The sequence below is a fragment of the Coregonus clupeaformis genome, chromosome 18 (assembly GCF_020615455.1).
Source record: "Coregonus clupeaformis isolate EN_2021a chromosome 18, ASM2061545v1, whole genome shotgun sequence".
Classification (NCBI taxonomy): Eukaryota; Metazoa; Chordata; class Actinopteri; order Salmoniformes; family Salmonidae; genus Coregonus; species Coregonus clupeaformis.
The window spans coordinates 32,183,383-32,327,561 of NC_059209.1; the positions used below are offsets into that span (position 1 = coordinate 32,183,383).

General features: G+C 43.8%; 4 protein-coding genes across 5 annotated transcripts in view; 1 reads left to right on the forward strand and 3 right to left on the reverse strand.

The window, feature by feature from the left end:
* LOC121583082 (A disintegrin and metalloproteinase with thrombospondin motifs 12-like) overlaps positions 1-676 on the reverse strand; it is a 79,933-nt gene extending 79,257 nt beyond the window's left edge. Inside the window, exons 1-2 of the mRNA XM_045226844.1 lie at positions 404-676; positions 1-132 (exon numbers count right to left, since the gene is read on the reverse strand). The exon at positions 1-132 is cut by the window's left edge and continues 230 nt beyond it. Coding sequence (XP_045082779.1) covers positions 1-132; positions 404-521 — 250 coding nt within the window. The 5' untranslated portion in view covers positions 522-676. The remainder of the gene's footprint in view (positions 133-403) is intronic.
* A 20,827-nt stretch (positions 677-21,503) lies between these two features.
* Positions 21,504-34,391, forward strand: LOC121581861 (glycerol-3-phosphate acyltransferase 3-like). The gene is made up of 14 exons (XM_041897241.2): positions 21,504-21,585; positions 24,810-24,974; positions 26,032-26,095; positions 28,063-28,211; positions 28,530-28,675; positions 29,136-29,210; positions 29,332-29,421; positions 29,596-29,689; positions 29,947-30,062; positions 30,494-30,549; positions 32,674-32,759; positions 32,907-33,035; positions 33,129-33,208; positions 33,719-34,391. Exons 2-14 carry the CDS (start codon positions 24,831-24,833, stop codon positions 33,831-33,833), a joined length of 1,344 nt encoding a protein of 447 aa, XP_041753175.1. The 5' UTR covers positions 21,504-21,585; positions 24,810-24,830; the 3' UTR covers positions 33,834-34,391.
* Positions 34,392-59,679: 25,288 nt separating this feature from the next.
* On the reverse strand, positions 59,680-91,118 carry LOC121581862 (myosin regulatory light chain 2, atrial isoform). Its single transcript, XM_041897242.1, has 7 exons — positions 91,027-91,118; positions 90,411-90,512; positions 60,990-61,065; positions 60,776-60,880; positions 60,320-60,398; positions 60,170-60,218; positions 59,680-59,959 (listed from the first exon to the last, which is right to left on the reverse strand). Exons 1-7 carry the CDS (start codon positions 91,027-91,029, stop codon positions 59,855-59,857), a joined length of 519 nt encoding a protein of 172 aa, XP_041753176.1. The 5' UTR covers positions 91,030-91,118; the 3' UTR covers positions 59,680-59,854.
* Positions 91,119-93,170: 2,052 nt separating this feature from the next.
* Positions 93,171-114,039, reverse strand: LOC121581863 (hexokinase-4-like). Of its 2 annotated transcripts, XM_041897244.2 has the most exons (11): positions 113,970-114,039; positions 107,038-107,169; positions 100,732-100,894; positions 97,800-97,954; positions 97,517-97,636; positions 97,121-97,216; positions 96,870-96,969; positions 96,467-96,650; positions 94,826-94,981; positions 94,421-94,654; positions 93,171-94,286 (listed from the first exon to the last, which is right to left on the reverse strand). In XM_041897244.2, the coding sequence occupies exons 2-11, from the start codon at positions 107,068-107,070 to the stop codon at positions 94,139-94,141; spliced, it is 1,389 nt and encodes a 462-aa protein (XP_041753178.1). In that variant the 5' UTR covers positions 107,071-107,169; positions 113,970-114,039; the 3' UTR covers positions 93,171-94,138. The 2 variants fall into 2 exon arrangements, with proteins under 2 accessions (XP_041753178.1, XP_041753177.1); XM_041897243.2 differs by lacking the exons at positions 107,038-107,169; positions 113,970-114,039 and adding an exon at positions 103,836-103,998.
* Between the last annotated feature and the right edge of the window lie 30,140 nt (positions 114,040-144,179).

A 144,179-nucleotide genomic window follows, 5' to 3' on the forward strand; every position in this document is an offset into this window, starting at 1 on the left:
AAGGCCCCAAGTCTCGCTTATGCCGCCCGTGCTCAAAGCGGTGTGCCAGAGAGTGGGAGAGAAACTGTCCATCTCTGAAAACTTTGACTGGATGGACCACGGACACATCTGACTGAGACTGGAGAAAGCGACCTGAGGATAAAAAGGAAAATGAACTACAGTGGAATTATCAATAGCCTACACGGTAATTTAACGAGAATTCAATTAATAAAGATAATTGATAAAAAAACAGACTGCCACTTGGCAAAAAATATGCGCTAATTCATGCTTTAAACTTGCAATGGCTATAAACTACGTTTTGTGCTGTTGCATTGAATTATGCATGCAAGTGAAATTGCGACAGTAAAATCGCAACATTGTTGCAGTTATTATAGCCTAGTTGTAACAACTGAGACATACTGACCTGGTTCTGCATATGGAGAGAGGAGGCTGCCAGGCAGCGAGAACTCGACATGGCTTGCTGCCAAAAACAAAACAGAATGTAGCAGAAAAAGAACCCGCTTCACCCGCGGACATTGCATATTTAATCTAACCAAAATCAAGAGATTTAAAAAGATTCACAGGCATTGAAGTCCCAATTGTGCTTTAGAGGCAGTCCAGCGACCTCTTCGTCCCATCAACGGCCAGCGTCATGGATGATGAGGAAAACTTTAGGCTGGTTACAGAACATGGTAAAAGTGGGAGAAACGGAGAATGCTGCAACTTTGCGAGGGAGGGGAGGAGTAATAGGCTAGTAGTGTCTCGTTTCTTGCCAGGGGCGAGAGGGGAGTGGTGGGAGCGGTGTGGTGTGCAGCTGCAACGCAGTGGGAGAGAACTCAAACGCTCGCTCACCCCCTGTGCTTTTAAAGCAAACCACTGCAAACTCAATGCTCTAAACCGTTTATTCAATATTCAATATATATGTAAAATAGCTTCTTTTTTCATTTTCAGTATGCCTTGCGGTCAAGTCTCTGCAGGGTTGAATTTGAGGGCTACTCCTAGTATTCAAGAACCAAAGTGGTGTTTCATATGCAAATTAGTCCGGGTAGCCATGATTAGCTGTTCAGGAGTCTTATGGCTTGGGGGTAGAAGCTGATGAGAAGCCTCCGGTACCGCTTGCCGTGCGGTAGCAGAGAGAACAGTCTATGACTAGGGTGGCTGGAGTCTTTGACAATTTTGAGGGCCTTCCTCTGACACCGCCTGGTATAGAGGTCCTGGATGGCAGGAAGCTTTGCCCCAGTGATGTACTGGGCCGTACGCACTATCCTCTGTAGTGCCTTGCGGTCGGAGGCCGAGCAGTTGCCATACCAGGCGGTGATGCAACCAGTCAGGATGCTCTCGATGGTGCAGCTGTAGAACTTTTTGAGGATCTGAGGACCCATGCCAAATCTTTTCAGTCTCCTGAGGGGGAATAGGCTTTGTCTTACCCCCCTTCACGACTGTCTTGGTGTGTTTGGACCATGATAGTTCATTGGTGATGTGGACACCAAGGAACTTGAAGCTCTCAACCTGTTCCACTACAGCCCCGTCGATGAGAATGGGGGCGTGCTCAGTCCTCTTTTTTTTCCTGTAGTCCACAATCATCTCCTTTGTCTTGGTCACGTTGAGGGAGAGGTTGTTATCCTGGCACCACACGGCCAGGTCTCTGACCTCCTCCCTATAGGCTGTCTCATCGTTGTCGGTGATCAGGCCTTCCACTGTTGTGTCATCAGCAAACTTAATGATGGTGTTGGAGTCGTGCCTGGCCATGCAGTCATGGGTGAACAGGGAGTACAGGAGGGGACTGAGCACGCACCCCTGAGGGGCCATCGTGTTGAGGATCAGCGTGGCAGATGTGTTGTTACCTACCCTTACCACCTTGGGGCAGCCCGTCAGGAAGTCCAGGATCCAGTTGCAGAGGGAGGTGTTTAGTCCCAGGATCCTTAGCTTAGTGATGAGCTTTGAGGGCACTATGGTGTTGAACTCTGAGCTGTAGTCAATGAATAGCATTCTCACGTAGGTGTTCCTCTTGTCCAGGTGGGAAAGGAAAGTGTGGAGTGGAATAGAGATTGCATCATCTGTGGATCTGTTGGGGCGGTATGCAAATTGGAGTGGGTCTAGGGTTTCTGGGACAATGGTGTTGATGTGAGCCATGACCAGCCTTTCAAAGCACTTCATGGCTACAGATTTCAGTGCTACGGGTCGGTAGTCATTTAATAATAATAATATGCCATTTAGCAAACGCTTTTATCCAAAGCGACTTACAGTCATGCGTGCATACATTTTTGTGTATGGGTGGTCCCGGGGATCGAGCCCACTACCCTGGCGTTACAAGCGCCGTGCTCTACCAGCTGAGCTACAGAGGACCACATTTAGGCAGGTTATCTTAGTGTCCTTGGGCACGGGGAGTATGGTGGTCTGCTTGAAACATGTTGGTATTACAGACTCAGTCAGGGACATGTTGAAAATGTCAGTGACGACACTTGCCAGTTGGTCAGCACAAACGTGATCCTCTTCGAAGGCACCAGATTCTGGCTTTTCCCAGAGACATATATCTAAATATCTCAAAAGGCTTTTCAACTCAGAATCATAAAAAAAAAAAAAATTGTCATTTAGCGGACGCTCTTATCCAGAGCGACTTACAGGAGCAATTAGGGCACAGACAGATTTTTCACCTAGTCGGCTCATGGATTAGAAACAGCAACCTTTCGGTTACTGGCACAATGCTCTTAACCACTAAGCTACCTGCCGCCCCAATCATGATCACAGTATTTTTTTAAAGTCAGTCCTTATCCCAGAGCAATACATCTACAGTGGGGAAAAAAAGTATTTAGTCAGCCACCAATTGTGCAAGTTCTCCCACTTAAAAAGATGAGAGAGGCCTGTAATTTTCATCATAGGTACATGTCAACTATGACAGACAAATTGAGAAAAATACATTTTAATTTAGGATTTTTAATGAATTTATTTGCAAATTATGGTGGAAAATAAGTATTTGGTCACCTACAAACAAGCAAGATTTCTGGCTCTCACAGACCTGTAACTTCTTCTTTAAGAGGCTCCTCTGTCCTCCACTCGTTACCTGTATTAATGGCACCTGTTTTAACTTGTTATCAGTATAAAAGACACCTGTCCACTACCTCAAACAGTCACACTCCAAACTTCACTATGGCCAAGACCAAAGAGCTGTCAAAGGACACCAGAAACAAAATTGTAGATCTGCACCAGGCTGGGAAGACTGAATCTGCAATAGGTAAGCAGCTTGGTTTGAAGAAATCAACTGTGGGAGCAATTATTAGGAAATGGAAGACATACAAGACCACTGATAATCTCCCTCGATCTGGGGCTCCACGATCTGGGGCTCCACTCTCACCCCGTGGGGTCAAAAAAATCCCAGAACCACACGGGGGGGGCTAGTGAATGACCTGCAGAGAGCTGGGACCAAAGTAACAAAGCCTACCATCAGCAACACACTACGCCGCCAGGGACTCAAATCCTGCAGTGCCAGACATGTCCCCCTGCTTAAGCCAGTACATGTCCAGGCCCGTCTGAAGTTTGCTAGAGTGCATTTGGATGATCCAGAAGAGGATTGGGAGAATGTCATATGGTCAGATGAAACCAAAATAGAACTTTTTGGTAAAAACTCAACTCGTCGTGTTTGGAGGAAAATAATGCTGAGTTGCATCCAAAGATCACCATACCTACTGTGAAGCATGGGGGTGGAAACATCATGCTTGGGGCTGTTTTTCTGCAAAGGGACCAGGACGACTGATCCGTGTAAAGGAAAGAATGAATGGGGCCATGTATCGTGAGATTTTGAGTGAAAACCTCCTTCCATCAGCAAGGGCATTGAAGATGAAACGTGGCTGGGTCTTTCAGCATGACAATGATCCCAAACACACCGCCCGAGCAACGAAGGAGTGGCTTCGTAAGAAGCATTTCAAGGTCCTGGAGTGGCCTAGCCAGTCTCCAGATCTCAACCCCATAGAAAATCTTTGGAGGGGAGTTGAAAGTCCGTGTTGCCCAGCGACAGCCCCAAAACATCACTGCTCTAGAGGAGATCTGCATGGAGGAATGGGCCAAAATACCAGCAACAGTGTGTGAAAACCTTGTGAAGACTTACAGAAAACGTTTGACCTGTGTCATTGCCAACAAAGGGTATATAACAAAGTATTGAGAAACTTTTGTTATTGACCAAATACTTATTTTCCACCATAATTTGCAAATAAATTCATTAAAATCCTACAATGTGATTTTCAGGATTTTTTTTCTTCTCATTTTGTCTGTCATAGTTGACGTGTACCTATGATGAAAATTACAGGCCTCTCTCATCTTTTTAAGTGGGAGAACTTGCACAATTGGTGGCTGACTAAGTACTTTTTTCCCTCACTGTATGTGGGAACTCCTTCAAGACTGTTGGAAAAGCATTCCAGGTGAAGCTGGTTGAGAGAATGCCAAGAGTGTGCAAAGCTGTCATCAAGGCAAAGGGTGGCTATTTGAAGAATCTCAAATATAAAATATATTTTGATTTGTTTAACACTTTTTTGGTTACTACATGATTCCATATGTGTTATTTCATAGTTTTGATGTCTTCACTATTATTCTACAATGTAGAAAATAGTAAAAAATAAAGAAAAACCCTTGAATGAGTAGGTGTTCTAAAACCTTTGACTGGTAGTGTACATATATGGACGAGCGATGTCAGAGCGGCATGGACTAAGATACAGTAGATAGTATAGAATACAGTATATACATATGAGATGAGTAATGCAAGATATGTAAACATTATTAAAGTGGCTAGTGTTCCATTTCTTAAAGTGGCCAGTGATTTCTAGTCTATGTCTATAGGCAGCAGCCTCTAATGTGCTAGTGATAGCTGTTTAACAGTCTGATGGCCTTGAGATAGAAGCTGTTTTTCAGTCTCTCGGGCCCAGCTTTGATGCACCTGTACTGACCTCGCCTTCTGGATGATAGCGGGTTGAAAAGGCAGTGGCTCGGATGGTTGATGTCCTTGATGATCTTTTTGGCCTTCCTGTGACATCAGGTGCTGTAGGTGTCCTGGAGGGCGGGTTGTTTGCCCCCGGTAATGCGTTGGGCAGACCGCACCACCCTCTGTAGAACCTTGCGGTTGCGGGCGGTGCAGTTGCCGTACCAGGCGTTGACATAGAGCGACAGGATGCTCTCAATTGTGTCTTCAGAAATACTACATATTCTATCCACATACTGTCCATAATGTCTATACATCCCAACCACAGGAGGTTGGTGGCACCTTAATTGAGGAGGAAGAGCTTGTGGTAATGGCTGGAGCGGAATTAGTGGAAAGGTATCAAATACATCAAACCATTCCATTTGCTCCGTTCCAGCCATTATTATGGGCCGTCCTCTTCTCAGCAGCCTCCACTGATCCCAACACACACACACACACATATATATACAGTGCATTCTGAAAGTATTCAGATCCCTTGACCTTTTCCACATTTTGTTACGTTACAGCATTATTCTAAAAAGGGTCTGAATACTTATGAATTAATTTGAACACATTTGGAAAAAATTCTAAAAACCAGTTTTTGCTTGGTCATTATGGGGTATTGTGTGTAGATTGATGAGGGGGGAAAACACTTTAATCCATTTTAGAAGTCAAGGGGTCTGAATACTTTCCAAATGCACTGTATATGGCTCTGGCTTATCCCAAAAGGCTTTCCAAGTCAGAATCAATAACAGTGTTTTTTTAAGCAGTCCCAGTGATTACCCAACCTGACCTACAAAAATCTAATGTGTTTGTGTGTGTGTGTGTGTGTGTGTGTACTATGATCCTGGACCACCAGCTATGTGTTTAGATCTTGGTTTAATATCAGACTCACATTAGGGACTTATTCACCTGAGTCTGCAGGTTAAGGTAAATTCACACACTACCGAGATGGAAGGTATGGAGCGTAGTGCAGTGTTGGCAATGTCGTTTTATAGGTTATTCATCAAAGTAGCTTATTTTGCATTGATAGGCGTATGTACACCTGTGAGCCTTTCTTTCTCTCTCCATGGGATGGTGCTGTTCTATCTGACATGGTGAACTTTGGTCCAGACTCTTTTACTACAGTGGTGGCTTGCCCTCTCAACCTCTCTCAGATAGTAAGTGTGTAAAGCTAGCCACAATAAGGATTAGCCACAATAGTGGAATTTTCTGTTTGCCTTCAAAATAAAAGTTCCCCATTGAAACATCCAAACGGATAAATAGTGGAATATTGCCATATTTGGACTAGGCAATGGTAAACAAGGTTGGAATGTTGTTACATAACTTAAAATAAATACAATCATTAATTAATTTGACAATAAACATAAAGAAAGCCCACTGTGGACGTATTAGACCGCATAATTGCATTTGGGGTATACCTACAGTGCATTCGGAAAACATTCAGACCCCTTCACTTTTTCCACATTTTGTTACGTTATAGCCTTATTCTAAAATGGATTAAATAAAAATTGTTCCTCATCAATCTACATACAATACCCCATAATGACAAAGCAAAAACAGGTTTTTATAATTTTTGCACATAAATTTTTTAAACCTGAAATATCACATTTACATGTGGCAGCGCATGTGGCAGCGATTACAGCCTTGATTCTTCTTGGGTATGACGCTACAAGCTTGGCACACCTGTACTTGGGGAGTTTCTCCCATTCTTCTCTGCAAGAAGTGGTCTTTCCTTGCTCACCTCTCCCTCCAGCTCAAACTGTCAGTCTCCCACAAACATTTAAAGAACGACTGCCCCTAAAAAACAACTAATCCCTTATAAAATGGCCTATGTGGCATCGATATGAGTCAGAAACATTTTTTTTTGTCAGAATTGACTACAAAGTGTAAATAGGATAATTGCGGTCATAAAGTCTCATCTAAAACTGAGTTTGTAACCTGAGTGAGTCACGAGTAAATGAAGGTTGGGTTTGGATTACAATCATGTCAACAATTCATGCCCTCTTTTGCCAAGATCCACGTGCAAATCGCCACTCCGCCCACTTCGCTTCCCTTATAATATAATAATAATATGCCATTTAGCAGACGCTTTTATCCAAAGCGACTTACAGTCATGCGTGCATACATTTTTTGTGTATGGGTGGTCCCGGGGATCGAACCCACTACCTTGGCGTTACAAGCGCCGTGCTCTACCAGCTGAGCTACAGAGGACTTCATTGCCCCCATCACGTTCAAAAGATCACGGCCATTTGAGACTGAAAAGCCCTATACGGATTGACCATGCCTCTGGCTCTGGTTCGACAATGCATGCTTCCAGCAGGATGCACAGCCAACTATGGTTTCCATGCCCTACTGAAGGACCCTACCGTGCAGAATAGGTGGTTGGAGTTCGTTGGTCCCCAATGGTGGTGAGTATACTCGTAGCTGGACCATAGACTGCTGGTTATGTATCTGGTTATGTATATTTTGATAACCATTCTCACTTCGCTAGCATAGCTGACGTTAGCTAGCTAGCTACCTAACTCGCTAGCTAACATTAGCCTACCTCAATACAACTGGGATTTGGCTTGGAAAAAACGATCACATTTCAAAAGAAGGCAAATAATTAGTACGAAAACCTTTTGTCATGATTGTGATGTTGCCAGATGAACTTTCAATGCAGTATAACTTTAGCGAGCTAACTACGATTGAGGGACCACCGTATTTCAGCTAGCTAACATTAGCATTGCTAGTTATTTTTGACAAGCTTTGCTAGTAACAGTAATGGCAACATTGCCATCTCTCTAAAGTAAATTTGATGACATTGTTTCCTACTAATTATTTACCTATATTAGCAATGTCACTGTATTTCCATGCCACTATAAGTTAGTGTAATTTAGATGAAACAGTAACATTAGCCTCCGAGGTGCAACACATGTCTAGGGAACAAATAAAGATTGGATGCAGCTACGTTGGTACTAGCTAACTCATGTCTGACTACAACATTGTACGAACCAGCAGCAACAAACCCAAACCAACCCAGGGCCATAGTAAAACATGTCACAGTTGATTACATAGTGTAACGGCATCACCGGCCTGAATCCAATCTGGAGCCAGTCAGTCTACATCTGTAAAGCATAGAATTGGCTTCCAAACAAGATTATGTTGTTTCTCAAGGTATGTTTTAGCGACCTCCAAAAATAACTTAATTCACTGTTTAGGCCTCTGATAGTGACCCCAGTTACTGCCCTGATAACACAGACAGTGAAAAGTTGTATTAAAAAATACCCAGCTTGATAAACTAGTAGACTAATTGCCCAGCCAAGTAGATACAACTAGTAGAGTTATTTTCGTTGTGAACAAAATGCAATTTTCCACTTATGCTGTCTATTATATCACCCTGCCCTCCCAGTCAATATCACCTCATAAGATTGCCTGCTGCAGTTGTTCGAAAGATGTCCAGTTTGCAGCTGAATATGCAGATGGTCTGGAGAAGGGAGGAGGGGATGGGGTCGAGCGGGCAGGTTGTCTGGCGGCCGGACCTCACTAGTTGCAGGATTTCATCTGGAGAGAGAGGGGAGAAAGAGGTCAAAGAGGGCAAGGCGTAGGGTAGTTCTGTGTGAGTGGGACTAGTGGACAATAGTCTGAGTGAATGAGGAGCGGATGTCATCAACCTTCTTTTCAAAATGTTTGACAAAGTTTCCTAGGGTTATAGGCAGAAGCTTGAAATGTAGAGTGATAGAAAATGGCTTTAGCAGGGGATATAGAGGAAGAGAAGGTAGAGAGGAGGGAGTGAAAGGATGAAAGGTCCTCCGGAACTTTAGTTTTCCTCCATTTTCGCTCAGCTGCCCGCAGCCCTGTTCTGTAAGCTCGCAATGAGTGACTCAGCCATAGAGCAGGAGGGGAGGTCCGAGTTGGCCGGGAAGAAAGGGGACAGTGCAAGTCATAGGATGCGGAAAGGGAGAAGAGTAGGGTTGAAGAGGCACAATCAGGTGACAGGAGGGAGAAGGATTTAGCAGAAGGGAGAGATGATAGCATTGCAGAGAAGAGAGTAGTGGGAGAGAGAGAGCGAAGACTGTGATGGCGCATGATCATCTGGGTAGGGGCTGAGTGGTTAGGGTTGAGGAGAGGGAGACAGAAAAGGAAACAAAGTAGTGATCAGAGACCTGGAGGGGGGTTGCAGTGAGATTAGTTGGCGGACAGCCTCTAGTAAAGATGAGGTCAAGCGTATTGCCTGCCTTGTGAGTGGGAGGGGACTGGTAAAGGGTGAGGTCAAAAGAGGCAAGGAGGGGAAAGAGAGAGTTGGAAAGAAATCAATCGAAGACAGACGTCGGGAGGTTGAAGTCGCCAAGTACAAAGAGCTGTGAGCCATCATCAGGTGTCAAGCTCATTAATAAACTCTAAGGGCACCTCTCAATCTCAATCTTAAGCTTGAGTGGACAAATGAGAGTGACGGCATGGAATTCAAATGAGGAGATGGACAGGTGAGAGAGGGAAAACAGAGAAAATCTCCACTTAGAAGAAATGAGTATCCCTGTGCCACCCCCGCGACGACCAGATGCTCTCAGACTATGAGAGAAAACGTAGTCAGATGAAGAGAAAAATCCAGAAAAACGCATGTCAAAAATGTTATAAATTGAGGGAAATAAGTATTTGACCCCCTCTCAATCAGAAGGATTTCTGGCTCCCAGGTGTCTTTTATACAGGTAACAAGCTGAGATTAGAAGCACACTCTTAAAGGGAGTGCTCCTAATCTCAGTTTGTTACCTGTATAAAAGACACCTGTCCACAGAAGCAATCAATCAATCAGATTCCAAACTCTCCACCATGGCCAAGACCAAAGAGCTCTCCAAGGATGTCAGGGACAAGATTGTAGACCTACACAAGGCTGGAATGGGCTACAAGACCATCGCCAAGCAGCTTGGTGAGAAGGTGACAACAGCTGGTGCGATTATTCGCAAAAGGAAGAAACACAAAAGCACTGTCAATCTGGGGCTCCATGCAAGATCTCACCTCGTGGAGTTGCAATGATCATGAGAACGGTGAGGAATCAGCCCAGAACTACACGGGAGGATCTTGTCAATGATCTCAAGGCAGCTGGGACCATAGTCACCAAGAAAACAATTGGTAACACACTACGCCGTGAAGGACTGAAATCCTGCAGCGCCCGCAAGGTCCCCCTACTCAAGAAAGCACATATACAGGCCTGTCTGAAGTTTGCCAATTAACATCTGAATGATTCAGAGGAGAACTGGGTGAAAGTGTTGTGGTCAGATGAGACCAAAATCGAGCTCTTTGGCATCAACTCAACTCGCCGTGTTTGGAGGAGGAGGAATGCTGCCTATGACCCCAAGAACACCAGCCCCACCATCAAACATGGCCTCCATGGGTTGATACATTTGATTTCCATTGATAATTTTTGTGTGATTTTGTTGTCAGCACATTCAACTATGTAAAGAAAAAAGTATTTAATACGATTATTTCATTCATTCAGATCTAGGATGTATTGTTTAAGTGTTCCCTTTATTTTTTTGAGCAGTGTAGTTGCTGATTGCTACTACCCCTCCAATAATAACCTAGCCTGGCAGAACCAGCCTGATCGCTGTGTTCACCATTCTATTTCACTTCACATTTTATTTTTCACTTCCAATACAGCCACTGATTACCAAAACAATAACAGTCACAAATTTCCCTGCCCCTTAATCCTGGTTGATGTGTCAACAATCATCTGCAAGTCAGCAGTTCACACACCAAGTAGGCTACTGGGAAGACAGGCAGCACTTAAAGTAGATGGCCCTAGCTAGTAAAAAGACAGTACTAGACAACAACAGATAAAGACAAAAATTATACTTATCACTCCTGGAGATATCAGGAGTCCAGTCAGCAACCTTCACCTGTCTGCGGCTACAGCTTTCACAGGCTCATAATTTGTACAAATACAGAAGGTTGCCATTTCATTACTTTGATACATTTCATAACCTAATTGTGAAACATAATTTATGTAAACCGACATTATTTGTTGCTTATTTTCTACTTAGATGCATATAATGTCCAAGGAATAACCTAGCCTGGTATGAAAATGTATGTACTCACTAACTATAAGTCGCTCTGGATAAGAGCGTCTGCTAAATGACTAAAATGTAAATGTAAAATGTGGAACCAGCCTGATCGCTGTGTTCACCATTCTATTTCATTTCACATTTTATGATATCTGAAGTGAAATAGAAAGGTGAACGCAGCGATCAGGTTGGTTCCACCACGCTAATCTTAACCACCATTGATAATATAATCAGTGCTGTGTGAGTGTTTGTGTGTGACCGACCACTATCTTTGATGAGGGGCCAGGAGCTGATCTATGCTGCTATTCCCATCAATGGGGCGCTGGCAAAGACCTCACCTCCAGCCTGCTCACCAATAGTCGTCTATGGGGAGAACAGAATTAGGTAGTTTTAGTCTGACCTGTTCAAACTTCAACAGTGTATCTGTTTGTGTGTCAGATACTGTATCACCTATTCTAAATGCCATTGGTAATAGAACAGTAATCACCCCCCTTGGCATTTTTCCTATTTTGTTGCCTTACAATAATAATATGCCATTTAGCAGACGCTTTTATCCAAAGCGACTTACAGTCATGTGCGCATACATTTTTACGTATGGGTGGTCCCGGGGATCGAACCCACTACCCTGGCGTTACAAGCGCTATGCTCTACCAATTGAGCTACAGAGGACCACTTACAACCTGGAATTAAAATAGATTTTTGGGGTGTTTGTGTCATTTGATTTACACAACATGCCTACCACTTTGAAGATGCAAAATATTTGTTCTTGTAAAATAAACAAGAAATAAGACAAATAAACAGAAAACTTGAGTGTGCATAACTATTCACCCCCCCCAAAGTCAATACTTTGTAGAGCCACCTTTTGCAGCAATTACAGCTGCAAGTCTCTTGGGTTATGTCTCTATAAGCTTGGCACATCTAGCCACTGGGATCTTTGCCCATTCTTCAAGGCAAAACTGCTCCAGCTCCTTCAAGTTGGATGGGTTCCGCTGGTGTACAGCAATCTTTAAGTCATACCACAGATTCTCAATTGGATTGAGGTCTGGGCTTTGACTAGGCCATTCCAAGACATTTAAATGTTTCCCCTTAAACCACTTGTGTGTTCCTTTAGCAGTATGCTTAGGGTCATTGTCCTGCTGAAAGGTGAACCTCCGTCCCAGTCTCAAAACTCCAGAAGACTGAAACAGGTTTCCCTAAAAAATTTCCCTGTATTTAGCGCCATCCATCATTCCTTAAATTCTGACCAGTTTTCCAGTCCCTGCCGATGAAAAACATCCCCGCAGCATGATGCTGCCACCACCATGCTTCACTGTGGGGATGGTGTTCTCGGGGTGATGAGAGGTGTTGGGTTTGCGCCAGACATAGCGTTTTCCTTGATGGCCAAAAAGCTCAATTTTAGTCTTGACCAGAGTACTTTCTTCCATATGTTTGGGGAGTCTCCCACATGCCATTTGGCGAACATCAAACGTGTTTGCTTATTTTTTTTCTTTAAGCAATGGCCTTTTTCTGGCCACTCTTCCGTAAAGCCCAGCTCTGTGGAGTGTACGGCTTAAAGTGGTCCTATGGACAGATACTCCAATCTCCACTGTGGAGCTTTGCAGCTCCTTCAGGGTTATCTTTGGTCTCTGTTGCCTTTCTGATTAATGCCCTCCTTGCCTGGTCCGTGAGTTTTGGTGGGCGGCCCTCTCTTGGCAGGTTTGTTGTGGTGCCATATTCTTTCCATTTTTTAATAATGGATTTAATGGTGCTCCATGGGTTGTTCAAAGTTTCAGATATTTTTTTAGAAACCAACCCTGATCTGTAATTCTCCACAACTTTGTCCCTGACCTGTTTGGAGAGCTCCTTGGTCTTCATGGTGCCGCTTGCTTGGTGGTGCCCCCTTGCTTAGTGGTGTTGGAGGCTCTGGGGCCTTTCAGAACAGGTGTATATATACTGAGATCATGTGACAGATCATGTGACACTTAGATTGCACACAGGTGGACTTTATTTAACTAATTATGTGACTTCTGAAGGTAATTGGATGCACCAGATCTTATTTAGGGGCTTCATAGCAAAGGGGGTGAATACATATGCACACACCACTTTCTGTTATTTATTTTTTAGAATTTCACTTCACCAATTTGGACCATTTTGTGTATGTCCATTACATGAAATAAAAATCCATTTAAATTACAGGTTGTAATGCAACAAAATAGGAAAAACGCCAAGGGGGATGAATACTTTTGCAAGGCACTGTACCTATATGGTGCCAGGACTTGGGAGACTTGCAAGATGATGTGATGGAGTCCAGACTGACAGGGGCTTGATGTTAATGTCTCTGAATGGAGAGAGACCTTGCACTCAGCAATACAATTATACAACACACGTCTATTACTTTTTAGTGTATTTTGTTATTATTGAATGAAATGGTACTATCAATGAGGGGGGATATGGGACACCATACAGGAAGGTATGACGACTGACATATTTGGCAAGGTATCCCCAGCACCACCAGACAAAATGTTGATAGTTACAGTATCTGTATCGGCTGTGAATGACAATACAAGATGAAAGACAAGTGTAATATTTGCACATTGTTATATCAGCAGAACACTGCTTCTACAGTATGATGTGAAGGATGGTTTATTCTACATGGAACTGTTACACTTGAAAGTGATCAAAACACTTTGGTTAGAATGTCTACATAAGTTCAGCACATTCTTCTTATACTACTCTGTAGTTTAGGTTACTCAGTATGAGAAGAGGGCCATCCTCCTGCATCTCACATTTGCTTGTAGTTATTGAACTCTGCGTGCTGGACCCATGAGGCAAACTCTGTCATATCCAGGATGGAGTGTCATGTACTTCACCCCTCCTGCCACCTGACTGCACATGTCAATAACCTGTAATATATTACATAGATGGAAGGGACTTCACTTCATCACCCACTGGAGACTTGATGACAGAACCGCGCCCAGAGAGCTGTGTATGTCAGTGTGTTAGACAGACAAATCCTTAGATTTGGGCAAATAGACCATATAAATAGAAATGCCATTCTAGTTCTAGCTGAAGTTGTATTCTACACACAACTGATTTGTTAGGTAAAGTGTAGGCATACTTTCTTTATGAGCACATCAATATGATATTTACAGCAGAAAATGTTTTGTCTTTGTAACACGAACAAATCAATCAATTTCTTTGTTGATGTATCTACATTCAAGTTGGGCGATGTTTGTGCAATGTCCACATGTAGCCTACACTTGTAGGGATATTAGTTCTGGGATTTGTCTCCCGGGAAAGATCTAACAGCAGACATAAGGAGAGACAAGACAAAACTAGCCAGTTATAGAATATTGTGTTGTAGGACCTACAAGCTTTCACAGTCTCACATCAGAATTAGACGTTCATCCATGTTTCTCAAATGTCAAATTTCAAAGTTGGTCCAAACATTACATTTCAAAGTGTTTAAGGTTACGTTTAGGCATTAACTCCGAATTTTTAAGGTTAGGGTTAAGTTTAGGCATTAATTCAGAATTCTTAACGGTTAAGAAAAGGGTTAAGGTTTGGGATAGGCTTGCAACAAAAATATCAAAAACAACTTTCTATCGCTGGATTCAAACATGCAACCTTTGCAATCAGAGGCAGATGCTAACTATCATCCACCACCCACCATCCTTTCCACCTCATGTAATACCTGATTTACTTACAAGAGGCAAATCTCAATAGGTGGTCCAGGTAAGTCATGACATAGCACAATTGGGGGCTTTCCTCTTTTGTTCTCTATTGTTCCTCAAGCAAGATGACATAACATATTCCCATCAGACCAACACCTTGAATGCCTAAAACGTTTTTAAATGATTTCTTACCCTTTATTTATAGTTGGGATATCGCTTTTCAGTAAAAGTAAAAGTTCAGACATCGCTGGAGGACGTCTTGCATTTGGAGGACGTTGCATTTGCCATTTTAATGCATGTAAAGACAATATTAAAAAACAAGATAAGATTGCTTTATGTTGGTTTAATTTAATTTAATGAAATCAAAGGCATGTTTATGAGTGTTATAGCTCAATCGAAATGCATGTATCTTATTCATAAAGACAACATTGAAGCAACTCATAGAGAAGATTACTTTGAGGTTTACTTTAATGAAGTCAAAGCCATAGTTATGATAATGTTGGAGCACAATCCTTTGTACAACAAACGTATTCACACACTAACTATAGAAATTGATTTATAATACAATACATATTCACCGCGATTAGAATAAAATGTTGGTCTTTGTGCAACATTTACACAAAATAGCAATGAACAATAATATATACAAGGATGTACAGTAATGTAAAAGAATGGACAATACCTGTGAAATAAATACAAATCAAACAGGAGTCCAAACCACTTAACAGCTTCTACCCCCAAGCCATAAGACTCCTGAACAGCTAGTCATGGCTACCCAGACTATTTGTATTGCCCCCCCACCCCAACCCCCTTTTTTACGCTGCTGCTACTCTGTTTATTATTTATGCATAGTCGCTTTAACTCTACCCACATGTACATATTACCTCAATTACCTCAACTAACCAGGGTCCCCGCACATTGACTCTGTACCGGTAGCCCCTGTATATAACCTCCCTACTGTTATTTTATTTTACTGCTCTTTTTATTTAATTTTTACTTATCTTTTTTTTACTTAACAGTTTTTTTCTTAAAAACTGCATTGTTGGTTAAGGGCTTGTAAGTAAACATTTCACTGTAATGTCTACACCTGTTGTATTCGGCGCATGTGGCAAATAAAATTTGATTTGATTTTAAATAGATTTTCAGCTCCTATTTATTTGTGTGTGTGTCTGTGTGTGTCTGTGTGTGTGTCTTTAGAGTCACTTCCCCTTCTTCACTATCCATCTATACTTTTCAGTCTCATAAAAGGCAGACTGTTGGAGCTCCCGCCAATGCCCTGTTCCAGGGACAGGGAAAACACTTTGGCTAGGCAGTAGATCTTTTCCTGCCACTCAAGGAAAGCCGGTATGTGTGTGACGGCTGTTGGGGCCTTGTTTCAGCGGCTGGTGGCAGAATCTGTACAGACGGCCGGAGGGATGCTGCTCTGAGGATCTTCTCTTTCCTCAGTTCGCTCCTTCCTCACTGCCTCCCTCTGCTTCGAGGCCTCCAGCTCCCATTGAAAGAAGGCAGTGGCAGCAATATCCTCAAATGGCATCCTTGAATTGGCGAGTTGGTGATGTGTAAGTGCAGGTGACAGGGTATGTGACTGGGACACTGACCGTTTCGCTCTCTGCAGTAACATAATGCCACAGCTGGGTGTCTCTAGGAGTTTATCTGGGCTGGTGTTAAGAGCAAAGCAGATTCACCCACTTCAGGATCTCTTCCTCCCCGTGGTGCTTGGCCAGTAGGACATCACTGGCAGCTCTAATGGGCTCTGTCCATCGGCCGTGGTTCAAGATGAAGAGGCAACCTCATCTCTTGTTGGGCCTAGTAGAGAAGCTGTCAAGGGCTGTGGTGGTGTGGCTGGCAGATCTGAAAGAGAGGCAAAATATAATTTTAATGACAAAGCCTTTACTATACACTAACCTAAATCAAGTGTGTGCTTGTGTGTGTGTGTGTGTGTGTGTGTGTGTGTGTGTGTGTGTGTGTGTGTGTGTGTGTGTGTGTGTGTGTGTGTGTGTGTGTGTGTGTGTGTGTGTGTGTTTGAGACAGAATGAGTTAGTGCCTGCACACATAAGTATGTGTGTGATATCATTTAAATTACCTGTATCCAGCAGGAACTCCTCAGAGGAATCCTCTTTTGTTGTGGCAGGAGCTGGTGCCAAAGGGGAGCGGAGCAGGACAGCCTGGGGAGAGGACCACTGTTAGAGCTGGGCCTGCGCTGCTGGGGCCGGATCGGTCTCAGCAGAGAGGAGAGCCAGAAGGTCATGCATGTCCTTTCCTGAAATAGAGGCCCAATTACCTTAAATGAGAATAATCATAAAGCTAAACTATGTGAGTGAGCGAGTGTGTGATTGAGAGGTGGAGAGTGAACTGTGTGATCATGTCAATGTGCTGTTTCTTTTTTGTTGCATTCAGTCACTAAATGCACAATATGAGCTTTTCCCGACTGCACAGTGTACTCGTCCTGGCAATCCCTGATGTGTGTGTGTTCATATGACACAGATGTTTGTCAAGCTGACCAGAGTTCTTGTAGTAGAACATTCAACGATTAGCTTTGGCATCAACTACTATCAACAGTGTACAGTAAAAAGGATATCAAACATTCAGATCTGTATTGACATAGGCTTAATCATGTGAAGTTACAAAACCTCTAGGACTTAGTCATCACTCAAGTTTAACAACGGATGTAGGTTACATTGTTAGTGTGTACGCACCTCTCGACCGTTGCGATACGTTTTATTTGGCACAACCGTTGTTGACAAATGTATTACATATCCGTTTCTTCCACCTGTGTGTGGACTAAGCCTGTTCATGCTACAATTTATGTCAGTCACTCTAAATCTAAATATGAACTTGAGTGATCTTAATTTTACTCAATACTAAGTCATATTTAAGCCAGGGATCATCAACTATACTGAACAAAAATATAAATGCAATATGTAAAGTGTTGGTCCCATGTTTCATGGAAATAAAATATCCCAGAAATGTTCCATATGCACAAAAAGCTTTCTTCTTTCACATTTTGTGCACAAATGTGTTTACATCCCTGTTAGTGAGCATTTCTCCTTTGCAAAGATAATCCCTCCACCAGACAGGTGTGGCATATCAAGAAGCTGATTAAACAGCATGATCATTACACAGGTGCACCTTGTGCTGGGGACAATAAAAAGCCACTCTAAAATGTGCAGTTTTGTCACACAACACAATGCCAAAGATGGCTGAAGTTTTGAGGGAGCGTGCAATTGACATGCTGACTGCAGGAATGTCCACCAGAGCTGTTGCCAGAGAATTTAATGTTCATTTCTCTACCATAAGCCGCCTCCAACGTCGTTTTAGAGAATTTGGCAGTATGTCCATCCGGCCTCACAACCACAGACCACATTTAACCATGCCAGCCTAGGACCTCAACATCCGGCTTCTTCACCTGCGGGATCGTCTGAGACCAGCCACCCAGAGAGCTGATGAAACTGAGGAGTATTTCTGTCTGTAAAAAATCCCTTTTGTTGAGAAAAAGTCATTCTAATAGGCTGGGCCTGGCTCCCCAGTGGGTGGACCTGACTCCCAAGTGGGTGGGCCTATGCCCACCCATGGCTGCGCCCCTTTCCAATCATGTGAAATCCATAGATTAGGTGCTAATTAATTTATTTCAATTGACTGTAACTCAGTAAAATCGTTGAAATTGTTGCATGTTATGTTTATATTTTTGTTCAGTATAGATTCAGCCACAGGGCCAATTTTTTATTGAGTGGATGGTTGGTGGGCCGGAACATAATTACAAATAATTTGTAGACTGCAAATTGACCGCAAGAAGCCCAAACAGATATAATGTTTGACTAAAACATAATAATTTCAAACCTTGCTCACATTTGTAAACGATCACGTGTCTCTCTATTATGGGTGGGAATACTTGGAAACAGATTTTTTAAATTAAATTCAGTTGGAGCTTATTTCTTGGTATTTTTACAGTATTTTATGTCCAACAATAAAAATCCCACACCAAAAAAAGATTTTGTAAGAAAATGTGGGGGTCCAAATAAAACCACCGGCTATACCCACACCGTATATGTGTGCTGTTGGCTAGAGCAGAGGTGCCAATAACGGAGTGGGCACAATAGCTATATAACGCAATTTTTTTGTGACAAAAACATCAGTAGAGTTGAAAATACAATGGAAACCCATTTAACTTGTATTTTTTAATCTGTACATGGGAATTTAAACGCAAGATCCCGGCCATCATTTTACTCTACATAGACAAAATATGATGTTTATGAGTTGTGAGTCCCCCTACCATCAGATTTCAAATATGTGATTAAGGTGGCAAAATTGGGAATAAGTGGAATAATAAAATAAGTGTGGGGAATAACAGTAGTGTTCTTGCTGACAAGCACAGTAATTACCCTATATTTTAGCTCATTGTTAAGAATGAGAATTGTTCCACTGATCAGACTAAATAAAGTAAATACATAATACAAATATGTCCTCAGTGGTGGAAAAAGTACCCAATTGTCACACCTGAGTAAAAGTTAAAATACCTTAATAGAAAATGACTAAAGTAACAGTGAAAGTCACCCAGTAAAATACTACTTGAGTAAAAGTCTAAAAGTATTTGGTTTTAAATATAATAATAAGCCATTTAGCAGACGCTTTTATCCAAAGCGACTTACAGTCACGTGCGCATACATTTTTACGTATGGGTGGTCCTGGGGATCGAACCCACTACCCTGGCGTTACAAGCGCCATGCTCTACCAATTGAGCTACAGAGGACCACATATACTTAAGTATTTAAACTAACTGTAATTGCTAAAATGTACTTAAGTATCAAAAGTAAAAGTATAAATCATATGAAATTCCTTATATTAGGCAAACCAGACAACACGGTTTTCTTTTATTTTCTTTTTTTACGGATAGCCAGGGGCACACTCCAACACTCAGACATAATTTACAAACGAAGCATTTGTGTTTAATGAGTCCGCCAGATCAGATGCAGTAGGGATGACCAGGGATTTTTTCTTGGTAAATGCTTGAATTGGACAAGTTTCCTGCTTCAAAATGTAACAAGTACTTTTGGGTGTCAGGACAAATGTATGGAGTAGAAAGTACATTATTTTCTATAGGAATGTAGTGGAGTAACAGTAAAAGTTGTCCAAAATATAAATAGTAAAGTAAAGTACAGATACCCCAAAAAACGACTGGGGACATTAAGTAGTACTTGAAAATATTTTTACTTAAGTACTTTACACCACTTTCTGTCCCTACACTCTAACCAAATAATTGTTACATTTATTGTCCCCCCTCTAGAATCAAACGTACACTTTCGGGTTAACAATCTGTTAGACAAAATTATTTTCATAGTTACAAATCAGGTCACCCTACCAAACTTCCCTCCTAAAACATCCTGTAGGTCTCTGTCTGCTGCCTTTTCGTTATCACCGCCTAAATGCCAATCACCAAACGAGAGGACTCATGTAAGTGTGGATTAAATCGACTTTAGTACATGCTGTCAAAAGGCTGCATTCTGTAAAAGGGACGGGAGTAACAGCAACCTAATTTTATTGACAACATTTTACATAAAAACAGCGCTACCGTGATACTCTTTTTACAGTTCTATAAACTCAGCTGAGAAAGTTATCTCTCTCCATTCAGATCCACTCTAATCTTGAGGGGAGTTTCTTTAAAATATGCATCCAATCCCCTTGAACCCTTATATAACTAGACCAATCATATGCTTCAATGTGCCGCGGTTCACGGTGCTGTGGCAGGACAGAACAATGATAAAGGTTCATCTCGTGATGTTAAATTGAAGGCGCAGATGCTTCTATTTCAAAGCGATATGGAGCACCGTTGAAAAGTTAACGCGCTGATTATACAATGGACTAATTAGAAAAATTAAAGAAGTACTTTTCAATGCGTGAGATATAAGAGGTGTGCGGTGAGAGCGTAAAAAGAGGGTCAAATGGTTGTGTCTCATGGCCAATGCGTGAGAGTAGGCAGCTCTGGCTAATCTTTTGAATACGGTCTAGTAAAAAATAAATTACAGCAACAACAGATAACATTAGCTAGCTAGATAAGGTTAGCAATATGCTAGCTAGCTACACTGACAACTGTTAGTGCCCTATTTATTGATGTTTATCAACTGCACATGGAAATGAGCTGGGAAATTCCTATTTTGAACGCGGCATTAAAAGCACCAATATAAGTAGCCTTTGTCATTCTTCGGAGGTGGAATCTAAAAGTGCATTTCCTCCCGTTGAAATAGTGATGGCAACTTGACGCTAATATTTATGTAAACTCTTTGGAATTGTGAACTGTGGTTGTCACTGAGTAGGCTACCCATTCCATTGGGTGCACACTCCCATAGGTAAGGCTGTACAGTCCAATATGAATGTTCCATACACACAATAGGTGAGCTAATGTGGCTTATTTCACAGTGGTTTCAGTCCTGCAATAAGAGCTATGACGCTAATATTGGTGTAAACAACGTAGTTGTGTTCTGTGGGTGTCACTAGGTAGACTGATACCCCATTCCATGGGTGCACACTATATAGGTAAGGCTTTACAGTCCAATATGAATGTTCAATATGCACAATAGTTTGACTGGTGAGCTGTGGCTCATTTCACAGTGGTGTCAGAGTCGTTCAATAAGAGCTATGATGATAAAATTTGCGTAAACTACATAGTTGTGTGCTGTGGATGTCACTGAGTAGGCTGGTACCCCATTTCATGGGTGCACACTCTATAGGTAAGGCTGTACAGTGCATATGCCCCCAATGCAAGTATGCAGTCTAATACATCCACAGTGGGATCTGAACAGTTTTTGGAATTATTCCAGTATTTGTAGCTGTTTGAATCAGTTTCAATGACGGGCTTTTATTTTGAAGGCAAATTCCACTATTGTGGCTAATCCTTATTGTGGCTAGCTTCACAGATAGTCGTATGAGTTCTACAATAGGGAAGGGCATGGTAGCATGGACTGGAGTTTGACAGGTAAGATCCACAACGCCGGGCTGAATATCGGGAACCAAACTTTGTGATTGTCAGGCCAGGTCTGGACAATTTGCCGTCCGTTTTGTGTCCAATAGCCTACTCCGTTTATAATTGGTTATTGATGTTGAAATTAATTGAGCGTCTCCGGTTGAGGTTTTTCGTGAAGAGTTTACCGTGTTGCGCAATCTCAAGTTGGTAACGTTTATTTTAAATGAGTTCACTCGTCAGCCAAGATATATTTGTATTAGACTATAATTTAATGCGCCTTGGATTTGTTGATAGTAGGACTACTTTAGCCCAATATTAGTAGGCCTACTTTAGCCCAATACTATACTGAACAAAAATATAAAAGTAACAATTAACGATTTTACTGAGTTACAGTTCATATAAGGAAATCAGTCAATTGAAATAAATTCATTAGGCCCTAATCTATGGATTTCACATGACTGAGCAGGGGTGCAGCCATGGCCCACCCACTGGGGAGCAAGGCCCACCCACTGGGGAACCAGGCCCAGCCAATCAGAATGAGTTTTCCCCCCACAAAAGGGCTTCATTACAGGCAGAAATACTCATCAGTTTCATCAGCTGTCCGGGTGGCTGGTCTCAGGTGATCCCGGGGGGGGAAGAAGCTGGATGTGGAGGTCCTGGGCTGGCTTGGTTACACGTGGTCTGCGGTTGTGAGGCTGGTTGGACATACTGCCAAATTCTCTTAAACGACGTTGGTGGTAGCTTATGGTAGAGAAATTAACATTTAATTCTCTGGCAACAGCGCTGGTGGACATTCCTGCAGTCAACATGCCAATTGCATGCTCCCTCAACTTGAGACATCTGTGGCTTTGTTGTGTGACAAAACTGCACATTTTAGAGTGGCCTTTTATTGCCTTTTAATGATCGTGCTGTTTAATCCGCTTCTTGATATGCCACACCTTTCAGGTAGATTAATTATCTAGGCAAAGGAGAAATGCTCACTAACAGGGATGTAAACAAATTTGTGCACAAAATCTGAGAGAAGTAAGCTTTTTGTGCGTATGGAACATTCCTGGAATCTTTGATTTCACCTCATGAAACATGGGACCAACACCTTACATGTTGCGTTCATATTTTTCTTCAGTATTGTAAGCCTACTTTAGCCCAATATTAGTAGGCCTACTTCAGCTCACTTTGCGTTTTTGATCTAATAGATTACACATTCTATGTTATTCATATATTTGTTTCATTCTGCTTTACGTAGTCAAACACCTGATGTGAGCCCATGTTCTGCATTTTTCAAAAAAATCTGAGTGGTATCATTTTCCACCCTCTAGCCTATAGTTAAAGGGATAGTTCACCCAAATAACAAAATTACCAAAATGGTTTCCTTACCCTGTAAGCAGTCTATGGACAAGGTATGACAGAGATCCATGCTTTGGTTTTGTTTACCTGGCCGCTGTCTCCAAAAGCTACATTTTCTTTAAGGCATTTGTGGCACAAAGCCAATGCAAGTCAATATCTCTGATATTAGCATTTTTCACATGTCATATGCAAAGCATCGTAGCATTGATCAAAGCATGGATTTCATTTGTGTATCACCTTGTCCATAGACTGCTTACACGGTAAGGAAACCAATATACACTACTCAAAAAAATAAAGGGAACACTTAAACAACACAATGTAACTAAGTCAATCACACTTCTGTGAAATCAAACTGTCCACTTAGCAAGACACCCCCAATAAAGTACTGGTTTTGCAGGTGGTGACCACAGACCACTTCTCAGTTCCTATGCTTCCTGGCTGATGTTTTGGTCACTTTTGAATGCTGGCGGTGCTTTCACTCTAGTGGTAGCATGAGACGGAGTCTACAACCCACACAAGTGGCTCAGGTAGTGCAGCTCATCCAGGATGGCACATCAATGCGAGCTGTGGCAAGAAGGTTTGCTGTGTCTGTCAGCGTAGTGTCCAGTGCATGGAGGCGCTACCAGGAGACAGGCCAGTACATCAGGAGACGTGGAGGAGGCCGTAGGAGGGCAACAACCCAGCAGCAGGACTGCTACCTCCGCCTTTGTGCAAGGAGGAGCAGGAGGAGCACTGCCAGAGCCCTGCAAAATGACTTCCAGCAGGCCACAAATGTGCATGTGTCTGCTCAAACGGTCAGAAACAGACTCCATGAGGGTGGTATGAGGGCCCGACATCCACAGGTGGGGGTTATGCTTACAGCCCAACACCGTGCAGGACGTTTGGCATTTGCCAGAGAACACCAAGATTGGCAAATTCGCCACTGGCGCCCTGTGCTCTTCACAGATGAAAGCAGGTTCACACTGAGCACATGTGACAGAGTCTGGAGACGCCGTGGAGAACGTTCTGCTGCCTGCAACATCCTCCAGCATGACCGGTTTGGCGGTGGGTCAGTCATGGTGTGGGGTGGCATTTCTTTGGGAGGCCGCACAGCCCTCCATGTGCTCGCCAGAGGTAGCCTGACTGCCATTAGGTACCGAGATGAGATCCTCAGACCCCTTGTGAGACCATATGCTGGTGCGGTTGGCCCTGGGTTCCTCCTAATGCAAGACAATGCTAGACCTCATGTAGCTGGAGTGTGTCAGCAGTTCCTGCAAGAGGAAGGCATTGATGCTATGGACTGGCCCGCCCGTTCCCCAGACCTGAATCCAGGAGCATGCCCAGGCGTTGTAGGGAGGTCATACAGGCACGTGGAGGCCACACACACTACTGAGCCTCATTTTGACTTGTTTTAAGGACATTACATCAAAGTTGGATCAGCCTGTAGTGTGGTTTTCCACTTTAATTTTGAGGGTGACTCCATGGGTTGAGGGTGACTCCATGGGTTGATAAATTTGATTTCCATTGATAATTTTTGTGTGATTTTGTTGTCAGCACATTCAACTATGTAAAGAAAAAAGTATTTAATAAGATTATTTCATTCATTCAGATCTAGGATGTGTTATTTTAGTGTTCCCTTTATTTTTTTGAGCAGTGTATAATTTGGGTGAACTATATCTTTAACTGTAGCAATTGAGGTAGTACTCTCAGATATTGAACCAGCAACATCCTGAGCTTCTGTGCCATAAAAGTCCAGGCATCATGACAGACTTGGCTATAGTACACTTCCATACAGAGAGGGTACTCTGACACCCATGGTTCAATGTTGTGTGTTTATGTCCCCATCTCCCATAGCAAGCTTATGTGTAGCCTATGCTATTACAGCTATCAATCTCCTCTTGTTGTTTCTGCAGGGTGACATACTGTCTGTAGCGATGGAGGATTTTTGGGTGGTGGTCCTGGCATGTCTGAAGGTGTGGGTCTACCTCATTGTGGCTCTTCTCATGGTGCCCGCCATGTTTGGCTTCTCCCTGGGCATCTCTGAGACATACATGAAGATCCTGGTCAAAACACTGGAGGTAATCTGCCTCTGTTCAGAACTCTGTAAAAGCTGGTAAACTGCATCACTCGGACAACATGAGGGGCACAGCTTCATGCGTCTATAGTTGTTTTAAATGTTGGCTATTCATCATGCCCTAAATGTAAGACTTGTGTCCTTAATGTATGTATTTATACTACAACATTAGTGAGGGAGAAAAAATCGATAGTTTCATATCGGGATATTAGTTTCTTTGACTCGCAATATTATTTTGAGCTGGTGGGCTGTACCTGCACCAAAACGTCAGTGTTTTTCCTTCATAGCTTGTTCTCCATCTTCTTCTATATGGAGCCAATTTGTTTTCAGCACTTTTATTTCCACGACTGATCAAAAGTTGTTTTCTCATGGCTCTCTCTTGTCCCTCTGCAGCAGACATATGGTGAGCAATATGGAACATCGAATCGCAATAAAATCACAGTATCAAAACGCAATACATATAGAATCATGAGAATTGCAATACATATTGTATTGGCACCTATGTATCACGACAATATCGTATTGTGAGATCCCTGGTAATTCCCAGCCCTACAAAATATAATAAGATTGTACACAAAACACAAATTAATGACTTGGCCAGTGGGCTAGCCATGGTCTTTCTTTACATTGGAGATTGTATCAGTTTCTGGAATGCTGGAACTCAATCCCGTTTTCTTACTTATGTTTATGATCAAGAAATACATTATCACTGCACTGTCATGATCAGCCCACCTAAACATGTTTAATGTGTAGGGAAAGTCTACACTACACAACGATCAATTAGCACAACTCTGCACATGTGCCTTAGGTATAGAACTGACATAATTTTTTACAGAAAAGCATGTATGTTCTACACCGTACTTTTCCATCTGAACATTCTGTAACCCTGTGGCCTCCTGAATAATAATAATAATAATAACCTTTCAAACACTGTCCAGGGGCTTATCTGGGGTGAGAGTTTAGGGATGAATATGTGTATGTCCTTTCTCTCCTGTCCTGCTGTGGGTCAGGGGGTGAGAGGTCAAAGGCTAAAGATAATTCTAATCTCTCCTGTTCTCCAGTGGGCCACGTTGAGGATCCAGAAAGTCAACAAAGAGCAGCGTATAATCAAATCCTCATCCAACGGTGAGTCAATGAGCAGAGCTCTCACAGTGATCAATGGATTCATTTTCTTGATCGATTGATGGATGGATGGATGGGTGGATAGAGATTGATTTACTCATTGGTCTCTGAGATAAGGAAATGATCGTGGGGATTCCCTAAAGTTGCATGGTTGATATTTTAGGCTTACAAGTCTGGCCAATGTGTGGGAAAGAGAAACCTCAATGTTTTCAGTGAGTCCCTTTACCCTTGAGAAACTCATAAAGAAACATATTATACAGTATGTTGTTCTCTGTTTCAGTTCAGTCTTTTCCTCTCTCTCAACGACACTGGTTCCCAAAGCCACTGTTGTTTGTCTGCTGCATTCAGAATCTCATTTACATGTAAAGTGCCTTAGAAAAAATCCTGTATCTTAGTGTACCATAGTAGTTAAACAGGATTTTCCTCTGTTGAGTGCATTGAAATCAGGCCTGACATGATATTTTTAGTCAGCTGTCAATGGTTGAAATACTGTAAATTGATAATAGGTTACATTTATAATATAGGTATTTTCAATGTGCTCAAGGCACGTTAGATGGTATGGGATGGGGTAACCTATATGAAATTATAAACTGGATGGTTTAAGCCCTGAATGCTGATTGGCTGACATTGGTATACCACGGGTATGACAAAACATTAATTCTTACTGCTCTAATTATGTTGGTAACCAGTTTATAATAGCAATAAGGCACCTCGGGGGTTTGTGGTATATGACCAATATACCACGGCTAAGGGCTGTATCCAGGCCCTCCGCGTTGTGTTGTGCCTAAGAACAGCCCTTAGTCGTGGTATATTGGCCATATACCACACCCCCTCGGGCCTTATTGTTTAATTATACCACTGAGAACCTAGAGACAGTGTCAACCTGATTTATAGTGCTTGGCAGGGGCTTGCAGTGGAGAAGGCTTGGAGCAGTCTCTTGAGTAGCAGACGGTGATTGTGAGCATTTACAATGTGCTGTGCTGTGCTGTATGATGTGGCTCTGGGCTGGCTGCCTATCTATCCACTGATGCAATCACTTCACAATCAGCAGTCTTATAGGTTTGTCAGGGAGAAATTCAATAAAACTTGCAGTGCTGTGTTCACTAGCTAGCACAGCACATCAAGATGCTCTTTTAATTTGTTATATATAAACTCACATGATGGTTTCTATATTGTACTCCCGTCACTTGTACTTGAGATGCTGGTTGTAGTTTTCAAAGAAAGCAAATGGGTTACAGCATAAACATTGCTTTGGCAGGATTGATTGAATTCAGCACAAATTCAGTCACTCAGTCTCTCTCTCCTGAACTTTGCCTTGTGCGTTATCAGATTGAGTCTCCTCAGCTGATTTCACTGCCTTCAGACCTCTTAGAGGGAGGGATACACTTTGTGGTGGGGTAATCTGATACTAGACCTCAAGATGACAGACACACAAAGGGAGGCCCTTTTAAGAAAAGAAAGGAGCCCCATTTAGCTCTTGTGTTATCTGAAGTGGTCCCAGGTCATAAAAGTGCATGTTTGATGGCCTGTCATTTCTTATGGATTCTGTAGGAAAATGGTAGTGGTGATTTAACCTGTTTAGTATAAGGATTGGGGTTGTGGTTAGCTGTCATGTTGTTTCTATGAAGAGATTCTTCCACTCAGCAATCAGCCCAGAATATCTCTATCTCTCAATATGGGGCAACTGTGTGAGTTAGTTGGTGACACTCTCTTAAATGTGTTGCAGTTCTCTGACTTGCTCCCTCGACAGATCCTAACATGTCCACGGTGGTTTGACATATTCATGAAAACGTATTGGACTTTGAAGCTCTTTGTTTGTGACACTGTGAATGTTGTCTGTATCGATGGTAAAATATCAAACTAATTCATCGTCCTTATCAACTACAGATAGTGGTACGATATGATCACATCTGAAAATGATATATAATGGATTAGGTGATATCTTTGTGTGTGTGTGGGTTTTTTTCCAGGCCTCATCCAGAGGGATGATGGTTCTATGGAGGAGGAGCTGGGGGAGTTGAGGCGTAGTCGCCCCAAACCACCAGTGGGAGGAGACTTCACCCTCAGCGACTGTTTCTACTTCTACAGACGAGGCATCGAGGACATCGTAGAGGATGAGGTGAGATCACACACTAGAATAAGATTGATGCCTAATTCCAAATGTACCCCTAACCCCTAATCCTAGACATTTCATGATGGCCCCTAGTAAATCTGAGCAATACAGTAATACCTAACCCTCTGGTAGGCTAGGATGAGTTTCCTATTTATTGCCTTTACTGCACACATATCCAGTCCTTTCAAATCAATTAAGGATGTGTTTAGGGCCAGGGGTTGATTCAGGATTGGGCAAAACAGTACAACATCTATTAAAAGTCCAGACTTTCTTTCTGTCCAGGTAGGACTACATTGTTTGTAATGTTGTTCCTCTGATCTCAAGGTGACCCAGCGGTTTTCATCAGAGGAGCTGGTGTCGTGGAACCTGCTGACTCGGACCAACATCGACTTCCAGTACATCAGCCTCAAACTGACCATGGTCTGGGGACTGGGCGTGTTCATACGCTACTGCATCCTGGCTCCATTCAGGTAACACCTAGGAGTGTGAAATCATTCATCATCACTGTGTTCCCCTATAGTAAGGCCTCAGCTCTCTTACAGTTCACATCCCTGAACCAAACATGCCTGCCATGCACCAGTAATATTAAATGCAGTGCTTACCACAAATAATCCAGCTAGTGGCTGAATAGACAGGATTCATAACCAACCAATATCAATAGTGTGGAGCACAGGAGGCTGCTGAGGGGAAAACGGCTCATAATAATGGCCGGAACAGAGCAAATGGAATGGCATCAAACACCTGGAAACCATGTGTTTGATGTATTTGTTACCATTCCTCTCCAGTAATTACCACGAGCCAGTTCTCCACAATTAAGGTGCTACCAACCTCCTGTGGAGTGTTGTGTAGTAGACAATTAATTTGTTGTCTCATGACCAGCATAATGTTGTAGTGTCATGTATGTTCATGAGTGAGAATGTTTTCTTTCAGGATCACGCTGGCGTCTATAGGCCTGACCTGGCTGGTGATAGGAACCACTGCTGTAGGATTCCTACCCAACTGGAGGTACAGTTACACTGCTTTTAATCTACAGGTTCAAACAGGATTATTTAAAAGACTGAGACATTCCTCTCGTCATTGTGTTTGTCATCTTCAAGGTAGCATCTTGTGTGTGTGTGTTTTGTAGGCTGAAGTACTGGCTGAGCGATTGGGTCCATGTGATGTGCTACAGGATCTGTGCCAGAGGCCTCTCCTGCACCATCCACTACTATAACAAGTCGGTTAACTGTCCTCTCCTCTCACATCGATACTCAGCAGGCTATCACACACCATCCTGTCCCCCAGTGACCCTACTGTTGGTCCTCGTGATGTGTGCAGAGAGATTGTTTTCAATGTAAGATGCACGTCTTTCACTTTAACGTGTGTGTGTGGCCTTTATCTTGTTTTACAGAGAAAACAGACCCAGAAAAGGAGGAATCTGTGTGGCCAATCACACCTCCCCGATTGATATCATGATTCTCTGCAACGACGGGTGTTACGCCATGGTATGTAAAACAAAGCAGACATTAAGCCTCACTTTAAATGGCTGAACTGTGTGAAAGTTGTTGATTGACACTCAATTGACTGCTTTCTCTCTGTGTAGCCTGTTTTTATTTTGTACACATTTTATTCATTTTTGTATAACTTACACATTTATCTGTTGCCAATTTACTACTTTATACTTCTTTAATCCTAATCAGGTGAATTGTCTGTGAAAGGTATTATGAGGATGTTAGATGTGATTTGATCTGATGTGTTTTAGGTGGGCCAGTCGCATGGTGGTCTGATGGGAGTGCTGCAGAGGGCCATGGCCAGGTCCTGTCCTCACATCTGGTTTGAGAGAGCTGATATGAAAGATCGCCACCTAGTGGCCAAGAGGTGAGCTTACCTGTTCACTGTTAACAGACAGTGGGTTGGGCATGTTCTTGGCGCCAGACACTGGTATTCCTACCTCTACCTACAATGTTCAGACAAGCACTGACATGCCCATTGAAAATTGCTACAGCAAATAATCAGTCATATCATAGGTATTCACTTATCTCATCATAATTCCTCATCCTGATAATGTACTCCAGCCAGACAGATTACTTACAGTATGTTCTCTGCGTTACAAGTGCTTGTCAGAAAATGAACTCTAGCACATTCATGCACAAATGTATTAGTCACAAGTCATTGCCGTTGACAATTAGGGATATAATTTAACACTGACATTTTCTCAAATGGACATACATTATAGTTCCAGTTGGAGCTATGTTCATACTCCTCCCAGATATAAAGTTAGGTTTTCTAACGGTTGTTAATGTTTACAGGTTGACGGATCACGTGAATGACAAGACAAAGCTTCCTATATTGATCTTTCCAGAAGGTGGGTTACATTTTGTTTGGATAGTCCATCTGTAGATGCTCTACATTCTATCAGCAACAGTTAAACTATCTACTAACCCTAACCCTAGCTCTGACCTTAACCCTAAACGTAACCCTTAACCTTATTCTAACCCTAGCAAGCAGTTGCTTATCAACAGATAGTTTGTTGTTAGTTTGACCATCTGTAGAGTATCTACAGATGGATAATCCAGAGTATCCAAATAAAGTGTGACCGGTAAGTGCTACAATGGCCCAAATGGATTAGGATGAAGTTGCCTTTAGACACTGATCTAAGCCAAGGTCAGTTTTGCATTGGTTAGGATAAACTGCATTGGGGTTGCAATATATATATATATATACAGTGAGGAGAACAAGTATTTGATACACTGCCAATTTTGCAGGTTTTCCTACTTACAAAGCATGTAGAGGTCTGTAATTTTTATCATAGGTACACTTCAACTGTGAGAGACAGAATCTAAAACAAAAATCCAGAAAATCACATTGTATGATTTTTAAGTCATTAATTTGCATTTTATTGCATGACATAAGTATTTGATACATCAGAAAAGCAGAACTTAATATTTGGTACAGAAACCTTTGTTTGCAATTACAGAGATCATACGTTTCCTGTAGGTCTTGACCAGGTTTGCACACACTGCAGCAGGGATTTTGGCCCACTCCTCCATACAGACCTTCTCCAGATCCTTCAGGTTTCGGGGCTGTCGCTGGGCAATACGGACTTTCAGCTCCCTCCAAAGATTTTCTATTGGGTTCAGGTCTGGAGACTGGCAGGCCACTCCAGGACCTAGAGATGCTTCTTACGGAGCCACTCCTTAGTTGCCCTGGCTGTGTGTTTTGGGTCGTTGTCATGCTGGAAGACCCAGCCACGACCCATCTTCAATGCTCTTACTGAGGGAAGGAGGTTGTTGGCCAAGATCTCGCGATACATGGCCCCATCCATCCTCCCCTCAATACGGTGCAGTCGTCCTGTCCCCTTAGCAGAAAAGCATCCCCAAAGAATGATGTTTCCACCTCCATGCTTCACGGTTGGGATGGTGTTCTTCGGGTTGTACTCATCCTTATTCTTCCTCCAAACACGGCGAGTGGAGTTTAGATCAAAAAGCTATATTTTTGTCTCATCAGACCACATGACCTTCTCCCATTCCTCCTCTGGATCATCCAGATGGTCATTGGCAAACTTCAGACGGGCCTGGACATGCACTGGCTTGAGCAGGGGGACCTTGCGTGCGCTGCAGGATTTTAATCCATGACGGTGTAGTGTGTTACTAATGGTTTTCTTTGAGACTGTGGTCCCAGCTCTCTTCAGGTCATTGACCAGGTCCTGCCGTGTAGTTCTGGGCTGATCCCTCACCTTCCTCATGATCATTGATGCCCCACGAGGTGAGATCTTGCATGGAGCCCCAGACCGAAGGTGATTGACCGTCATCTTGAACTTCTTCCATTTTCTAATAATTGCACCAACAGTTGTTGCCTTCTCACCAAGCTGCTTGCCTATTGTCCTGTAGCCCATCCCAGCCTTGTGCAGGTCTACAATTTTATCCCTGATGTCCTTACACAGCTCTCTGTTCTTGGCCATTGTGGAGAGGTTGGAGTCTGTTTGATTGAGTGTGTGGACAGGTGTCTTTTATACAGGTAACGAGTTCAAACAGGTGCAGTTAATACAGGTAATGAGTGGAGAACAGGAGGGCTTCTTAAAGAAAAACTAACAGGTCAGTGAGAGACGGAATTCTTACTGGTTGGTAGGTGATCAAATACTTATGTCATGCAATAAAATGCAAATTAATTACTTAAAAATCATACAATGTGATTTTCTGGATTTTTGTTTTAGATTCTGTCTCTCACAGTTGAAGTGTACCTATGATAAAAATTACAGACCTCTACATGCTTTTTAAGTAGGAAAACTGCAAAATCGGCAGTGTATCAAATACTTGTTCTCCCCACTGTATGTAAGTTCCCTGTATGTATAGCATATACAGGGACTTGCAATTTTCACCCTTCTCTGTCATTTTGGAGAGCATTGTTTTTATCATAGGATTTCTATCTTTATACTGTATGTCTGTGGTGATTGTGGCTTATCTCCAGTCCATATTTCTGGTGTCTTCAGGGACCTGTATCAACAACACATCTGTCATGATGTTCAAAAAGGGAAGTTTTGAAATCGGAGGGACAATATACCCAGTAGCCATAAAGGTAAGGCGTCAATATCAGGGCTTCTGTTCAGTAGTTGACTTTTACCTAAATCACAGAAAAATGGCATTGGGAAAGTTTCATTTAAAAAAGTTGGCACAGCTTTTGAAGAGGTGTTTTGTCAACTCTGGGACCGTCTCCCTCCCTCAGTATGACCCTCAGTTTGGGGATGCATTCTGGAACAGTGCCAAGTACAACATGGTGAGCTACCTGCTGAGGATGATGACCAGCTGGGCTATAGTCTGCAACGTCTGGTACCTGCCAGCCATGACCCAACAGGTGTGTATGCAACACACACACACACAAACAAACAAACAAACAAACCTGCCAGCCATGCACCAAGTGCCACTGACCTATTTCCTATTTTCACAGGAAGGGGAGGATGCTGTCCAGTTTGCCAACAGAGTCAAGTCTGCAATCGCACATCAGGGGGGACTAGTGGACCTGTCCTGGTAAGAATATCCTTCCGTCCTTCTATAAGGATTTTCTGATAATTCACTAGAGCCTAGGCATAAACATTTGACAGCCTAACTGCCTCACACTGGACTGTATTTGACCTAGGCAGTGAATGGGATTGTTTCGCTTGAGTGTGTTTTGTAATCTTGTGTATTTGTATTATGTTGTATTTGTAAATTTGTTTATATGCAGGGCTCCCTTGTAAAAGAGACCTTGGTCTCAATGGGACTCCTTGCTAAAATAAAGGTGAAACAAAACAAAAAAAGGCACGCATAATTTCCGTAGTTTCTCTTGAGCACAGATATGTTTGTTTCCTAGAGAACATACATTCTTAGAGAACATGGGTCCTGTGTGGCTCAGTTGGTAGAGCATTGGCGCTTGCAACGCCAGAGTTGTGGGTTCGATTCCCACAGGGGACCAGTTTGGAAAAAGTATGAAAACTGTAAGTCGCTCTGGAGAAGAGCGTCTGCTAAATGACTAAAATGTAAATGTTTGTTCCCGTGTAGGGATGGGGGCCTGAAGAGGGCCAAGGTGAAGGATGTGTATAAAGAGGAGCAGCAGAAGATGTACAGCAGCATGGTGGTTGGGAGTGAGGAGGACAACAGCAGTCACAGCGACTGACACCTTCCACTACCACATGAAAGGGGCCCCTGGGAGTATGGACAGGAGCTGGCCATCCCTGCCTGACGACTGACTGACTACTACCAACGACCACGGACTAGACTGCCATTGTGTGGATGGACCATTCAGTGCTGTAACATTTACAGTGTCTTGCAGACTGTAGGATAACTGATAAGCCAATGGCATTACAATGGAAGGACTATGACGACACTAGTGCAATGGAACTGTAAAGTAGGTGAGGTGGCAGGTCCAATTGGAATAGCTCTTTATTGTGCTGCTATAAAAAAACGGTTCTAATTCTCTGCTAAAAAATGACTATGAAATCCTGTGTTTGGCATTCGAATAGTCCAATTGTGACTGTATAGCCTTTTTGTTGTTTAATCCCAAAGTTCTGAATGTCCGAAAGTTTTGTTGTGCGTATATGATGACTGTTTCTTTTTTGTCCGAATGTTTTAAAAGTTTTTTTTCTTTTTCTGTACATTCAGAGCCAGTAGATCAATCATGTCGATCAATTTTTCCTGCTAAACATTTGGAAATAAACATTTGCCTTCAGCTGTTCCCTCTTTTAGTGATGTGTTTATTAACAAGCTAAGCTACTTGAACAAGGTAGTCAGAATCAGAAAAACACTGTCAATTGATGATTTGAAATGTTTTATATACAGTACTGTGACTAGTGTTGCACGTATACCACGGTACCAAAACGATACTTATGATACCAACATTTTAGAATACCCTAGTACCATTTAATATGATACTACCAACTTCTTCAGCCCTACCGATCTAAAGAACCTGCTAGTGCCTGTTATAAAATGTTTATAAAGTCAGTTGAATTTAAGCAACAGCCACTAGTCTCTTGCATGAGCATGTCATGTCACGTGTGGCAGCTGTAATCAACCAGCTCTATCAGTGTTGCCAACTTAGCAACTTTGTCGCTATATTTAGCGAGTTTTCAGACCCCTCAAAAAAGCGACTAGCGACAAATCTAGCGACTTTTTCTGGTGTTATTGGAGACTTTTGGAGACTCTGACGTGAAAGCACGTATCGTTCTTACTCTTCTCAACGAGCAGCGGATGTTGCCGTGGGCCCCACCCAGCGGGTGTTGCCGTGGGCCCCACCCCCGTCCCAAAGCACTCACAGGCGGCCCAGTCCTCGCGCTGCAGTCAGAGCAGGTGATGTTCACCTCTCCGTGTCCAGACTGCAAATGAATCGCGCATGCGGGAAGCCGCCGCTGGCTGATCCCGCCCTGGCTTACATTCAGGGCGGGATGTAAATGTAGGGTGTTTTTTACTCACTTTTTGTCTCTCCCACAACGTTATTCCTCTCTCCTACAGTGTCCATCACAATTACATGCACATGGCCAATTATGCAAATTAGGTGATGCCATCATTTAGCGACCTTACCGAGGAGTTGGCAACACTGGCGTCTATTCCTCCGTCAGTTAAAAAATATACAGTGGAGAAAAAAAGTATTTAGTCAAATCAAATCAAATCAAATCAAATTTTATTGGTCACATGCGCCGAATACAACAGGTGCAGACATTACAGTGAAATGCTTACTTACAGCCCTTAACCAACAGTGCATTTATTTTAAACAAAAAAAGTAAGAATAAAACAAACAAAAAAAAAAGTGTTGAGAAAAAAAAGAGCAGAAGTAAAATAAAGTGACAGTAGGGAGGCTATATATACAGGGGGGTACCGTTGCAGAGTCAATGTGCGGGGGCACCGGCTAGTTGAGGTAGTTGAGGTAATATGTACATGTGGGTAGAGTTAAAGTGACTATGCATAAATACTTAACAGAGTAGCAGCAGCGTAAAAAGGATGGGGTGGGGGGGGGGGCAGTGCAAATAGTCCGGGTAGCCATGATTAGCTATTCAGGAGTCTTATGGCTTGGGGGTAGAAGCTGTTGAGAAGTCTTTTGGACCTAGACTTGGCACTCCGGTACCGCTTGCCGTGCGGTAGCAGAGAGAACAGTCTATGACTAGGGTGGCTGGAGTCTTTGACAATTTTGAGGGCCTTCCTCTGACACCGCCTGGTATAGAGGTCCTGGATGGCAGGAAGCTTTGCCCCAGTGATGTACTGGGCCGTACGCACTACCCTCTGTAGTGCCTTGTGGTCGGAGGCCTAGCAGTTGCCATACCAGGCGGTGATGCAACCAGTCAGGTTGCTCTCGATGGTGCAGCTGTAGAATTTTTTGAGGATCTGAGGACCCATGCCAAATATTTTTAGTCTCCTGAGGGGGAATAGGCTTTGTCGTGCCCTCTTCACGACTGTCTTGGTGTGTTTGGACCATGATAGTTCGTTGGTGATGTGGACACCAAGGAACTTGAAGCTCTCAACCTGTTCCACTACAGCCCCGTCGATGAGAATGGGGGGCGTGCTCAGTCCTATTTTTTTTCCTGTAGTCCACAATCATCTCCTTTGTCTTGGTCACGTTGAGGGAGAGGTTGTTGTCCTGGCACCACACGGCCAGATCTCTGACCTCCTCCCTATAGGCTGTCTCATCGTTGTCGGTGATCAGGCCTACCACTGTTGTGTCGTCGGCAAACTTAATGATGGTGTTGGAGTCGTGCCTGGCCATGCAGTCATAGGTGAACAGAGAGTACAGGAGGGGACTGAGCACGCACCCCCTGAGGGGCCCCCGTGTTGAGGATCAGTGTGGCAGATGTGTTGTTACCTACCCTTACCACCTGGGGGCGGCCCGTCAGGAAGTCCAGGATCCAGTTGCAGAGGGAGGTGTTTAGTCCCAGGATCCTTAGCTTAGTGATGAGCTTAGAGGGCACTATGGTGTTGAATGCTGAGCTGTAGTCAATGAATAGCATTCTCACGTAGGTGTTCCTCTTGTCCAGGTGGGAAAGGGCAGTGTGGAGTGCGATAGAGATTGCATCATCTGTGGATCTGTTGGGGCGGTATGCAAATTGGAGTGGGTCTAGGGTTTCTGGGATAATGCTGTTGATGTGAGCCATGACCAGCCTTTCAAAGCACTTCATGGCTACAGACGTCAGTGCTACGGGTCGGTAGTCATTTAGGCAGGTTATCTTAGAGTCCTTGGGCACGGGGACTATGGTGGTCTGCTTGAAACATGTTGGTATTACAGACTCAGTCAGGGACATGTTGAAAATGTCAGTGAAGACACTTGCCAGTTGGTCAGCACATGCTCGGAGTACACGTCCTGGTAATCCGTCTGGCCCTGCGGCCTTGTGAATGTTGACCTGCTTAAAAGTCTTACTCACATCGGCTACGGAGAGCGTGATCACATAGTCATCCGGAACAGCTGGTGCTCTCATGCATGCTTCAGTGTTGCTTGCCTCGAAGCGAGCATAGAAGTGGTTTAGCTCGTCTGGTAGGCTTGTGTAACTGGGCAGCTCGCGGCTGTGCTTCCCTTTGTAGTCTGTAATAGTTTTCAAGCCCTGCCACATCCGACGAGCGTCAGAGCCAGTGTAGTATGATTCAATCTTAGACCTGTATTGACTCTTTGCCTGTTTGATGGTTCGTCGGAGGTCATAGCGGGATTTCTTATAAGCGTCCGGGTTAGAGTCCCGTTCCTTGAAAGCGGCAGCTCTACCCTTTAGCTCAGTGCGGATGTTTCCTGTAATCCATGGCTTCTGGTTGGGGTATGTACGTACGGTCACTGTGGGGACGACATCATCGATGCACTTATTGATGAAGCCAGTGACTGATGTGGTGTACTCCTCAATGTTGTCTGAAGAATCCCGGAACATGTTCCAGTCTGTGCTAGCAAAACAGTCCTGTAGCTTAGCATCTGCGTCATCTGACCACTTTTTTATTAACCGAGTCACTGGTGCTTCCTGCTTTAGTTTTTGCTTATAAGCAGGAATCAGGAGCCACCAATTGCGCAAGTTCTCCCACTTAAAAAGATGAGAGAGGCCTGTAATTTTCATCATAGGTACACGTCAACTATTACAGACAAATTTAGGAAAAAAATCCAGAAAATCACATTGTAGGATTTTTTATGAATTTATTTGCAAATTATGGTGGAAAATAAGTATTTGGTCACCTACAAACAAGCAAGATTTCTGGCTCTCACAGACCTGTAACTTCTTCTTTAAGAGGCTCCTCTGTCCTCCACTCATTACCTGTATTAATGGCACCTGTTTGAACTTGTTATCAGTATAAAAGACACCTGTCCACAACCTCAAACAGTCACACTCCAAACTCCACTATGGCCAAGACCAAAGAGCTGTCAAAGGACACAAGAAACAAAATTGTAGACCTGCACCAGGCTGGGAAGACTGAATCTGCAATAGGTAAGCAGCTTGGTTTGAAGAAATCAACTGTGGGAGCAATTATTAGGAAATGGAAGACATACAAGACCACTGATAATCTCTCTCGATCTGGGGCTCCACGCAAGATCTCACCCCGTGGGGTCAAAATGATCACAAGAACGGTGAGCAAAAATCCCAGAACCACACGCGGGGACCTAGTGAATGACCTGCAGAGAGCTGGGACAAAAGTAACAAAGCCTACCATCAGTAACACACTACGCCGCCAGGGACTCAAATCCTGCAGTGCCAGATGTGTCCCCCTGCTTAAGCCAGCACATGTCCAGGCCCGTCTGAAGTTTGCTAGAGTGCATTTGGATGATCCAGAAGAGGATTGGGAGAATGTCATATGGTCAGATGAAACCAAAATATAACTTTTTGGTAAAAACTCAACGTGTTTGGAGGACAAAGAATGCTGAGTTGCATCCAAAGAACACCATACCTACTGTGAAGCATGGGGGTGGAAACATCATGCTTTGGGGCTGTTTTTCTGCAAAGGGACCAGGACGACTGATCCGTGTAAAGGAAAGAATGAATGGGGCCATGTATCGTGAGATTTTGAGTGAAAACCTCCTTCCATCTGCAAGGGCATTGAAGATGAAACGTGGCTGGGTCTTTCAGCATGACAATGATCCCAAACACACCGCCCGGGCAACGAAGGAGTGGCTTCGTAAGAAGCATTTCAAGGTCCTGGAGTGGCCTAGCCAGTCTCCAGATCTCAACCCCATAGAAAATCTTTGGAGGGAGTTGAAAGTCCGTGTTGCCCAGCGACAGCCCCAAAACATCACTGCTCTAGAGGAGATCTGCATGGAGGAATGGGCCAAAATACCAGCAACAGTGTGTGAAAACCTTGTGAAGACTTACAGAAAACGTTTGACCTGTGTCATTGCCAACAAAGGGTATATAACAAAGTATTGAGAAACTTTTGTTATTGACCAAATACTTATTTTCCACCATAATTTGCAAATAAATTCATAAAAAATCCTACAATGTGATTTTCTGGATTTTTCTTTCTCATTTTGTCTATCATAGTTGACGTGTACCTATGATGAAAATTACAGGCCTCTCTCATCTTTTTAAGTGGGAGAACTTGCACAATTGGTGACTGACTAAATACATTTTTCCCCCACTGTATATCATTTAGCTGTGATGGCGAGCGGGGATGCAGAACCAGACCCTGATGAGTCTTCGGTTAGATTTTTTAATTTGTTACAATAGAGCAGCTCGCAAAGCGTGCAATGATGATACATTGTATAATTTCATCGCCTGTTATAACCAAGAGCACAGACCAGTCTGAGTAGACTTTGCAAGTTCACTGTCATGCAGCCTCTGAGCACTGCTTCGCGACAGGCATGCTTGCAGCTTTACAGCAAAGAAAACGTCTTGTCTCTAGACTAAATGGTTAAAGAAATATGACACATTTTACCGGAGGTGCCTTTTTTTCTTTCTATCGCGATTCGCGCACATTTTATATCATTTCACCAACCATGTCGCAGGGCATTTTAAACTAATTCCGGGTCGCTAATTGTTGGTTTGATAACAGACAACGTTCAGTCATGTTACCTAGCTAGCTAACAACCTTGGAATTTGACATTATGTTTAGGCAAATTTTATTGGCCCAGGAAGAAAGGAAAAGGGTCTGCTACTCATGAGATGTGCTTCAAAAGGTAGGATTCATATAGGCCTAATGTAAGCCTAAACAATCAAAAATCTATTTATTTCTGGTGCTCCTTAAATTCTGTTTGCTGCCTAACAGTTTTAAAAGTTGGGAGCAGTGTGTGTTTGTGGGAAAGAGAGAGGTGTCTCACTCACTAACTGTAAGTCGCTCTGGATAAGAGCGTCTGCTAAATGACTAAAGGTGTGAGCGAGACAGAGAGAGTGTGTGTTAATTTCCATTCCATATGCGCCGTTCCAGACATTATTATGAGCCATCCTCCCTTCAGCAGCCTCCACTGATGTACAGGTTATTCCTTCCTCCCATTCCTCCAACCAAATCAAAGGTAGGCCTTTGCAAATATGACCAAATCAGCCATTCTATGCAGTATTATATTATACACTGAACAGTGTGAAGTTGAATTCAGTGTGTTGTATTGAGTAGAGTTGTGAATTTCAGTAAAAGGTTTTTGGAGAACGTTTAGAAAACGTGAACAAGTGTCCGGGGGATGGGGCGAACAGGATGCTAGTGTGGGGCTCTATTTTCTTACAACTAGATGTGATGCCTAGCTTAGAAAGAATACATTAATGATTAAACATAATAGGTTTGTGCTGTACTGATATAGATTGTTTAACATAACAAGCTGTGATTAATGTGAGGAACCGTTAGGGGGTAGGCTGAGACAGGCTTGTGACTCACACACACAGCCTCTTTGTTAAACCGCTCAAGGACATGTGTTCTGCTACAATGAAGAAGAACAAACTATGTCTGAGGTTGCTGACTCGAGACAAGTTGTAAAGATAACAACTAATGCCCGGCAACAGTGAAGCGCCAAGGGCCTGGGACCAGCCTGTGCGCCATCGATAGGTTGGGTAAGTTTAAACCACACCCAGCCTCTACTCTGACAGGCCCAGCAGGGAGCGGGAACTATCTCTGTCAGAGTATTTAAAGAAGAACTTATAACAATGGCTCAGTTCTCTGACTGCCCTGCGTGGTTTTTCAGTGGGCCCGTATATACGAACATCATATTTACCATTCAAGTGTTTGCATTAATTAAAATACTAGTCTATTTTAGAAGACGTGTATTGACCTCTTTTTGTTCCTATACCAGATTTGAATTGACGCAACTTGACAATTGGTGACCGCCGACGTGATCTGGTAGAGGGACTTCGCTGGGTATTGTCCGGCCGATTGGACATCGCTGTCGTTGGATGGTGTGTTTCACAAAGAGTCCGGACAACTAAAAACAGGTAAGCAGACACCTATTGTTATATAACTAAAGTTCTGCACATTGGCTTTATCCAAATTAATTTTGTGAAACACCCGTTTGATGTAAGTGAACTAAATTATGAATTATTATACGAATTATTATGAGTAGATAAGCACCATATTGTGACATGCAAACCTGTGGTGAATGTGATGTTAAACCATGGTACCATAGAGTATTGTTCTACCGGCAAGGTCCGTAACTACGAGGGTACGGCTAGGTTCGGGGAAAATACTGAAACCCTCAGGCTAGGACCACCAGGGGTGGGAACTGGGGGTATAGGGAATTATTGGATTAAAAGTGTTGCGCTACTGGCAAGGATCGTAACTACGAGGGTACGGCTAGGATCAGAGGGACACTTAACATTTTAGATAGTGTTGCGCTATCGGCAAGGTCCGTAACTAGTACGGCTAGGATCGTAGGAGCACTTTAAAGTACACTATAGTGTTGCGCTTCGGCAGGGAGTTGTACTTGGGGGTACAGCCCAGATCGGAGGAGCACTTTAAAGTATAGGGTGTTGTATGAATGAGAGTGCGAATGATCCCAGTGTAATAAAAGAGTGATTGCAAATGAAATAAAAGAGTGAATGCGGGTTATTAAAATTAATAAACCTGTATACCTTGATAGAAAACTAATTAGGAGTTAAAGAAGTCTGTAGCTGCTTAAACCGTATAACCCGTTAGTAACAATTGGGAACATAAAGGTAGAATAATGAATAACTAGTATGACTAAACTGAAACGTTTGAACTGATATAACTGAACTGTAACGTTTGATGTTTGACATAGCATAATACTGGTTTTAAATAATTATGTTGAAGCAATTTGGTTTATTATTTGATTTAACGTTTGATGTTTGACATAGCATAATACTGGTTTTAAATAATGAAGTTGAAGCAATTTGGTTTATTATTTAATTTAACGTTTGATGTTTGACCCTGCAAAATACTGGTTAAATAATTAGACTGAAATAATTTGGTTTATCGTTGAAATATAAATATGCACCGACTTTAACTAATTAGGTGGGAATAATTTGATTTAAATAAATAGATAGACGTACTTTAAATAATTAAATAACGGACAAATATTACAAATTAAAACGAAAAACATGACTACCAGTGGAGAAGCGGAAAGAATATTGAAGGTTCTAAAATCCACACTTGAAACTAATGGAGGAAAGGACGGGAAGGAATGGAGCAGGCGAGGAGAGAAACTCTATAAGGAATGGATAGAAGATGGTTGTATACTATACCCCGATGGAGTGCCTGTAGGAGGCGAACCAGGGAGAATACTGGAAACGTTGAAGCGGAAAACCCAGAAAACAGAGAGGGAATGGAAGAAAGAGGGAGAACCCAGAAGGGGTAAAATCAAGGAAGCAATGGAAAAAGCAAGGCTGAAGGAAAGAATAGGACTAGCAATGTTGGGAAAACTTAAGAAAATATGGGAAGAAAAACAGAACAACAAGGAGAAGCAGGACAAGAAAGAAGAATCCAGATTGCCTACGGCTCCGCCGCCGCCCAGATTATACCCAGAACTGCCTACGTCACCACCCCCATACGAGGTACCAAAACTGATGGCTCCAACTCTGGATATTGTGGGGAAAGTCGAATACCATAAGAGACCAGAGGAGGAAGGAGGAGAGAAATGGGTGAGGGTTTGTGATCTGGGGGATCGAAGACAGGAAGTAGGGGCACTGCTAGAGGCAGCTAAAGCCATACGAGATGGGGTTGAGAACATGTCCAGATTACAAGAAGAGGAAGCCTGTATGAGCATGACAGATGACAGTGGGGGAGGTCGATGCTTTAACTGTAACAAGGAGGGACATTTTGCCAGAGAGTGTGAGGCCCCGTGTAAATACTGTAACAAAACAGATCATAACCATCGTGACTGCAGAGCTAAAGGAAAGGGCAATGTCCGGGTAATGACAGTCTATTTTTTGGTCCACGGGTAAAAAGTTTGAAGAAGTGATTTGTGTCAATTAATAATTGGCTAAAAACACCACGAAGCGATTATTTGAGAGGTACCTATACATTTCTAACGATATATACGTATGAACTTGCTCACCCGAACGTAGACGTACATCATGGGTGAGAAAGTAGAGAAAATGAGTTTAAGGTTGTGCCGTTGTTTGATTATGTGATAAGGTTTAATGGGTAATCGGACCATAACTAATGAGGTTATAGAAGTTAATGTATAATATAGGTGAGAGACAGTACATCGTTCAAATGATAGGAATATCATTAAATGTATGCTTATCAACGATAGCAAGTATTTGTTTTATTAATTAGGGCCTAATCAGAGAGAACAGTTAAAGAAATTGAATAGCGAACTGAAATGGTGATAGAGCTGTGAAAATTTAGTTGAGGACAAAGGAGAATAATTTATGGCTCTGGTTAGCGGAAAAATAAATAAATAGAGACAGTCCAGTGAGTTAGATTGAGCTGTAAGATTTCAAGTAGAGGTCTAAATACTTGACTGGAAGGCAGTGCTTTGATACATTCTAATTGTTATTACTTTATTCGATAGGTTGCTTAACACCAGTGGTGTATGCAAATAGTTGGTGAATTCTAGAACTATCATTTATTTTCGTTTACGGGACCAGGGGATGCAAGTAGCTTTAGCTATTATGCTGAGGGAATAGCACCAACCTATAGTGGGTTCTAGATTTGTTAAATAAACAAACTTATATTTTAAACTAAAGTAATGCAATAGGCTACAATTATAACATTATCAGAAAAAGGCACAATTTAATGTGAAATAGTTATTACAATTATTATTAATAGTTATTACAGTTATTATCATTGATCCAGTAATGATAGAAGGATAGTAGAGGAAAGGCAAGGGATTAAATCTCATTTACGGAAAGAAGAGGAGTATGAAGATATATTAGGGAGAAAATACCATTAACTGAGGGATATAAAACGTTTAGCTGAAAAAGACAACAGGAATAATTTACCTTACACACTAATATAGACATTAGACCACACCAGAAGTAGAGATGGCAGGATCACCAGTAGCAATCATGAAGAGAAGGTTCCCAGAAAATAGTGAAGATATTGGTAATATCTCTAACAAATTAGAAAAAGGACCAGAAAGATAGTAACTAAATGGCCAAAGGAGGGAACATTTGATGTAACCGTGATTGTATTGGCAAAAAAATGAAATATGACATTTACAGGGGGGACAGGAACAATAGAAGGGGAGACAGATTTTCCTAGGGGGTTGATCAAATAATTGATAATGGATCATTTGAGATGAGATCACATGTAGCAGATTTAGGGTAATCAATTAAATAATCATTGTATACTCGATGAATTTTGAGTGGTTTTATGGATTAGTTATGAGGAATTAGATTGATACAAACAATTATTGATGGGTTAGGACTGGGGATATCTGTATCATGTTTTGTGTGTACTACCATCTTTAGATTACTGATGGTAATTGAAGGTTAACAAAATGTACAACCAGGAGAAAGAGATTAGCTTATCTCATTGGAATGTTGCCCAGGGCTAGTGGGAGCAGTAGTGAAGTTAGGCAGTATTTAGGTCATAAAAGTGAGCTACCAAATTAAGTGGGGCCTGGCTATTTGTGGTTGTTGTTTTTCAAATTGGGTTTTTCAAATAAAAAACAACACACCTAGTATGATGGTTATAAAGGGTTGTTATGTTAAATTTAGGGGGTTTGTGTTAGGTTTGAAAGATTTAAGTATGGACCTGTCATGACCAACAATCAGTCTTCAGGTCAAGCCCGGGAGAGCCGGGGTAGAACAGAGTTTGAACTAAACATGAGTGTTTTTACAAGATAAGGGATTGATTGATTGGATTACAATTGATTCTGAACTGAATGAAAGTCGAATTTAGCCGCCATAAAAGACAAAGGAAGTGGGAGGAGCAATAAAGAAGCAAGGGACAGTCTAAAAAAATAATTTAAAAAAATAAGGGATGGCAATTGGATGATAAATTACCAATATTACCTAAGTGATTGTTTAGGTAGGTGGTAATATTGACACATGAGCAGAATCATGTGTCAAAAGGGGGAGATAGTAGATGGTAGGATTAAATAATGAATATACGAAGGAGAGGACAAAATACTTTAAAAAGTCTAGTCTAGAAAGAGAATGCAGTCAGAAATAGAAATTGAGAGCTGAACACGTGTGAAGATAGTTTATTAACCACACCCGTATGTCAGAGGTTTTGTGCCCCACAGGTGAACTAAAGGAGAAGGTGACCCACTCTATCTAACCAGGTGACTGGTGAGCATCCAGTCCCTAAATAAGAAAAACTGGAAGCAGGCCTGTTGGGAAAGGCCCTATCAGGTTATATTGGCCACTGCCTTTGTCATTAGAATAGCAGAAAGAGCAACCTGGGTTCACGTTACCCACTGCAAAAAGGTAAGAACACATGCAAGCACCACTGAACACATGCAGAGTTAGAGAGAAGAACTGGACCAATAGGGTCTGGGGATCACCTCTGTTAACGAAGATCTCCTACCCCGACCTATTATCACTGTAGTGTGTTCTCAGGGTGTGAGTATGGGGTAGTACCAAGCAGAAAGACTGAGGACAGGAGAGGGTTGGCGGTTTTTGGGAATATGGATAACTTGAGTTGCATCATAGTCTCGGTAATGGTCTTGATATGTCAAGATCCACCACCAATTGTGCTATGCCCTTACCATTGTTAAGAAGTAAAAGAGAAGAGAAGCGACCCAACATACTGACCGTCAAGGACGAGTGGCCTACAAAATTGGAGTCAGAGAAGGGCAGACTGTCAGATTCAAAATAAGGGTTAGGGACATAGCCAATCGGTGGGGTACATGTCAATAAGCAAATTGGGATTATAAAATCCTATTATATTCGTGTTCGGCCCCCACGGCGGATTGTTCCTAGACTCAAGTGTTTAAACACACTTGGGGATGGGGATATAAGACCGAGGGGGACTGAACATCCAGATGGGGGGTAAAGAGAAACAAAGACATCACCAATTATCAACTGGAGATAGTAGTAATGTGACAGACTTAAGTTCGGAAGCACAGGAGAGAATTCTGAACCTTACAGCCCCTGTAACCGATGTGTGGTGGGCGTGTGCCAGTTAAGGCAGAGAATTCCAAAAGGGTGGCTAGATACGTGCGCCCTGGTTCTACTGGTTCAGCTAGTTAGAATTAGTCACCAGGAACCAAGGATTAAACAGATGTAGGAGGAGTTTTAACAAGAAGGAGAATAGCCCTATTTAGATGGATGCGATTGGGATACCAAGGGGGGTATCGGATGGATACCGAGCTATGAAACAATTAGGGGAAGGGTTTACTACCACGTTCTTTTGGTGGGTGACAAACCAAATTGTGGATTGGATTAATTATATCTGTTACGACCAACAACGATTTATTGGCTAGACTAGGGATGCAACAAAAGGGATCTTTGAACAATTATCCGCCATCTCACTCTTATGACTTAGTAAAAAGAGGTTGGCTCTAGATCAGGCAGAAAGGGGTGGTGTCTATAGAATGGTAAGCCATTGTTGTACGTTTATCCCTAACAATACCAGTCCTGACGGGAGTATCTCTAAAGCCCTAGTTGGTTTAGATAAACTATCAGCTGAAATGAAGAGCATGGCTGGAATGGAGGACTGTTCTCCTGGTTGGGGGAGTGGTTTGGTAAGTTCGCATCATTGGTGGTTACTGGATTTCTGACCCTAGTAGTTGTGTTTCTAATATTAATGTGTTGTGCTGCCTGTGTAATTCCTTGTTTGAGAAAGTCTGTTACAGATGTCGTGCTTACGGCTGGTATGATGCCCCTCCTAGGGGCTCAAGAAGGAGATGCAGATACTGAGATGAAGCTGACTGAGGATGACCCTTGGTTTGCTATTGGTGAGGTGGTGGAGTGACACCCTAGTGGGTGTCTAAAGGGGGAATCAAAATTCCCTGTTTGTGTTTTTATGTTTTATAAATCCATTTTAACTATTGTGAATGTTTGTCTTTCCTTATGCGAAGGTTTGAAGTTCCTGGGTGGCTGGTAGCCAACCTAGTACAAGTTAGGTGTAGATGGAAGGACTGAAGGCCTTTTTATTATCATTATTGCCTATTAATAAAAGTGTGATTATTTTTGTTTGTATTGTATTTTAATGAGTGACACCCTAGTGGGTGTCAAAAGGGGGAATCCTACATTTCCCTGAAATTTCTTATTTTGGGTTCACACCCAGCGGGTGTGAAAAGGGGGATTGTGGGGATCACAACTGTAGACATTATGTGCTTTGAAAGGCTGGTCATGGCTCACATCAACATCTATATCCCATAAACCCTAGACCCACTCCAATTTGCATACCACCCCAACATATCCACAGATGATGCAATCTCTATTGCGCTCCACACTGCCCTTTCACACCTGGACAAAAGGAACATCTATGTGAGAATGCTATTCATTGACTACAGCTCAGTGTTCAACACCATAGTGCCCTCATAGCTCATCACTAAGCTAAGGACCCTGGGACTAAACACCTCCCTCTGCAATTGGATCCTGGACTTCCTGACGGGCCGCCCCCAGGTGGTAAGGGTAGGTAACAACACATCTGCCACGCTGATCCTCAACACAGGGGCCCCTCAGGGGTGCGTGCTTAGTCCCCTCCTGTACTCCCTGTTCACCCACGACTGCGTGGCCAAGCATGACTCCAACACCATCATTAAGTTTGCTGACGACACAACAGTGGTAGGCCTGATCACCGACAACGATGAGAAAGCCTATAGGGAGGAGGTCAGAGACCTGGCAGTGTGGTGCCAGGACAACAACATCTCCCTCAACGTGAGCAAGACAAAGGAGATGAACAGGAAAAAGAAGAGGACCGAGCACGCCCCCATTCTCATCAACAGGCCTGTAGTGGAGCAGGTTGAGAGCTTCAAGTTCCTTGGTGTCCACATCACCAACAAACTAACATGGTCCAAGCACACCAAGACAGTCGTGAAGAGGGCACAACAAAACCTATTCCCCCTAAGGGGACTGAAAAGATTTGGCATGGGTCCTCGGATCCTCAAAAGGTTCTACAGTTGCACCATCGAGAGCATCCTGACTGGTTGCATCACTGCCTGGTATGGCAACTGCTCGGCCTCCGACCGCAAGGCACTACAGAGGGTCGTGCGTACGGCCCAGTACATCGCTGGGGCCAAACTTCCTGCCATCCAGGACCTCTATACCAGGCAGTGTCAGAGGAAGGCCCTCAAAATTGTCAAAGACTCCAGCCACCCTAGTCATAGACTGTTCTCTCTGCTACCGCACGGCAAGCGGTACCGGAGCGCCAAGTCTAGGTCCACCTTTTACGCTGCTGCTACTCTCTGTTTATTATCTATGCACAGTCACTTTAATAACTCTACCTACATGTACATATTACCTCAATTACCTCGACTAACCGGTGCCCCCGCACATTGACTCGGTACCGGTACCCCCTGTATATAGCCTCGCTAATGTTATTTTTACTGCTGCTCTTTAATTATTTGTTACTTTTATTTCGTATTATTTTGTATTGTGTTTTTGTGTGATTTTTTTGGTATTCTTTCTTAAAACTGCATTGTTGGTTAAAGGCTTGTAAGTAAGCATTTCACTGTAAGGTCTACACCTGTTGTATTCGGCGCATGTGACAAATACAATTTGATTTGATTATATGGCATTTTAAGTAATACATTATGGTGTTCAGCATCAATGTGCCAAGTATGTGCAGTCCATTCATAGGTTTAAGTCTCTAAAGAAGGGTACATGTTTTTGATTTTTTCAAGCTCTCTTCCTTGGGTTGTTTTCCTGAGGTGTTTCTGTCACCATCACTGCCTCCATTCTTCTGTTGTGTGTTAGGATCCCTACTCACACCAGGAAGAGTTAAGCCAATTTAAGTTATTAATATTTAGGTAAGACATGTAACACTAGCATATAAAGTGCAAAAAAATGTCCTCTTCCTTACTAACGTACCTGCTGACAACGTGTCCATGTTCTCTCCATCTGGACCAGCAAGGTGTTGACTGGCATTCTGTTTTTAAAAATAAGCTAACTTTATTTAATCACGTGAAAACACAGGACATCTTGTTGAGTCATTGTACCAGTTCATTTGATTGTATCATTGGCCTGTTATTATAACACTGATGACACTTACCCCCAAAATGTTGCTATTGTGCTTTTTCTTCCCCACATTGCTTTCCAGATACCTGTTAATATAACATCAGGACAGAGCAGACTTACTAAGTATATTGTATTACAGAGTAAGTGTACTGTAGCTACTTTGCAGTCCAACCAAGGTGCACAAATTAAATAACAAACTTCATGTGCAAGAGATATTCTACCATTGTCTGAAGAAAGAGCTTGACCAGAGATATTCTACCATTGTCTGAGGAAAGAGCTTGACCAGAGATATTCTACCATTGTCTGAGGAAAATAGAGCTTGACCAGAGATATTCTACCATTGTCTGAGGAAAGAGCTTGACCAGAGATATTCTACCATTGTCTGAGGAAAGAGCTTGACCAGAGATATTCTACCATTGTCTGAGGAAAATAGAGCTTGACCAGAGATATTCTACCATTGTCTGAGGAAAGAGCTTGACCAGAGATATTCTACCATTGTCTGAGGAAAATAGAGCTTGACCAGTTGAAAAGTTAATGAGCCTTTTTAGTGCTTGTCGTGTCGCGTCGGCTGCCGGTGGCTATTGCTGTCAAACAAAGAAGTCCGCTTAAGCTGTACCTTGATTAGAAGTCTTTATTCATTATCACAAGCTTACAGCATAAGTTTACAGACTCGCGAGGTCTGGAGAGCAGTGTCCTCCAATTCTAATGGCTGCTCTGCCCTTTCTGTGTCTAGCCCCTATTTATAAACAATGCAAAAAGATGGGTGGCTCCCTCTTCTGGCCAATCACCAGTCTCCCCTGTCTACAACACTCTTCCTGTCTGTTGTATGTGGCGTTACACTAAAACATTCCCTCTTGATACTAAAATCAACATTCTTTCAGTTCCACTTAAAAACATTTAACAACAGCATAATCCCAATACACGACATATCCCCCCTTCGAGACGAACAGTCTCGAAAACAAACAGAATAGGATTATGACAAGTAACAATTTATCTTATTGAGTATCTTTAACATTAAACCAAAAACATTCTCCTCTAGAGTGTAAATACCTTTCTATGTAATATGAATAACTGTTTATGAAGTGTGAATACATTACTATCTTTATGAAGTGTGAATACATTACTATGAAATATGAACAAATCTCTATGGAGTGTAAGAGCGAAAAACTGTCCGGCAGCCATCTTTTCAGATATCCATCCATCAATCAAGACAGTAAAATTCTCTCACGGTCCCTCTGCCCCAGGCAACCACCACGGTACTCCAAATAAACCCATAAACAATGTAAATGCATTTGAAACTATGATGCAATTAAATACACATGTAAGCCCCTGCAAACAAAATCCTATCCAAAAAATATCCACTCTAAGGCTGGTCAACCCATTGGACCCTAAAGTGGAGCTCTCCCTGCCTAAATTCCCTGTCCCTAAACATCACCAAAATAAACAAAAACATCTAAGATCCTCACATGTATTCAATAACATCAAATATCATTCTACAAAAATTAATACCTAAGAATATGACACAATTATGTATTACACATGTCTATATTTTATTGCAGACACTGGAATGTAGTCCACTACACTTCATCTCCCCGTAGTCTCGACTTCCAATGGATTTGTTGATGATGGAATCGGCCACACCCTCCTTGTTTCATCTCCTCCAGTCATATTGTCCCTTCCCATGTTCCCCCAAATGCTTCTGGAAGAAAAGAAAAAACCAAACAGTATCTTTTGCAAAACAACACTTTCAAATTAAACATCAATATCAACTAAGAATATAAAAATGCTATATAAATGAATCACATTATCCTCTTCCCCCCCTTGATTCATAAAATCATACTAAAAATCACACTAATATTGAAAAAATTGAAACATAATCAAATAATCAAAAAGGATATTTATCCATCAGTAGTCCATCCAGACCCCCTTGTCCATCTTCATCCAGATCAGGAACAATCAACAACAGCATCTGAGTGTTGTCTCCAGGCATCACTCTCCAACCTATCTCAATATCATAGCTTTCTCAAAGGTCAGTAACAAATTACAAACATCACACAGTGTTATCAAAGCTGCCATTAAATGTAACCCATCACTGCCCCTACTGGCCTACCTGATCTTGCAACCAAGTCTTCTCAGATCTCCCAAACGCATCCCTTATATTCTTCAATGCATCTATAACACTCGTGATATTATCGGAACTATCTGGAGTCAAAGTATACCTAATATTATCAATATGATCTTCCCAAATGTTACACCATACCATGGAAAAAGTCCCCCCTTCTCCCTTAGATTTATCCTTCAATGATAGGCTTGAAGACTATGACATGTAGCCATGTCTCTTTTCATCCAATTTCAAATATAGCTTCAGATTTCTGTCCGGTGCTACCCCTCTTATAATGGTAAAAACCTCATATGGAAGCTTCAACGTTGACATGTAACAGCATCCTGTCTATCCATAGGGTAAGAATATATATGCTTTATCACCACAAACCCTCAAAATATCTCTAAAATTCCCCATAGTCACATTGTCAGGCAAAAGCTAATCTTTTACCATCAAAGTCCTGCTCTTCTTACTAACTGGTACATAAAAAGTAACATATTTCTCATTACTACCCTTAAGGTCATGCATACCCAAAGTTATCATATAACATCACAATCTGATATTCCCATAAACATACCCCTTACCTCATATGTTTTATTAGAACCAAACAACTTTTAGCCCTCAATGGTTACACCTCAAATGCTTCAGGGTTTGCTGTTACCTGATTTTACTTTCCATCTACCAAATGCACCCAAGTTAATTCACTTAACCCAATACCACCTAACCCTAGGCTTAAACAAATGTTTTGACAACGACATTATTTTATCGGTTACTGATTGTTGCTGATACCACAGTCATGACAAAACATAAAATTGACACATACTTGATAGAGGTCGAGCGACCGTCTCTAACATGTTTGACTGGAATTCTCAACAGACATGGACCCTCAAGATTCCTCACTGATATTACAGAATGAGTTAATCGCTGGAACCAAAGATTCCTACCTGCCATCTATCTCTAACTTTCACAACAGAAGAATCAAACCACTCCCTTTAGTTTCTCTCTCCCCTAACGAGCGGTACTGATCAGATACCTCTCCTTGTCTGTCATTAAAATCAAAGACCTCATCCTGTACCTCCATGATGAATCTATATTCTCACTATCATTGACAGCACTCTCCATCCGTAACATAAACCCCTTTAATTTCAGAAAAGTTGTTGTCGATGTCATACTTCCTACATTTGCTATTGCCATCGTATCATTAATCCCTTCCAAAGTTACCATTAAAGTAGTTGATTTAGTTGATGTATCAACCTTAATTACTTCTAGTGCGAAAGTTCCCGTTATCCTCTGTGTATTATCTACTGTTGGAGTGGCTACTGTAATCTACCCTCCTGAACTCCCTCAATGACTGTGGAGGCTACAACAGACCTCAACTCTTCCATTATAAAGCGTTACTTTATGAATTACATAGCCTTTTAACCAATAATTCTTAACCGGAACAAATTCTAATGCTTGCACTAGATAAGTATACTTCTTCTCCATAATTATCTCTCCATGTGGGAGGAACGTCCCCATCCTAACCCTAATAAGTATTTTTTCCCCTAAAATTGGTGCTGGAGCTATTGGTTCCCTTATAATCAAATGCGATATATTTATGGCTTTAATAACTATAAATGTTGAAAGAGTTAACTTGCTTCTCACTGTTGTTATAATAGACTGAAGTGTTAATGTCCTTAGTTACTTCTAGTTTTTTCCCAAAGCTTTGAAGTCTTTGCTTGTACTTCCATCTATCACCACTAGTGTCACTTTTTCCCAACTCTCAGTCCTATCTCTAATCCCTGACTTTCAAACTTTTGATTATAAAAAATACACCTATAATTACCTTGATCTCCCTGCTGGGAACTGTAACTATAGATACTCAATCACCCTCAATCTTCTCTTATCATTCAGCAACACATACTTTCTCAATGCATCTGCTCCTAACAGATCTAAACTCCTACCATATCTTCCCACTAAACTTTAAAATGTCCTTCACTACTGTTCTCTCTCTCTTACTACTAACTTTGAAACTTAGCTTACTGTCTTAGAGTTCCTTCAACCTAGTTCTCCTAACTTATTTTAATCTAATCTTTTCTCCTAACCTTTAAAAACCTTTTCCACTGATTTATTCACAAAATCCCTTTACCACCAAATTTTTTAGAATATGTGATTGGGAAAGTCCCCACCTGCTTCTGACTTTTTTACACACAGACTTGGCAAACGACTAAACACCTTTTTAGCCTAGCCTGAAATCTCTTAGTGTAAGAATGTAACCCAGAATAACAGTCACCCCTTTTAACTTTATTTTCCAGACAGATTGTCTAATAGACAGTCTAATAGATTATCATCCTTCCTATGATATTATCTTTTTAAGCCAATATGATTCCCAAAAACCCTACTTTTTTAACATCTTCTACCAGACAGCCGTTTAGTGTACATCCTATTGTACAATTCAATTTAAACAATGCATCTCTTCCCAACAATGCAATAACAGTATCTTCTAATATTAGTACCTTAAGAGTAATTAACTGTTTTACTACCTCAAATCCCTATCCTAATTAGTTAATTTTACATAGTGAGATGTTTAACCTCTTTAGGCTGAACACAGATAAGTTTTTCCACTATTCACCATTCTTCTCATAGTCCTCCGGTTTTTACTTCAATTTGTTAGATATTTTCTTCCTAATTGGTGCTACCAGCTGACACCCCCCTTTGTATCTTCTAGGCACTAACAGGTGATCTTCACTTGCTCCTTTATCTTCCTCTGTTGTTTTCCCCTGGCGCATTTCCATCACAGGTAAAGTGACCAACCTGTCCATAATTATAACAGTCTTCTGAAAGTTGCTGGAAGTGTAGCTGAAATCTTCCTCCTCCTTCTAAGCCTTCTCGTCCTCTTCCTCTCCAATTCTGTGTCTGTCCAGAAACTGGCTGTGGATATGGAACACCTGGTACCCCCCTTGGCTGGTACAATTGCATTTGATATTGTTCAGTTGAAGCTGTAACAGTGATTGTTGATTTGGTTCACTCTGATTCTTCATAACCAAAACTTCTCTTCTCCACCAGTTGTATGATTGAGTTTTCTCAGAGTTTCTTCGTCCCTGTTCTTTGTTGTTGACATATCAGGATTCTTCAACAGCTTATATTCTAAGTTCTGTCCTCAAAATATCATCTTCCATCATCTTCTTACTTTTCTTCTGTGATCGATGCGTTTCTGCTTGTCCTCTATCTATTATTCGTCTTCATCTCTGATGCAACAATCACCCTCCTGGATGATCACCGGAAGCTGAGGATAAACATCCCTAAGCTGTACTTCCCTTAGCCTTATCTCTATAGCTTTGTTTATCTTATCGCTGGAATCTTTTATCAGTTTTTGTTTGAGAATGAAGGGCAACATTTGTTTCATTTGCCGGATAACCTAGCAATACTTTAGTTAAAGGATTACCATTTCGTACTATATCAACCGGTGTAATGACTTTTATAGCCTTGATGTCGTTTTTCCCCATTGTAACTACTCTTTTATATTCCTTTATCGTGAATTATTTTATTTTAGCCTATATAGCCTATGGCTTCCCCCCCTTTAATTATTAATATAACCTAAACAACCCGGAAAAAAAAATAATTAAAAATCATGAATACTTAAAACCAATTTTTATTCCTATATCCTATGTCACCAATCTATCTTACCACAACCCATCAGGAAAGTAAATGTAAGTTAGTCAACTTCAAAGCAATCCCAAAAACAAAGCCTTCTAACCTTACAACCCTTTGATTTTTATAAATTCCATTGTTTAATATGCACCCAAGTATCTTAATTGCAGAATAATGTCAGTACCTGATTTCCAACCGAACTGTAATCCAGCCCAGTGATGCACAGAGACTCCAAAATGCAAATTTTATTCAAATGAGTATTTGCCAAGGCTATGTGAAATTGTCATACCATCACATATTTTGTGAACTAGCCTGATATCTGATCCGATCCTCTGCCGCGTCACGTGATGTCACGTCAGCACTTCCTGTATCTCCTCTCTCTCTCCTCTCCTGTCGTATGTCCTATTGCTCCTCTCATATGACAAAAGAACATACACACAGAATAACATTTTAGTAGTTAATGCAATCACTGAGTATTTCCAACCATTCAATATTCGTTCGTTCTACATTCGCTCTAAGAATTAACTCAGGAATAATTATCGATCGCTCAAAAACATTTTATTTAATTTTAATCGTCTTTTAATTATTTAATTCAATTTATTATAATCCGTTACCATATATCTAATTTATAAATTCAATAGGTCACAAAACAAGTTTCATCTTTAACCATCCGCCGATGTAACAACTAGAAGATTCGTGTTAAAATCTCTCCTCTGTCTGTCTATTTCTCCCCCTGCAGGGTAACCCCAGATGGGACCTATGACCCTTACCCACAATGCCGTTTTGTAGTTTTAGCAAATAACCGCATGTCGTAGTTTTAGTGCCGTAAAATCATGCACATGCGCACATCCATTCAAAAATACTTTTTCACCGTGGAAGGGAGATTTTAGATCTCTCCCCCACCCCAAATAGACGGTTAACAATCCTGCTGTACCTCCGTTTTCCCCTCATAGTCAAACAACATTTAACAGCGCTCACAAAACATATAACCTGACTTACACACACAGAGACAAGTTTAAGAGACTTTAATCCATCGCAATGGGGTCTCTAAGGATATCCGTTAGCATGTAGCACGCAACACAATTAGCATTTAGCATTATCATTAGCCGCTATGTACCATGTAGCATGACCCACACTCCAGCATTTAGAATTAGCCTTAGCCGCTATGTACCATGTGGCCTGAAACACAATCAAGCACTTAGAATTAGCCTTAGCCTTTAGCTAACTGCGGCCTACCACGCCCTAAGTACCCTGCATTGTGCCCAAATCATTATCCATATCTCCGCTAACTTTATGCTGCCGTGAATGATGAATATCATATCGAGAGGTTACCCCCAACCAATATCCCGTCGGCTAGAAGAGGAGTATAACATAAATACAATCGTTCAATTCATGGTTCCCAGAACCAACCTGACGAAGTCTAATACGTCCCCAGGATTTGTGGCCCACTCCTACGAGTCGCCCCCGCTGGGGGTCTTTCCAGATTCACAATGCTCTAATATTGCATATACGTATATCTGCCTTTATTCACTACCAATCCATTGTTCTAGACTTCCTATTATTTACCGTTTACCCATCAACCAAATTTAGAATATTTTTCAGACTCCTAGTCAACAGCAATCACACCACACCAGCCCAAAATTCACACTGTACATACTATCCCATTCCCTTTATGAGCAATCGACACAACTAATGCCCAAATTGGGAGAAATCTCACCTTAGCCGGCTTGAGCAGTAGTCAACTCGACACTCAGAAAAGGAACAAAGAACGATGCAATCAGTACCCGTACTGGCCACCATTTGTCGTGTCGCGTCGGCTGCCGGTGGCTATTGCTGTCAAACAAAGAAGTCCGCTTAAGCTGTACCTTGATTAGAAGTCTTTATTCATTATCACAAGCTTACAGCATAAGTTTACAGACTCGCGAGGTCTGGAGAGCAGTGTCCTCCAATTCTAATGGCTGCTCTGCCCTTTCTGTGTCTAGCCCCTATTTATAAACAATGCAAAAAGATGGGTGGCTCCCTCTTCTGGCCAATCACCAGTCTCCCCTGTCTACAACACTCTTCCTGTCTGTTGTATGTGGCGTTACACTAAAACATTCCCTCTTGATACTAAAATCAACATTCTTTCAGTTCCACTTAAAAACATTTAACAACAGCATAATCCCAATACACGACATGCTTTTAGACATCCCCATCTCCTCCTGCATAGTTCCCTTGAAACAGAGTGTTGTATTGGATGCAGAGGGAGAGGCAGCACTAAAACAGCTTTTATTGACCAGCAACAACATGCCTCAGATGAAAACAGCAAAGTTGTTTTGTACAAGTAACGTTTTTGCTTGATACATCAACAAAACCATCCTTTCTTAGAAAACATCCATAAATGCTGTTAGAATTAAATTGCCTAAAATGGTGTGATGCATGGTTTTATTAAATAGTTTTACTATTGTTAAATGTTAATTAACCATTGTAGCAGAAAAAACTTGATGCATTGCAAAAATTACCAAGTATCCACACACATGGACATGAATCAAAAAGTATGTTTTGCTTCATCAGGATGCAACCTTTGTTTTAAACCAAGATGCCACTTTAATTCAACAGAGAGTAAAGATAATTTCACCCACCTTCTCAGATAGGAATCACAGTTCTTGACAGGTTTTGCCTCTTTCTTCACGCCATCTGGTGCCCATGCTATGGATGTATCTATCCCCACGTCTACTCTGCCTGCAGCTCCAGAAGATATAGGCATCTCTGCTTATTCTACAACAACTACATCTCACACTACAAAAACAAACAAATCTTACAAATACCTAAGTCTAGGGACTTAGAAGAGTACAGCTGGTATCCTCAGCCTTGCGTACAAATTTGGCTGTCTAGCTCTGCATCTTTTTTGACCAGGAGAATGTGGTGGTTGTCTGGCAGTGGAGTTTACAAAAGGGTTTGTTGTTGTATCCATGACAACCAAGGTCTAAATGACTGGAACCAGAGCCACATACAGTGGGGGAAAAAAGTATTTAGTCAGCCACCAATTGTGCAAGAGGCCTGTAATTTTCATCATAGGTACACGTCAATTATGACAGACAAATTGAGGAAAAAAAATCCAGAAAATCACATTGTAGGATTTTTAATGAATTTATATGCAAATGATGGTGGGAAACAAGTATTTGGTCACCTACAAACAAGCAAGATTTCTGGCTCTCACAGACCTGTAACTTCTTCTTTAAGAGGCTCCTCTGTCCTCCACTCGTTACCTGTATTAATGGCACCTGTTTGAACTTGTTATCAGTATAAAAGACACCTGTCCACAACCTCAAACAGTCACACTCCAAACTCCACTATGGCCAAGACCAAAGAGCTGTCAAAGGACACCAGAAACAAAATTGTAGACCTGCACCAGGCTGGGAAGACTGAATCTGCAATAGGTAAGCAGCTTGGTTTGAAGAAATCAACTGTGGGAGCAATTATTAGGAAATGGAAGACATACAAGACCACTGATAATCTCCCTCGATCTGGGGCTCCACGCAAGATCTCACCCCGTGGGGTCAAAATGATCACAAGAACGGTGAGCAAAAATCCCAGAACCACACGGGGGACCTAGTGAATGACCTGCAGAGAGCTGGGACCAAAGTAACAAAGCCTACCATCAGTAACACACTACGCCGCCAGGGACTCAAATCCTGCAGTGCCAGACGTGTCCCCCTGCTTAAGCCAGTACATGTCCAGGCCCGTCTGAAGTTTGCTAGAGTGCATTTGGATGATCCAGAAGAGGATTGGGAGAATGTCATATGGTCAGATGAAACCAAAATAGAACTTTTTGATAAAAACTCAACTTGTCGTGTTTGGAGGACAAAGAATGCTGAGTTGCATCCAAAGAACACCATACCTACTGTGAAGCATGGGGGGTGGAAACATCATGCTTTGGGGCTGTTTTTCTGCAAAGGGACCAGGACGACTGATCCGTGTAAAGGAAAGAATGAATGGGGCCATGTATCGTGAGATTTTGAGTGAAAACATCCTTCCATCAGCAAGGGCATTGAAGATGAAACGTGGCTGGGTCTTTCAGCATGACAATGATCCCAAACACACCGCCCGGGCAACGAAGGAGTGGCTTCGTAAGAAGCATTTCAAGGTCCTGGAGTGGCCTAGCCAGTCTCCAGATCTCAACCCCATAGAAAATCTTTGGAGGGAGTTGAAAGTCCGTGTTGCCCAGCGACAGCCCCAAAACATCACTGCTCTAGAGGAGATCTGCATGGAGGAATGGGCCAAAATACCAGCAACAGTGTGTGAAAACCTTGTGAAGACTTACAGAAAACGTATGACCTGTGTCATTACCAACAAAGGGTATATAACAAAGTATTGAGAAACTTTTGTTATTGACCAAATACTTATTTTCCACCATAATTTGCAAATAAATTCATTAAAAATCCTACAATGTGATTTTCTGGATTATTTTTCCTCATTTTGTCTGTCATAGTTGATGTGTACCTATGATGAAAATTACAGGCCTCTCTCATCTTTTTAAGTGGGAGAACTTGCACAATTGGTGGCTGACTAAATACTTTTTCCCCCACTGTATAAATATATGGCTCTGACTGGAACTACACAGCCTCATTGCAGTGTGGCCCTTTCTCCTGAATATGCCCCAAAATATATATATATTTGGGGTATTCATCTAAATCTTGCAGTGTTTGATGGGGATATGGATGTGGGGGATTAAATATGTTGAATTTAGTATGTTTTGCTTTGTTTTGTAGTGTTCAGGTGTAGTTTGTGAGTTTTGTTTCCGGTTCCGTGTCAGACAGCTGTCAGAATCAAGAGTTTGTACGACTATAAAGATGACAACACTTTAATTCAACTGCGACATCTAAATGTAACCACAAACAAGCGTAAACATTTCACAGACAGGTGTTGATTTTTTACATTTTCTTTAGTGGATTGGCAAAAGACAAGCACAGAGGAGATTCCAGTTCTGCCCTATCAGGGGTCAGGGGTGAATGCGGAAGGTCTTTAGGACTCCTCCTTCTCGTCTCCGTGTGTGATGATGTAACACAGTGACTTGTAGTCGATGTTGCCGGCCACGTCAATTGGAGCCACAGAGAAGGCCTGATCCACCTGAGGATTTAATCAGGAGAGGACAGTGGGGTTAGGCAAATCATTGGGAACGGATCAAAATAAATGTGCACAGATATTGATTCTACTGTCCATGTAGGACTGCATTACTGATTGAATGAGCGATCCCTCTCTCTCTCTAGTAATTTGTCAACTGTGTTATTTATGTATTCTTCTTGTTAAGTAGGTAAGATGGAGTTCGACATTACCAACCTCATCTGCTGTGAATTTATCAGCCTGGTTCATCAGTAATCGTCTAAACCTAAAAAAAAAGACAGAACAAATTAATAAACTACTATCCACATTATACTCTACGTCATTGCACAGTTTGGCAACCTAGGAAGAGATTAAAATGATACTGACTCATCCTTGTTGACGAAGCCTGTGCCGTTTGGGTCAAAGAGCTTGAAGGCAGCGAGGATGGTGTCCTCAGGGTCTGTGCCTGTAGGGTGAGAGTTACAGTATATTCCAGAGTTCAGCTAACACGGACAAGCCAGCCAGACACACACACACACACACACACACACACACACACACACACACACACACACACACACACACACACACACACACACACACACACACACACACACACACACACACACACACACACACACACACACACACACACACCATCCAGCCTAATAACCAACAGTGTAACCCACAGTAAATTACATAACATCATAACATTGATATCACAACATTCATACAGAGGAAACACTGATGAATGACTGTCCCTATGGCAAAATTAAAATAGGTTTTGGTCAGCTTTCTAAATGTGAAGTAGAGTGTGTGAGAAGCAGAGGGATGTGGTTTCACCGTTGAGTTTCTCCCCAAACAAAGAGAGGAACACGGTGAAGTTGATGGGACCCTTCCCCTCGTTCAACATCTCATCCAGCTCCTCATCCTTTACGTTCAGCTTTCCTGTGACACAAAAAACTAATGAATATACCAACATATGCACATGAACGCATGCACACATGCACACACACACACAGACACACACACATTTGTAAAGAGACTATCATAATACCTAGCTGTCCATAGGTTTCCCTCAGATCCTGTTTTTTGATGACACCATCTCTGTCTTGGTCAATACAGCCGAAGGCCTGGAGACAGACACAGTACAGCCATAAGTTAGTAACAGTGGTGTAAAGTAACTAATACAAATACTTTGAAGTACTACTTAAGTAGTTTTTTAGGGGTATCTGTTCTGTACTTTACTATTTATATTTTTGACAACTTTTACTTTTACTCCCATACATTTTCCCTGACATCCAAAAGTACTTGTTCGATTTCGAATGCTCAGGCAGGATAGCAATATAATCTAATTCACGCACCTATCAATATAACAAGTTATGTAGCACTATATTGGATCACTCCAATATGGGATCCTTCCACGCGGCAGGATACATTCAGAGTAAGGATTTCAGATTATTCCCATGTACCGGGTAGTGCTGAGGTTGCAGCTGACCCCTTAAAAAGCTGCCACCGCACTACTTCCTCCTCTTCCTTTTCTCTGCTCATTCCAGAGAGGATTTGCTTGATAAGAGCTCTATGTTAGAGTGTATAAGGGCAGAAGTATACCCGCAGCTATTCAATAACTTGGAGCAGCTAGATAGCTAGCTTCTCCATCTGGGTGCTCTACTGTCCCCCCACTCTGTTTGGCTTGTGCCATCTCGTTTGGGTTTTGTTGTTGTTTTTTTTTTACTTGTGACAGAGTGCACCAACAAGGGGTGATGCTCAGTTTGGTCGCCCCGTATTGTGGTGCTGAGGGTTCATCTTAGTTGTCTGTGTGACCTAGGTTGATACTGTAGGTCCGTAGTAATCTTTACCACACTGAACCAAAATATTAATGCAACATGCAACAATTTCAGATTTTACTGAGTTTCAGTTCATATAAGGAAATCATCATTAGGCCCTAATCTATGGCGTTGTCACGACTTCCTCCGAGGCTGCCTCCTCTCCTTGTTCGGGCAGGCTTTGGCGTTCATCATCACCGGTCTTCTAGCCACTGCCACTCCTCATCTCATCATTCCATTTGTTTTGTCTTGTTTATTACACACACCTGGTTCATATCCCCTCATCAGTATCTGTATAAGTGTTCCCTCTGCCCCCTTGTCTTTGTGTGTGATTGTTTATTGTGAGGATAGTGAAGCTAGGTGGAGCTCCGTGTATTTTGTATCGCCGGGATATTTCCCTGTGTGCCGTGTATTTACAGTGCGCCTGTTTTGCGCTCTAGAGTGTTTTGACGCATTTCTGCGTAACTCTGTAATGGCGGAATAAAGCCTGTTATTCTGTTATTTACCCTCCTGCGCCTGACTCCTTCGACATCATCTCATCACAGAATCACACACCAGACATGGAGTCAGCAGGAGAGGAGCACATGCCTGGAGTCGTGGCATGGGTCCGGGAGCATTCGACGATGCTAGCCAGCTTGGGTCGTCCAACGCCTGGAGAGGAGAGGACCAGATCTTTCGGGACCAGCTGAGCGACCGGATCAAGCCACCGACACCCCAGCAGCCAGAGGGATCCATTTATCCCGACCACGGGATTTCGACGGGACAGCTGCCCTCTGCCAGTGATTCCTCCTACAACTGGAATTTACTATTCGAACATCAGCCCGGCTCCATCGGAGCGGGAGAAGGTGTCCGCCCTCGTCTCCTGCCTCTTGGGGAAAGCCCTGGAGTGGGCCAACGCGGTCTGGAGTGAAGGAGGAGCCGCGTTGGACAACTACGGGGAGTTTGCTCGCCTCTTTCGGGCCGTCTTCGATCCCCCGCTCGAAGATAGAGAGGCGGGCAAGCGGCTGGTCCACCTGAGGTAGGGGATGAAGACCGCGCAGGACTTCGCCCTGGAGTTCCGGACTCTAGCGGCTGGATCCGGGTGGAGCTAGCGGCCCTCATCGACTACTTCCGGTGCCATCTATGAGAGGACGTCCAAAGGGAGCTAGCCTGCCGGGACACCATGTTGTCCTTCAACCCCCCCCAATCCGGATCCCGAGGACATGGAGCTGGGTGGAGCTGCGATCCGGGAGAGCGGAGGACGACAGCGCCAGTGTCACTCTCGTGGAACGAGAGGACATTCTCCTGCACGCTGCTGTCGGCGTTCTTTTGGGTCTGAAGGCGGCAGTCAGGGCTCTCTCATGTCACCCCAGGTATCGAACACCCACATGCGTTCAGAGCCCTCTGCTGCACACTGTACCCTACACATCCACTTTCCTGATTACACAGTAGTTCCCCAGTGTAAGGCGCTGGTCGATTCAGGCGCAGCTGGGAACTTTATGGACAGGTCATTTGCACATAGTCTAGGCATTACATTGGGTCCCCTATCCATTCCACTCCCCATCAACCATTAGGGTCCGGGTTCGTTAGGGAAGTTACAGCACCAGTCAATATGGTTACGCATGAGACCCATAGCAAGCAAGTCACCTTTTTTATTATTGAGTCTCCTGATTTCCCTGTTGTGTTAGGTCTTCCCTGGTTAGCACTACACAACCCCACCTTTTCATGGCCGCAGAGGGTTCTCACGGGGTGGTCGCGAGAGTGTCAGGGTAGGTGTATAGGTATTTACGTTGGTGCAACCACGGTGGAAATTCCAGACACTACCGTGCACATTCCCCCCGAATACCCTGATTTGGCACACGCGTTTTCCAAAACGCAGGCGACCAAATTACCATCTCATTGGGCGGGGGATTGCGCGATAAACCTCCGGGTAGACGCTGTGCCTCCCAGGAGTCATGTGTATCCCCTGTCGCAGGCTGAAACGGAGGCGATGGAGACATACGTCTCCGAGTCCCTGCGCCAGGGGTTCATTCATTCGCCCTTCCACTTTGCCCGCCTCCTCAAGTTTATTTTTTGTGAAGAAGAAAGACGGAGGTCTGTGCCCTTGCATTGATTACTGAGCACTGAACAAGGGGACAATACGTTATAGTTATCCTCTACCCCTCATTCCATCTGTGATCGAGTCAATGCATGGGGCGCGCTTCTTCAGAAAATTTGATCTGGTGCGTGTCCGAGAGTGGGACGAGTGGAAGACAGCATTCAGCACAACCACGGGGCATTACAAATACCTGGTGATGCCTTACGGTTTGATAAATGCTCCATCTGTCTTCCATTCCTTTGTGAACGAGGTGTTTCGGGACATGCATGGTCGCGGTGTAGCAGTCTACATCAATGACATTCTGGTGTATTCCGCTACATGCGCCGAGCATGTGTCCCTGGTTCGCAAAGTGCTGGCCCGACTGTTGGAACATGACCTTTATGCCAAGGTAGAAAAGTGTCTGTTTTTCCAACAGTGCGTCTCCTTCCTTGGATACCGCATTACCACCTCAGGTGTGGAAATGGAGGGAGATCGCATTTCAGCCGTGCGTAATTGGCCGACTCCAACCACTGTCAAGGAGGTGCAGCGCTTTATTGGCTTTGCCAACTACTATCAGAGGTTTATCCGTGGCTTTGGCAAGGTCGCAGCTCCCATCACATCTCTGTTGAAGGGTGGGCCGTCCCGGCTCCGCTGGTCTGCTGAAGCTGACAGGGCCTTCAGTAACCTGAGGGTTCTGTTCACCTCAGCCCTGGTACTGGCCCATCCCGATCCATCACTACCATTCGTAGTGGAGGTGGATGCGTCCGAGGTAGGGATAGGCGCTGTCCTATCTCAACGCTCGGGCACGCCACCCAAGCTCCGCCCCTGTGCCTTCTTCTCCAAGAAGCTCAGCCAGGCGGAGCAGAACTACGACATTGGCGTTGGTGATCGGGAGCTGTTGGCTGTTGTCCGAGCCCTGACCGCGTGGAGGCACTGGCTCGAGGGGGCGAAACACCCTTTCCTCGTCTGGATGGGCCACCGTAACCTGGAGTAATAATAATAATAATAATAATAATATGCCATTTAGCAGACGCTTTTATCCAAAGCGACTTACAGTCATGCGTGCATACATTTTTGTGTATGGGTGGTCCCGGGGATCGAACCCACTACCTTGGCGTTACAAGCGCCGTGCTCTACCAGCTGAGCTACAGAGTACATCCGGGCAGCGAAGAGGCTGAACCTTCGCCAGGTCAGGTGGGCCCTATTCTTCACCCGGTTTGATTTACTCTGTCTTACAGTGAGGGGAAAAAGTATTTGATCCCCTGCTGATTTTGTACGTGTCACGGTTCAGACAGACGACAAGAGGACCACAATTGCGTCACACCAGAAAGTTTATTTAAACTTAAGGGGAAAGGGATGTAGGGAGTGAGTGAAGGCTCCAGGGGTTATCCCGTCCGATGTGCTGGGTCTGTGCCTCCCCCCAGTGGCAGCGATGCGTCCGATGACGCCGGTGGTTGGTGGTCCAGAAGTCCTGGGGGGGGGAGGAAACACAGACACAACGGGGCGGAATGAAACCAGGCAGCAGTACAGTTCAAGGGAAATCCAAAATACGTAGTAGCAAGGCAGAAGGCTGGTCAGAGTTACCGGGATTGAAGAGTAGTCAGGAGTCGTAATGGCAGAAGCAGGTCTGGATCTCCTGAGGCAGAAGAGTATCCAAAAACCAGGCAGGTCCGGGGTCACAAAACCAGGGTGAGCCAGAAGCGCGAGCAAACAGGTTCCGGGTGTGAGCTTTGCAGACGATCTGACACCGGAGAGCTGAAAGACAGGGCCTAAATACTGGGAGAGGTTAGTGGGTAATGCAGCGCAGCTGGCAGAGTAATTAGAGCCGAGCAGAGCAGGGACAGGTGGAGCTAGTTAGGCTGAGTAGAGAGAGGGAGGTGAGCAGAGTGGAAGATAGTGGAAACCAATTAAGGTGGTAACCCGGTGGAGTGAGAGGGCTCATGACAGAACCCCCAAGGGACGGCCCCAGAAGTCCCAAGAGCAACACCACGCCGGGCGGGAGGAGGGGAGCCGGAGGAGGGCTAGAACTCCTCCGAACGGTCCGAGTGAACGTCCTCATCCTCGGAGGAAGCCGGAGGGCCGTGGTCGGGAGATGGGACAGGTCCCGAGACAGGGTCAGGCACAGGACAGGAAGCCGAGCGGGCCGGACGGTTAGGGACCCCTCTGGGGCGGCCCCCTACGGATTGCAGGTTGATCAGGATGCCGTTGGTGGAAAGCGGTGATGAGAGTCCTATCCACAATCCGACTAGCTGGCACCCAGGTCCTTTCCTCAGGTCCATAGCCCTCCCAGTCAATGAGGTACTGGAGACCCCTACCCCTCCGTCTGGACCGAAGCAGGCGGCGGACGGTGTAAACCAGACCACCTTCGACGAGCCGTGGAGGAGGAGGACAAGGCGCAGCAGGGACCAGCGGACTCCTGGGCACAGGCAGGGGCTGCAGCAATCCGGCTGGGGGCTGGCAGGACGACTTGTGTTGGTTGCAGATGGGGCAGGCTTGGACGAATTCCCGTACATCCTTCCTCAGAGAGGGCCACCAGAACCTCTGGGCGAGCAGGTTGTAAGTGCGGGTGGAGCCAGGGTGACAAGCTAGGCGGGAGTCATGTCCCCACTGAACGACCTGGGACCTCAGGTCTTCGGGGACAAAAAGGCGGTCAGCTGGGCAAGTGCTGGGACCTGGCTGGTTACGGAGAGCCTCCAGCACCTGTTCCTCAACAGCCCAGGTCAGAGCTGCAACGATGCAGGGACTTGGCAGAATCGACACAGGGTCCTTGGAGGGGTCAGGAGCGGAGTTAGTAGGTACTGGCCGAGGGGGTAGTGCGGCGGCAAGCAGGCAGGTTCGGTGGCAGTCCTCTCCCCACTCCCTGATCACCCCCGGTCACCCAGTCGAGCTGAGGGTTGTGCCGGCGGAGCCATGGGTAACCCAGGATGAGGGGTTGGCCTGGAGAGGGGAGCAGGTGAAACTGGATAGTTTCTTGATGGTTTCCGGACAGACCCATCGAGACCGGGGCCGTGACATGAGTGACCGATCCGAGTAAGTGTCCGTCCAGTGCCCGGGCAGGAATAGGAGGTGTCAAACGGAGGTTCTCCAGTCCCAGTTGGCGTGCCAGCTTGATGTCCATTATGTTGGCTTCGGCGCCAGAATCCACCAGAGCAGCCAGGGTGTGAGTTGAGTCCGGGAGGCGGAGGTGAACTTGCAGCAGGGGGTTTGCGGTCGGAGGACTGGATGGTCATTGAACTCAACCGGACTCCCCCTATGCCCGGTGAGCTTCGGCCCTTTAAAGGGCAGGTTACCACACGATGTCCATCACCTCCACAATAGAGGCAGAGGTTTGAGGTGAAGCTGTCGCTGGCGCTCTGCAGGAGTGAGAGAGGCTCGCCCAATCTCCATAGGCTCAGACTGATCAAGCTGACCTGGGTGAGTGGCAGTAGATGACAGGAACCCAGTCGGATCTCTCCGAATGCCGGTAGTAGGTGGACCTTGGCGCCCCTCTCACGACGACGGGTCTGTATCCTACTGTCGATCCTGACAGTCAGTGCGATGGCTTCATCAAGAGTGGAAGGCAGTTCCTGGGAGACCAACTCGTCCTTGATATAGTCAGCCAAACTATGGAAGAACGCGTCCACCAACGATGGTGTGTTCCAAGAACTTCGTCTAGCCAGGGTTCGGAAGTCGATGGAATGGTCTGCGACTGTACGTCTGCCTTGTCGAATACTGAACAGTTCACGAGACGCCTCTGCGGTTGGTGAATCCAGGTCAAACACCTTCAGCATCTCCCTCAGCAAACAGGTCGAAGGTTGCACATGCGGGGGTTTGACGTTCGAACTCTGCTGTTCCCCAGAGTCGAGCTCGGCCCGTCAGGTGAGTGATGGCATACCCAACCTTAGCCCCTCCGTGGCGAAGGTCCTTGGCTGCAAGGAGAACTGAAGTCGGCAGCTAGTCAGGAATGGCCGGACCTGGGTTGAATCGCCGTTGAACCGCTCGGGGTTTCCAATCTTGGGTTCCGGAGCAGCGGCTGCAAAGACCGGGGCAGGTAACTCGGGGGCAGGGCTGGTGGGCAGACTGGCTGGGGTCAGGTTGGTGAGGAGTTGAATGATCATGGCGAGTTGTTGTTGCTGCTGCTGGGACTGCTGCTGGTGCTGCTGGAACTGCTGATGCTGTTGGTAGCCGGCCTGAAGCAGAGAGGGTGATGTCGCCGCTCATGCGGCCTAGCTCTCTCTCAGTGTGTTCCAGGCGTAGCATGGCGGTGGGTTGCTCAGGTTCTTCGGTTTCCATGTCGGGGGAAGTGTGCGCTGGGTCCATGATGGTCAGATCGTACTGTCACGGTTCAGACAGACGACAAGAGGACCACAATTGCGTCACACCAGAAAGTTTATTTAAACTTAAGGGGAAAGGGATGTAGGGAGTGAGTGAAGGCTCCAGGGGTTATCCCGTCCGATGTGCTGGGTCTGTGCCTCCCCCAGTGGCAGCGATGCGTCCGATGACGCCGGTGGTTGGTGGTCCAGAAGTCCTGGGGGGAGGAAACACAGACACAACGGGGCGGAATGAAACCAGGCAGCAGTACAGTTCAAGGGAAATCCAAAATACGTAGTAGCAAGGCAGAAGGCTGGTCAGAGTTACCGGGATTGAAGAGTAGTCAGGAGTCGTAATGGCAGAAGCAGGTCTGGATCTCCTGAGGCAGAAGAGTATCCAAAAACCAGGCAGGTCCGGGGTCACAAAACCAGGGTGAGCCAGAAGCGCGAGCAAACAGGTTCCGGGTGTGAGCTTTGCAGACGATCTGACACCGGAGAGCTGAAAGACAGGGCCTAAATACTGGGAGAGGTTAGTGGGTAATGCAGCGCAGCTGGCAGAGTAATTAGAGCCGAGCAGAGCAGGGACAGGTGGAGCTAGTTAGGCTGAGTAGAGAGAGGGAGGTGAGCAGAGTGGAAGATAGTGGAAACCAATTAAGGTGGTAACCCGGTGGAGTGAGAGGGCTCATGACAGTACGTTTGCCCACTGACAAAGAAATGATCAGTCTATAATTTTAATGGTAGGTTTATTTGAACAGTGAGAGACAGAATAACAACAAAAAAATCCAGAAAAACGCATGTCAAAAATGTTATAAATTGATTTGCATTTTAATGAGGGAAATAAGTATTTGACCCCCTCTCAATCAGAAGGATTTCTGGCTCCCAGTTGTCTTTTATACAGGTAACGAGCTGAGATTAGGAGCACACTCTTAAAGGGAGTGCTCCTAATCTCAGTTTGTTACCTGAATAAAAGACACCTGTCCACAGAAGCAATCAATCAATCAGATTCCAAACTCTCCACCATGGCCAAGACCAAATAGCTCTCCAAGGATGTCAGGGACAAGATTGTAGACCTACAGAAGGCTGAAATGGGCTACAAGACCATCGCCAAGCAGCTTGGTGAGAAGGTGACAACAGTTGGTGTGATTATTTGCAAATGGAAGAAACACAAAAGACCTGTCAATCTCCCTCGGCCTGGGGCTCCATGCAAGATCTCACCTCTTGGAGTTGCAATGATCATGAGAACGGTGAGGAATCAGCCCAGAACTACACGGGAGGATCTTGTCAATGATCTGAAGGCAGCTGGGACCATCGACACCAAGAAAACAATTGGAAACACACTACGCCGTGAAGGACTGAAATCCTGCAGCGCCCGCAAGGTCCCCCTGCTCAAGAAAGCACATATACATGCCCGTCTGAAGTTTGCCAATGAACATCTGAATGATTCAGAGGAGACCTGGGTGAAAGTGTTGTGGTGAGATGAGACCAAAATGGAGCTCTTTGGCATCAACTCAACTCGCCGTGTTTGGAGGAGGAGGAATGCTGCCTATGACCCCAAGAACATATTTACGTAATTTAGCAGACCCTATTTTTTTATTTTTTTTCATACTGGCCCCCTGTGGGAAACCCACAACCCTGGTGTTGCAAACGCCTTGCTCTACCAACTGAGCTACATCCCTGCCGGCCATTCCCTCCCCTACCCTGGACGAATTGTGCGCCGCCCCATGGGTCTCCCCATGGGTCTCCCGGTCGCGGCCGGCTACGACAGAGCCTGGATTCGCACCAGGATCTCTAGTGGCACAGCTGCCTTAGACCACTGTGCCACTCAGGAGTCCCCACTGTCAAACATGGAGGTGGAAACATTATGCTTTGGGGGTGTTTTTCTGCTAAGGGGACAGGACAACTTCATCGCATCAAAGGGACGATGGACGGGGCCATGTACCGTCAAATCTTGGGTGAGAACCTCCTTCCCTCAGCCAGGGCATTGAAAATGGGTTGTGGATGGGTATTCCAGCATGACAATGACCCAAAACACACGGCCAAGGCAACAAAGGAGTGACTCAAGAAGAGTGGCCTAGCCAGTCTCCAGACCTTGATCCCATAGAAAATCTATAGAGGGAGCTGAAGGTTTGAGTTGCCAAACGTCAGCCTCGAAACCTTAATGACTTGGAGAAGATCTGCAAAGAGGAGTGGGACAAAATCCTTCCTGAGATGTGTGCAAACGTGGTGGCCAACTACAAGAAACGTCTGACCTCTGTGATTGTCAACAAGGGTTCTGCCACCAAGTACTAAGTAATGTTTTGCAGAGGGGTCAAATACTTATTTCCCTCATTAAAATGCAAATCAATATATATATTTTTTACATGTTTTTCTGGATTTTTTTGTTGTTATTCTGTCTAACACTGTTCAAATAAACCTACCATTAAAATTATAGACTGATCATGTCTTTGTCAGTGGGCAAACGTACAAAATCAGCAGGGGATCAAATACTTTTTTCCCTCACTGTACATCCCGGGTATGATGAACGTGAAGGCAGACGCACTGTCACAGCTGTACGACACAGAGGAGAGGCCCATAGACAACACCCCCATACTCCCGGCCTCCTGCATTGTGGCGCTGGTAGTGTGGGTGATGGACGCGTACATAGAGCAGGCGTTACGCACAGAGCCATCTCCACCTCAGTGTCCAGCTGGGCTGCAATACGTGCCGTCTCTTGTCCATGACCGTCTGATCTATTGGGCACACACGTCCCTCTCCTCTGGTCACTCAGGTATCGGTCGTACAGTGCACTGCCTGACCGGAAAGTACTGGTGGCCTACCTTGACTAAGGACATGAGGGTGTATGTCTCCTGCTGCTCGGTGTGTGCCCAGAGTTAGGCACCTCCCAGTGGGTAAGTTACAGCCCTTACCAGTTCCACAACGGCCATGGTCCCACTGTATTGACTTCCTTACTGATCTTCCCCTCTCTCAAGGTAACACCACCATCCTGGTCGTTGTGGACCGCTTTTCCAAAGCCTGCCGCCTACCGCCTCCTTCCTCTGCCCGGTCTCCCCACGGCCCTGCAGACTGCAGAGGCCCTGTTTACACACGTTTTCCGGCACTACAGGGTGCCAGAGGACATAGTGTCTGACCGGGGTCCCCAGTTCTCATCCAGGGTCTGGAAGGCGTTCATGGAACGTCTGGGGGTCTCGGTCAGCCTGACCTCTGGTTTTCACCCCGAGTCTAATGGGCAGGTGGAACGGGTGAATCAGAATGTGGGTAGGTTCCTGTGGTCCTACTGCCAGGACCGGCCGGGGGAGTGGTCGGTGTTCTTGCCATTGGCCGAATATGCCCAGAACTCTCTCCGCCACTCCTCCACTAACCTAACGACATTTCAATGTGTTTTAGGTTATCAGCCGGTTCTGGCACTGTGGCATCAGAGCCAGACCGAGGCTCCTGCGGTGGATGACTGGTTTTGGCTGACCCGGAATCTGCACCTCCGCCTGACCTGCCGAAAGCTGAACCAGCGGTTTGTGGGGCCATTGAAAGTCCTGAGGAGAACAAACAAGGTTACTTACAGGTTACTACTCCCTCCTGATTACCACATTAACCCCTCGTTCCATGTGTCTCTCCTCAGGCCGGTGGTGGCTTGTCCGCTCCAGGAGTCTGAGGTGCGGGAGGTCCCTCCGCCACCTCTGGACATCGAGGGGGCCCCGGCGTACTCCGTCCATTCCATCCTGGATTGGAGGCGTCGGGTGGGGGCCTTCAGTACCTCGTGGAGTGGGAGGGGTACGATCCGGAGGAGCAGTGCTGGGTCCCAGTGAGGGATATCCTTGATCCCTCCCTGTTGCGGGATTTTCACCGTCGCCATCCGGCTCCGCATCCTCCTGGCCGTCCCCGAGGCCGGTGTCGGCGTGCTGCTGGAGCTGCACGTCAAGGGGGGTACTGTAATTACTTCCTCCGAAGCTGCCACCTCTCCTTGTTTGGGCAGGCTTCGGCGTTCGTCGTCACCGGCCTTCTAGCCACTGCCGCTCCGCATCTCATCATTCCATTTGTTTTGTCTTGTTTATTACACACACCTGGTTCATATCCCCTCATCAGTACCTGTATAAGTGTTCCCTCTGCCCCCTTGTCTTTGTGTGTGATTGTTTATTGTGGAGGATAGTGAATCTCGGTGGAGCTCCATGTATTTTGTATCGCCGGGATATTTCCCTGTGTGCCGTGTATTTCCAGTGCGCCTGTTTTGCGCACTAGAGTGTTTTGATGCATTTCTGTGTAACTGTGTAACTGTGTAATTGCGGAATAAAGCCTGTTATTCTGTGATTTACCCTCCTGCGCCTGACTCCTTTGACATCACCTCATCACAGGAGTTCACATGACTGGGAATACAGATATGCATCTATTGGTCATAGATACCTTTTTAAAAATGTAGGGGCGTGGTTCAGAAAACCAGTCAGTATCTGGTGTGACCACCATTTTGCCTCATGTAGTGCGACACATCTCCTTCGCATAGAGTTGATCAGGCTGTTGATTGTGGTCTGTGGAATGTTGTTCCACTCCTCTTCAATGGCTGTGCGAAGTTGCTGGATATTGGCGGGAACTGGAACAAACTGTCGTATACGTCGATCCAGGGCATCCCAAACATGCTCAATAGGTGACATGTCTGGTGAGTATGCAGGCCATGGAAGAACTGGGACATTTTCCACTTCCTGGAATTGTGTACAGATCCTTGCGACATGGGGCCGTGTGTTATCATGCTGAAACATGAGGGGATGGCGGCAGATGAATGGCACAACAATGGGCCTCAGGATCTCATCACTGTATCTCTGTGCATTCAAATTGCCATCGATAAAATGCAATTGTTGTCGTTGTCCGTAGCTTATGCCTGCCCATACCATAACCCGCCACCATGGGGCACTCTGTTCACAACATTGACATCAGCAAACCGCTCGCCCACACGTCTGCCATCTGCCCGGTAGAGTTGAAACTGGGATTCATCCGTGAAGAGCACACTTCTCCAGCGTGCCAGTGGCCATCGAAGGTAAGCATTTGCCCACTGAAGTCGGTTACGATGCAGAACTGCAGTCAGGTCATGACCCAGGTGAAGATGACGAGCACACAGATGAGCTTCCCTGAGATGGTTTCTGACAGTTTGTGCAGAAATTATTTTGTTGTGCAAACCCACAGTTTCATCAGCTGTCCAGGTGGCTAGTCTCAGACGATCCCGCATGTGAAGAAGCCGGATGTGGAGGTCCTGGGCTGGCGTGGTTACACGTGGTCTGCAGTTGTGAGGCCGGTTGGACATACTGCCAAATTCTCTAAAACGACGTTGGAGCGGCTTATGATAGAGAACTTAACATGAAATTCTCTGGCAACAGCTCTGGTTCAGTATAATATACAGTATTGTGCAGTGTTTACTATAAACATAGTACATTACACTGTTGGCTTAATAATCTTTCCACAAGGAAAAGCTACAGCCATTAATTTCTCCTCCCCTTCATTCAGATGATGTACGAGACAAAGGCTGATATTGTAGGTCCGTAGTAATGTTTACTATTAAACAGTATTGCGCAGTGTTTACTATAAACATAGTATATTACACTGTTGGCTTAATTTCTTTCCACAAGGAAAAGGTACAGCTATTCACGTCTCCTCTCCTTCAGATAGTGTATGAGACTATGGCTGGTACGTAGGTCCCATTCTATTCTATCATATAGTATTGAGCAGTGTATACTATAGACACATTAATATTACACGGTTGGCTTAATTTTCCAGTATTGGGCTGAGTTTATGCTAGCCACCATAGTGAGATTACACTATTGTAGTTTTTTCACACAGTTGCTGGGTTGCGATAGTTTTCTGTTACTATTTTACAGTACAGACAGTAAATATCATAGTTTCCTATGCAAACTCACATCTCAGCTCTATTACACTGAGGGTTTCAGTGTTTAGCTGGGTTTACTGTAGTTCTGTTGCACTACTTTACAGTACAGACAGTAACTATCCCTTAATTGGAAACTGACAGCTCTATTGCACTACAGTTTTTTTCACACAGTAAGTAGCTGGGTTTACTGTAGTTTTTCTGTTGAACTACTCACGGTAGGCTACATATAGTAACTATGCTAGTTTCCAGTGACTATGGTAGTTTTCGCTTGGAAACTCACTTTTCATCTATTACACTGCAGTCTTGCACAGTGTGTAACTGGGGTTACTAGTTTTCTGTTTTACTTACAGTTAAGACAGTAACTATTCTAGTTTCCCCTGGAAACTCACATTACAGCTCTACTGCACTGCTGTTTTCACACAGTGTGTAGCTGGGTTTACAATAGTTTTCTGTTGCACTACTTTACAGTAAAACAGTAACTACTGTATCTTAGTTTCCCTTGGAAACTCACATCTCAGCTCTATTACACTGAGGGGTTCAGTGTGTATTTGTGTTTACTATAGCCCTGTTCCACTACTTAACAGTACAGACAGTAACTATTCTGGTTTCCAGTAACGATCCTGGTTTTCCTTGAAAACGTACTTTTCAGCTGTATTACACTGCGGTATTGCAGTGTGTAGCTGGGTTTACTATAGTTTTTCTGTAGCACTATTTTACAGTACAGACTACTAGTAGATATACTAGTTTCCATTGGAAACTCACATTACAGCTCTATTCACTGCTGTTTTTCAATTAGTTCAGATGAAAGGAGTGTCAACCTACAGTACCAGTCAAAGGTTTGGACACACCTAGTCATTCCAGGGTTTTTCTTTATTTTTACTATTTTCTACATTGTAGAATAATTGTGAAGACATCAACACTATGAAGTAACACATATGGAATCATGTAGTAACCAAAAAATCAACATTTATTTTATATTTGGGATTCTTCAAAGTAGCCACCCTTTGCCTTGATGACAGCTTTGCACACTCTTGGCATTCTCTCAACCAGCTTCGTGAGGAATGCTTTTCCAACAGTCTTGAAGGAGTTCTCACATATTCTGAGCACATGTTGGCTGCTTTTCCTTCACTTTATGGTCCAACTCATCCCAAACCATCTCAATTGGGTTGAAGTCGGGTGACTGTCGAGGCCAGGTCATCTGATGCAGCACTCCATCACTCTCCTTGGTCAAATAGCCCTAACACACCCTGGACGTGTGTTTTGGGTCATTGTCCTGTTGAAAAACAAATGATAGTAGGTGTGTCCAAACTTTTGACTGGTACTGTACATCCTAACACCTCATTCTGGCCAAGGGTTCTGTCTGACAGACACGTTATCCAGCCATTACAGTTGTCCACATACGCCCCTCTCGCTGTTGCGGGTAAACTAGGGGCTTCCCCCAGTGTGCTGTGCCCGGCTAGGTCAATAGACACTTACTTGTCACAGACACAGGCGATACGAAAGCTTTATCAGTTTTCGTTTACTAAGGTTAGAGAGTTCTGGGCCGGGGCCTATCTGACCGGACTTTCACATTGCATGGTGGACACTGTTACTGCAGCATTTCGTCTGGCCCGCCGGCCTTTGCCTTTTGCTGTGGTGGCACATTCTACAGGAGGAGTAACTGCCTTACCTGGACGATTGGATAGTCTGCCCCATCCAGGGAACAGGCCACAACGGACAAGAGGACCCTCTTGAAACACAATCGAGTACTGTCACCTGACCCCCTCACAGAAGGTGATCTTCCTTGGGATGTCCATGAGGGCACATCTCCCTCAGGTGAGAGTAACAAAATTCTATCCTACCTCAACCGTTTCCGGCTCGGAGGAGCCATGTCGGTGTTAGAGTGTAAACAGTTACTTGGCCCACTGATGGTGGCTTCACTGTTGGTTCCGCTGGGCATTCTCCATCAGGCCACTCCAGCGATGGTTGAACTCCCACGGCCAGTATTCAAAACAGCACAGACACCGTCAACTGTTGGTGATGAGTGCATGTTTGAGGACCGTATCAAAGTGGCTATCCCGCTCCTTCCTGTTAAAGGGGGTGAGCCTGATCAGAGTCCACCGCAGAGAGCTGGTGTGCGCTGACGCCTCTCTGAGGTGTTGGGGTGCCGTGTTCAGAGACATGGCGGCCAGCGGCCGCTGGAGCCCCGCATGGAGTGGTCAACACATCAATGTGCTGGAGCTCAGGGTGGTTTGCCTAGCTCTCCAACAGTTCCAGCCCTACCTGGTAGGACAGCATTTCCTGGTCCAATGGCTCTGGAGCTCTTTCCGCGAGCAGCACATATCCCAGGGGTCTTGAGCAATGCAGTGGACATGCTCTTGAGAGGGGGATTAGAGTCTACTCAGGAGGTGTGCACACCATCCACCGATTAGTCCCTAGTATATTACTCGCTAATGTTCAGTCCCTGGACAATAAAGTAGATGAGCTCAGGGTGAGGAACACCTTCCAGAGAGACATCAGGGACTGTAACATACTCTATTTCACGGGATCATGGCTCTCTCCGGATATACTGTCCCCGTCCATACAGCCAGCTGGGTTCTCAGTACATTGTGCAGATAAGAATAAATAACTTTCTGGGAAGAAGAAATGCGGAGGTGTATGTTTCATGATTAACTATTCTTGGTGTTATTGTGGTAACATACAGGAACTCAAGTCCTTTGGTTCACCCGACCTAGAATACCTCACAATCAAATGCCGACCGCATTACCTCCCAAGAGAATTCTCTTCGGTCACAGCCGTGTATATTCCCCCTCAAGCCAATACCACGACGGCTCTCAAGGAACTACACTGGACTTTGTGCAAACTGGAAACCGCATTTATTGTAGTTGGGGACTTTAATAAAGCAAATCTGAGGAAAATGCTACCGAAGTTCTATCAACACATTGCCTGCAGTACTCGCGCTTCAAAAACTCTTGACCACTGTTACTCTCCCTTCTGGGATAGTTACAAGGCCCTCCCCCGCCCTCCCTTTGGCAAATCCGCTCACGACACCATTCTACTCCTCCCATCCTATAGGCAGAAACTCAAACAGGAAGTACCCGTGCTAAGGTCTATTCAACGATGGTCTGACCAATCGGAATCCATGCTTCAAGATTGTTTTGATCATGTGGACTGGGATATGTTCCGGGTTGCCTCTGAGAATAACATTGACGTATACACTGACATGGTGACTGAGTTTTTCAGGAAGTGTATAGGGGATGTTGTTCACACTGTGATGATTAAAACCTATCCAAACCAAAAACAGTGGATAGATGGCACCGACGAAGATGGCGGCCTCGTGACTAGCTCCTAGGAATCTTTGCAGTATTTTTTTTTTATGTATTATTTTGTACATTATTAGCTCAGAAAGTGTTTTGCATCATTACATACAGTCGGGAAAAACTATTGGATATCAGAGTGGCGGTAACTCACCAGTATTACGACCAGGAATACGACTTTCCCGAAGCAGATCCTTTGTTTGCAGGGCAACTGAACTGATTCCAGCGGCTGACCCAAAACATCGCCAGCGGAGGAGAGGCACTCGGAGCGTCCTGCTGGTTCGATTTAGGAGGCGCGCACACCACCCACCGCATGGCTCTCTTGGGATATTCTGTCGAAATCGGTCCAGCCAGATGGGTTCTCAGTTCATCGCGCAGACAGGAATACATATCTCTCCGGGAAGCAGAAGGGCGGAGGTGTGTGTTTCATGATTAACGACTCATGGTGTAATTGTAGTAACATACAGGAACTTGAGTCCTTCTGTTCACCCAACCTAGAATATCTCACAATCAAATGCCGACCGTATTATCTCCCAAGATAATTTTCTTCGGTTATAGTCACGGCCGTGTATATCCCCCCTCAAGCCGATACCACGACGGCCCTCAAAGAACTTCACTGGACCTTATGCAAACTGGAAACCACATATCCTGAGGCTGCATTTATTGTAGCCGGGGATTTTAACAAAGCAAATTTGAGGACTAGGCTGCCGAAGTTCTATCAACATATCGACTGTTGTACTCGCGCTGCTAAAATCCTCGACCATTGCTATTCGAACTTCCGGGATCGTTATAAGGCCCTCCCCCACCCTCCTTTCGGCAAATCTGACCACGACTCCATTTTGCTTCTCCCTTCCTATAGGCAGACACTCAAACAGGAAGTACCCGTGCTAAGGACTATTCAACGCTGGTCTGACCAATCGGAATTGATGCTTCAAGATTGTTTTGATCACGCGGACAGGGATATGTTCTGGGTAGCTTCAGAAAATAATTTAGACGTATACACTGAAACGGTGGCTGAGTTTATCAGGAAGTGTATAGGTGATGTTGTGCCCACTGTGACTATTAAAACCTACCCATACCAGAAACCGTGGCTAGATGGCAGCATTCGCGCAAATCTAAAAGTGCCAACCACCGCATTCAACCATGGCAAGGTGACTGGGAATATGGCAGAATACAAACAGTGTAGCTACTCACTCCGCAAGGCAATTAAACTGGCAAAATATCAGTATAGAGACAAAGTGGAGTCGCAATTCAACGGCTCAGACGGGAGACGTATGTGGCAGGGTCTACAGACATTCACGGACTACAAAAGGAAAACCAGCCACGTCGCCGACTCTGACGTCTCGCTTCCAGACAAGCTAAACACCTTCTTCGCCCGCTTTGAGAATAACACAGTGCCACTGACGAGGACCACTACCAAGGACTGTGGCCTCTCCTTCTCCATGGCCGACGTGATTAAGACATTTAAGTATGTTAACCCCCGCAAGGCTGCCGGCCCAGACGGCATCCCTAGGCGCGTCCTCAGAGCATGCGCAGACCAGCTGGCTGGAGTGTTTGTGGACAAACTAAATCTCTCCCTATCCCAGTCTGCTGTCCCCACTTGCTTCAAGATGTCCACCATTGTTCCTGTACCCAAGAACGCAAAGGTAACTGAATTAAATGACTATCGCCCTGTAGCCCTCACTTCTGTCATCATGAAGTGCTTTGAGAGGTTAAGGATAATATCACCTCCACCTTACCTGAAACCCTAGACCCACTTCAATTTGCTTACCGCCCCAATTGATCCACAGACGATGCAATCGCCATCACACTGCACACTGCCCTATCCCATCTGGACAAGAGGAATACCTATGTAAGAATGCTGTTCATTGACTATAGCTCAGCATTCAACACCATAGTACCCTCCAAGCTCATCATTAAGCTTGAGGCCCTGGGTCTGAACCCCGCCCTGTTCAACTGGGTCCTGGACTTCCTGACGGGCCGCCCCCAGGTGGTGAAGGTAGGAAACAACATCTCCACTTCGCTGATCCTCAACCACAAGGGTGCGTGCTCAGCCCCCTCCTGTACTCCCTGTTCACCCATGACTGCGTGGCCAAGCACGCCTCCAACTCAATCATCAAGTTTGCAGACAACACAACAGTAGTAGGCTTCATTACCAACAATGACGAGACCGCCTACAGGGAGGAGGTGAAGGCTCTGGGAGTGTGGTGCCAGGAAAATAACCTCTCCCTCAACATCAACAAAACAAAGGAGATGATCGTGGACTTCAGGAAACAGCAGAGGATGCACCCCCCTATCCACATCGACGGGACCGCAGTGGAGAAGGTGGAAAGCTTCAAGTTCCTTGGCGTACACATCACCGACAAACTGAAACTCTTGTGGGGGCACACTGCCTGCCCTCCAGGACATCTACAGCACCCGGTGTCACAGGAAGACCAAGAAGATCATCAAGGACCTCAGCCACCCGAGCCACGACCTGTTCACCACTCTATCATCCAGAAGGTGAGGTCAGTACAGGTGTATCAAAGCTGGGACCGAGAGACTGAAAAACAGCTTTTATCTCTAGGCCATCAGACTGTTAAATAGCCATCACTAGCCGGCCTCCACCCAGTACCCTGCACGGAACTTAGTCACTGTCACTAGCCGGCTACCACCCGGTTACTCATCCATGCAACTTAGAGGTCCACCCACGCAGACAGTGTGGTGAAGAAGGCGCAACAGAGCCTCTTCAACCTCAGGAGGCTGAAGAAATTCGGTCTAGCACCTAAAACCCTCACAAACTTTTACAGATGCACAATTGAGAGCAACCTGCCGGGCTGTATCACCGCCTGGTACGGCAACTGCAATTTGCATACCGCCCCAATAGATCCACGGATGATGCAATCACCATTGCACTGCACACTGCACTATCCCATCTTGACAAGAGGTATATCTATGTAAGAATGCTGTTCATTGACTACAGCTGAGCCTTCAACACCATAGTACCCTCCAAGCTCATCATTAAGCTCGGGGCCCTGGGTCTGAACCCCGCCCTGTGCAACTGGGTCCTGGACTTCCTAACGGGCCGCCACCAGGTGGTGAAGGTAGGCAACAACACCTCCACTATGCAGATCCTCAAAACAGGGGCCCCACAAGGGTGCGTGCTCAGCCCCCTCCTCTACTCCCTGTTCACCCAGAACTCCGTGGCCATGCACGCCTCCAACTCAATCATCAAATTTGCAGAGGACACAACCGTGGTAGGCCTCATTACCAACAATGACGAGACAGCCTACAGGAAGGAGGTGAGATCCCTGGCGGAGTGGTGCAAGGAAAATAACCTCTCCCTCAAAGTCAACAAAACGAAGGAGCTGATAATGGACTTCAGGAGACAGCAGAGGGAGCACGCCCCCATCCACATCGACTGGGCCGCAGTGGAGAAGGTGAAAAGCTTCAAGTTCCTCTGCGTACAGATCACTGACAATCTGAAATGGTCCACCACCACAGACAGTGTGGTGAAGAAGGCGCAACAGCCCCTCTTCAACCTCAGGAGGCTGAAGAAATTCAGCTTGGCCCCTAAGACCCTCACACACTTTTGCAGATGCACCATTGAGAGCATCCTGTTGGACTGTATCACCGCCTGGTACGGCAACTGCACCGTCCTCAACCACAGGGCTCTCCAGATGGTGGTGCAGTCTGCCCAACTCATCACCGGGGGCACACTGCCTGCCCTCCAGGACATCTACAGCACCCGGTGTCACAGGAAGACCAAGAAGATCATCAAGGACCTCAGCCACCCGAGCCACGACCTGTTCACCACTCTATCATCCAGAAGGTGAGGTCAGTACAGGTGTATCAAAGCTGGGACCGAGAGACTGAAAAACAGCTTTTATCTCTAGGCCATCAGACTGTTAAATAGCCATCACTAGCCGGCCTCCACCCAGTACCCTGCACGGAACTTAGTCACTGTCACTAGCCGGCTACCACCCGGTTACTCATCCATGCAACTTAGAGGCAGCTGCCCTATGTACATAGACATGGTACACTGGTCACTTTAATAATGGAACACTGGTCACTTTAATAATGTTTACATACTGTTTTACCCATTTCATATGTACAGTGGGGAGAACAAGTATTTGAAACACTGCCGATTTTGCAGGTTTTCCTACTTACAAAGCATGTAGAGATCTGTAATTTGTATCATAGGTACACTTCAACTGTGAGAGACGGAATCTAAAACAAAAATCCAGAAAATCACATTATATGATTTTTAAGTAATTAATTTGCATTTTATTGCATGACATAAGTATTTGATACATCAGAAAAGCAGAACTTAATATTTGGTACAGAAACCTTTGTTTGCAATTACAGAGATCATACGTTTCCTGTAGGTCTTGACCAGGTTTGCACACACTGCAGCAGGGATTTTGGCCCACTCCTCCATACAGACCTTCTCAAGATCCTTCAGGTTTCGGGGCTGTCGCTGGGCAATACGGACTTTCAGTTCCCTCCAAAGATTTTCTATTGGGTTCAGGTCTGGAGACTGGCTAGGCCACTCCAGGACCTTGAGATGCTTCTTACGGAGCCACTCCTTAGTTGCCCTGGCTGTGTGTTTCTGGTCGTTGTCATGCTGGAAGACCCAGCCACGACCCATCTTCAATGCTCTTACTGAGGGAAGGAGGTTGTTGGCCAAGATCTCGCGATACATGGCCCCATCCATCCTCCCCTCAATAAGGTGCAGTCGTCCTGTCCCTTTTGCAGAAAAGCATCCCCAAAGAATGATGTTTCCACCTCCATGCTTCACGGTTGGGATGGTGTTCTTGGGGTTGTACTCATCCTTCTTCTTCCTCCAAACACGGCGAGTGGAGTTTAGACCAAAAAGCTATATTTTTGTCTCATCAGACCACATGACCTTCTCCCATTCCTCCTCTGGATCATCCAGATGGTCATTGGCAAACTTCAGATGGGCCTGGACATGCGCTGGCTTGAGCAGGGGGACCTTGCGTGCGCTGCAGGATTTTAATCCATGACGGTGTAGTGTGTTACTAATGGTTTTCTTTGAGACTGTGGTCCCAGCTCTCTTCAGGTCATTGACCAGGTCCTGCCGTGTAGTTCTGGGCTGAGCCCTCACCTTCCTCATGATCATTGATGCCCCACGAGGTGAGATCTTGCATGGAGCACCAGACCGAGGGTGATTGACCGTCATCTTGAACTTCTTCCATTTTCTAATAATTGCACCAACAGTTGTTGCCTTCTCACCAAGCTGCTTGCCTATTGTCCTGTAGCCCATCCCAGCCTTGTGCAGGTCTACACTTTTATCCCTGATGTCCTTACACAGCTCTCTGGTCTTGGCCATTGTGGAGAGGTTGGAGTCTGTTTGATTGAGTGTGTGGACAGGTCTCTTTTATACAGGTAACGAGTTCAAACAAGTGCAGTTAATACAGGTAATGAGTGGAGAACAGGAGGGCTTTATAAAGAAAAACTAACAGGTCTGTGAGAGCCGGAATTCTTACTGGTTGGTAGGTGATCAAATACTTCTGTCATGCAATAAAATGCAAATTAATTACTTAAAAATCATACAATGTGATTTTCTGGATTTTTGTTTTAGATTCCATCTCTCACAGTTGAAGTGTACCTATGATACAAATTAAAGACCTCTACATGCTTTGTAAGTAGGAAAACCTGCAAAATCGGCAGTGTATCAAATACTTGTTCTCCCCACTGTATATACTGTATTTCTAGTCAAGTCCATCCCATTCAACTATTGCTGTACATATACTATTCTATCCTACGTATCCTACATATTCTTCAGATATACTACATATTCTATCCACATACTGCCCATAATGTCTATACATCCCAATCACAGGAGGTTGGTGGCACCTTAATTGAGGAGGAAGGGCTTGTGTTAATGGTTGGAGCGGAATTAGTGGAAAGGTATCAAATACATCAAACCATTCCATTTGCTCCGTTCCAGCCATTATTAAGAGCCGTCCTCCCCTCAGCAGCCTCCACTGATCCCAACACACACATATATAAATTATATACAGTGCATTCGGAAAATGTTCAGACCCCTTGACTTTTTCCACATTTTGTTACGTTACACCCTTATTCTAAAATTGATTAAATAGTTTTTCCCCCTCATCAATCTACACACAATACCCCATAATGTCAAAGTAAACACAGGTTTTTAGAAATCTTTGCAAATGTATTAAAAATCTAAATCTGAAATATTACATTTACAGAAGTATTCAGACCCTTTACTCAGTACTTTGTTGAAGCACCTTTGGCAGCGATTACAGCCTTGATTCTTCTTCGGTATGCTACAAGCTTGGCACACCTGTATTTGGGGAGTTTCTCACATTCTTCTCTGCAGATCCTCTCAAGCTCTGTCAGGTTGGATGGGGAGCGTCGCTGCATAGCTATTTTCAGGTCTCTCCAGAGATGTTCGTTCAGGTTCAAGTCCAGGCTCTGGCTGGTCCACTCAAGTACATTCAGAGACTTGTCCTTTTTGGAAGGTGAACCCCAGTTTGAGGTGCTGAGCGCTCTGGAGCAGGTTTTCATCATGGATCTCTCTTTACTTTGCCCCGTTCATCTCTCCCTCGATCCTGACTAGTCTCCCAGTCCCTGTTGCTGAAAAACATATCCACAGCATGATGCTGCCACCACTGTGCTTCATTGTATGGATGGTGCCAGGTTTCCTCCAGATGTGACGCTTGGCATTCAGGCCAAAGAGTTCAATCTTGGTTTCATCAGACCAGAGAATCTTGTTTCTCATGGTCTGAGAGTCCTTTAGGTGCCTTTTGGCCAAGTGGGCTGTCATGTGCCTTTTACTGAGGAGTGGCTTCCGTCTGGCCACTCTACCATAGAGGCCTGATTGGTGGATTGCTGCAGAGATGGTTGTTCCACAGAATAACTCTGGAGCTCTGTCAAAGTGACCATCGGGTTCTTGGTCACCTCCCTGACCAAGGCCCTTCTCCCACAATTGCTCAGTTTTGCCAGACGGCTAGCTCTAGGAAGAGTCTTGGTGGTTCCAAACATCTTTCATTTAAGAATGATGGAGGCCACTGTGTTTTTGGGGACCTTTAATGCTGCAGAAATGTTTTGGTACCCTTCCCCAGATCTGTGCCTCGATACGATCCTGTCTCGGAGCTCTACGGACAATTCCTTCGACCTCATGGCTTGGTTTTTGCTCTGATATGCAATGTCAACTGTGGGACCTTATATAGACAGGTGTGTGTCTTTCCAAATCATGACCAATCAATTGAATTTATCACAGGTGGACTCCAATCTAGTTGTAGAAACATCTCAAGGATGATCAATGGAAACAGGATGCAGCTGAGCTCAATTTGGAGTCTCATAGCAAAGGGCCTGAATACTTATGTAAATATGGTATTTCTGTTTTTTATTTGTAATACATTTGCAAAAATGTAAAAAAAAAAAAACTGTTTTCACTTAGTCTTAATTGGGTATTGGGTGTAGATTAATGAGGGGAAAAAATTATGTATTCAATTTTAGAATAAGGCTGTAACGTAACAAAATGTGGGAAAGGTCAAGGGGTCTGAATACTTTCAGAGTGCACTGTATATACACTCCGGATTACAACATTGCTCGTCCTAATATTTATGTATTTCTTAATTCCATTATTTTACTTTTAGATTTGTGTGTATTGTTAGCTATTACAGCACTGTTGGAGCTAGAAACACAAGCATTTCGCTACACCCGCAATAACATCTGCTAAATATGTGTATGCGACCAATAACATTTTATTTTATTTTATTTACACCCTCAGGTGGTGCTACAGCTTTGGGACAGGTAGAGCACAGGTAGACCTGTTTTTAACTCAGGAAAACACTCATTGCCCCAGGTGGTTCTCGATGTCGGACCCTACAGGCCCTCTGGGTGTGGACGCCCTCGTTCACGATTGGCCGGCAACGACGCTTTACCACCATTTCCCCTGATCACAGCTACGCTAGACAGGGTCATCTTGATGGACCACCAGCTGCTCTTGATAGCTCCATTCTGGCCGAGACCACCATGGTTCAGCCTCCTGTTGTCCCTCCTCTCGGGGACACCATGCCAGCTGCCCCTCAGGCCCAACCTACTCTCTCAGACACTGTGGCATCCGGACCCGCACCGCCTCCAGCTTTGGGCTTGGTCTCTGTTAGTGGACCAGTCTAGGCCTTCAGGACAATGTGGTGAACACATTGTGGAGCGCCATAGCTTCATCCAACAATGCGTCATATCAAGGGGGGCATATTCTGTACCTGGTGTGAGAGTCATATGTGCAAACGGTTTTACGGTTTTCACCGCTCGAAGCGTGCCGAGCAGCATTCACATTGAGGGTGTTTTTAGCCGCTATCTTGGCATGCCATGACAACGGCCAAGAGGGACCCATGGGTGGTTACCCATTGCTCTCCAAATTTATGAAGGGAGTTCAACGTCTGTGTCCAGCAATGCCCCTCCCGCGGCTGCTGTTGAGCTGGATGTTTTTCCCCAAGTTTGCTCTGCTCGATCAGGGCCTTGGACACTTACATTACAGTGGGGAGAACAAGTATTTGATACACTGCAGATTTTGCAGGTTTTCCTACTTACAAAGCATGTAGAGGTCTGTCATTTTTATCATAGGTACACTTCAACTGTGAGAGACGGAATCTAAAACAAAAATCCAGAAAATCACATTGTATGATTTTTAAGTAATTAATTTGCATTTTATTGCATGACATAAGTATTTGATCACCTACCAACCAGTAAGAATTCCGGCTCTCACAGACCTGTTAGTTTTTCTTTAAGAAGCCCTCCTGTTCTCCACTCATTACCTGTATTAACTGCACCTGTTTGAACTCGTTACCTGTATAAAAGACACCTGTCCACACACTCAATCAAACAGACTCCAACCTCTCCACAATGGCCAAGACCAGAGAGCTGTGTAAGGACATTAGGGATAAAATTGTAGACCTGCACAAGGCTGGGATGGGCTATAGGACAGTAGGCAAGCAGCTTGGTGAGAAGGCAACAACTGTTTATGCAATTATTAGAAAATGGAAGAAGTTCAAGATGACGGTCAATCACCCTCGGTCTGGGGCTCCATGCAAGATCTCACCTCGTGGGGCATCAATGATCGTGAGGAAGGTGAGGGATCAGCCCAGAACTACACGGCAGGACCTGGTCAATGACCTGAAGAGAGCTGGGACCACAGTCTCAAAGAAAACCATTAATAACACACTACGCCGTCATGGATTAAAATCCTGCAGCGCACGCAAGTTCCCCCTGCTCAAGCCAGCGCATGTCCAGGTCCGTCTGAAGTTTGCCAATGACCATCTGGATGATCCAGAGGAGGAATGGGAGAAGGTCATGTGGTCTGATGAGACAAAAATATAGCTTTTTGGTCTAAACTCCACTCGCCGTGTTTGGAGGAAGAAGAAGGATGAGTACAACCCCAAGAACACCATCCCAACCGTGAAGCATGGAGGTGGAAACAACATTCTTTGGGGATGCTTTTCTGCAAAGGGGACAGGACGACTGCACCGTATTGAGGGGAGGATGGATGGGGCCATGTATCGCAAGATCTTGGCCAACAACCTCCTTCCCTCAGTAAGAGCATTAAAGATGGGTCGTGGCTTGGTCTTCCAGCATGACAACGACCCGAAACACACAGCCAGGGCAACTAAGGAGTGGCTCCGTAAGAAGCATCTCAAGGTCCTGGAGTGGCCTAGCCAGTCTCCAGACCTGAACCCAATAGAAAATCTTTTGAGGGAGCTGAAAGTCTGTATTGCCCAGCGACAGCCCCGAAACCTGAAGGATCTGGAGAAGTTCTGTATGGAGGAGTGGGCCAAAATCCCTGCTGCAGTGTGTGTAAACCTGGTCAAGACCTACAGGAAACGTATGATCTCTGTAATTGCAAACAAAGGTTTCTGTACCAAATATTAAGTTCTGCTTTTCTGATGTATTAAATACTTACAGTGGGGAAAAAAAGTATTTAGTCAGCCACCAATTGTGCAAGTTCTCCCACTTAAAAAGATGAGAGAGGCCTGTAATTTTCATCATAGGTACACGTCCACTATGACAAACAAAATTATTTTAAAAAATCCAGAAAATCACATTGTAGGATTTTTAATGAATTTATTTGCAAATTATGGTGGAAAATAAGTATTTGGTCAATAACAAAAGTTTCTCAATACTTTGTTATATACCCTTTGTTGGCAATGACACAGGTCAAACGTTTTCTGTAAGTCTTCACAAGGTTTTCACACACTGTTGCTGGTATTTTGGCCCATTCCTCCATGCAGATCTCCTCTAGAGCAGTGATGTTTTGGGGCTGTCGCTGGGCAACACGGACTTTCAACTCCCTCCAAAGATTTTCTATGGGGTTGAGATCTGGAGACTGGCTAGGCCACTCCAGGACCTTGAAATGCTTCTTACGAAGCCACTCCTTCGTTGCCCGGGCGGTGTGTTTGGGATCATTGTCATGCTGAAAGACCCAGCCACGTTTCATCTTCAATGCCCTTGCTGATGGAAGGAGGTTTTCACTCAAAATCTCACGATACATGGCCCCATTCATTCTTTCCTTTACACAGATCAGTCGTCCTGGTCCCTTTGCAGAAAAACAGCCTCAAAGCATGATGTTTCCACCCCCATGCTTCACAGTAGGTATGGTGTTCTTTGGATGCAACGCAGCATTCTTTGTCCTCCAAACATGACGAGTTGAGTTTTTACCAAAAAGTTCTATTTTGGTTTCATCTGACCATATGACATTCTCCCAATCCTCTTCTGGATCATCCAAATGCACTCTAGCAAACTTCAGACGGGCCTGGACATGTACTGGCTTAATCAGGGGGACACGTCTGGCACTGCAGGATTTGAGTCCCTGGCGGCGTAGTGTGTTACTGATGGTAGGCTTTGTTACTTTGGTCCCAGCTCTCTGCAGGTCATTCACTAGGTCCCCCCGTGTGGTTCTGGGATTTTTGCTCACAGTTTTTGTGATCATTTTGACCCCACGGGGTGAGATCTTGCGTGGAGCCCCAGATCGAGGGAGATTATCAGTGGTCTTGTATGTCTTCCATTTCCTAATAATTGCTCCCACAGTTGATTTCTTCAAACCAAGCTGCTTACCTATTGCAGATTCAGTCTTCCCAGCCTGGTGCAGGTCTACAATTTTGTTTCTGGTGTCCTTTGACAGCTCTTTGGTCTTGGCCATAGTGGAGTTTGGAGTGTGACTGTTTGAGGTTGTGGACAGGTGTCTTTTATACTGATAACAACTTCAAACAGGTGCCATTAATACAGGTAACGAGTGGAGGACAGAGGAACCTCTTAAAGAAGAAGTTATAGGTCTGTGAGAGCCAGAAATCTTGCTTGTTTGTAGGTGACCAAATACTTATTTTCCACCATAATTTGCAAATAAATTCATTAAAAATCCTACAATGTGATTTTCTGGATTTTTTTTTCTCAATTTGTCTGTCATAGTTGACGTGTACCTATGATGAAAATTACAGGCCTCTCTCATCTTTTTAAGTGGGAGAACTTGCACAATTGGTGGCTGACTAAATACTTTTTCCCCACTGTATGTCATGCAATAAAATGCAAATTAATTACTTAAAAATCATACAATTCCGTCTCTCACAGTTGAAGTGTACCTATGATAAAAATTACAGACCTCTACATGCTTTGTAAGTAGGAAAACCTGCAAAATCGGCAGTGTATCAAATACTTGTTCTCCCCACTGTACATAGACACAGGCAATTCGACAGTCCGATCGGTTATTCGTTTGCTATGGTGATAAGAGTTCTGGGCCAGAGACTATCGATACCAAGACTTTCACATTGGATTGTGGACACCATTACTAAAGCATATCGGCAGTCCAGCCGGCCTCTGCCGTCTGCTGTAGTGGCGCATTCTACTAGAGGAGTAGCTACATCGTGGGCCCTGCTCCGAGGAGTTCCCCTCAATGACATTTGCGCCTCGGCCAGTTGGGCATTGTCTACCACCTTGTCTAGGTACTATCGAGTCAATGTTGCCCCTACCAATGAGGTTGGGACGGCTGTGCTGGGTGTTGCCTCCGCTTCCCTGAGTGGGGACGGAGGGACACAGCAACTATGACTGCCCTGACCTCAGTCCTACGGGACTTTGCCCTCTGTCTGGCCCTTACCTAGTTCACTGATTAATCTGGTATTGTGATACCATATTGGAGTGATCCAATATAATGCTACATAACGAAGGTTACATATGTAACCACGGTTATGTGAGCTACTGGATCACTCCAATCCTATTTGCCGGTGATCTAAGGCGCCTCGAAAAGGACAAGAGGTGGAAGAAGGGTGGTCAGCACTACCAGGTACACGGGACTAATCTATAATAATATAATATAATATAATAATATAATATGCCATTTAGCAGACGCTTTTATCCAAAGCGACTTACAGTCATGCGTGCATACATTTTTTTTTGTGTATGGGTGGTCCCGGGGATCAAACCCACTACCTTGGCGTTACAAGCGCCGTGCTCTACCAGCTGAGCTACAGAGAACCACAATCTGAAATCCTTACTCTGAATGTATCCTGCCGCGTGGAAGGATACCATATTGGAGTGATCCAATAGCTCACATGACTGTGGTTACATACGTAACCTTTACTGTCATCCCTAGCGCCTCTTAACTGGCGGACTCAATAACACAAATACTGCATTTGTAAATTATGTTTGAGTTTTGGAGTGTGCCCTTGCCTGTCCGTAAAAAAAAATCAAAAAAATATTGCCTTCTCCTTTGTTTAATATAAGGAATTTGATGTGTAGCATTTACTTTTACTTTTACTTTAAACTTTTACTCAAGTATGGACATTAAATACTTTTTGCACTAATGTACTTAAGTACATTTAAAACCAGCTCCTTTTAGACTTTTACTCAAGTAGTATTTTGCTGGGTGACTTTCAATTTCACTTGAGTCATTTTCTATTAATGTATCTTTGCTTTTACTCAAATATGACAATTGAGTACTTTTTTCACCACTGGTTAGTAATATTGATTTTTTGTTGTTTTGTTTCACCTTAAATAATTATTATCCAAATGTATTTATGTTTAATATTTAGAGCAGTTTCCTCTGATGTCTAATGTCTATGGACCAGCAATCCAAACTGCACCAATATGGCACTTTTATGAATTAGACAGTGAAAGTGTAACTATACCTCCTTGAACTCCTGTATCTGGGACTGTTCGAACATGGAGAAGACATTGGAGCAGCTCTTCTGGGCTCCCCTCTGTCTCTTATTAGCAGCCTTCTTACTTGCCTGAGACACCAGGCAAAATAGACAGACGGTTACACATGATCTTTACTGTCACTCAGTCTGACCAGATTGAGAGGAGAGAGGTAGTCAAACAAAAGCAGTTACATCAAAATGAAATAATTAAACCATGAATTCTACGTGAAATAATAATGACTGATAAAGTCAAACATGTCACATACATTTTAGTCTTCTTCTTACAGTAAAACATCCTAGCTTTACTTGACCAAGGTCATCCAAAGTCGGTATGACTTCAATTCAAATCAGCACGATTTACTTTCTAAGGACTTCTATTTGAAATGAAAATAGTAGGATACTAGAAAAGGGCTTTAGACTCTGTAAAAGCAGTTACAATAGAAACCTAACACCAGATTTACTCTCTACATAGTCAAAAACTGTTCTAATATTGTATCACAGCAATTAACTAAATTCCAGATCAATGTTACAGAGAGATATTGCTCATCAGAAAAGTCAGATGGCAAACGATGAACAATGTGGAGAATGTCATTTTTGTACTCACCATGTCTGTGTGTGGTGCAGTGTCTCTCTTGGTCCAGGACTATGTGTGATCGGTGGGGAGGGTTTATATGCATGACCCATGTTATCTTCTGCCATCCTATAATAGGCCTGCAGTGGGTACCATAGTCCCTTACATGGCCATCTCTAACCTCTCTCTCTCTATGGGAACACGATAAGGACCCAAGGACCAGGATTCCACTGGGGTGGAATAAGGAGATAGGGCGAGAGAGCAGGGGGAGGAGGGGTGATAGGATGAGAGAAGAGAAGGGAGAGAGAGAGAGAGAGAGAGGGGGGAGGTGAATGTGCAGAGATACGGTGAGAGAGCGCGGATGGCAGATATGGAAAGCGAGGAAGTGGGATTTAGAGGAATGTGGGAATTATGCAATGTGAGTATAGTCAGTAAAATCTCCCCCGAAGAAAAGTTGAGATGTTACCCATTGGTATGGCTGTTGTTTATTGTCCTTTTTCAGTTGTGTTGGGTGTTTGCCTGGTTGTGTGTGTTACTCACCTACAGTTAGGCTTTGCTGAACAGAAACTTTACCATTCTTTATGACACCAAAGTATGTGGTCATGTACAGCAAAAGCCTAAATGTTTTATGATGATAGACACACAAAAAATACATTAAAAAATGTTATGTTATAGCAACTTTATTTACAACAAACAATTATTTTCACATGTACAAAGCACATTCTCATTCTTAGATATACATATTAGCAATTAAGACCTGAGCTCATCATGTGAAAGAATTAACAGCAATACATTTTAAACTGATAATCCTTTAATTTTGAGTTACTGTATCTACGGTAACATCTCTGGATTTAACGGACATCAGCAAACTAAAAAACATACAGATGTTATAAATCAATGTCATTGCTTTTCACATGAACATTATATTACAGTATGAATCAGGCTTCAAACACCTGCAATCAGTGGTAGCTTGAGAACAGTGGCGGCTCCTGAAAAAATTCTCAGGGGGGGCAATTTTTCTGATGATTTAGGTGACCTACACACATTTTAAAAAAGATATGTCCAGCAACAACATGAAGACAGGGGCAGCATATAAGTCAATACCAGAAGCATTTATTGACTGATCTCAAAAGTGTTGGCTTACAAAAGCAAAATAAGTTATCACAGTAAAAATAATCAAGGGTGTTCTTTCACATTCCTCAACACTGCATAAACAATATGCATTTCCATAAAACACCTAATCTAATTGTGCCACAAAGTTGACAAGTCCAAGAAAAATACCAGGGTTGGTGGAGCCCTCAGTTTCATCTTTGCCTCGCAAAGCTAACTCAAACACTCCGCAAAACTTCACACACTGGATTAGCCGGCTGAGGATGTGACGGTTCTTGCTAACCTCATCGTTGTGGCGGCGGACAGCTAGCCTGTATCCCTCATCCAGTTGAGTGGCAATGTTCACTCTCCCCAAAGCAGACAATCGCAAACAGCTATCCATGTGGGTCTTTGACAGCTCATGTTTCTTAATCTTTTCTGAAAGATGGTGCATGTCCGTTACACCAGTCGCTGTCCAAGCGGTGCTGTCTGCCGTGCCGCCTTCAGGGTGAAAGAGTAAGCAGGGGTAGCAGAAGACTGCATTAGCTACATCGCAGCCTGCTAGCCAGGTTTTTCGTTCGTACCAATTTTTTGGAAAAATCCTCGGGTGTAGGACTTTCCCGGCCAGTAGAAACCTGTTGAATTATTAAATTTGGTCTGGGAGGTCCTAATTGTTTCGTTGCCAATTTATCTTGATTTGTTCGCCGACAAAAAGTTACTTCTTTCAAAGAGACAATCGAGTTGCACTGAACGCTAGCCATCTTGACAGTAGTACGTGAATTGATTGACGCTGCTACCCGCTCTTTTCTTAGTTCGTTCATGGTTATGTTACGTATGACGAAAGCGCGTAAGTGCAAGCCCTCCCGGAACCCATAGAGATTGTATTGAAAGCTCTGATATTTGAAAAAAAAAGATTTTACATGAGAGTCTATGAGAGACTTCTGGGGCGATTTTCAACCTGACTGAAATCGCCCCAAAAGGGGCGGGGCCATTTGAAGCACGACTTTAGCCTGATTGGACATTTAGTGGCAGATCAGACGTCTAGATTAGAACACTGATAACTACTGTTGCCGTGATATAATTGATTAGAAAAAAAATCCCTTCCTTTTCCCGTTTGGCAGTGCGTCGCCCATATCGCCCTAATGAACACACCGCCCCTGCTTGAGAACATGTTATAACAAGGGTTCAGTACTTGCTGTGACACACCACCTGTGCATTGTGGGCACTCCAAGGAATTTACAGAGACTCAGAGATTCTGTATAATACTGTACACTAGGGAAAATACTGATTTAATATGCCTCTGTGTTTTCCATATTGTGTGTGCTGTGTGGTGGGGTTATATGTCAGTACAATGAGTTCTCCACACACATATTGCCTCTCTCACCAATGAGGAGGGAGGCTTTACTCTGCGAGAGCCTCGAGAAAAGGCCAGAGTTGGGTGACCTTAGATGAGGGGGGATTCTTAATTGGACAATAGTCCGTCCTCTCCTTGACTCCTCCGTCCTCCTCTCCTCGGTGACTTGGAAACCGATAAGTGGTCGAGTGGTCAAGGAGAGTGTCAATTCGTTTGTAGGCGAATGGAGGAGTGTCCTCCTCACTTCGATAGCTTCCTCTCGCGAAGGATACTGAAGTGCATCCTCCGCGGAAGAGTTTTGAAATCTGCCCCCTTTGAATCAGCTGTTGTTCACTTGGAGGTGAAAAGCATGCACATATTTCAAAACAATACTTGTAGTTTTATCTATAAAATGTCTAGCACAACTAGCTACATTCGTTTTTACTACTTTACACCCCTGTAAACGTCATTTGTATGATGACGCGCTAGTGAAGGACAGTCTCATTTCATACAAGTGCATTTGTTTCCATGTTTCCTCTCCTCCCCTCCTCTCCTTGATTACCTTTGACCTTTCTCAAAAGGAGGTGAGGAGAGGATGAAGGAGAGGATGCGAGTTGAGCAAAACCAATTGAGATTCTCACGATTAGTCATTTACTATAGGAGGTCAGTTCAGCCTGGTTCACCTGCATCGCCCCCTATAGGTGGGAGGCTGTTACGACCCTCTCACTGTGTCAGCATGCACGCTGCCATCTTACAGGCTACTGCAGAGATAAGTGCCGCCCCCCGACCACTCCCTTCCTCTGATTGGATGAAGGTGATGTCACAGTGAGGCGTCAGCTCCCGCACAACTTTGTGGAACCTGTCCTGGAAACTGTGGAGGGAGATCAACATCAGGGTTAGAATAAAATGAATGACATTTTTACTAGATATGACTAGCATCATTCGTATGTTACAGACTTAGTGACCCTCTCTGTCTCTCTCTGCATCTTCCTCCCCCCTCCTCACCAGGGGTGGAGTTTGTAGACGGAGCCATCAACGCCCACGGTGATCTTCAGCACCTCCTGGCTGCGGCGTTCCCTCATGCGATTGATGACAGCGGCTAACCCTGCTCCACACATGTGTGCTGCCCGCGTGGAAACGCTCTCACATGCCAGACGCACTATGTCACAGTCCATCTCCGACGGCAACACGCCCAGCGTGGACAGGATGTTGTAGATCTGCTTCCTGTCACCAGAGTCACTGAGGAACACACAGGGAGAGAACACACACTTAACACTTACTAATGAACCAAGACTTACTGAGAGAAGCTTTACTGTCTAAGACAGAAGACAGTCACTGACTGTGTTGCTGTAATTGTAATAGTGTTGACAGTTGTTATTCTCATTTCACGGTTGTGTTGTGACCCCTCACCTCTCTATCTGGGAGACATAGCGCGTCTCAAAGCTGCCGCGAGTCTTCAGCAGGTCAGAGGCTTCCCCGTTAAACAGCAGCTCTTCATTCACCAGCTTCAACAATACCAGCCTCACCAGCTCTCCCATGTACTTCCCACTGATCAACTTCTCATAGCTACAGACAGATGGAGGGGAGGGGGGAAAGGAAGGGAAAGAACGAGGGTTGAGAGGAAGGTGGACAGAGGGGGAGGTAGAAGAGAGAGTAGAGGGAAGCAGCAGGGCAGAGCAAGTGGATGGAGAAAGAGAGACAGAGAGTCGTGCGTCACACAACACGTGAACCTATATCCCTGACATCCTCATTTCCCAGCTAGGCTGAAGAAAGAGAAGGATTGCAAAGCAGGAGAGCGATCTCTCCATCTCTCTGTCTCTGTGAGCGGAGAGAGAGATAAAGTGCTAGGGTGAGTGAGGCTCAGCTCATCGGTTGCCTGTGTGAAGGGGCTGTCAGAGCAGACGGTAAACAGCCATTAGCCTGGTTGACATTAGCTAGCACTGGACAGGAGCTCATTAATCTGACCCTGACGTATATGGGCCTGCCACTGGCCACGGCCGGGAAAACAACCGGGTTACCTAGCAACCACACAGGCTGCAGGTCAGAGTCAGGTGAGCGTCGTAGACAGGTGAGACAGCGAGAGGGAGAGAGAGAGAGAGAGAGAGAGAGAGAGAGAGAGAGAGAGAGAGAGAGAGAGAGAGAGAGAGGCACGTTTCCACCTGTGCTCATCCTCAGGCTGCATATGCATTGTGTCACAGAAACATGTGCAGCTCTCAGAAACTCTTCGGACTCTTACTTACTTTGAGCTTCTAAGAATGGACACATCTGGATACACATGCAGCTAATACTGCACAAGAGGAACTACAGGTAAAAATAAAGGAAACACTTGAATAAATGAGGGATACAAAGTATATTGAAAGCAGGTGCTTCCACACAGGTGTGGTTCCTTAGTTAATTAAGCAATTAAAACATCCCATCATGCTTAGGGTCATGTATAGAAATGCCCAGTTGCCCATTATTTTGGCTACCATGGCTAGAAGAAGAGATCTCAGTGACTTTGACAGAAGGGTCTTAAAGGAGCATAGGGGGTTTAAAGTGTGTGTGTGTGTGTGTGTGTGTGTGTGTGTGTGTGTGTGTGTGTGTGTGTGTGCGTGCGCGTACGCGTGCGCGTGTGTGCGTGTCTGCGTGTGTGTCTCAGTCACCAGATCTCAACCCAATTAAACACTTATGTGAGATTATGGAGTGGCGCCTTGAGACAGCGTTTTCCACCACCATCAACAAAACACCAAAATATGGAATTTCTCATGGAAGAATGGTGTCGTATCCCTCCAATAGTTCCAGACACTTGTAGAATCTATGCCAAGGAGCATTGAAACTGTTCTGGCGGCTCGTGGTGGACCAACACCCTATGAACACACTTTATGTTGGTGTTTCCTTTATTTTGGCAATTACCTGTAGGTACTACTTTCAAGAATCGATTTCTTTAGCCACTTTTATGCCCATGAAAGGTTGTTTTATCACCAGTGGAGATTGGAACACCCCCTAAACTTAGAAGGGCCTGGTTGATTCTTTGTGAGACTGACAGCTCTCTGACTAAACCCCAGAACTCACAGTTGTTGTCCAGGGTTGAGTGATGTCTCATCCACCACCCTGTCATACTCCAGTCTAAACTCCTCCAGCTCTCCGTTGGCTCCGAAGGCCCCCCACTCTGTGTTCACACACATCCTCCCCTCTTCTCCCTCCACCAGCTCCACTGTCCGCATCTCCTCCATGTAGCATGCGTTACACCCAGTACCTGGGGACAGGACAATGGTCATATTACACTTGATTTGTGTGTTGTATTACAGACAAACACCAACATAGTTGGCTTTAAAGAGGGGTAGAGAAGGTGGTAGGTAACAGGAGATTAGTGGATGAGCAATCAATGTGTGTGTGTGTGTGTGTGTGTGTATATGTCTGTGTGTGTGTGTGTGTGTGTGTGTGTGTGTGTGTGTGTGTGTGTGTGCGTCCTTACCCACTATCATTCCCACTTCGCAGCTGCGGTCCTCATAGTAGCAAGATATCATGGTAGCAACTGTATCGTTCACCATGGCAACTACGTCCATCTCAAAGTCCTGAAGAGTAAAGGGACATTTCAGTACGGCTCTATTTACATTAATCTACTACGCATGTTTTACAAATGTCTCATTGCATGTCTATCATAACATATCTATAATTCTGTGTATCGTAAAACATAGAATCCTTATCCTGTAGTAAAAACCCTACCCCTCTCCTCTTGATGGCATCTCTCAGTAGTCCCACCACGTTGTTACCCTCGGCTCCAGACGCCTTGAACCCTTTGGTCCAGTTCAGTAGGATGCCCTGGGAGGAAAACACAGAGGGTTAGAGTTAGGTGTAGGGTTGGTAGCAGGGCTCAGATGAGGCTGGTGGGAAGAGCTATAGGAGGACAGGCTCATTTTAATAGCTGGAATTTAATAAATGGAACAGAGTCAAACGTGTGGTTTCCATTCCAGCCATTACAATGAGCCCATCCTCCAATATCTCCTCCCACCAGCCTCCTCTGACAGACACTAGCTCAGAGAATCAGATAGTCACTGAGGTCAACTCTCTAATCTGAAGTCTCTAAACCTGTGTGGATATTGTACTTAGTCCACGTCATACCTTGTCTATGTCCTCATGTCGTACGGGGAAGGAGAAGGTGAAACCCAGAGGAAGCTTCCTGTGTTTGATGTGGTGTCTGTCCAGGAAGTCTGATATACACTCTGCAATGTAGTCAAAGAGCTGAGAAGAGAGAGGGAGGAGGGAAAAGGAGAGAGAGAGGAAGAAGGAGAAATGGAAAGAGGGGATGGTGGGTCACTCATCATTTATGGGACACTAATTACACTGGTCAGCACAGTGCACTTCTGAGTGAACACTTCTAAGTACACTAGTGCTGCACTCTCACCATCTCAGCCGTGCCTGTCATTGCGTCTTCAGGGATGGAGTACATCTGGTGTTTGGTCTCCACCTTCCACCCCCTCTCCTCATCCTCCCCCACCTTCACCAACATCACACGGAAGTTAGTCCCCCCCAGGTCCAGGGCCAGGAAATCACCCACCTCTGACACAGCGCAACACAGAGAAGGGTGTCATATAGGATCAAACACACACTCACACAACCAGGGGTTTCTGGAATACAATCTTATCTTATTGTGGCATATCATACAGTGGGGAAAAAAAGTATTTAGTCAGCCACCAATTGTGCAAGTTCTCCCACTTAAAAAGATGAGAGAGGCCTGTAATTTTCATCATAGGTACACGTCAACTATGACAGACAAAATTAGGAAAAAAACGCAAGAAAATCACATTGTAGGATTTTTAATGAATTTATTTGCAAATTATGGTGGAAAATAAGTATTTGGTCAATAACAAAAGTTTCTCAATACTTTGTTATATACCCTTTGTTGGCAATGACACAGGTCAAACGTTTTCTGTAAGTCTTCACAAGGTTTTCACACACTGTTGCTGGTATTTTGGCCCATTCCTCCATGCAGATCTCCTCTAGAGCAGTGATGTTTTGGGGCTGTCGCTGGGCAACACGGACTTTCAACTCCCTCCAAAGATTTTCTATGGGGTTGAGATCTGGAGACTGGCTAGGCCACTCCAGGACCTTGAAATGCTTCTTACGAAGCCACTCATTCGTTGCCCGGGCGGTGTGTTTGGGATCATTGTCATGCTGAAAGACCCAGCCACGTTTCATCTTCAATGCCCTTGCTGATGAAAGGATGTTTTCACTCAAAATCTCACGATACATGGCCCCATTCATTCTTTCCTTTACACGCAGTCGTCCTGGTCCCTTTGCAGAAAAACAGCCCCAAAGCATGATGTTTCCACCCCCATGCTTCACAGTAGGTATGTGTTCTTTGGATGCAACTCAGCATTCTTTGTCCTCCAAACACGACGAGTTGAGTTTTTACCAAAAAGTTATATTTTGGTTTCATCTGACATTCTCCCAATCCTCTTCTGGATCATCCAAATGTACTCTAGCAAACTTCAGACGGGCCTGGACATGTACTGGCTTAAGCAGGGGGACACGTCTGGCACTGCAGGATTTGAGTCCCTGGCGGCGTAGTGTGTTACTGATGGTAGGCTTTGTTACTTTGGTCCCAGCTCTCTGCAGGTCATTCACTAGGTCCCCCCGTGTGGTTCTGGGATTTTTGCTCACCGTTCTTGTGATCATTTTGACCCACGGGGTGAGATCTTGCGTGGAGCCCCCAGATCGAGGAGATTATCAGTGGTCTTGTATGTCTTCCATTTCCTAATAATTGCTCCCACAGTTGATTTCTTTCAAACCAAGCTGCTTACCTATTGCAGATTCAGTCTTCCCAGCCTGGTGCAGGTCTACAATTTTGTTTCTGGTGTCCTTTGACAGCTCTTTGGTCTTGGCCATAGTGGAGTTTGGAGTGTGACTGTTTGAGGTTGTGGACAGGTGTCTTTTATACTGATAACAAGTTCAAACAGGTGCCATTAATACAGGTAATGAGTGGAGGACAGAGGAGCCTCTTAAAGAAGAAGTTACAGGTCTGTGAGAGCCAGAAATCTTGCTTGTTTGTAGGTGACCAAATACTTATTTTCCACCATAATTTGCAAGTAAATTAATAAAAAATCCTACAATGTGATTTTCTGGAGAATTTTTTTCTCAATTTGTCTGTCATAGTTGACGTGTACCTATGATGAAAATTACAGGCCTCTCTCATCTTTTTAAGTGGGAGAACTTGCACAATTGGTGGCTGACTAAATACTTTTTTTCCCCACTGTATTTCAAAATGCCCTAGACACTGAATGTAAACTAAATCTAATAAGAAATAAAAATGTTATTTCATGTGCCATCTCTCATGACTTCATTACCGTTCAGTACAAATAGACTAGCTATCATGAATTGACATTGTTATTTCACAAGAAGGCATTGAATGAATGGGTTGTTGAACCAAATCGGTGCCTTTTGAGAAGTGTAACTTGATCCAAAATAACTTTTAATTTCACTCAATTTTAACATTCTGTCATAAACAGCACATGTTCAACTTAATAAAAAACATGTTTTCCCATCTCAAGAAGTTAAATTTAAAAAATACTATAGTAAGTGCCTATAAAGAGCCAAATAAAGTAACAGTGTTGACTGTAACAGGGTTGACTGTAACAGGGTTGGTGATTTCATCTTAAATCAGCCATAAATCCCCTTGTGACAGGGGGAATGGAAGCTTGTTGTGTGCAACCGGGAGGGACAGTAGAATGCAAGCTTATCTTTTTAGGGGAAATTGTTAAAACATTTCAAGCCTCTACCAGGGTAGACGTGTTATGCTCGACCCGCTCAGTTTTCCACCACAAGACACCAGAAAATTGCCAACATTTTAAAAACCAGCTCACTTTTTTTTTTACTCTATGATTTGACTATTAGATGTGAAATATTTCTCTATAATTTTTTTTTTTAAGGAATGATTTCACCATATTAAAACAGAAGTTCATTTCACGTAACAGGGTTGACCTTAAAATGACGGACAGATGTGAATTAATCACTAATCACATTAAATAAATAATAATCTTCAGAAATGACTGTCAAAGCAACAAAATAACTGGGTTTTACAATGATGGTGAAAACTTCAATAAATGTTGTGGTTAAGTGGGTTAAAACCTTCCTAGAATCAGAGAGGGTGTGACTTCTATTTCATATTGAAATTCAGATTAGTTGAATTCTCCTTGTAGTCTATATTAAAGGGCACTTCATTTAATATAACAGGCTTTTAAAATGCATTATTGGTGCACAATTTCTACTTAAAATATAAAAGGAACGCAAAAGGCACTCATTTTGTGGAACGACCCAAATATGGTAAATGCCTCTACCTGATCCCTCAGGAGTGGAGTAGACATAGGTGGGCAGCATTTTGACGCTGGACTCCTGGTGCGTCTCTACACGCAGTCCCCGGTCCATCTCCCTCATCATCCTCTTCATCACCTCCTTCAACTGCTCCTTCTTCAGCCTGAACTCCGACAGAATCTGTTCCACCTGGGGAGGGAGGGACGAACAGGGTCAGAGCAGGACTCATTCATAAAATACCTTTAGAATAGAATAGAATAACATTATTCCCCCAAGGGAACGTCAGGTGTGGCATTTCACAAGCCCAAGGACACTTTACATGCACACGTCACAAATAGAGTACAGCAGGGGTTCCCAAACTTTTTTGGCCCACGTAAAAAAAGTTATGTAATCAACGGTCAATGTTTACTTTTTAAATTGAGTCTATGACAGTCTATTACAAATCAGTCCGACAGTACTTTTGACAGTATTTCAATCTGAAGTAAGTATGGTTTGAAGTGACTGAAATGCATCAGAAAGGTATTGGGAAGTTCAAAAGATCATCAGGCAATAATGTTGTATGATCTTCTGTGTAGAAAAGAACATTATCATTGATCACGTTCTTTTTTCCCCCAGTCTGATTTAATGCCTGGTCTTGTCCACTCTGTTCTAATGAGTCCTACGTGGCTTGTGGGTATTGTAGAGGGAAACAGAAGACACATAGGTGTTCCTTATCTTTCAGTGATGGGGTCATAATATTTTGTAACTTAAACCATTCAAAAGATAGAACCACATTTGTAGGAAGAAAACAGAAACCGCTCTGTTTATTACAACCGCATCTAGCGGCTACCGGAGGTTACTGACGTAATCCTGGTTCTATGAATGAAGCGCAATTTAAAAAAAATATATTTCTGAGTTTCTCTCGCAACCCCATTTTCAAATCAGGTGACTCCACATGGGGTCGTGAACCCTAGTTTGGGAAACGATGGAGTACATCATTTATAGCACAATAAAGCAAATTGTGATTTAAAAAAAAAAGTGTTGTGAAGGAGAGTAAGGGATAATGAAGATGTATTTCATATTTCACTTCAGCCCTTTCTCTCTACATTTTTATTCATCTAAAATGTGACCTGCTGAAACACAAACATTGAAAAAAATTGAAAAAATGTAATAAGTTAAAAGTCAAAGAATTGCTATTTGCAGTATGCCCTGTTTGATGGTTGCTCTGAAATACGTCACCATCAAGATACACATATTTTCATCCGGCTATTTCTCAAAGAGGACAAAGTAGTGAACTGAACATCTGACGAAGCTTCTCACCCATAATTTATTCTCAAACAACATGGGGCAGTCTATGTGTGAAGACTTGAGTTAATTCAGACAACATTCATGCAGAATAGTATGAGTAATAATAGTCGAGTAGAAAGTAAAATTCTAACATTATTAAGGCAATAATGTACAGTCGTGGTCAAAAGTTTTGAGAATGACACAAGTATTGGTCTTCACAAAGTTTATTGCTTCAGTGTTTTTAGATATTTTTGTCAGATGTTACTATGGTATACTGAAGTATAATTAGAAGCATTCCATAAGTGTCAAAGGCTTTTATTGACAATTACATTAAGTTTATGCAAAGAGTCAATATTTGCAGTGTTGACCCTTCTTTTTCGAGACCTCTGCAATCCGCCCTGGCATGCTGTCAATTAACTTCTGGGCCACATCCTGACTGATGGCAGCCCATTCTTGCATAATCAATGCTTGGAGTTTGTCAGAATTTGTGGGGTTTTGTTTGTCCACCCGCATCTTGAGGATTGACCACAAGTTCTCAATGGGATTAAGGTCTGGGGAGTTTCCTGGCCATGGACCCAAAATTTCGATGTATTGTTCCCCGAGCCACTTAGTTATCACTTTTGCCTTATGGCAAGGTGCTCCATCATGCTGGAACAGGCATTGTTCGTTACCAAACTGTTCTTGGATGGATGGGAGAAGTTGCTCTCGGAGGATGTGTTGGTACCATTCTTTATTCATGGCTGTGTTCTTAGGCAAAATTGTGAGTGAAGTGAGCCCACTCCCTTGGCTGAGAAGCAACCCCACACATGAATGGTCTCAGGATGCTTTACTGTTGGCATGACACAGGACTGATGGTAGCGCTCACCTTGTCTTCTCCAGACAAGCTTTTTTGCCCCAAACAATCGGAAAGGGGATTCATCAGAGAAAATGACTATACCCCAGTCCTCAGCAGTCCAATCCCTGTCCCTTTTGCAGAATATCAGTCTGTCCCTGATATTTTTCCTGGAGAGAAGTGGTTTCTTTGCTGCCCTTCTTGACACCAGGCCATCCTCCAAAAGTCTTCGCCTCACTGTGCGTGCAGATGCACTCACACCTGCCTGCTGCCATTCCTGAGCAAGCTCTGCACTGGTGGTGCCCCGATTCCACAGCTGAATCAACTTTAGGAGACGTCCTGGCGCTTGCTGGACTTTCTTGGGCGCCCTGAAGCCTTCTTCACAACAATTGAACCTCTCTCCTTGAAGTTCTTGATGATCCGATAAATGGTTGATTTAGGTGCAATCTTACTAGCAGCAATATCCTTGCCTGTGAAGCCCTTTTTGTGCAAAGCAATGATGACAGCACATGTTTCCATGCAGGTAACCATGGTTAACAGAGGAAGAACAATGATTTCAAGCACCACCCTCCTTTTAAAGCTTCCAGTCTGTTATTCTAACTCAATCAGCATGACAAAGTGATCTCCAGCCTCATCAACACTCTCACCTGTGTTAATGAGAGAATCACGGACATGATGTCAGCTGGTCCTTTTGTGGCAGGGCTGAAATGCAGTGGAAATGTTTTTTGGGGATTAAGTTCATTTTCATGGCAAAGAGGGACTTTGCAATTAATTGCAATTCATCTGATCACTCTTCATAACATTCTGGAGTATATGCAAATTGCCATCATAAAAACTGAGGAAGCAGACATTGTGAAAATTAATATTTGTGTCATTCTCAAAACTTTTGACCACGACTGTACAAATTATTTGAAAAGCCTAATCAATTCAAGTAACTCAACCCAAAGTAAACTATTCAGACGTTAAAACTTAGACTGGAGACCAAAACTAGACGAAGTTCTCACCTAAACTCTTCAGAAATGTGTGTCTTACCATGAAGGCTGTCTCTAGCACAGAGCTGAGGCTACAAGGCATCTTCCCCATCTGGCCTGTGTAGGAGCTGACACACGGCATCTTCTCCAGTCTTACAAATGACTCTCGTGTGTATCTAGGTGTATGGTGAGTGTGTGTCTGGTGTGAGAGTGTGTGTATGCAGAGCCAGTGGACTGTAAATACAGTTGAATGAGGACCTCAGCTGTTTTTATGCTCTGGTTAAAGGGGCTGGCCGGAGAAGATGGTGGCCTCTGTACACACACAAACGCCCACACCCTAATGCCTCATCCCATCTGGCCAAGGACATGTGGTCAGATGTTATATCTATGACCTGATTTCAGGAGAGCTATACACTGAGTGCACAAAACATTAGGAACACCTGCTCTTTCCATGACATAGACTGACCAGGAGAATCCAGGTGGAAGCTTTGATCCCTCTTTGATGTCGCTTGTTAAATTCACTTCAGTCAGCTGAGATGAAGGGGAGGAGACAGGTTAAAGAAGGATATTTAAGCCTTGAGACAATTGAGACATGGATTGTGTATGTGTGCCATTCAGAGGGTGAATGGGCAAGACAAAATATTTAAGTGCCTTTGAACGGGGTATGGTAGTAGGTGCCAGGCGCACCAGTTTGAGTGTGTCAAGAACTGCAATGCTGCTGGGTTTTTCACGCTCAACAGTTTCCTGTGTGTATCAAGAATGGCCCGTGTGTATCAAGGATCTGGCCAACTTGACACAACTGTGGGGAGCATTGGAGTCAACATGAGCCAGCATCCCTGTGGAACACTTTCGACACCTTGTAGAGTCCAGGCCCCGACGAATTGAGGTTGTTCTGAGGGCAAAAGGGGGTGTAACTCAAGGAAGTTGTTCTTAATATTTTGTACACTCAGTGTATATTGTGGCTTTCTATTATCATCACAGGTCAATTTGAACAACAAATTATTGCAGTGATTAAATCTGTCACATGTGTAATGACCAACAATCTCTCACTGTTTTACCAATTTGACTTCTTATTCTGGCTGGTAATGACAAATCCAAAAGCAGGCAAACAAAATAAACCGCCTCAGACATCTCAACGAAAAACCACTGAAAATACATATAGCTAAACTATTTTTGTTCCTTTTCAACAGAATTAGTAATTCCAGTAAGTTCATTTCCACTCTGTATCTATGCGATGACCTGACTTTTGTTTAGTAGAACAGATAACATAATTTGACCTAGAAATAGATGAAATGCAGATTATTGTCTTTGCTTAGAAAACGTGGCAAAGATGTGACCTATGTCATTGGGTTCAACAGCAGCCTATGTCATTGGGTTCAACAGCAGCCTACAGTGAGGGAAAAAAGTATTTGATCCCCTGCTGATTTTGTACGTTTGCCCACTGACAAAGACATGATCAGTCTATAATTTTAATGGTAGGTTTATTTGAACAGTGAGAGACAGAATAACAACAACAAAATCCAGAAAAACGCATGTCAAAAATGTAAAAAAATTATTTGCATTTTAATGAGGGAAATAAGTATTTGACCCCCTCTCAATCAGAAAGATTTCTGGCTCCCAGGTGTCTTTTATACAGGTAACGAGCTGAGATTAGGAGCACACTCTTAAAGAGAATGCGCCTAATCTCAGCTTGTTACCTGTATAAAAGACACCTGTCCACAGAAGCAATCAATCAATCAGATTCCAAACTCTCCACCATGGCCAAGACCAGAGCTCTCCGATGATGTCAGGGACAAGATTGTAGACCTACACAAGGCTGGAATGGGCTACAAGGCCATCGCCAAGTAGCTTGGTGAGAAGGTGACAACAGTTGGTGTGATTATTTGCAAATGGAAGAAACACAAAATAACTGTCAATCTCCCTCGGCCTGGTGCTCCAATTTCTTCGTCAGTGGGCAAACGTACAAAATCAGCAGGGGATCAAATACTTTTTTCCCTCACTGTATGTCATTAGGTTCAATATGCACATGATTTAGGCCTGTATACATGTACCTACAGCTACTAAGATACATTCAGAGTAATTGTGGAGGCAGATCAGATACTGGTAGGTGCAGTGTACTTTTGTGTTATTCAAAGTCTGTCGTTATTTAACTAGATAAATATGCATCTAAATTTAGCACACTGCAAAGTTGAATGGCCTATAAAATCAATAATGGGTCTCCTGTGCTTATCACCCAAAGATTGTGAAAAACTGCTCCAAAAATAGCAGTGGTGACCCTTTCCTTGGTGCCCTGACCTCCTGGTTTCAGAGTAAATGCAACAATTATCCTGACCTACAGGTTGACACACACTGGGTCCACTACATCTCACCTTATCAGGAGACTGTTAAGAGATTTGGCCAAACCTTGCACTGCAAATTAAGAATGTCTGAATTTAGTTCATTCAAACATTCTTTATTCTCTAACAGTATAAACCTGTGTAATAAGTAATAAATCATTAAAGTTTGATTGAACATATACACACACATACTCACACACACGCGCACACACACACACACACACACACACACACACACACACACACACACACACACACACACACACACACACACACACACAGGCATATGCATGCTGCTGTTTGAGGAATCCATCCATGTTTGATTTGTGTCAGGTCCTTTTTTTATGGATGGAACTTGAACGTGTGCCAAGTGCTTCTCCATAGCTGATTATGCCGGCTAATTTAACCGAGTTAGAGCTCTCCAGCTAGGCTGTTTGCTGAGATGGCCTGATGGGCGAGGCTTCCATCCACCTGCCTCACTCATCAGATAAGACCACTGACAAAAAAAAAAAAAAAAAAACTTGCTACATTCAGAATATGGTGAAAGTAATCACTTAAGTAATCACTTAAAAGTAAAACAAATATAGAACTAATTGTATAATGCCGTATTTAGAATGCTGAAGACAAGTAAAATATCCAGAACAGGTATCCAAATACCTGCTAATTCCATTTTTCATATCCCCATTATCTGTTCCACTGTTTCATGCTTTCATGGACTTTTGCAGTGATTTATTCTTATGCTGCTGGACACTCCGTTTGCTAGATAAGTAGGGTTTTCCAATGCCCTGGGAGGAGGTGAGATTTCTGACACTTTCTAAGTAGGACAATTTAAAGGGGCACTTTAGGGAATTTTCCATTAATGGATTAGATTATCACAATGACATTTTGTAACACTAAAAGCACATAGTAATAGTTGTATGTTTTTACCTTCTCCATCGTATGAGGGTCCATATCATACATGTCCTGCCGGTCATGGGTGCTGTCTGCTGTGGAATAGTAAAGTGTTGTCCAGGTGGGCTACAAGAGCAGGTTAAAAAGTAGCGGTTCGTCTTGAAGGTGCTACATGAAGAACGCAGAAACCGTGAAGATAAATAACAAACTTATAAATGATTGGTCTTCATCTGTAAATACATAAATGTTTTTTTTATTATTATTTTTAAACTATTTATTTAACATGTGTTGAACAACTGTCCAGTCATTTATGTCCAACCAATTCCTCCCTGGTCAACATTTTGTCTGCTGTTAGGCTAGTTATTTTGTAAAATAATCATTAAAAACACTAGCTATTTCACTCAAAGGCCTGGAAACGATTTTTCTTCATTTGTGTGCTTTTGCAGTTAATGATGCATCCACTGCAGCCGTCAATATAAGTGCACTGGCCAAAAGCAAAGTATTCAACATCGGGTTAAATCAAGTCCTTCTCACCTTGGTCCTCAGATCGTAATTTTCAACCAAATATGAATCTCAATGTGTATCCAAAAGATATATATTTTATTGCTTTTCCATTTGAGAAAACAATTGCGTACGGTTACGGTATACAGCTCCAAAGCTATGTCTCATTGACTAGGCAGGGCTATTTTTTCTAAACATCTATGGCAACCAAAACTATCCTATTCAAGGGGGGGAAAAACTCCCCTCATCCTGCCACAACCACCCCGTCAACAGATGCTTCCAAGAACTCTCTTTCACAGTCTCCGTGCCCAATGTTTTCAATCCGTTGTCCTGGAAATCAATTTATCTGGACACTTCTGGTATGGAAAACACTTAGCACTGAGGAAAGTGGCCAAGGGGGAATTGTTAAATGGAGCAAAATTACTTAGGGAAACAAAGAATGGGGATGCTGAGAAATGACAGCGAGGCTTAGGTCATCATGGCCTGTCCTGTTGTTGGGAAAGCTACTCTGAAAATATAGTTTACCAAACTACTACCCCCTGGGTACACCACGTCATTTCAACGTGGACAACTGGATAATATTTGATTGAGACATTGACCAATGAGATTACAACCTACACTGAGTGTACAAAACATTAGGAACACCTTCCTAATATTGAGTTGCACAGCCTCAATTCGCATGGACTCAATTCGCATGTCGAAAGCGTTCCACAGGGATGCTGGCTCATGTTGACTTCAATGCTTCCCCCAGTTGTGTCTAGTTGGCTGGATGTCCTTTGGGTGGTGGACCATTCTTGATACACACGGGAAACTGTTGAGCGTGAAAAACTAAGCAGCGCTGAAGTTCTTGACACACACAAACCGGTGCGCCTGGCAACTACTACCATACCCCGTTCAAAGGCACTTAAATATTTTGTCTTGCCCATTCACCCTCTGAATTGCACACATATACAATCCATGTCTCAATTGTCTCAAGGCTTAACAATCCTTCTTTAACCTGTCTCCTCCCCTTCATCTACACTGATTGAAGTGGATTTAACAAGTGACATCAATAAGGGATCATAGCTTTCACCTGAATTCACCTGGTCAGTCTATGTCATGGAAAAAGCAGGAGTTCCTAATGTTTTGTACACTGAGTATATACAGTGGGGGAAAAAGGTATTTAGTCAGCCACCAATTGTGCAAGTTCTCCCACTTAAAAAGATGAGAGAGGCCTGTAATTTTCATCATAGGTACACGTCAACTATGACAGACAAATTGAGATTTTTTTCTCTAGATTGTAGGAAAAAGCTGTTTCCGGTGTAAAATTCTCCGAATTCGTACCACCACCCTCGATCCTCATCTACTTCATGCCCCTTTGAAAATAATGGGTGCATGACACCCCTGGTTTCAACGTAATTCGTCAACATATTGTGATGTGGAATCTATTTGTAAAATATGTTGGATTTTCTAAAAGTTGTTTTGAGGGTGAAATTTCAACCACAGGATTATGTCATCTTGGTTACCAATTTTCAACATAGAATTTGAATTTGTGGCTTTGAAACAACATCAAATCTTCAATGTTATATCCACTACCAGAAAAAAAAGCTGGGTAGCACCTCCTACTGGCTAATTTATCTATTTACAGCTATCCCTTTGGTCTCCCATCCAAGCCCTGCTTAGCTTTGGTATTTGTCACTGACTATTACCAATGTGCTATTGTGAGAATGACTGTTGTGAAATTGCCACTTAAAAACTAAATAGATTCACTGTTGCTGTCAAAGTCATTTCAAAGGGTAGGTTTAAGAGCCAATTAAATGTAAGCACCATACTTTATCAATATCATCAATTATCCTATTTAAGCCTATATAGCATTTGCGAAAGTCATCAACAGCTATTGTTTCAATTCAACCCAGGATTCAACAAAAAATAGACTATACATATAGGCCTGGGGTTTCAAGCTTTGGTTAATTTCCAAATTATCAGTTAATAATTGATATGTTGGATTCATGTCTCCATCTCAACCAAAAATCTAATTTAGAGAATAGGACTAAATCATATCAAACTTGATTTAAAGTACATTTAAAGTTTGATTTGATTTAGTCCTACTCTTACATTCATTTTTATTTTGGTTGAGATGGAGATGTAGACAATTTGAAACTAAAGCGACTAAATCAGTGACACAGATGTAACTATCCAAGCAGAAGATGCATATCCTTCAAATGTTGATATTTGGATGTGTTGACAACCAAACACAATTCAATATTACTTTTGTATTATAGTAAATAGCCTAAAGTTAAGGCTATTTTACCAACTAACATAACAGTATTTATTCGACCTTAAATTCAGTAACACATCCATGGCCACATTTTGAGGTTACCGTAACTATATTTGTCTTCTTATGTAATCATAGAATGCGTGCATGTTCAAGATAGCATGCAAAGTCGCAGGTTTGTGGAGATCTTCACAATTTCTATAATAATCTGCACAGAATCTCGAACAGCATTGATGTACTTTTTATGTAATCTGAACTGCAATACAGGATATTTGGCAGTGCTATTAGATGAAGCACAGTGATAACACATTAAGTTGTTGTATAAATAAACATAATATCTGACATTGTATTCCTATTTGAACTTTGTTGTGCATTTAAATGCTTGAAAGTGCAATGATAACACATTTAGGTGACAAGTACCACAAAAATCTGACATTGTTTTTCTATTGGAATTTGGTTATGCTTTTAGAGGGTTGACAGCATATTGACAACACATTGGGAATTCAACAGATGCTTGGCTGTCTTTTTGAAAGGGTGAATACAGTGGGGAAAAAAAGTATTTATTCAGCCACCAATTGTGCAAGTTCTCCCACTTAAAAAGATGAGAGAGGCCTGTAATTTTCATCATAGGTACACGTCAACTATGACAGACAAATTGAGGGAAAAAAATCCAGAAAATCACATTGTAGGATTTTTAATGAATTTATTTGCAAATTATGGTGGAAAATAAGTATTTGGTCAATAACAAAAGTTTCTCAATACTTTGTTATATACCCAGGTGCCATTAATACAGGTAATGAGTGGGGACAGAGGAGCCTCTTAAAGAAGAAGGAAAATCACATTGTAGGATTTTTTATGAATTTATTTGTAAATTATGGTGGAAAATAAGTATTTGGTCACCTACAAACAAGCAAGATTTCTGGCTCTCACAGACCTGTAACTTCTTCTTTAAGAGGCTCCTCTGTCCCAACTCGTTACCTGTATTAATGGCACCTGTTTGAACTTGTTATCAGTATAAAAGACACCTGTCCACAACCTCAAACAGTCACACTCCAAACTCCACTATGGCCAAGACCAAAGAGCTGTCAAAGGACACCAGAAACAAAATTGTAGACCTGCACCAGGCTGGGAAGACTGAATCTGCAATAGGTAAGCAGCTTGGTTTGAAGAAATCAACTGTGGGAGCAATTATTAGGAAATGGAAGACATACAAGACCACTGATAATCTCCCTCGATCTGGGGCTCCACGCAAGATCTCACCCCCGTGGGGTCAAAATGATCACAAGAACGGTGAGCAAAAATCCCAGAACCACACGGGGGGACCTAGTGAATGACCTGCAGAGAGCTGGGACCAAAGTAACAAAGCCTACCATCAGTAACACACTACGCCGCCAGGGACTCAAATCCTGCAGTGCCAGACGTGTCCCCCTGCTTAAGCCAGTACATGTCCAGGCTCGTCTGAAGTTTGCTAGAGTGCATTTGGATGATCCAGAAGAGGATTGGGAGAATGTCATATGGTCAGATGAAACTTTTTGGTAAAAACTCAACTCGTCGTGTTTGGAGGACAAAGAATACTGAGTTGCATCCAAAGAACACCATACCTACTGTGAAGCATGGGAGGGAAACATCATGCTTTGGGGCTGTTTTTCTGCAAAGGGACCAGGACGACTGATCCGTGTAAAGGAAAGAATGAATGGGGCCATGTATCGTGAGATTTTGAGTGAAAACCTCCTTGCATCAGCAAGGGCATTGAAGATGAAACGTGGCTGGGTCTTTCAGCATGACAATGATCCCAAACACACCGCCCGGGCAACGAAGGAGTGGCTTCGTACGAAGCATTTCAAGGTCCTGGAGTCTCCAGATCTCAACCCCATAGAAAATCTTTGGAGGGAGTTGAAAGTCCGTGTTGCCCAGCGACAGCCCCAAAACATCACTGCTCTAGAGGAGATCTGCATGGAGGAATGGGCCAAAATACCAGCAACAGTGTGTGAAAACCTTGTGAAGACTTACAGAAAACGTTTGACCTGTGTCATTGCCAACAAAGGGTATATAACAAAGTATTGAGAAACTTTTGTTATTGACCAAATACTTATTTTCCACCATAATTTGCAAATAAATTCATTAAAAATCCTACAATGTGATTTTCTGGAATTTTTTTTCCTCATTTTGTCTGTCATAGTTGACGTGTACCTATGATGAAAATTACAGGCCTCTCTCATCTTTTTAAGTGGGAGAACTTGCACAATTGGTGGCTGACTAAATACTTTTTTTCCCCACTGTATTCACCCTTTCAAAAAGACAGCCAAGCATCTGTTGAATTCCCAATGTGTTGTCAATATGCTGTCAACCCTCTAAAAGCATAACCAAATTCCAATAGAAAAACAATGTCAGATTTTTGTGGTACTTGTCACCTAAATGTGTTATCATTGCACTTTCAAGCATTTAAATGCACAACAAAGTTCAAATAGGAATACAATGTCAGATATTATGTTTATTTATACAACAACTTAATGTGTTATCACTGTGCTTCATCTAATAGCACCGCCAAATATCCTGTATTGCAGTTCAGATTACATAAAAAGTACATCAATGCTGTTCGAGATTCTGTGCAGATTATTATAGAAATTGTGAAGATCTCCACAAACCTGCGACTTTGCATGCTATCTTGAACATGCACGCATTCTATGATTACATAAGAAGACAAATATAGTTACGGTAACCTCAAAATGTGGCCATGGATGTGTTACTGAATTTAAGGTCGAATAAATACTGTTATGTTAGTTGGTAAAATAGCCTTAACTTTAGGCTATTTACTATAATACAAAAGTAATATTGAATTGTGTTTGGTTGTCAACACATCCAAATATCAACATTTGAAGGATATGCATCTTCTGCTTGGATAGTTACATCTGTGCCACTGATTTAGTCGCTTTAGTTTCAAATTGTCTACATCTCCATCTCAACCAAAATAAAAATGAATGTAAGAGTAGGACTAAATCAAATCAAACTTTAAATGTACTTTAAATCAAGTTTGATATGATTTAGTCCTATTCTCTAAATTAGATTTTTGGTTGAGATGGAGACATGAATCCAACATATCAATTATTAACTGATAATTTGGAAATTAACCAAAGCTTGAAACCCCAGGCCTATATGTATAGTCTATTTTTTGTTGAATCCTGGGTTGAATTGAAACAATAGCTGTTGATGACTTTCGCAAATGCTATATAGGCTTAAATAGGATAATTGATGATATTGATAAAGTATGGTGCTTACATTTAATTGGCTCTTAAACCTACCCTTTGAAATGACTTTGACAGCAACAGTGAATCTATTTAGTTTTTAAGTGGCAATTTCACAACAGTCATTCTCACAATAGCACATTGGTAATAGTCAGTGACAAATACCAAAGCTAAGCAGGGCTTGGATGGGAGACCAAAGGGATAGCTGTAAATAGATAAATTAGCCAGTAGGAGGTGCTACCCAGCTTTTTTTTCTGGTAGTGGATATAACATTGAAGATTTGATGTTGTTTCAAAGCCACAAATTCAAATTCTATGTTGAAAATTGGTAACCAAGATGACATAATCCTGTGGTTGAAATTTCACCCTCAAAACAACTTTTAGAAAATCCAACATATTTTACAAATAGATTCCACGTCACAATATGTTAACGAATTACGTTGAAACCAGGGGCGTCATGCACCCATTATTTTCAAAGGGGCATGAAGTAGATGAGGATCGAGGGTGGTGGTACGAATTCAGAGAATTTTACACCGGAAACAGCTTTTTCCTACAATCTAGAGCCATAATCATTATGCCTAATTCTATTTAGAAATCTTTATATTTTTCTACAAAGGTTATCTAAGCATACTGTACCGCTTTACCTGTTCAATTGTCATTTTATTGAATGATGCACATTGATTCTTTAAGAACTTTTATGCCTTTAGTATTTTCTAGCATCCTTGCCCGCAGGCATGCCAGCTAAGATATTAGACAAGCTACTCTAACATGATTGATAGCCTGAAATGGTTTGGTAGCTAGTTATGAAGTAGGTAGTTTGGGAACCTATCTAGCTGGCTCGCTAAAGCCAACTTAATACAATTGCTAGTTGGCTAGTATTGCAGAGAAACAACAAAACATGTTTATTTAATTTTTTTATCGAGAAGGAATCAATAGGCTATAAAGCTTTACCAAATTCATTTACCAACATACCTCCTGTGAGACGAGTCCTACCCATCACCGGCAGCTAAAATCAAATCCAACGCTGTGTGTGTCACTTGACAGTTGACACTCTCCTCCTCCACTGACAATACTGTCTGCACACACTAAAGTTTCTAGTGTCCTGCCTAGCATACAGTATATTTTCTCCTTGCTGCACCTTGGAAGGATCCATTTACTAGGGAGAATAGGGGGGGATACTCTTTGCTGACAAATCTTTTCATAAATATTTCTGATAAAACGTGGGCTTAAAATATAAGTTTAGTAATTAATTTCACATGTGAAAAATTATTATTATTTTAAAAAAAGATGTTTTAATTATTTGATTTTATTACATAAAAAAAAATCTGAGGGGGCATGTGCCCTTGAGCCCCCTATGGGAATGATGTCTCTGGTTGAAACAACATTGATTCAACCAACTTGTGCCCAGTGGGTAATTACTTCACACTGGAAGAAGTTAAGCTACGCTAAAGCTTACCTTAATAAAAATATAGTTTACTTAATTAAAGTTACTTTGAAAAAGTAGTTCACTACATCCAAACTACATTGTGATATACTGTATGATCATATCTAAATATGAAATGTCATAGACTACAAATTGAAAGAACATATCATGTTCACAGGATGTGTAATTTAGCCTATTAAACACAAAAACTGTTTCAAGTGAGAATTTGGCAGGTCTGGTGCCGAAAAAGAAAGGAGATGATTGCCTAGGCCTACTTTACCCATATTCTTTATAAACGTTCTTTTTGCAAAAAAAAGTAGTGTGCAGTTCCAGTAGCTACACCGCTACATGGCAAAAAAGTAATTAGCTACTGAAAACACTACCTAGATTAGAATGAAGTTACTACTACCAAGCTACAGCAAAATGTAGTTAAATTACTAGTTGAACTACAGTGCATTCGGAAAGTATTCAGACCCTCAACTTTTTCCACATTTTGTGACGTTACAGCCTTATTCTACAATTGATTAAATAAAATCACACAATACCCCATAATGACAAAGCGAAAACAGGTTTTTAGATATTTTTGCAAATTTATTAAAATAAAAGACAGAAATACCAAATGTACATAAGTATTCAGACCCTTTGCTATGAGCTCAGGTGCATCCTGTTTCCATTGATCATCCTTGAGATGTTTCTACAACTTGATTAGAGTCCACCTGTGGTAAATTCAATTAATTGGACATGATTTGGAAAGGCACACACCTGTCTATATAAGGTCCCATAGTTGATAGTGCATGTCAGAGCAAAAACCAAGCCATGAGGTCAAAGGAATTGTCCGCAGTGCTCCGAGACAGGATTGTGTCGAGGCACAGATCTGGGGAAGGGTACCAAAACATTTCTGCAGCATTGAACGTCCCCAAGAACACAGTGGCCACTCTGAGAGAGCTCCAGAGTTCCTCTGTGGAGACAGGAGAACCTTCCAGAAGGACAACCATCTCTGCAGCACTCCACCAATCAGGCCTTTATGGTGGAGTGGCCAGACGGAATCCACTCCTTAGTAAAAGGCACATGACAGCCCACTTGGAGTTTGCCAAAGGCACCTAAAGGACTCACGTGAGAAACAAGATTCTCTGGTCTGATGAAACCAAGATTGGCCTGAATGCCAAGCGTCACGTCTGGAGGAAACCTGGCACCATCCCTACGGTGAAGCATGCTGGTGGCAGCATCATGCTGTGGGGTTGTTTTTCAGTAGCAGGGACTAGGATACTAGTCAGCATCTAGGGAAAAATGAATGAAGCAAAGTACAGCGAGATCCTTGATGAAAACCTGCTCCAGAGCGCTCAGGACCTCAGACTGGGGCGAAAGTTCACCTTCCAACAGGACAATTATTATTATTATTATTATTACAATGACCCTAAGCACACAGCCAAGACAACGCAGGAGTGACTTTGGGACAAGTCTCTGAATGTCCTTGAGTGGCCCAGCCCGAGCCCGGACTTGAACCCGATCTAACATCTCTGGAGAGACCTGAAAATAGCTGTGCAACGACGCTCCCCATCCAACCTGATAGAGCTTGAGAGGATCTGCAGAGAAGAATGGGAGAAACTCCCCAAATACAGGTGTGCCAAGCTTGTAGCGTCATACCCAAGAAGACATGAGGCTGTAATCGCTGCCAAAGGTGCTTCAACAAAGTACTGAGTAAAGGGTCTGAATACTTGTGTAAATAGATTGATGAGGGGGGGAAACTATTTAATCAATTTTAGAATAAGGCTGTAATGTAACAAAATGTGGAAAAAGTGAAGGGGTCTGAATACTTTCCGAATGCACTGTACATGTAGTTCACTTCTCCCCAACACTGCATTTTACCATATGTAGGCTTATAGAACTATCTGAGTAACTACACTGAACCAAAATATAAACGCAACATGCAACAATTTCAAAGATTTTACTGAGTTACAGTTCATAAAAGAAAATCAGTCAATTGAAATAAATTAATTAGGCCCCAATCTATGGATTTCACATAACTGGGAATACAGATTTGCATCTGTTGGTCACAGATACCTTTAAAGAAAAGGTAGGGGTGTGGATCACCATTTGCCTCATGCAGCTTGACATATCTCCTACACATAGAATTGATCAGGCTGTTGATTGTGGTCTGTGGAATGTTGTCCCCACTCCTCTTCAATGGCTGTCCGAAGTTGCTGAATATTGGCAGGAACTGGAACATGCTGTCATAAGCGTCAATCCAGAGCATCCCAAACATGCTCAATGGGTGACATGTCTGGTAAATATGCAGGCCATGGAAGAACTGGGACATTTTCAACTTCCAGGAATTGTGTACAGATCCTTGCGACATTGGGCCGTGCAATATTATGCTGAAACATGAGGTGATTGATAAAATGCAATTGTGTTTGTTGTCTGTAGCTTATGCCTGCCCATACCATAACTCCACCGCCACCATGGGGCACTCTGTTCACAACGTTGACATCAGCAAACTGCTCACCCACACAATGCCATCTGCCCGGTACATTTGAAACTGGGATTCATCCGTGAAGAGCACACTTCTCCAGCGTGCCAGTGGCCTTCGAAGGTCAGCATTTGCCACTGAAGTCGGTTATGACGCCGAACTGCAGTCAGGTCAAGACTCTTTGTGCAGAAATTATTCGGTTGTGCAAACCCAAGTTTCATACATTGGATCACAACCAAATATAATCTTAGCGACTGTTCAAGCAAGAATCAAAATATCATTGTATGAGGGTTGCTAGGTGATGTACGACGCCTCCTGGCGGCCATGTTGGAATATCACAGCATAATTAATTCTGACAAAAACAGCTGAGTGGCTACCCCAAGCTGCGTGATAACAGTGCCTAAAACTACTTGATTTATCACCATGGTCAATTTCTGTGCCATAGTTGGCTCCCTGACCATAGTTGGCTCCCTGACCGAGTTGGCTCCCTGACCATAGTTGGCTCCCTGACCGCATACCGCCCCAACAGATCCACAGATGATGCAATCTCTATTGGGCTCCACACTGCCCTTTCACACCTGGACAAAAGGAACACCTATGTGAGAATGCTATTCATTGACTACAGCTCAGTGTTCAACACCATAGGGCCCTCAAAGCTCATCACTAAGCTAAGGACCCTGGGACTAAACACCTCCCTCTGCAACTGGATCCTGGACTTCCTGACGGGCCGCCCCCAGGTGGTAAGGGTAGGTAACAACACATCCGCCACGCTGATCCTCAACACAGGGGCCCCTCAGCGGTGCGTGCTTAGTCCCCTCCTGTACTCCCTGTTCACCCACGACTGCATGGCCAAGCATGACTCCAACACCATCCTTAAGTTTGCTGACGACACAACAGTGGTAGGCCTGATCACCGACAACGATGAGAAAGCCTATAGGGAGGAGGTCAGAGACCTGGCAGTGTGGTGCCAGGACAACAACCTCTCCCTCAACGTGAGCAAGACAAAGGAGCTGATCGTGGACTACAGGAAAAGGAGGGCCGAACAGGCCCCCATTCACATCGACGGGGCTGTAGTGGAGCGGGTCGAGAGTTTCAAGCTCCTTGGTGTCCACATCACCAACAAACTATCATAGTCCAAACACACCAAGACAGTCATGTAGGTGAAGGGGAGGAGACAGGTTTAAAAATGATTTTTAAGCCTTGAGACAATTGAGACATGGATTGTTCATGTGTGCCATTCAGAGGGTGAATGGGCAAGACAAATCATTTAAGTGCCTTTGAACAGGGTATGGTAGTAGGTGTCAGGCGCACCGGTTTGTCGAGAACTGCAACGCTGCTGGGCTTTTCACCCTCAACAGTTTCCTGTGTGTATCAATAATGGTCCACCACCCAAAGGACATCTAGCCAACTTGACACAACTGTGGGAAGCATTGGAGTCAACATGGGCCAGCATCCCTGTGGAACGCTTTTGACACCTCGTAGAGTCCATGCCCCAACAAATTGAGGCTGTTCTGAGAGCAAATGTTTGGTTCCTAATGTTTGGTATACTCAGTTACACAGTATGCATTGTGTGTGACTTTTAAACTGTATTTTTGTTTACAACATTTGTTAACATAGGTACGCATACAGTGCCTTCAGAAAGTATTTATACCCCTTGACTTATTACACATGTTGTGTTACAGCCTGAATTCAAAATTAATTAAAAAAAATAAATTTCACCAACCTACACACAACACCCCATAATGACACAGTGAAAACATGTTTTTTTAGCAAATGTGTTGATAATGAAATACAGAAATATGTAATTTAGATAAGTATTGACACCTCTGAGTCAATACTTCGTAGAAGCATCTTTGGCAGCAATTACAGCTGTGAGTATTTCTGGGTGTCACGTTCGTTCATGAACGGGTCAGACCAAGGCGCAGCGTGATATGCATACATGTTTATTAGACTTATAAACACAACGACAAAACAAGAAACGAAACGTGAAGTCCAAGGTATACAAACAACATACCTAACACGGAACAAGATCCCACAACCCACTAGTGCCAATAGGCTGCCTAAGTATGGTCCCCAATCAGAGACAACGAGCGACAGCTGCCTCTGATTGGGAACCACACCGGCCAACATAGATCTAGACATACTAGATCTAAACATAGAATATACAACATAGAAAATAACAACTAGGAATATACACACCCTGACTCAACATACAGTGGGGAAAAAAGTATTTAGTCAGCCACCAATTGTGGAAGTTCTCCCACTTAAAAAGATGAGAGAGGCCTGTAATTTTCATCATAGGTACACGTCAACTATGACAGACAAATTGAGGAAAAAAAATCCAGAAAATCACATTGTAGGATTTTTAATTAATTTATTTGCAAATTATGGTGGAAAATAAGTATTTGGTCACCTACAAACAAGCAAGATTTCTGGCTCTCACAGACGTGTAACTTCTTCTTTAAGAGGCTCCTCTGTCCTCCACTCGTTACCTGTATTAAATGTCACTTGTTTGAACTTGTTATCAGTATAAAAGACACCCGTCCACAATCTCAAACAGTCACACTCCAAACTCCACTATGGCCAAGACCAAAGAGCTGTCAAAGGACACCAGAAACAAAATTGTAGACCTGCACCAGGCTGGGAAGACTGAATCTGCAATAGGTAAGCAGCTTGGTTTGAAGAAATCAACTGTGGGAGCAATTATTAGGAAATGGAAGACATACAAGACCACTGATAATCTCCCTCGATCTGGGGCTCCACGCAAGATCTCACCCCGTGGTGTCAAAATGATCACAAGAACGGTGAGCAAAAATCCCAGAACCACACGGGGGGACCTAGTGAATGACCTGCAGAGAGCTGGGACCAAAGTAACAAAGCCTACCATCAGTAACACACTACGCCGCCAGGGACTCAAATCCTGCAGTGCCAGTACATGTCCAGGCCCGTCTGAAGTTTGCTAGAGTGCATTTGGATGATCCAGAAGAGGATTGGGAGAATGTCATATGGTCAGATGAAACCAAAATATAACTTTTTGGTAAAAACTCAACTCGTCGTGTTTGGAGGACAAAGAATGCTGAGTTGCATCCAAAGAACACCATACCTACTGTGAAGCATGGCGGTGGAAACATCATGCTTTGGGGCTGTTTTTCTGCAAAGGGACCAGGACGACTGATCCATGTAAAGGAAAGAATGAATGGGGCCATGTATCGTGAGATTTTGAGTGAAAACCTCCTTCCATCAGCAAGGGCATTGAAGATGAAACGTGGCTGGGTCTTTCAGCATGACAATGATCCCAAACACACCGCCCGGCAACGAAGGAGTGGCCTCGTAAGAAGCATTTCAAAGGTCCTGGAGTGGCCTAGCCAGTCTCCAGATCTCAACCCCATAGAAAATCTTTGGAGGGAGTTGAAAGTCTGTGTTGCCCAGCGACAGCCCCAAAACATCACTGCTCTAGAGGAGATCTGCATGGAGGAATGGGCCAAAATACCAGCAACAGTGTGTGAAAACCTTGTGAAGACTTACAGAAAACGTTTGACCTGTGTCATTGCCAACAAAGGGTATATAACAAAGTATTGAGAAACTTTTGTTATTGACCAAATACTTATTTTCCACCATAATTTGCAAATAAATTTTTAAAAAAGTCTCATTTTGTCTGTCATAGTTGACGTGTACCTATGATGAAAATTACAGGCCTCTCTCATCTTTTTAAGTGGGAGAACTTGCACAATTGGTGGCTGACTAAATACTTTTTTCCCCCACTGTATGTTTGGAGGATCAAGGGGGCAGCTTGCAAGCTGAAGAACACCATCCCAACCGTGAAGCACGGGGGTGGTAGCATCATGCTGTGGGGGTGCTTTACTGCAGGAAGGACTGGCGCTTCACAAAATAGATGGCAGTAATTATGTGGATATATTGAAGCAACATCTCAAGACATCAGTCAGGAAGTTAAAGCTTGGTCGCAAATGGGTCTTGCAAATGGACAATGACCCCAAGCATACTTCCAAAGTTGTGGCAAAATGGCTTAAGGACAACAAAGTCAAGGTATTGGAGTGGCCATCACAAAGCCCTGACCTCAATCCTATAGAAAATGTGTGGGCAGAACTGAAAAAGCGTGTGCGAGCAAGGAGGCCTACAAACCTGACTCAGTTACACCAGCTCTGTCAGGAGGAATGGGCCAAAATTCACCAAATACTAATTGAGTGTATGTAAACTTCTGACCCACTGGGAATGTGACGAAATAAATAAAAGCTGAAATAAATAATTCTCTCTACTATTATTCTGACATTTAACATTCTTAAAATAAAGTGGTGATCCTAACTGACCTAAGACAGGGGATTTTTACTAGGATTAAATGTGAAAACTGAGTTTAAATGTACAGTGGTGTGAAAAAGTGTTTGCCCCCTTCCTGATTTCTTATTTGTTTGCATGTGTCACACTTAAATGTTTCAGATCAAACCAATTTAAATATTAGTGAAAGATAACAAGTAAACACAAAATGCAGTTTTGAAATGAAGGTTGTTATTAAGGGAAAACAAAATCCAAACCCACATGGCCCTGTGTGAAAAAGTGATTGCCCCCTACAACCTAATAACTGGTTGGGCCACCCTTAGCAGCAACAACTGCAATCAAGCGTTTGCGATAACTTGCAATGAGTCTTTTACAGCGCTGTGGAGAAATTTTGGCCCACTCATCTTTGCAGAATTGTTGTAATTCAGCCACATTGGAAGGTTTGAGCATGAACTGCCTTTTATGGTCATGCCACAGCATCTCATTAGAATTCAGGTCAGGACTTTGACTAGGCCACTCCAAAGTCTTCATTTTGTTTTTCTTCAGCCATTCAGAGGTGGACTTGCTGGTGTGTTTTGGATCATTGTCCTGCTGCAGAACCCAAGTTCGCTTCAGCTTGAGGTCACAAACAGATGGCCGGACAATCTCCTTCAGGATTTTTTGGTAGACAGCAGAATTCATGGTTCCATTTATCACAGCAAGTCTTCCAGGTCCTGAAGCAGCAAAACAGGCCCAGACCATCACACTACCACCACCATATTTTACTGTTGGTATGATGTTCTTTTTCTGAAATGCGGTGTTACTTTTACGCCAGATGTAATGGGACACACACCGTCCAAAAAGTTCAACTTTTGTCTCGTCAGTCTACAGAGTATTTTCCCAAAGGTCTTGGGGATCATCAAGATGTTTTCTGGCAAAAATGAGACGAGCCTTAATGTTATTTTTGCTCAGCAGTGGTTTTCGTCTTGGAACTCTGCCATGCAGGCCATTTTTGCCCAGTCTCTTTCTTGTGGTGGAGTCATGAACACTGACCTTAACTGAGGCAAGTGAGGCCTGCAGCTCTTTGGATGTTGTTGTGGGGTCTTTTGTGACCTCTTGGATGAGTCGTCGCTGCGCTCTTGGGGTAATTTTGGTCGGCCGGCCACTCCTGGGAAGGTTCACCACTGTTCCATGTTTTCGCCATTTGTGGATAATGGCTCTCACTGTGGTTCGCTGGAGTCCCAAAGCTTTAGAAATGGCTTTATAACCTTTTCCAGACTGATGGATCTCAATTACTTTCTTTCTCATTTGTTCCTGAATTTCTTTGGATCTCGGCATGATGTCTAGCTTTTGAGGATCTTTTGGTCTACTTCACTTTGTCAGGCAGGTCCTATTTAAGTTATTCCTTGATTGAGAACAGGTGTGGCAGTAATCAGGCCTGGGTGTGGCTAGAGGAATTGAACTCAGGTGTGATAAACCACAGTTGAGTTGTGTTATAACAGGGGGGGGCAAACACTTTTTCCACACAGGGCCATGTAGGTTTGGATTTTGTTTTCCCTTGATAATAACAACCTTCATTTCAAAACTGCATTTTGTGTTTACTTGTGTTATCTTTGACTAATATTTAAATTTGTTTGATGATCTGAAACATTTAAGTGTGACTAACATGCAAACAAATAACAAATCAGGAAGGGGGCAAACACTTTTTCACACCACTGTATTTGGCTAAGGTGTATGTAAACTTCCGACTTCACCTGTATATTTGCAGGAAAAAAAACATATGGGGGATTGGAAGTGATGCAGACAATTACATTGATGGAAGTTACAATCTATCTGCAATATTAAAGTTGATCTACCCCTTAAAAAATAAAAAATAAAGAACATGTATTACAGTCATTCAAGTTCTTGCTAGCTAACCAAATTACACCTGCATTTCTAGCTGCCACCGAAAAAATTATATGAGGGGAAAAAGTCGGTCACTCACGGGCTCCTCCAATGGCATGACATCCTCCTAGCAGCTAGTTAGCTAGCTATCTAGCTAACGTAAGGCTCCGTGTTTTTAGCTTGGTACATCAATAGATACGCTTGCCTAGCCACATTATGACTGAATTGAGATCATTGCCCTTGCTGGTTTGATTGTATTGACATTCCCATTCGACCGTTTTTGTCCAGAATATTGAGTAATTGAAACTGAAACAGTGCATCCTGAATGGAGTCAGCAAACAATGTACCAGGCCATCTGTGATTTACAACCTGATAGCAATATTTTTTGGACTACCAAGAAATTAATTGGTTAATTATATTAATCATGCATTGAACTGCATCCATCTATTCTGCCAACAATGCCTTAGTGTACGTCACATTGAGTCAAATATATCCTATTTTTAAAACCTCTTATAAAGTTGGTTTTGTAGCATAAACTGGGAATTTGATCTTTTTTTACTGATATTATGATTGTTTGTTTAATATCTGCAAAGTAGTTCAAACGCTGTCAGTTCCACTTTAAACTTTAGGTCACTGGTTACTTTGTGTGCTAAACGTGAAATGTTTTTTGCAATGGGAAGTAATAGTTGTACATTTCGATTGGGAAATGCTTAATGGTTGTGTTTTTGCATTCTTATGATTGAGACCTACTGGCTTATTATGTCTGAGTTTATGGACTGCTTATCCTTTAACATCATGCTGTGTGTGACTGCTGTCTTTCCATTGGCCCTATGCCAATAAAGGTTCCAAATGGCCCTCCCAGCGAAGGAAAGGCACCCTGTGTGAAAAATCCTATGTTTTTTTATACATTTTCCTATAGATCTTTCAGATTTTCACTCTCAATCACACTTTTTGTTTATAGATAAAATAAAATAAAATGATGGTGTCGTGTATTGAGATTATGACGTTGTTAAATGTTTTTAAGTGGAACTGAAAGAATGTTGATTTTAGTATCAAGAGGGAATGTTTTAGTGTAACGCCACATACAACAGACAGGAAGTGTGTTGTAGACAGGGGATTGGACAGTAGAGGGAGCCACCCACATCTTGGGGAGTTTATATATACTGGGGGAAAAACGAAGAAGGGTCAGAAGCATTCAAGATTAAATTGGGACGGGGCTTCTCCAGACTTCGCGGGTCTGTAACTTATGCTGTAACCTCGTGATTTTAATAAAAGCCTTTGAACACGGTGCAGCTTAAGCAGACTCCTTGATTGACGGCAACAACCACAAACAACAGACACTACAATGGTCTAAGTCCACAACAATGCTTAAACTACATCAATCTGATTTGGTGGGCCTGTCAGGGATTGGCTCCCCAGTGGGTGGGCCTCTGTCCACCCAGGCCCATCCATGTCTACGCCCCTGATCCAAACAGAGCATCATGACAATTGCGCATCACAAATAGCCAACTAACCAACACTTCGGACTAAACTTTTTCAATACCTGGTTTGCATACACATTGTTGCCTTAGTTAGCATTTACTGGTAGATATCATAAGTTGAAACGTCTTTCCTACCCTACCCGCTACCAATGTCATTCTTCTGTGAGCTGCTCCATGCCAAAACCAGTTGAGAGCTGCACACTCTTGCTGCCTGCAGATGATATTCCGTTGAAACTAGACTATGTGTGCGATATTTCACGTGCTTTGCGATTTGTGCATGATTTCTCTATTGTACTACATAATTGATCAATCGTATACCTCAACTACACTACTTTGATACGCATCAGTAGGGATTAAGAAGTGAGTATAAGCAATGCCCACTGAAAAAGAAACGGGGTATATGGTTTATACCTTTGTATACCCTCTACTACACCACTGGCCCTTTGTGTTTTGCAAAAAGTGCACTCTCTAACGTGCGCTGGTATTATGGTTGCTGTCCTTTCAGACACACGGACCTGTCACACACTGAAGGCCTATAGATTTACCACTGCGCAAACATGTGAATAATATATATAAACGCTGTTAAGATATTGTTTCAAGACAGGAGTGTATATATTTGGCCTGGCTAAGCAGTTTTATGCGCTGACTGAATGGAAGCTGATAATTATACGTTTTTTACTCCGCTGGTCTTGGCTGGTCTCGGGAAGAAATTAAGAGTCCTCACTGTCAGAGACCGAGTCAATGCCGAGTACAAATGTATCCGACACCGACCAAGACACTACATATGTGGTCTCGAGTACTACAACATTGATAGCTAGGTATCTAACATTACGTAAAAAACTCATTTGAGTTAGACTGCACACTCTAATGTTAAGTTACTGTAGCAAGCAAGATAACTAATGTTAGCTAGCTAGCTAATGAGACAAAAGAAGAAACCCGCACACTGCTCTTGATAGTATCACTAATCTCTAACAAGCTTTACGTATCGGCCTCAAGGCCTTCGCCAGAGCCTTCTTCCTCTTCAGTGGGGTTTATCGGCGGTTGGCATCCAATGTTATGGTGCATTACCGCCACCTACCGTACTGGAATGTGGGCCAGAGACAGGGAGAAACTAAATCCTAAACCCTGTTTCTCTTAAAAAAGATAACAAAATATTTTAGTCTATGTCTAATGACGTTCTGCTCAATATACTCTTTAGACTAATGTCCTGTATCCCCTTCTCCCTCATACTAAATCTCATCTTCTCTCTTTCCCTCTGATACTGCCCACACTGTAGCAATACATGCTCCACAGTCTATATTTCCTAACAATAATCACACTTTCCTGATGGATGCTTTCCTATCACGTTTAATGTCTTATTCAACTGGCTGTGTCCCACCCTTAATCTTGTAAAAAATAGCCTCCTCTCTTCTGTCCCTTCCTGCCGTCCTCCCCTCCCCAACTTTCCTCTGTACTTGAAATAAATGCCTTCCCTTATTATTTCTATTCCACTGCTCCTGCCATCTCTGCACCATCACTGTATATATCAGCCTTTTTGCCTCTGCATTGCTCATTGAAACTTCAACATCAACATCCCCACAACTAAGTGCTTGTTTAGCCTGTTCATCTACTGCCTCGTTCCCCTTCACCCCCACATGGGCTGGAACCCACGTAAATCTGATCTGAATACCCATCTGTTTAATCCTGCCATGGGTTTGTAGCACCTCATAAAGCAGGTCTTGTCTGCTACGTGAGCTAAAGGACTGGAGACTCATTAACACTGCACATGAATCAGAGCAAATAACTATTCTGTCTGGCTTAACTTCCTCCACCCACTGCAAGGCCAACAGTATGGCCATCAGCTCCGCCGTATATACAGCCAGATGATCTGTAATACGTTTCCTGACTTCCACCCCACATTCCTGCACTACAAATGCTGACCCAGTACGTCCTGTCCTTGGATCTTTTGAACAATCTGTGTAAATGGCCACAAAATCCTGATACGCATTTTCCAGACATCTCTTAAAGAAATCAGCTGGATCAACCCCCTCCCTATCTTTCTGTAGTCTCTCCAACACTTCTAGATCAACTACTGGAGGCAGGAGTAGTCATGGTGGATTTACAGGAATAACAACCGTTGGACCAAACTCCCTTCCATACAGTCCCATCTCCTTCGCCTGGGTATTACCCACCCACCCAAAGCTCGTGTTCGGTCTTCGCTCATGTTCCCAGCATGCCTGTAAAATCCCTTTAGCAGGATGAGACTCCCCATGTCCTTGTAGGTTGACCCAATAATTCATTGCCAGCTGCTGTCTCCTAATCTGCAACGGCATATCCCCCATCTCAACCTGTAATGCAGCCACTGGGGACGTCCGCTTGCAACGCCAGGGTTGTGGGTTCGTTTCCCACGGGGAGCCAGTATGAAAAATGTATTCACTCACTAACTGTAAGTCGCTCTGGTAAGAGCGTCTGCTAAATGACTAAAATGTAAAATGTCCGAAACGCCCCACCACATATTCTGAGTCCTTGCCCCTGTATGACAGCCTTTCCAGTGAGGTCCGGGCTGCCGATCCATATGCTATACTTCCATAGTCTATTACAGATCGGATCAATGCAACATACATGGTCTTCAATGAGGAACGCCCAGCCCCCCTCTCCTTCCCCGTCAGACAGCGCATCACATTTAGCACCTTCTTACACTTTCCCACCACTCTCTCAATGTGTTCTGCCCAGGTCAGTCTAGTATCAAAGTATACCCCAAGGAACCTGAAGGCCCCCACCCTCTCCAAGTTTCTCCCATATAACCTCAAGCATACCTCATCTCCCACCTTCCTCCTGGTAAAGAACACTGTTTGAGTTTTCTCTACGGAGAACCTTAATCCCCACATTAATGCCCACCGCTCTACCTCATCAATTGCTTCCTGTACCTTCCTGACTATGTATGGCACATTTCTTCCCCTCTTCCATAAGGCACCATAATCTGCAAATAACGACCTCCCTATATCCGGCTGTACCTGAGAGAGTAAACATCATTGATCATGATTGAGAACAACAGAGGACTAATCACGCTCCCCTGCGGTGTACCATTATCAAACAATTAGCTGCCTGATAAAGACTTCCCCACCCTCACCTGGATAGACCTTCCAAACAGGAAATCCTTTATCCAGTTATAGATTCTTCCTCCTACCCCCATAATATCATGCTTGATTAACAACCCCTCCTTCCACATCATATCATAAGCCTTCTCCACATCAAAAAAGACAGCTACAACAGTCGCCTTGTTCACCTGAGCCTTCCTGACCTCTGCTTCTAAGCAGAGCACTGGATCCATAGTTCCCCTACCCTTCCTGAACCCACTCTGATGTGCCGTTACTAGCCCTCTGCTCTCCAGGAAGTAAGTTAACCTCTCCGTAATCATACGTTCCATAATCTTACATACGTGTGATTTTAAAGGTATTGGCCGATAGCTTGTTGGCTTTGTTGGATCCTTCCCGGGCTTCCGGATTGGTACCACTACTGCCTCCTTCCAACTGCCTGGTAGTTTCCCCTCCTCCCACACTCTGTTGTACAACACCAATACCTTATCCAGTGCCTCATCACTAAGATGGGCCAACATAACATAGCACATCTCATCTTTCCCAGGTGAAGTTAACCCACCCTTACCTATTGCTCTTTTCACCTCTGCCCTGGTAAATGGTGCACTCAACGCATCATTTACATCCTCCCTCCTTTCCAGCACTCCAGGATGCTCCTCTCTCGTGTTCTCTCTCCCCCTCTGCCCCTCCTCTGACAGATTTGCAGAGCTATGCACTTGGACAAATGCTTTGGCCATCATCTCTGCTTTCTCCTCATCTGTTACTGCCACATCCTCCCCACTCGTCAACACTGGATAATCCCACTCCCTTCTGACCCCACTCATCCTCTTAATCATGCCCCACACTTCTCCCACAGCTGTCGCCCTTCCAATGGTGTCACAGAACCGATGCCAACATGACCTCTTTGCCTGACGGATAGTTCTCCTCACCATGGCCTGGGCCTGCTTATACTGAATCAGATGTTGGAAGTTATGCGTCCTTTTCAGTACTCTAAATGCCCTGTTCCTAATCCTCACCATTGCCCCACATTCCTCCGTCCACCATGGGACTGCTTTCCTCCTCCTCCCTGAACTCTTAGGTGTAGCCTCAGTAGCTGCCCCCACTAACGCTGTTCTCACCCAGTTATTCATACTATCTACATCCCCTCTCATATCCACCCGAGCCATCACCTGCTCACTCAGCTCCTGAAACTGATCCCACTTTGCCCTTCCAAACACCCACCTGCATACTCCATCCACTAACACCTCCTCCTCCCTCTGGCCTACTGTACATACTATGGAGTAATGATCACTCCCTACTGTCGACTCCTCCCATACCTCCCACTCACATATTCCTGCCATCGCACTAGATACCAGAGTGAGGTCCAAGGCAGACTCTTTCCCTGTGCCTACATCAATCCTGGTCCCTCGGCCATCCTTCAGGCACACCATATCTTTCTTTTCTATCAAATTTTCCATCACTTAAGCCATTTCCATCCTTCCGTTTCCCCCCCAAAGCGTGTTGTGGGCGTTAAAATCCCCACACCACATTACCTTACTTCTTTCCTGGCCCTCCACCCTCTCCAGCACTTCCATGTCCAATATCTGACACGGATTATAGTAATTCACTACCACTAGCACCACTCCTCTCATCCACACCTCCACCACCACATACTCCTGTTCAATACCTTTGCCTATCATCTTGTAGGGAATTCCTTGCTTTATGAAGGTGGTACATCCCCCCCCCTCCCCCTATATCTCGGTCCCTACGAACCACTACATATCCCTGTATTATAAACTCCACATTCGGTTTCCTGCACACAAATCACATTAGGCTTAGCTATCATATCAACAATGAACTGCTTGAATTCCTGCCCATTAGCCAACAGGCTTCGAGCATTCCATTCGAGCATTCCACCCTCACTGCCTCAGCATATGACACCCTTCTCTCCTGGACCACCCTCACTGCCTCAGCATATGACACCCTTCTCTCCGCTCTCACTTGTTGCACCTCCACTGCCTTCTTCATAGCCTCACACCCACTATATGCCACACTATGAGCATCCCCACAGTTGCAGCACTTTGGTTGTACACCATCTCCACACTTCCCATACTCATGCTCTCCTCCACACCTGGCACACCTCTTTTTCTCTTTACAGACTGTTGCCACATGCCCAAACCTCTGGCATTTATAACATCTTAAAGGCTTCGGTACATAAGCCCTCACATAATAACTCATATATCCTATTGTTACCTTATTTGCCAGTACCTGGTCCTCAAAATGTAACAGAATAGACGTGCTATCTACCCTATCTCCACCTCTCGTTGCTTGCAATTTGTGTACGTTCACTAGAACGCCTCCTCTCAAATGTTCCCTTACCTCTTTAGTGCTAATACTCACAGGCACTCCTGTTATCACCCCTTTACTCCACTGCTTCCCTGCTTGATCAGCCCAGCTGCTCAACTCCATCTTACACTTCCCTATTTGCTTCACTCCGATAGCTTTTTCCCTCTGTGCCACGTCCTTACAGCACACCAACAATCTCCCATCTCTTAACACTTTAGCATTAATAACTTCCCCAATCAACTCTTTTATCACAGCCATCAACCTTATCGGACTCATCGCCCCAACTCCCCCTTCCTCCCTAAACTTCATAATCACTTTATGCTCCTCCTCACCTCCATGTTCCTCTCGTGTCTTATCTTGCCCTTCCTCTGCACTTTCTACCTCCGAACTTCCGCTAGCGTTGGAAGCTAGGTTGCTCTCCTCAAACTTCCTTTTCTGCCTCCTCCGTAGACCTCTCGCTCCCCTTCATACCCCTACTCCCTTTCTCTCCCGCTTTCTTTTTTGCTTTCTTACTCCCTCCTTTATTTGTACCACTATGTTCCATACTTGCTTCACTTTCCTCTCCATCACTATCTCCTACCATCTCTGACCCATTCACAGCATGGGCGTACTGAACCGCCGCCACACCGAGTAAAGTTTGTTTGTTTTTCAACGATTTCAAAAATCCCTCTCGATTCACCCGCGGAAAGTCGCCCTTGGTAAGAAAATCCTTCGCCAGAGCCCTTGTGAGTTCTTCTTCTTCTTCTTCTTCTTCAATGAGGTTTAACAGCAGTCGGCATCCAATTTGTTGCATTACCGCCACCTACTAGACTGGAGTCCAACTCCCTTTATATTTTGCTAGAAAAATACAATAAAGAAATTCCCTTCCATCTAACACTACACTCACAAATTCAAAAATATTATTAATAATTAACACCACCCTTCTCCACTATTTAAATATATTTATTCCTACCTCATGCCCTCAACCTGAAATGATGGGACATCACCATTTAACACTCCCTGTAACTCTTCTGATGTCAAGTCTCGCACACCCAAATACCTCTCTGCAGCTGCCACCACAACCTCAATTTTCTTCGACTTACGTTCCATCCCTGCAGTACAATTAATAACCATTGCTATAATAGCTAAAAATCCAATCTTACTGAAACATATATCACTTGTTGGCCTATCCCTCTGTACTGGTACATATCTACTACTCTCACCACTCCTCCCCCTTGACCCATCTTCCTCTACTTTCTTCACTGCCTCCGCATATGACAACTTCTTCACTACTCTTACCCTGGAAACCTCAACCTGCTTCTCTCGCACGGGACATTTCTGATCCCCAGCCCCATGGCCACCCCTACAATTAGCACATACCACTACTTTCCCCAATGCTACACATTCCTTTGTTTCATGCCCTTCTGCACACTTCTCATACCTTGGAACCTCCCTCCTACATACTGCTGCCACATGCCCATAAGTTTGACACCTGTAACATCATAACATATTCGGCACATAAGCTCGTAAAGGATAACTTATATATCCTAACTTCACTTTGTCAGGCAAAGACTCAACTTCAAAACTCAAAAGAACAGACAATGAATCTTCTGTTTCCCCACTCTTGCTACCCTGTTTGCGTCGCACCAAACGACGAACATCACAAACACCGGGAATCTTCCCCTTCAGTTGGTCCACTTTTACATTTACTGCTACCCCAGTAATCACTCCTTTCAATGGCGCCTTTTTCTTGAGAGCGAAACAATTAAAAATGTCTTGCCCCCATTTGTTTAACTCTGAGCGCATTCTCCCTCTGCCCAACAGAAACACAAACAATTATCACTAGACCACTTCTGGTTACCCTCACCGATTCCACTAAACCCAACGCTTTTTTCACCCACAAATGGATCAGCCAAATGGCAAGGGTCCACTTTTTCCAAAAACTTCACTCCTACAGAGTTAATTTTACAATAATTCTATTATATATATATATATATATATATATATATATATATATTATTTATTTTTTGCTCCTGAACTTCTTCTACTCTCAACCTCTCCGATAATTTTCATGATGTCCATCCGGTTTGCTTCTAAATGCAATATCGTTCTAACTGTGCTCTTTCCCAAAAGCTCCCAACATACAACCTATATACTTATTATGGACACAGTATGCTTACATTATTAGCTATCTTTGTTATTATTTGTTGTTATTTGTTATTAGTCCCATCCTTCAACTCTATTCAATACCTCCCATCTATCTCTTAACACCATCCATATAGGATTTCTATTTGCCATATATATTTTAACCGTACTGTGATGTTTTACAAAAATTCTGAACCTTTCTATTCTCATTGCTTCTACAGATTGTGAATTAAAAATAAACATTTTTGCTAAAAGTATTATTATATTATTGATTGATTGACTATGACTTTTCAGATCACCCAGTAATGCTATCTGCAAGGTTAGTTCCAGGTAAATATTGCAATCCTTTAGCCATTCCTGGACCTGTGTCCAAAAACAAGCTACAAATGGACAGAACCAAAACAAATTATCTAATGATTCTGTCTCTTCACAGCAAAATCTGCAGAGCTGGGAAGATTGTATCCCCCATATAAATAACATTCTATTGGTAGCAAGAATTTTATATAATAATTTAAATTGAAAGATTCAAATTTTTGAATCCGGTGTCGTTTTGCGTGTCAGTTCATAAACACTATGCCATGGGATCGGTACGTCAAAGATCTCTTCCCAACTATTTTGCAATCTATATGGGACGGCTGTCAATCCTTTGGTCCTTAAGTGAAACTGATATACTTTTTTTGGCGCCTGGTGTGGTTGCTAGGTGATTTGTGACGCAACTGTAACCCCTCTATACAGATTGTGATGAGGCGCTGTACTGTCTCTGATGAGGCGGTGTGTGGAGAAGGAGGAAAAGATGGCGGAAGTGGATGCTGAGTTCAAATCAAGCAGCGCGTCGAGCGAAGTTGGTGAAGACGAATGTTCTGAATGGATAACAGTAGTATCGAATACTGGAACAAAAAGGAAATTGTCTAAAATTGGAGTGGATGATACGTGTATGAATGATAATGAATCGCTTCTTTTTGGGATGCGTTTTGTCAAAGTCGCGTCAATTCAAATCTGGTATTAGGAACAAAAGAGGTCAACACGACTTCTAAGATATACTAGTTATTTTAATTAATGCAAAAACCTTCAATGGTAAATATGATGTTTCGTATATACGGGCTCTCTGAGATGCCTCGCAGGACACCCCAGAGAACTAAAAGACATTGTTCCAGATCCAATACTCAAATACTCTGACAGAGGGAATTTCCCACTTCTCTGCTGGCCAATTAGAGTAGAGGCTTGAGCGTGGTTTAAACTTTACTCAGCCAATCCGTTGTTTCAGGGGTTGGTCCCATCTCCTCGGCGCCATTTGTTGCACACTTCAGCCAGGCACAAGTTTATCATAGCAACCTGTCATAGTGAGAAGAGCCAGCTCCCTTAGACATCATTCCTACGTCCAAGGAAGGTTCACAGATCACAAAGAACCAGTATAGTCTAGCATTTGAAGACACAATCCTTATCTCATTTTACCCCCTAAAACAGCTCTTCACATCAATCACAGCCTTGCCAGGTGTCACAACCTACATTAGCCCAGTCAAGAATGCATTCTTTCTAAGTTAGTCATCCCATCAATTTAGGAGAATAATAAATCCCCAATAATCCCCCTTTTCACACCTAATAAGGTGTGATTCAAAAAAATAAGAAAACACAGATTGTCATTCATTATAATACAATACAAACAAAAAATCACACTTTTATTAATAGGCCATAATGATACAAAAAAATTCAAACCCTCAGTTCATCTACACCCCACTTGCAAATTGTTACCAGTCACCAAGGAACTTCAAACCATCACATAAGGAAAGACAAACATTCACATGATTAACTTGATTAATAAAGCATAAAACACAGGATTAATAGAACACAAAACATAAGACTGTTAAAACATAAAACACAAACAGAGAAGTATATTTTGGCCCCCTTTAGACACCCTCTAGTGTCACTCCACCAAGCCTGGTAGGTCATATCCTCCATTCCTAGGTTGGAGTCCAGGATTGGGCCGTATCTCACCATCTGTTGGGAAATCACCTTCTCCATCTCCTTTCTCACCAAACCTCAGACACAGGAAATAAGACAACATCCACAAAGAACAAGTATACCCATAGAGGCTATAACTTCACCCAGAATAGTTACAACAATAGTTTTCCATTTATCAAATATGTTATCAAACCAACCGTTTATGGAGCTATCAATACCAGAGTTCTCAGCCAGTTTGTTCATCAGTGTAGTTACTCCCCTGAAGCTCTTTTGTCACTGACCCGTCCGGTGCTATATTGTTTGAGGATGAAAATACAGCACATAGATCCAAACAGAACACAAACTCCGCCCCTCTCAGCCAAAAGCATATCTAAAGCTATTCTATTCTGCCATGTCATTAAGCTAGTTGCCACTGTCTGCTCAGCTAATCCCTTTATTGCATCACAAGTGTGGTTTATAAATCTTTGCTGGTTATAGTAAATATAATTTATCCAATCTACGTTTTTATTAATTGTTGACCACCAAAAAATACTTGATTCAAACTCAACTGCGATCTGATTCCTAGCTTTGAATTGTTCTGGAACCTCTCGAGGTACTCCTATCCCATCACAGGATCCTTTCATCAAAGGATCCCGGGAGGAGGTCCTACTTTCTACGTGACAACTCACCAGTCTCTGACACATTTGATTGTTTACATATGTAGTTGAGTTCACAATCAGTTATCACCACACAACCATCAGATGTCAGCACGGGCCTGGTTTTAGTTCCTAAAATCCTCTGGCTGCAACAAAGAGGAAAGATTAGTCATGGTCTCTTTCAGTTGTGATATTCTTTGTGTAGGAGCAGAGCTAAGATGCCCTACTCTGTATCCTATCTTACTAGTCCTAGAAAAACAATTAGAATCCCCTGAGTCCTCAAACGTAGGCAACCTAGGTCGGAATGACTTTGTTATCGGGGGATACAGATAGTTCAAGTTACTACAAGACTCTTTCACCACATTCCCAGGTGGCTTGCATGGAGGATAAACCTGTTTTTGCGTACTTCAGACTTTCAGACAGTACCTACCCTTCTATGGGTCGCACTGCCATTTCTGGTAATTCCCTACTTTCACAATACTTCACCTGTCCCTAAACTGTGTATGGAGATTTACATATCCCCCACGCTCTCGATATGAGCAACTACATAGTCCCAGGATGTACATGGTGACTGTTGTGTCAATTCCTGACTACAAGCTATACCGAGCACTCAAGCCTAAATCCACCCAGGGTGCTCAAAGCACTCCCAACCTGCAGGGGGCAACCATGCAACCGGAGCTGTTGAAACCAACCACCAGGAAGTGCTCTGGGGACCATATTAACCTGCGCACCCACAAGCAGTGCATGTGCATGGCATCGACATGTTTGGTAAAAGCTTACTTGGCTCTCACTCATTCCTGAGAAGAGATACCAATGACCACAGCTCCTGATCATCCAAAGACGCAACTGGTAGGACAGAATGTGTTGTGAATTCATGCTTCTATATGCCCTTTTGTTTGACAGTAACGTTACTATAATCATGTGTATTGTTAAATGTTTAATTATGATATTGATATTTAATTATTAACTTGCAATGATCCTAGGTTAATCTAAATGATGAAATTATTGTTTGGTTAGGTTTGAGGATTCAGTAACATTAGTTTATGCTTATTTTTGAGAAAGTGGAATTGAGAGTTATTTGTAACTAATCCATGGGTTTTTGTTTGTGTGTTTTGAAGGTTATCAACCTATTCTGTTCCATCTTTATGACAATAAAAAATCATAAAGTGAACAGTTTTGAGTTGTCCTTTGCGTTCATCAAGGATAAAGCCGTTTTCAAGTTTGGGCAGAGCTGTGGTCAGCCAGAAATCACGCAGAACTTGACAGTTGATAACCAGCGCGGCAGTGAAGACGAGGATCAAAGGGCTGAAGTCAAGCTGTCGACGCAAAGGAAGAATTGCCTGTGAAACTCTACACCATGGCCAAGGAAACTTTTGGGAAAACAGTCAAGCAACTGAAGCAAGAGCGGACCTTAGCCAAATCTGCTTTCACCAGACAAGCGAACTACCTGAGTAAAGCTGCAGCTGGTATGATTAAGCATGAACTACAAGAGGAGTTCAGCAAGCTCAGTTCCCTGGCTAGAAGTGTCGGTGATTCAAATGATGACTACGCGGTTGGCCTACTGGCTGAAGCGGGAACTAAGGGAGATGAAGAGGTCAAGCTCGACAAGGACCAGCAGGCTGATCTTGAAAGGACGATTGAAGAGTGCGACATGAAATTGGAGGAAATCCGAGAGGCAGTCCAATTCAACCTCTGGCCAAGATACGGTAAAGAGGAGGTAGACTTTGCAATCCAAGAAGCGGAGAAAGCCTGTGACAGAGCCAAAGAAACCCCCGTCACTGCTATTAACAGGGACGGCTATGAACTACAGCTGGAAAGAGCGAGGAAGCTAATCCATGATGCAAGTGAAAGCCTGAAAGACTGGGAAAAATGGGTCCCACACGATGAGACTGCAGATCTGAAAGGCAGAGTAAAAGATCTGAGAATATTCGGCAGTAACCTCGAGGCCAAAAGAACAGAATTCCTCATCGCACAGAGAATTGCAGAAGAGGACAGAAGACCTACAGAGCTTCAACCAATAGCAGTCCCACAACCAGTGGTGAGAATAAAACCAACCAGTCTACCTAAATTCACTGGGCTTAGGAGGAATTTCCACAGATGGAGGAAAGACTGGGAGAGCCTGCAAAAGCAGGGAGAGCCGACTGGTTCAGTGGAGGTGAAGAAGTTTCAACTTCTTGACAGTGTGGACGAGAGAATATGTAGAGACCTGCGCCTGTCATCATATAACAGTGCTGAAGACATGTTTAGAGTACTCCAAAACCGGTATGGAAACAAGCCAACAATTGCTTTGGAGATAATTGAGGACCTGGAGAGGATCCCTCCTTTAAAGTCACACCAACCAAGGAAGGTTATTGACCTGATTCAAGCTGTGGAAAAGGCCCTGAATGACCTCACAGAGCTCAAAGCAGTGGAGCCATAAAGAATCCCCTTGTCATCAGATCCATAGAGAGCAAGCTGCCGGATAACATGAAGAGGGACTGGCTGACATTCATGGTCAACCCAAGAAATGGAGTCACACCTGACAATCACTTCGACAGCCTTCTAAGATTTTTAAAGACACAAGAGGACATACTGGAGAAACTAGACCAGTTGGGTGTAAGTGAAAAACCTGAAAAGAAAGCTACGTACCCGGAGAAGCGGTATGCTTCCACAAGGTCCACGAGAAAGGGAGGATGCGTTGTGTGTGGAGATGAAAAGCACCGTGAGAAGATTTTCTTTTGTAAGCAGTTCAAAGAACTAAAGCCTAGTGAGAAGCTGAATGCTGTCGAAAGACTGGGAGCATGCAGAAGATGCCTCAGATGTCATGGAGAGGATGAGGAATGTACGGACACTTACCTTTGCAGAAACAGAGACTGCAAAAGAGGAAGCTCCTCGGATCACCATTTCTTTCTCTGCCTTAAAGGAGGGGCTAAGAGGAAAGAATACGTGAAAGTGGAAAGACCCAGCACCAGGAGGCAAACATTCACAGAGGAGCAAGAGAGATTAATACGTGAGCTCACCCCGGACATGGCAGAAAAATTCAGGAATGCTTTCACCAACATGGCAAAATCACACTGCACTGGAGGAAGCCTTCCTTGGGTAATGGACTCAAGCACACGTGAATTACCAGTTATTCTTATGCTTCTCGAAGTAACTACTAACGCAGGGCAGAAAATTGGAACTCTCATTGACTTAGCATCAGACACCAACTACATCACTCACACAGCCGCCAGGAGACTGAAGCTTCGAGTGAAAGGATCACACTAGTCGTCCATGGAGTTGGAGGCATGGCCATGAAGGTGAAGACCAAAGATACTTACTCAAGGTGAGAGTCAAGACACCAAGAGGCACGGAGAAAGCTCATGAGCTGATCTGTTATGGGTTGGATGAGATTGCAAAAGTTCACAGAGCAATCAAAGCACAACACCTCAAGAAGTTCTTCCCCGATACCAACCTGGAAGACCTTCACAGACCAGAACATGTTGAGCTTCTCATAAGCCACCGGGAAGGAAGACTTGCTCCACAGAGAGTAAAGGTAGTAGGAGATCTTGTCCTGTGGGAGAGCCCTTTAGGAAAGACCGTTGGAGGAGCACATCCAGACCTCTGTGAAGTAGTGGACATGGCCCTGCACAATTCTGAAACTAATTTTGCACGATCTATGAGAATCACAGCAGCAAAGTATCAAGAAATTGCTGAGATGCAAGAATCTAGAGCTGAAACTAAAACCACTGTGATTGGCAAAGAGGTCTTGGACTGGTGGAAGTGGGACAGCATTGGTGCGGCCTGTGAACCCATGTGTGGAGGATGTCGTTGTGGTAACTGTCAACCAGGAGGCAAAGACATGACTCTTAGTGAAGAAAGAGAGCTTGAGATAATCAGGCAAGGTCTCAGTTACGTGGAGTCAGATGTGCATAGTCAGGAGCCTCACTGGGACACAAAATACCCTTGGATTGAAGATCCAAGTTCCCTGCCCAACAACAGAAGCGCAGTGGAAGCCACGTTTCTGAGGACGGAGAAACAACTCAAGAGAGAACCAGATTGGCGTGCAGCATACACAACTCAAGTTCATGAGATGGTGGAAAGGAAGGCAGCAAAGAAACTCACTAGAAAGACCATTGCCGACTGGAAAGGTCCAGTATGGTACGTCAGTCACTTGATAGCACCAAACCCACACTCTATAACTACACCTGTCCGACTGGTATGGAACAGCAGCCAGAGGTTTAGAGGAAGCAGCATGAATGACCTTCTTCTGAAAGGGCCTGATGTACTTAATCCTATTCGAGCGGTACTGCTAAGGTTCAGGAGAGGAATCCATGCTGCTCTCGGCGACATCAAAAAGATGTACAATTCTGTGTGGCTCGAAGACCTGGAGATGCACCTCCATAGATTCCTCTGGAGAGACGGTGATGATGGGGACATTGAGGAATATGCCATCACCAGGGTCAACATGGGCGATCGACCAGCAGGGTGTATCGCACAACTAGCCATGAGAGAAACAGCGAAGTTGCCCATGTTCACACATCTGAAAGAGGAACGGAGGGTCCTTGAAGAGGATTCCTACGTAGATGACATCCTGACATCCCATAATGACCTGGAAAAGCTAGACGGAACCACCAAAAAGTCGAAGAAATCCTAAAGGCAGGTGGATTCTTCCTCAAGCCGTGGGTCCGATCAGGCCAAAGTGGGAGGCAAACATCTACATCAGAACATCCAACATCATCAGATGAAGTCTTCATCCTCCCCAACCAAGTGAGAGAAGGAGACAACAGAGCCCTTGGAGTTGGTTATTTAGTCGAATCAGACAAACTGTACCTCATGACCTCGATAAACTTCTCAAAGAGACAAAAGAAGATGAGGATCAGTCAAGATCTCGTTGGAGAGGAAGTGAGAATGAAAACTCCAAACCCACTGACCAGAAGGCAACTGCTTAGCCAAGTAGCTAGTTTGTATGACCCAATAGGCCTTGCAACACCTGCCAAACAGAAAGGAGCCATTTTAGTCAGAAAAGCATTCCAAGAAACTGGAGGCAAAGCTCTAACAAGAGACACATGGGACACACCTCTGTCTGAGAAACTTAGAGGAGAAGCAATCCGCCTGTTTGAGGAATACAGACACCTCAACCAAATTACCTTCCATAGAAGCCTGACTCCAGTCAAAAGGATTGGAGAACCCTGGGGAATAACATTCTCAGATGGGAGCGACCAGAGTTATGGAGCAGTGGCATACTTCAGGTGGGAGACCGAGCAAGGCATCCTGGTCCGACTTGTTGAGTCCAAAGCCAAGCTTACACCACTTGACCAAAAGGGAGAACCAGTGAAGGCTGAAGTCTGTGGTGCTGTGTTCGCTGCAAGACTCAGGAAATACATTGAAAAGCACAGTCGGATGCAAGTAGGACGTTGGATCCATCTGTTAGATAGTCAAACTGTGCTGGGTGCAATCCAAAGGGACAGTTATGGGTACCAGACCTTTTTTGCAAACAGAGTGGGAGAGATCCAGAAGTCCACATCAGTTGAGGACTGGAGATGGATTCCAGGTGAGCAAAACATTGCTGACCTCATGACAAGAGGAGCAACCCCAGAGGACCTCAAAGAGAACTCTGTGTGGCAGAACGGCCCAGAGTTTCTGAAACGACCTGTAGAGGATTGGCCGACAAAGTCAGCCAAAGAAGTCGCTGCAGATGCCAAAGAAGGCATTGTGATGTCACGAGAGGCTACACAGCTTTCAGCGGGATTGCTCAAGTAGTGCAAGGAGACAAGGTTCAAACAAAACAAGGATTTTATTATAGGTCTTGGGAAATTAACGAAAATATAACAAAATTCTGTTCTCTTGTGGCTCTTTAAGGGTTAACAGTTCAGGGATGTCTCTTCCACATCCAAAATCATAATTCTCACTCGCTCAGATAACTTTTCCCCAGCCTTACTGTAGTCCACGTTGCAGCTAGTGGCCAACCCAGCAAAAAGTCCTTCCAAATGTCTCTCACGTATTTCCACAGGTGCATATATCCAAAGGTGAGTATTTCCCAAAGGTAAGTATCTCCAAATCCTTATATTCCTCATGGAAGTGGACGTGCAGCACTCTTGTCCTCCAGAGAGCCCAGCCTTGAGACTGTGTCTCTTCCCTTCAACAAACCTTCAGCTCATCAGCTCCTGATTTGTTTCAGCTGCGTGGGAAGATTGGCCATAGAGGGTTGGAGTTCCCGACCATACCAGCAGATGGAGCCATAGCTGTCTGGGTTTGCAGCCACCTCAGGGGGATGTAACGTCCCTCCAGGACACAGCCTCTCGTGACATCACACATCCCCCTCCTCGGGACCGACGTCCTCGTCGGGGTAAAGGCAGCGAAGAAGGCATCACGCCGGGAGAGGGCGTCCGCATTGCCGTGGTGCTTGCCAGACGGCTCTCTCTTCAACTCCTCCAACTCTAGGACCAGGGACTCAGCCTCCTGTTGTCTCTCCTTGAGTTTCTTACTGAACGCATCAGCCTTGGTTTTAGCAGAGTTTAGCTTCTGTTGAGCAGCTTTCAGTTCCTTCTCTCTCTCTGCCTCCGCATTCTTCATCTTGTTCTCCAACACCTTGTACTTCTCCTCTGCCTTCTTCTGGACCTCCTTACTACTGCGCAGGGTCTCCACATCATGGTGATTCACAGTTACCGGGCAGGTGGGGGGTCGATCTGGGCCGCCATCTACGACTCCCAAGAGCGAGGCAACACGGTGTGTGGGTGCTGAGCTGGAGGACTCCGCAGTGGGCATAGGTTCATCGGCTGGTTTCCCACACTGCCAGGAGATATGTCCCATCTCCCCACACCGGTAACACTGTCGAGTTTCCCCCTCCTGGTGTACTCTTCTTGGACCCGCCTGGTTTCTGGCTCCCCCTGGAGCCGGGATAAGTCCTGACGTGGCTGGGTTCGAGACCTTGGGGTCCTTTGGACGGGTTCTTCCCATTTGTGGTGGGGCCGCACTCCTGGGGTCTTTCCGGGAAGCATTCAGCATCTCCGCTGTGGCCTGGTACTTTTCCACAGCTTCCACGGTCAGATCAGCCGTGGTCAAGGCCTGTTGACTGATGAACCGTTTTGCCTCATAAGGCAGGGCGCGTAGGTAACGATCCACCACAACGGCCTCCACCACCGCCGCTGCTGTATTCCTCTGCGGATCCAGCCATTTCCTTGCGATTCGGACAAGTTCATGCATCTGCGCCCGAGGAGGTTGGTCTGGTTGGAAGGTCCAGCTGTGAAAGCGCTGGGCCATACCAAACTTTGTGAGTCCATATCTGCTGAGGATCTCAGACTTCAGGGCATCATAGTCAGTAACCTGGTCAGGGCCCAGGTCCCCGGACAGCATTCAGCGATTCCCCCGGTTAGAAAGGGGGCTAACAGACCAACCCACTGTTGCTTGGGCCAGGCTTCCCTAGTGGCCGTGGCCTCAAATGCATGCAGGTATGCCTCAATGTCATCGGTAGCTCCCATCTTAGATATAAAGTCACTTGCCTTTATTGGGCGGGTATTTTGGACCACCCTCTGTCTCTGCAACTGCAATTCCTCTGCCTTCAGAAGGTTGGCTTTCTTTTGCTCCTCCAAGAGAGCCACGTTTGCTTGCATCTGGGCGTGCTGGCCAGCAACAAGGGCTTTCAATATGTCCTCCATTTCAGTCGGGGGGGAGCCTACGGCCAACTTGGAAAACTGGGTGATCAAACCTTCGGTATCCTCCTCTGACATGCACTATTAACGCTTGAGCGTGCCTGTATTCTCCACCATCTGTGACGTCACGAGAGGCTACACAGCTTTCAGCGGGATTGCTCAAGTAGTGCAAGGAGACAAGGTTCAAACAAAACAAGGATTTTATTATAGGTCTTGGGAAATTAACGAAAATATAACAAAATTCTGTTCTCTTGTGGCTCTTTAAGGGTTAACAGTTCAGGGATGTCTCTTCCACATCCAAAATCATAATTCTCACTCGCTCAGATAACTTTTCCCCAGCCTTACTGTAGTCCACGTTGCAGCTAGTGGCCAACCCAGCAAAAAGTCCTTCCAAATGTCTCTCACGTATTTCCACAGGTGCATATATCCAAAGGTGAGTATTTCCCAAAGGTAAGTATCTCCAAATCCTTATATTCCTCATGGAAGTGGACGTGCAGCACTCTTGTCCTCCAGAGAGCCCAGGCTTGAGACCGTGTCTCTTCCCTTCCCAAACCTTCAGCTCATCAGCTCCTCATTTGTTTCAGCTGCGTGGGAAGATTGGCCATAGAGGGTTGGAGTTCCCGACCATACCAGCAGATGGAGCCATAGCTGTCTGGGTTTGCAGCCACCTCAGGGGGATGTAACGTCCCTCCAGGACACAGCCTCTCGTGACATCACAGCTAAACAAGCTCCAAAGGAAATTTTTTGGCCCACCAATATCTCCAACCTCTGACAAAGGTAAAGACCTGCAAAGCAGCCCTAATGGAAGAGGGCAACAAATCCAAGTCCAAAGACCACCTTCTGGTTATTCAGTGGGGAATATCCTTAACATCAGCAAGTTCAGCAGTTTAACCAGGTTGACAAGAGTCATTGCCTGGGTGTGGAGAGCTGCCACAAGGTGGAAAGAAATGCTAGCCAAGACCACCACCACAAGCAAGCCAAAGAAAAGGAAATTCCTTCAGCTCTTGAGATCAAGTCCAGAATCAAGAAAGCTACACTTACCATCATGGAGTGTGAAGATGCACTCAGGGATCTCTTCCTTGCAGCCCAAAAGGATGTAACCTGGCCAGACACCACACTCAGCAGGCTTGCTGTGGTCAAAGAGGAAAACACTGGACTCTTGCTCTGTGGAGGAAGATTCCAAATCTTTAATGAAGAAAAACTGCAGTACCAATCTTGCCCTGCACGTCATGGGTATCCTCCCTTCTAGCTCAAGAAGCCCACTAAAAAGATGGAAAAACATTCAATCAAGATACCAGCAACAGTTCTTCACAGGGATGTCAGACGGATAGTTGTCTTGCTTCCAGTTGAAGAGCAGCAGCAACAGGATCAAAAATAGAGTAACTGAATCCAACACATCACAGTTCTGTGTGACCTCCTTGGGTTGAAGAACCAGGAGGTCAAGTGGGAGGTGTTGTGTCAATTCCTGACTACAAGCTATACCGAGCACTCAAGCCTAAATCCACCCAGGGTGCTCAAAGCACTCCCAACCTGCAGGGGGCAACCATGCAACCGGAGCTGTTGAAACCAACCACCAGGAAGTGCTCTGGGGACCATATTAACCTGCGCACCCACAAGCAGTGCATGTGCATGGCATCGACATGTTTGGTAAAAGCTTACTTGGCTCTCACTCATTCCTGAGAAGAGATACCAATGACCACAGCTCCTGATCATCCAAAGACGCAACTGGTAGGACAGAATGTGTTGTGAATTCATGCTTCTATATGCCCTTTTGTTTGACAGTAACGTTACTATAATCATGTGTATTGTTAAATGTTTAATTATGATATTGATATTTAATTATTAACTTGCAATGATCCTAGGTTAATCTAAATGATGAAATTATTGTTTGGTTAGGTTTGAGGATTCAGTAACATTAGTTTATGCTTATT

Coding starts and splice junctions, on each gene's coding strand:
- LOC121581863 (XM_041897243.2), bottom strand. CDS start 103,916: ATGCCGTGTGTCAGCTCCTACACAGGCCAGATGGGGAAGATGCCTTGT. Junction 96,651..96,869: donor CGAAGTGGGAATGATAGTGG/GTAAGGACGCAC, acceptor TCCTGTCCCCAG/GTACTGGGTGTAACGCATGC. Junction 94,982..96,466: donor CTCAACCCTGGACAACAACT/GTGAGTTCTGGG, acceptor ATCTGTCTGTAG/CTATGAGAAGTTGATCAGTG.
- LOC121581862 (XM_041897242.1), bottom strand. Junction 61,066..90,410: donor AGATACAGGAGTTCAAGGAG/GTATAGTTACAC, acceptor GTCTGTCTCCAG/GCCTTCGGCTGTATTGACCA. Junction 59,960..60,169: donor ATAAATTCACAGCAGATGAG/GTTGGTAATGTC, acceptor TTAAATCCTCAG/GTGGATCAGGCCTTCTCTGT.
- LOC121581861 (XM_041897241.2), top strand. CDS start 24,831: ATGGAGGATTTTTGGGTGGTGGTCCTGGCATGTCTGAAGGTGTGGGTC. Junction 28,212..28,529: donor AGGACATCGTAGAGGATGAG/GTGAGATCACAC, acceptor TCTGATCTCAAG/GTGACCCAGCGGTTTTCATC. Junction 29,211..29,331: donor GGATTCCTACCCAACTGGAG/GTACAGTTACAC, acceptor TGTGTTTTGTAG/GCTGAAGTACTGGCTGAGCG.